The sequence below is a fragment of the Hippopotamus amphibius genome, chromosome 9 (assembly GCF_030028045.1).
Source record: "Hippopotamus amphibius kiboko isolate mHipAmp2 chromosome 9, mHipAmp2.hap2, whole genome shotgun sequence".
Taxonomy (NCBI): Eukaryota; Metazoa; Chordata; class Mammalia; order Artiodactyla; family Hippopotamidae; genus Hippopotamus; species Hippopotamus amphibius.
The window spans coordinates 116,501,145-116,645,323 of NC_080194.1; the positions used below are offsets into that span (position 1 = coordinate 116,501,145).

At 43.8% G+C, this 144,179-nt stretch overlaps 3 protein-coding genes across 8 annotated transcripts in view; all 3 read right to left on the reverse strand.

Annotated features, from left to right (window-relative positions):
* Window positions 1–37,055: 37,055 nt before the first annotated feature.
* On the reverse strand, window positions 37,056–87,064 carry LCMT1 (leucine carboxyl methyltransferase 1). Its single transcript, XM_057695120.1, has 11 exons — window positions 86,765–87,064; window positions 70,678–70,769; window positions 68,664–68,785; window positions 64,272–64,348; window positions 61,992–62,053; window positions 53,065–53,167; window positions 48,657–48,777; window positions 45,435–45,536; window positions 44,305–44,396; window positions 39,955–40,052; window positions 37,056–37,269 (listed from the first exon to the last, which is right to left on the reverse strand). Exons 1-11 carry the CDS (start codon window positions 87,061–87,063, stop codon window positions 37,247–37,249), a joined length of 1,191 nt encoding a protein of 396 aa, XP_057551103.1. The 5' UTR covers window position 87,064; the 3' UTR covers window positions 37,056–37,246.
* Window positions 87,065–95,864: 8,800 nt separating this feature from the next.
* On the reverse strand, window positions 95,865–101,371 carry LOC130861013 (thyroid receptor-interacting protein 11-like). Its single transcript, XM_057749519.1, has one exon. The coding sequence runs from the start codon at window positions 101,154–101,156 to the stop codon at window positions 95,865–95,867; it is 5,292 nt and encodes a 1,763-aa protein (XP_057605502.1). The 5' UTR covers window positions 101,157–101,371.
* A 14,653-nt stretch (window positions 101,372–116,024) lies between these two features.
* Window positions 116,025–144,179, reverse strand: part of LOC130860296 (leucine carboxyl methyltransferase 1-like) — a 43,227-nt gene continuing 15,072 nt past the window's right edge. The window contains exons 2-10 of one of the 6 annotated variants that reach the window (XR_009055399.1): window positions 142,812–142,903; window positions 140,800–140,921; window positions 139,420–139,502; window positions 138,628–138,718; window positions 136,215–136,358; window positions 134,005–134,066; window positions 125,087–125,189; window positions 121,223–121,343; window positions 116,025–117,369 (exon numbers count right to left, since the gene is read on the reverse strand). Coding sequence is in view for 3 of the 6 variants with exons in the window: in XM_057748276.1 (XP_057604259.1) it covers window positions 119,588–119,743; window positions 121,223–121,343; window positions 125,087–125,189; window positions 134,005–134,066; window positions 136,276–136,358; window positions 140,800–140,921; window positions 142,812–142,903 (739 nt within the window). In the remaining 3 variants the exon portion in view is untranslated. Of the gene's footprint in view, window positions 121,344–125,086; window positions 125,190–134,004; window positions 134,067–136,214; window positions 136,359–138,627; window positions 138,719–139,419; window positions 139,503–140,799; window positions 140,922–142,811; window positions 142,904–144,179 lie in introns of all 6 variants that reach the window. The other 5 variants (XR_009055398.1, XR_009055397.1, XM_057748274.1 and 2 more) reach the window with 5 other exon arrangements.

Here is a 144,179-nt window from a genome sequence, read left to right on the forward strand (position 1 = left end):
TCTCATATAATCCCATAATAGTCCCCTTATCCCTATATCGCCCCCCCCACCCTTCCTTCTCAAACTAGTAACCACTAGTTTGTTCTCTATATATGCAAGTCTACTTTTTTTTTGGTTATATTCACTAGTTTACGGTATTTTTTAGATTCCACATATAAGTGATATCATATAGTATTTGTCTTTGTCTGACTTATTTCACTTAGCCTATTACCCTCCAAGTCTATGCATGTTGCTGCAATGGCAACATTTCATTCTTTTTTTTTTTTTAAGCTCTTTATTGGAATATAATTGCTTTACACTTTTGTACCAGCTTTTGAGGTACACCAAAGTGGATCAGCTGTATTTAGACATATATCCCCATATCTCCTCTCTCCTGCGACTCCCTCCCACCCTCCCTGTCCTGGCCCTCTAAGGCATCCCCCATCATCGAGCGGATGTGAACTAATACTTATAGAGTACTTTCTACATGCCAGGCACTGGGCTAAGTACCTTATATGTATTATCTCATTTAAACCTCACAACAACACCATGAGGTAGGTACTATTATTACGGCCACTTTACAGATAAGGACATGGTGATTCGGGAAAGTTAAGTTTCCCAGGATCACAAAGCTTTTGTGATTGCCGAACTTGTGGGCTGAGTCTTCCCTCGTGGTCTAGTGGTTAAGAATCCGCCTTCCAATGCAGGCGATGCGAGTTCAGTCCCTGGTCAGGGAATTAAGATCCCACATGGTGTGGGGCAACTAAGCCAGCACACGGCAACCAGAGAGCCCACGCGCCATAACTAGAGGTAAGCCTGCGTTCCACAAAGAAAGATCCTGCATTCCGCAACAAAGATTCCACATGCTGCAACTAAGACCCAACGCAGCCAAAAATTAAATAAATAAATAAGTAAATAATTTTTTTTAAAAAAAGAAGAACTTGTGGGCTAAGTCACAGAAGGACAAATTCTGTGTGATTCCACTTATATGAGGCACCTAGAGTAGTCAAGTGCATAGAGACGAAAAGTAGAATGGTGGTTGGCCGGTCCTGGGAGGAGGGAAGAATGGGGAGTTATTGTTGATGGGTACACAGTTTTAGTTGGGGAAGATGAAAAAGTTATGGTGATATTGTACAACAATATGAATGTACTTAATGCCACTGAACTATACACCTAAATGGTTAAAATTGTAAATTTTGTGCTATACATGTTTTACCACAATTGGAAAAGAAAAAACAAAACCTGTGGGTAAAACCACTACACTCCCAATTGAAAGAAAATATCTTGTGGGTCAAGCCTTTCTAAGGTGACGGCTGGCTGGCTGAACGGATGAATGAATGGATGGATGATGGAAGAAGAGATAGATGGAAGGATGAGCAGATGGGCAGATGGATGGAAGGACAGAAGGAAGGAAGAGAGGAAGGGAGCAAGAGAATGGGAGAGAGGTGAGTTTCCTTACTCATCCATTCAACAAATATTTACATGCCTACTGTGAACCAACCACTGTCCTAAGAGCCGGCAGGAAGTGTAGCGGTGAACAAGTCAGACAAAGATGCTGTTCAATGTTCATAACTGCTATCTGAGTGTTGTATGTAGAGACAGGGAAGTAATGTCAGGGAAAAGAGAATTGTAATAAAAATTTCCGCCACTTATTGATAACTCATTACATATCTAACGCTGTGCTAAGCACTTTGCACATATTCACAACAACCCTATAAGTACTATGACTGCTTATCCCCATCTTCAGATGATAAAAATGAGGCATCAAGAAGTTGAAGAACCTGTCCAAGTTCACGTACATAAAAAGTATCTGCTTCAGACAGAAATAGATGCATCAGGAGGAGGATTTGACCGTTTGCTGGGAACTCTTTTCAGCTTGAGGCTGGGAACACAGCACCTCTGTTGAACATTTGCACATCTGGGAAGGTTTCGGGACTGCTCTCTTGGTGGTTATCTTGAGATCTGTTCTCTCCTCTTCCGCACCCACAGCACATGGTACAAGGTGTTTCCAATTCCCTTCCTCCTGTGTGCCTGCAACATAAGCTCATTGTCCAACCCTCAACTTCCCCATCTCCCTCATTCTTTGCCCAAGTCCTGCCACGAGCTGCTTCCAGAATATTTCACTCTTGTTTTCACCCAGGCCTTCATCAGTTCTTACTTAGGCTTTTGAGAAAAAAAATCAAATATTCATTATACACTTGCCAACTGTAGACCCCACACTGAACACCTCACAAGCATTCCCTCAATAATTAATAGTCACAATCATCTATTATTTTCCCACTTCACAGGTGGGAACTCCCAGCTGGTATTACTACAAGACTGCCTCATCTGGTCTTGCTTCAACTAATTTCTTTTTTTTTAAGTTGAAGTATACTTGATTTACAATGTTGTGTTAATTTCTGCTGTACAGCAAAGTGATTCAGTTATACATATGTATACATTCTTTTTCATATTCTTTTCCATGATGGTTTATCGCAAGATATTGAATACAGTTCCCTGTACTAAACAGTAGGACCTAGTTGCTTATCCATCCTATATATTATACTTTGTATCCACTAACCCCAAATTCCCACCCATTCCTTCCCCACCCACCCCTTGGCAACCACAGGTCTGTTCTCTATGTCTGATGCCTCACCCAATTTCAATCCATTCCTTTAAAACTGGCAGCCAGCAGGGCACAGTTTGGCACTTGGGTTGAGGTTTGGGGATCAAGCTTCTCCACTTGCACACCCTAGCTTCTCTCTCAGTCTCAGCTTCCTTGTCTGTAAAAATGGGCTAATGGTGGTACCTGTCCCCATAGAATTGGTGTATGGATTAAGTGAGACAATGCCCTTAGCACAGTGCCCAATTCAGAGTAGGTGCCCAATAACTAGTAGCTCTTATTATGGTTTGCATTAGTCAGAGTAGGCGTGTAACAAATAACCCCAAAATTTCAATGGCTTAACATAGTAAAAACTGATTCATTGTTCACAGAATAGTCCACAGCAGGCCCTTCATCACATGGTGACCCAGGGAGCCAGATACATGCATCTTGGAGATTCACCACCTAGGTCCTCAGGTCTTTTCCACCTGCCAGCAAATGGTGGAAGAGAATGTGGAGGATTGTGCAAGGGGTGGTTTGTGGGGTAGACCTAGAAATGGCAAATACCACTTCTATCTGTATTTGATTGACTAGAACTCAATCACATGGCTTCACCTGGCCACCAAAGAGTCTGGGAAACGCACTCTAGCTGTGTGCCCAAAAGGAAAAAGAAAGGCATTTTGTGAGCACCTGGAAATTTCTGCCACATGGTGGTTGCTGTTGTTCCCTAGCCTGTCAACCTAATCCCATCCTTCCCTGACTTCAAACTTTCTAGCACCTTCCATGGCAGTCAGGGCAAAACCAGACTCCCACAGCAGCCACACAGGCCTATGCCACATGAACCATGTGAAGGATTTGTCAGTTGAGCCATGCACCCTCAACCCCTCCCTGCCCGTGCCAGTCCCTCTGCTTGGAGTTCTCTTTCACCTTCTTGGCCAACTTCTACTTCTCACTCAAATCTCAGATCCAGATGTTTGTCTTCCCTGACTCCTGAGCCAATTAGATGTCAGTCCTCTCCACGTGCCCCCTCCCCTGCAGGAGCCAGGATTGGACACAGTACCTCCAAAACCAGTGGTTCTCCTGAGAAAATCTCAATGTCATTCAAGCAAAACAATGTATTTGCACAATGTGAGATTTTTGTGTGCCCTGATGTCTCCATATGTATTGTACTGGTCTCCCCAAACCACCAGGATAACTGGTACACTAGGGAAATAATGTCTTCCCAAGAAATTGTTTGACTGGAAAACTTCTCAGCCTTCCTATCCCAGTCTGGTTGACATGACCAAAGCCTCTAATTTTTATCTTTGTTTGGATGGCAACATTTTAAGACATCTCTACATCTGTAGGCACCTGTATGCCATCCACCACCAGGTCCAAACAGAGTATAAAAGCAGGTTGCGTTTTATCCTGGCAAACCACTCTTCCCTCCTTTCTCATATTTATAGCTGCATTGTTGTGGAAAAAATGTGATGCTGGTGCCATGGCAGCCACCTTGAGATCATGAGGTGCAACTTGCCAGCCGTGTGGATCCTTGATGATATCACCAAGGCACCAGACCATCCCAAGACCAGATACTCCAGACTTCTTGTTAAATAAACATACACTTCCCAGAGAGCACCCCAGAGAGAGTGAATTTGTAAAGGGGCTGTGGGATATTTTAAATTTTCAAGGGAAATAAATTGATGCTCAATATCTGTCAGACAGGCTATGAATTACTAGCTCAAGGTAGTTCACAGTTTTCTATTAGATGGTCCTACATTCCTTTCAATTACATTATACCTTTGCAAATCTGGTTTTACAGGGGTTGCCATTAAAACAAGCAAAACAAAACAAAACACCAAGTGCTGCATGAAAATCAGTGTGGAAAAGGAAGAGAGATTGACAGTGTCCAAGCTGATTGCAAGGCCTGAGAAATTGTGCAGTGCCCCAAAGGCATACATATCCCATGGTAAGCGACTGTATTATTTTAAAATGAAAGTTATTAAGAATGCAATTAAATTGAGTTATTTAATTATAGTTATTTGAGAATGAAATAAAATAGAAATAAAATATTTTTCCTTTCAATATATGTGTATTTTCTTAAATGGCAACTAAGCAGTCAGGCCATAAATACTAAGTGTTTCTTTGGACCTAACTAATAAATACAACTATTAGGTATTCCTTTTCACCAAGGAACACCAAAACTAAGAAAATCTGGGAGCCTCTGAAATAAATAATACATGTCCTTCTCTTTCAGACACTGGGGGTTGAGTTTTCTATCCTTTGCAGCAGAGAACACTCATGGCCGATAAGTTCCCTAGCAATATACCAAAGATACTGGGCTTTCAGTTTAATAATTTCTTCTTAAAACAAACCACTATTTGCAGTAATGCAGACGCTTGATCATTCAGGCTGATCCTGAGATTGTGTGCTGTGGACACAGAAACGTAAAGCAGAACTGTTAACTGACCTGGGTCCTTGGACTCTTTTACCAATAGAAACTGATGAGGCCAGACAAGGAATTCAGGGAAGGCTTTACTGGGACTCCTGCTGCAGCAGTAACAGTTTCCCTTGCTCAATCCCTAAGGTGTGTGTCCGGCGGGGGTGGGGGGACTGGGGGCTGGTTCCATAACTAGGGCGGGTTGGTGGGTTCGGCCAGAGAAGTAGCTTAGGTGGTCTGCCTTCTCCCTTGGTGGTGCTGTGCGCAGGCTCACACAAAGGACCATGCTTTCACTCCCAGCACCTCAAAAGTGGCAGCTGGATTTGGGTCTTTTTGTATCTTGCTGTTCATAATTTGCCCCAACTGCACACACATGAAGTTACTTTTAGTCCCATGTAGTTTCTTTGTATTCTGTTGCTCCAGGAGATGTTTGTCTGGGTGCAAGCACTGCAGCAAAGGATCCCAGGTCCCAGCCTGTCTCAGAACCCTTCACTGTCTTCTGAAACTGCAGCTTTATTTCTATCTAAATATCTCTGCCGTTGTTTTTGGCGTATAATCGCTCACTTGGAGCTCAGGGCAAGTGGGTTGTTGGAAATGAGTCTAGTTTTCACCTTTCTGGCTGCTCAGATCGCAGGTTTAACTTGAACCTGAGCACCTTCCTTCCTTGTGGAAGCCACCAGCACCCTATTTTCTCCCCTGCAGCATGCTGATGTCTTGGAGTCACTGGTAACCAGACATCAGACATGCTGGCTACATCAGAACTCTTTACAGTCAGAAAGTCATTGGGCTGAAGGAGAAGTCCACTAAGTCTTAGCAATAAGGGTTCATTTGCTCACCATCTGCATGTTCAGAACAACAATTAAAATGGTAGTAATAACATCTACCATTTACTGAAGAGCTTGTCACTATGAGCATATTTCATATGAATAATCAGAATATTCCCATGTTGTCATCTTTTTTTTTTGTCATTTTCTCTACTATTAGGATAGTAATACTATTAAAATTAAACAACTCTACAAAGAAATCCAAAGGGTCAACAAACATGAAAAGATAATAACCAGAAAAAAAATTCAAAGGAAAGCAACAGAAGAGAAATTTTTAAAATGTGATTAACATTCAGTACTAACAAAGAAGAAAATTGGCAAACCCATGCATTTCTGGGGAAAGTGTCCATTGCTACAATATTTTGTAACGCAATCCTGCAATATGTATTAAATCTTTAAATTCATCTACCCCTAGACCCAGCAAGCCTTATGTTTGAAAATCAATCCTATAGAAACAAAAATTCCAGTTGATAAGAATATATGTTAGGGATATTGATTTTATTATTGTTTATTGGTAGAAAAAGCTGAGAAAAATCTGAATGGTCATAATTATGAAGAGTTGAACTAAATAGGAGATACCTCACGTTGTCTTACTCAGCATAAAGCCTTCGGACAGCCTATTTCTTTTACCCAAACTGCTCCCTAATTCTGACAATATCTTACCCTTCAAGTCTCAAAGATATGATAATGTTTTTAAAGGGTGAAGAAAGAAAATATCATGAAAATGTAAATCGCGTGGACTAGCTAGCAATTGGATGAATCTCACAAAGTAAAAGGAGCCAGACACAAAAGAGCACATACAGTGGAACAGAAAGTTCGAGAATAAACAAAGCTGACTGTGCTGTTAGCTTTGGGAGGTAGTGACTCAGACAGGGCACGTGGAGACTTCGGGAATCTTATTTTCTGTTTCTTGATCTGGATGCTGGCTACAGGGTGAGTTCACTTTGTGAAAACTCATTAAGCCATTAGGGATGTGTGTACTTTTCTGTGTGTACATTGTATGCCGAGACCAGCTCAGCGACTCGAGGTGAGTGACGGGTGCCGCAAGCTTGAAGAAGACACAGACACAGACTGAAGAGAAAAGTGGGACCGGGGGGCTCAAGACCTCTTGGATCAAGAGCCTTGCTGACTCATCCCACGTTGCTTTTATTGAGTTCTTCAGCTAACATTCTCAGGTTACACCCATAAACAATCAAAGGCCTCACATGACTGAGGCAATTATCTTTGTTTGCTTCCTGGGTCCGAGTTGAGCAGGTATGGATTTGAGCTGGGCCTGGAGAGCAAAACAGCCCTGGGGGCAGGAGACCTCTCTCAGATATTGGGGGTCTGTGCCCCACCCCTGTTGGCCCCTCTGTGACTGTGCCTGTCTTAGGGTGTTCCTCCCTTGAGGAATCTTACCCGTCTCTGGCTAACCAGTCATCCTCCAGGGCCAAACAAGGTGATATAAGGAAGGCTCTATGCCCCACCCCTGTTGGCCCCTCTGCGGCTGTGCCTGTCTTAGGTTGTTCCTCCTGTGAGGAATCTTACCCGTCTTTGGCTAACCAGCCATCCCTCAGGACCAAACAGGGTGATATTAGTCTCCACGCCCCGCACCCTCAGCTCCTCCACTGCTCAAGCAGGACATTCTGAATCCCATCGCTCGGCCCACATACTTGAACATTTTCAAGGTTTCAGAAAGGCTCCTGAATGTCTTCCCACATCTCCCCCTTTTTGTTTTCGTAGGAGAAGATAAGCCTATTCCAGTTATTTCTTTTTCAGTCAATCCTTGGAGCGTTCCTCCTGGGCACCTGAGAACTAAACATAGGGTAATTAAAAGGCAACAAAAAGTATCAAAATGCTTAGGAGACTGCTACTCATGCTTTTTAACCAATCCAATGGATGCAATGCTTTTAATCCATCAGCTATACTTCGTAAAGTAGCACTTTGGTGTAGAGATTGCAAAGATGCATATTGCATGCCAGTTATTTTAGTTTGTAATTGTTGTATGTCCAGTGTGACACCATCTGCTCCATACACCAGCAGATGTGTCACTGGCATCATGTCCATCCCAGATTTGTAACGTTCTTAAACTTAAGGGAAGTTTCCATATTTCTGTTTGAGCTCTGCCATTCTCTAATTGAGGCCAAGGAGGTACTAATCCAGTCCTAAGCCATAAGATGGGATAGGGCGAGTGCATGGCAATATTGGTATATGCCATCACAACCTTTTATAGGGATTGCAGGAGGAGTTGTTTTGGTGTAAACCATTAGAGACTGCATACCCCTTAGGGGACCAGTTTCATACTGTTCCATAGGAACCATTAAGTAGTATCACACCCTCCGTCCCACGGCAAACATCCCAAAGAATCTGATCTTGTCTGTCAGCCCATATCCGTTTTATTTCACACAAAGGTCTATCAGGGATGGCATAATTAGTAAACTCAGTCTCTTGATATCCAAAGCTCAAACCTGAAAACAAATGTAATTGCGTTTTGGTATGGCATCCGTGTTTGCAGCAAAAGGCCTGTGATTTTAGTTGACTTTAAAGTCAGACCTTCAAAGTTCATCTCTGGAGATTCTACATCCCATTCAAGATGGCATTTCTTTGGAACGCTCATGATACGGCTTAATTCTCCGAGATGGAATCCACACAGGTTCCAGGCCTTGTCCTGGTGACACACAAGCAAACCCTCTTCCCCATGTGATTAACCTTCCTGATGACCAGATATTAGTCAATGGGTCCTGCCACCATATCAGCGGCTGTGCATCATTAAAATGAGTCACATCCCTAGACGAGGCTCGAAAATGCCTCTCAGCTGCTGTATCTGTAGCCTGTGTAGATGCATTCAAAAAATTAATAGTGAAAACGGCCTGAGGTATGCCTTGCGAAGCACAGATAACTGCATATAATTCTGCTTGCAGAACTGAAAAGTGAGGGACAGGGATTTGTCGTGTTTTAAATCCCGTATATCCCGCTCGGCCCTTACTAGAGCCATCAGTAAAAATTATAGAAGCATCTGGTATAGGATCAGATTTTGTTATTCGAGGTAGAATCCATTGAGTTCTCTTAAGAAACTGCAAAATGGGATTTTTCGGATAGTGATTATCAATTTTCCCAATATAATCAGCAAAGGCAATTTGCCAGCTTACACAATTTTGGAAACAAGCCTGAATTTCTTTAGTAGTTAAATTAATAATTATATGTGAAGGGTCAGTTCCAATTAAATGCTTACTTCGAGTTCTTCCCTTCAGAACCAACTGAGTTAATAATTCTAAATGAGGTGACAAGGATTTTACCATAGTATTTGCTAAAAACAACCATTCCACAATTCCTTCATTTTGCATTATTATCCCCATAGGTGAATGAGGAGAAGGTAATATAATTAATTGCAATGGCTGATTAACAGTTACTCTCTGTAATTGAGAAGAATGAATTTTATTTTCTACAAGTTTTAGTTCCTCTAAAGCAGCTGATGTTAAAGTTCTTGGACTATTTAATTTTGAATCCCCTTTTAACAAAGCAAATAGGTTAGACAATGCATAGGTGGGGATCCCTATGCATGGATGAAGCCAATTAATATCTCCTAGGAGTTTTTGCAAATCATTAAGAGTTTGGATTTGATCTGTCCTCAGTTCCACCTTTTGTGGTCTAATAGTTGTTCTATCAATTATTGTGCCCAAATATTGATATGGGCTATGCATCTGTACCTTTTCTGGAGCTATTTCAAGTCCTGCTTTATCAAGGCAAAGCTGCATGTTAATATACGCAGAAGTAAGTAAATCTTGATTAGGAGCAGCACACAAGATATCATCCACGTAATGGATAACATAACAATTAGGAAATTCTAGTCGTACTGGTTCAAGGGCTTTAGCAACAAAATTCTGACAAATAGTAGGGCTATTCAACATGCCTTGAGGTAACACCGTCCATTGAAACCTTTTTCGAGGTTCTTTATTATTTAGTGCAGGCACAGAAAAAGCAAATTTTTCTTTATCTTTGGGATGTAATGGAATGGTGAAAAAGCAGTCTTTCAGATCAATAACTATTAAAGGCCAATTAGCAGGGATCATATTAGGTGATGGGAGGCCTGGTTGTAAGGCCCCCATTGGTTGTATAACTGCATTGACTGCCCTGAGATCTGTTAATAAACACCATTTACCAGTTTTTTTCTTTACTGGAAATACTGGAGAGTTCCATGGGCTAAAAGATTCTTCAATATGTCCCTTTTCTAACTGTTCAGTCACTAATTCTGTTAGAGCTTCTACTTTTTCTATGGTTAAAGGCCACTGCTCAACCCATACAGGTGTATCAGTTTTCCAGGTCAATGGGATTGGTGCTGGGGGAAGCAGTAAGCTTTTACGAACAGTGGCCACTAGTGAAAAGACTGATATCCAAGACCTTCTCTATTTGCATTACCTTCAGCTGGAATGGGAAATAGTTTCCCTTGGTGATATTTACCAAGACCTAACCCTGGCTGATATCCTTGATTTACTAGCATTTCTTGACTTTGCATACTATAAGTATCTAACGTTGGGATGTGGATTTCAGCCTTCCATTGTTGCAATAAATCCCTTCCCCATAAATTAATTGGAAGGTCTGCTATATAGGGTTGTAAGTGGGCTGGCTGCCCATCTGGGCCAATACAAGGCAATATTTTAGCACTTTGCTGCAAGCCATGAGCTCTAGCTAAACCTACCACTGCAATGTCTGCAGGACAAGTAGGCCAGCGAGAAGGCCAATGATTACTGCTTATAATTGAAACATCAGCACCTGTGTCTATTAATCCTCTAAAAGATTTTCCATTTATAGTTACTGAGCACGACGGGCGTGTTTCTAAAATTTTTTCAGAGAGGAAAACTCCGGCCTCTCCTGTGCTTCCAAAGCCTTTCATTCCCCTCACTTTTGTACTATTGCCAATCTTATAATATGGCAGAATAAGCAACTGTGCTATTCTATCACCTGGATGGGCTTTCCATGGAACCAAAGTTGATATCATCACTTTAATTTCTCCAGCATAATCATTATCAATCACTCCAGTATGAATTCTAATTCCTTGTGATGTTAAACCAGACCTTCCTAGTATTAAGCCAACGGTTTCTTTTGGCAAAGGTCCAGTAATTCCTGTTCTGACTAATGTTGGAGTTTCTCCAGGCAGTATAATAATAGATTCTGCACAAGGAAGGTCTAAGGCTGCGCTGCCTGCTGTGGCTGGTGATAACTCCATGGCACTGCGGAGTATTGGGCCACTTCCGCCTGTTTCTAGATCTGATGGGCTCCCTCTGGTTGCGAGGCTAGAAGCGAGCCCCGTTGATAGTTTCCCGACAAGGGGGTTCCATCCTTATGGAAGTTAGATTTACACTGGCTTGACCCGTGAAATCCTTTTCCACATCTTGGACAAAGCCCAGGCTGTTTTTGCCCTTTGATTACATTATCTTGAAAATTAACAGCCCTTCTATCCACTCTCTTCCTACATTGTTTCTTTGTATGTCCTTGTTTACCACAGTTAAAGCATTTCCCTGGAAATTTGTTATTTATTTTCAGTCCAGCCATAGCTTGTGCCATGATTGTTGCTTTAAAGCTCTCAGTTCCCACTCCCTGACACACTCTAATATAATCATTTAATGTTCCCTTTCCTTTCATAGGTCCAATGGCCTTCTTACAATCTGTATTTGCATTTTCAAAAGCCATTAATTGCAAAATAGTATCAGCAGCCTCAGCATTAGTGATCTGCCGCTTGATAGCCTCCTGTAATCTGGCAATAAATTCGGTATAGGGCTCTCTTGCCCCCTGCATGATCTTTTGAAAAGAGACAGGAGCTTGCCCTTTAGCTTCTATTTTCTCCCAGGCTCTTAAGCAACAACGTTTCACCTGTTCTATGGCCTGATCTTCCATCAGAATCTGATCTTAAACTCTGCCCCAATTTCCACTACCTATCAACTGATCCAAGGAGATAGGAATCTGCCTTGCTCGATTCTGGTTTGCCATAGTTTCAGCATGATCACACCACCAGGTTTTGAATTGTAAAAATTCTCCCGGGGCTAGTACTGCACGAGCCAACATTGCCCAATCAGCTGGAATCAAACGAGAGCCCTCAGCTACTCCCTGTATGATACCTATGGTGAATGGAGAATTTACTCCATAATTTTGTACTGCTTGTTTTAATTCTTTCAATATTTTGAAGGGTATTGGCTCATGTACTGCCTCATAAATTCCACTGGGATTATTAGGATCCACTCCAGGTGCCACCCTTTCATGAATAGTTACTGGAAATGCCATTTGCATAGCTTCCAGATCTCCCTCTTGTCTAGCCTGCAAAATGCCCTTCTGTAAGGGTGATAAAACTGAGTGTCCTTTAGACACAGGAAAGGCATAAGCTCCCCCAGGCGGCATTAAAGAGGGTGGAGGAGGGGGCAGTATAGGAAGTTCCCCCTCCTCCACAAGTGAGGGAGCCGAGGGTCTTAATCCCTCAGCCATTTGCATTCCCTTTTGTTTTTCAGTTTCGTTTGGCACCGCACATGCCCATCGGTCCTCTGGTGGACCGGCTTCTTCATCAAAGCTGTCATCTGAGCCCTCAGGAGCCCATAGAGGCTCTAATACTGACTTAATCAGAGACCACATTTGACCAAACAGAAACAGGTATGGGAGTCCCTTTAGAATGCAGTTTTTTAAGTTCACTCCCAACCTTATCCCAAGTACATAAATCCAGTGTTAGCCTGAAGAAGGAAACTATGTACAATATTCTCTCAATTATTTACAGAATTTCTAACAATCGACCTTCACTTGCTTTTTACTCCACCTGCCCTTAGGAGCTGCCGTAACAGGCATACATCTGGTCGATATTAACCTGAACTTTCTTTATTTCCCATATTTTACCCCGAACACAAACTACCCAAGAGATTTACTTACTGGCAGGATTTTTTCAGAGGCCTCTTACTCTTCTCTTGGGGGCTTCATGGCACTTCCCAATTCTTTACTTTTATCAATTTCACTTTCCGTGAACCTTCGTCACTCAAGCCTTTCGTGCCCCATGTTGGGCGCCACTTGCCGAGACCAGCTCAGCGACTCGAGGTGAGTGACAGGTGCCGCAAGCTTAAAGAAGACACAGACACAGACTGAAGAGAAAAGTGGGACCGGGGGGGCTCAAGACCTCTCGGATCAAGAGCCTTGCTGACTCATCCCACGTTGCTTTTATTGAGTTCTTCAGCTAACATTCTCAGGTTACACCCATAAACAATCAAAGGCCTCACATGACTGAGGCAATTATCTTTGTTTGCCTCCTGGGTCGGAGTTGAGCAGGTATGGATTTGAGCTGGGCCTGGAGAGCAAAACAGCCCTGGGGGCAGGAGACCTCTCAGATATTAGGGGTCTGTGCCCCACCCCTGTTTGCCCCTCTGTGACTGTGCCTGTCTTAGGGTGTTCCTCCCTTGAGGAATCTTACCCGTCTCTGGCTAACCAGTCATCCTCCAGGGCCAAACAGGGTGATATAAGGAAGGCTCTATGCCCCACCCCTGTTGGCCCCTCTGCGGCTATGCCTGTCTTAGGTTGTTCCTCCTGTGAGGAATCTTACCCGTCTTTGGCTAACCAGCCATCCTTCAGGGCCAAACAGGGTGTTATTAGTCTCCACGCCCCGCACCCTCAGCTCCACTGCTCAAGCAGGACATTCTGAATCCCATCGCTCGGCCCACATACTTGAACATTTTCAAGGTTTCAGAAAGGCTCCTGAATGTCTTCCCACAATTGTACTTCAATAAAAAGTTAAAAATAAACCCAATCTATTTTAGGAAGTTATCGTCTGGTCATAGATAAGAGGACATCTGTAGATGAACCAATGATACCTAAGAAGAGAACACTGAATTCGATCTCTATGTTGTTGCCTGTAACATTTTATCCCCATAAAATACAAAAATGTGCACATTTAGAAATTGCCTTTAAAAATCAGAAGCCTTCACTCTGCTGTTCGTTACTCCAGTAATTGAATTGTCATCAAAAACAATACAGGTTGAGACTTCCTAGGCGGTGCAGAGGGTAAGAATCCACCTGCCAATGCAGGGGACACCAGTTCGATCCCTGCCCCAGGAAAATACCATATGCCGCGGAGCAACTAAGCCCGTGCGCCACAGCTATTGAGACTGTGCTCTAGAGTCTGTGAGCCACAACTATGGAGCCCATGTGCCGCAACTACTGAAGCCCACTCACCTAGAGCCCGTGCTCTACAACAAGAGAGGCCACCGCAATGAGAAGCCCACGCACCACAATGAAGAGTAGCCCCCGCTCTCAGCAACTAGAGAAAGCCCATGTGCAGCAACGAAGACCTAACACAGCCAATAAAATAAATAAATAAATAAATTTTTAAAAAACAAAACAACAACAACAAAAAACAATACAGGTTAACAGTCAGCAAGCCCGATCCCAGGGCTTGTACTGAGCATTTCATGACAGTCCTGTGAGGTGGGTGTTATTCCCATTTTGCAGATGAGGAAACTGCAGTTCAAAGATCTAGTGACTCACTAAAGGTCAAAGGTAATTAGGGTCAGAATGGGTTTGCTAACTCCAGAGCCTATGCTTGTACAAGCAAAATAACTCTACAAGAGATAAACTAGCTGAAAAAAGAAACCAGAAATATCTTTTGAGAGACTCATTTGGGGTTTTTTTGTTATTATTATTTCTAAAACAGGTTTATTGGGGTGCAACTTATAGACAATAAATTACAGGTCAAGTATACCACTGATGCTTTGACACGAGCATACACCCATGACACCAGTGCCACAATCAAGACAGTGAACGTGTGTATCATCCCCCCAAGTATCCTCACGACCCTGTTCCTGTTTTCAGTCAATCACTGATTTGTTTTTTGCGACTATAAACTAGTTGGAATTTTCTAGAATTTTCTAGAAATAGAATCAAATATATAGAGAACAAAGCAGCGATTACCAGTGGGTAGAGGGAGAGAGGAACAATATAAGGTTGGGAGGCAAAAACTATCAGGTGTAAGATAGGCTACAAGGATGTATTGTCCAACACAGAGAATATGGCTAATATTTTGCAATAACTGTAAATAGAGTGTGACCTTTAAAAATTGTGCAAAAAATAAAAAAATTTAAAAATAGAAATAGAATCAGACAGCATGTTCTTTTTTATTTAGCTTTTTTCATTCAGTGTACTTCTTTTCAAGTCATCTATCTTGTTGCGTGTCCAAAATTAATTTCTTCTGGCTGCTGTGTAGTATTCCATTTTTATCCATCCACCCGTGGATGGACATTTTCCCAGTTTGAGGATGTTACCAGTAAAGCTGTTGTGAACATTTTTGTTCAAGTCTTGGTAGTAACGTATACATTCATTTCTCTTGAGTGACTACCTAGGAGTAGACTGGTAGGTGCTCATTTAACTTTTAAGAAAATGCCAAACTCTTTTCCAAAGTGAGTATAGATTCCTGTATGAAGGGTATGAGACTTTTATTCACTAATAGGTGGATAGTGGTATCTTATTGTGGTTTTAACTTGCATTAATTATGACTAATTTTGTTGAATATCTTCTCATGTGTTTATATGCCATTCACCTATCTTCTTTGCTGAAATGTCTGTTCAAATCTTTAAGCCATTTTTCAAAAATTTTGGTTCTTTATTTTCTTATTATTGAGTTTGGAGAATACTGTGTATACTCTAGAGAAATATCCTTTATCAATTATATGTTTGGCAGCTTTTTTCTCCTAATCTGTGTCTTATCTTTTCATTGCCTTGTGAGTCAAACTCATTTGATTTCATCTCACTTGTGAAAATGAACTTCCAGATAAGAGCATACTGCCCCAGTGTAGAGTTAGGGAACAGATCTTGGCCTTGATTAAGGATCTTCTGCAAATTTATTTTATTCTCTGTCTTTTTCTCCTCTAGAATTTCTAACTTATTCAGCAAATCTAGCCTAGGACTTCCCGGGTGGTGCAGTGGTTAAGAACCCGCCTGCCAATGCAGGGGACATGGGTTGGATCCCTGCTCCAGGAAGATCCCACAGGCCGCGGAGCAACTAAGCCCAGGTGCCACGACTACTGAGCCTGTGCTCTAGAACTCTCGAGCCACAACTACTGAGTCCACGTGCCACAACTACTGAAGCCCACCCACCGCAATGAAAAGTAGCCCCCTGCTCACCGCAACAAGAGAAAGCCCTCGAACAACAGCCATGACCCAACACAGCCAAAAATAAAAATAAATTTATTTAAAACAAAAAAGAGGAAGAAAATCTAGCCTCATTAGAAAAAATATGCTTTCCCCCAAAGCTTAGAGTAATATTTTATCCCAATAACAGGAGAAAAGATTGGATGGTGAAGTTGATAAATAGCAAAAAATTAAATGTTACGTCTTAAGGCCTTTTAAAAAAAAATTAAGGGTCTAGAATTCTATGACAAACTTAGAGAAAAACATTCAGGCTTGTTTTTAAACTGAAAGAGGGAAAAGATCTACTTGAATCATTTGGTGAGTTTGAAAATTGCCAAGCCTAACTCCCCCACACAGAAGCGAATTGGGTGTAAAACAATTCAAAGCAGGCATAGAATAAGTAAAATAGTGAACCTTGCTTTCGCTTTTATTTTTATGACTTTGTTGTAAAAGTGAATTTCTGCCAATCAAATGTAAAATTTAACTTCTGACTCTCACAGTGTCAAACTGCAGCATTCTTTAAGTGACATCACCTTTTAAGGAACATAAAAATGATAATATTTATATATTTCTCAAAATAAAACTGTATAATCATATCAAACATAGTTTTCCAAGCAACGTACATTCCCTTCTTCACCTCCGGGCCCCTCTCTGACCTCCAGATAGTCTGTCTTGTGTGTCGGACTTGATTGTCAGATTTACATCTGCCTGCTGAGGTCAGGAGGGTTCACAGCAGCCCAGTGGGGAGGAGAGGAAGGTCCTTGTTTGTGATACAGCTGCATCTGAATGTCAGTCTCCCTCCCTCTATCTGCCCTGTTATGTAAAATTCCAGGCACAGAACTAAATTCAAGGCACATTTATTGCATGGCCCTTTGCTTTAAAGGATATTGAGCAAGAATCTAACTTTAGAAGTGTACTTTTATGGTGTAAACCTCTTGTAACTCATTGAAAATTAACAAAGACCAGGAAGATGCCTAGGAGGGCATCGGTGAGGGTGGGTGTGTACGCGTGAGTGTGCTCGGGTGTTTGCATGCGTCTGTGTGTGTGTGCGCGTGCGTGTGTGTGCACCCTTGGAGGGGATTCCCAGGCTGGCACGCCCCCCCGCACTACGCACATTTCGGACTGCGTATTCTTTGTTGGGGGCTGTCCTGTGCCCTGTAGGATAATCACCAGCATCTCTGGTCTCATACCACCCAGAGCTGTGACAACCAAAAATGTCTTCAGATATCTCCAGGAGGAATCGGTTAAGAACATAGGGAATTTGGGTTATCTGTGCAGCACTCAAGGTGTTGATGAAGCCCCTGTAAGACGAGGCTGAGGTGCCTGCCCAGACCCAAGCATTCAGGGCTGTGATGTGGCATTTGGGGGATGATGACCTTAATGTTTGCTCAGATATTATCGCTGGCAATGGGGCCAGAACATCTTAGCTTGCTTTATTGGTGTAGCCAGCAAATTCTTAAAGACATCTCCTGTTGGTAGAGCACGACACTAGGCAAAGTCTAGACTTAGCGCTCTGTCAAGGAGGCATGGGGTAAAAGGTTTCCTTCGTTTAGGAAAGAAAGGAAGCGTTTTCCCAGTTATAATTGGTTCTTTAACTTAATTTTCTATTAAAGTAAATACACATAACATAAAATTTAATATTTTAACCATTTTCGAGTGTACTGTTCAGCAGTATCAATTATAGTCACATTATTGTGCAAACATCACTATTGTTCATCTCCAGAATTTTTTCATTTTCTCAAACTGCAATTCTGTCCCCATTAAACACTAACTTCCCATTCCCTCCCCCCACCTCCCACCGCCTACCACCCACGGAGTGCTGGCAACCACCATCCTACTTTCTGTCTATGAATTTGACTCCTCCAGAGACCTCATGTAAGTGGAATCATACGACATTTGTGCTTTTGTGTCTGGCTGATTTCATGTAGCATAATGTCCTCAAGGTTCATCCACGTGGTAGCAGGTGTCAGCATTTCCTCCCTTTTAAAGACTGTATGATATTCCATTGTATGGACAGACCTCATTTTGTTTATCCATTCATCCGCTGATGGATATTTGGGTTACTTGCACCTTTTAGTTTTTGTGAATAATGCTGCTATGAACCTGGGTGTAATAATTCTTCCTTGATTACTTTTTGTAAAAAGGCACTTGTTTTCTTAAAAGTACAAAAGTCTCCATTTTTCTCTGTCACTGCTTGGCTTCCCTAACAGTATCTCTCTCTCTCTCTCTCTCTCTCTCCCCCACCGCTCCCACTCTCCCCCTCTCTTGCTCTCTCCCCTGCTTTCTCCCTGTACTGAATATCTGGCATTAGTGTCTACTTAAGATCTAATTTTCCCTTCCTTTGGTAAGAGCATCTTGATTTCTTTGGTGGAAGCACAGTTCTTTCACTCTCTGTTCACACCGTTTTGGGTAGAGCTGACATTGCCCCGCATCATTCAGCTCCCCAATGCTTCAAGGGCATCAAGCCAGTGAGACATTCCATCTCCAAGACCATCCTGAGTGACTCAGGGCTGAGCTTATGATTCAAGTCAAGCCATTAACATACAATCCTGGGAATGTTTCTGGAGATTTGGGGGAACAAGAAGTGCTCTTTCTCTGGGGTTGCTAAGGAGGAGAATACAGACCTGGAGACACCAGCAACCATCTTTGCCACAAGGATGGATGAGCCCAAAGAGAATGGAGCCACACAGAGGAAAAGAGAGCCAAGAGGGAGACAAGATTGATGACATCTATGTTAACCGCACCCCCTGCCCCTATCTCTGGTCGGTTTAGGTCTTTTCTTTTCTTAAGCCAGTTGGAGCTGGATTTCTGTCACTTGCAAAAAAAAGAAAGAAAGAAAGAGAAATAGAGAGAGGAAGGAAGGAAGGAAGGAAGGAAGGAAGGAAGGAAGGAAGGAAGGGAGGAAGGGAAAAGCATGCTGGCTTAATATACTCTTTTCTTCCACAGCTACTATTTGCTTTTCAGAATTCTGAAATCTGAGCAAGTAATTATTTCCTTGGTGTTTCGGGACCACAGACAATTGTTCACTGGGTGGGGTGTTTGGGGCACAGGGCAACATTTTAGTCACCCTGTGGCACACCTATCCACCCAGAATGGAGATGGTCAAGAGATGTGTGAACTTTACAGTCAAATCAGGGAGATGTGTCAGGCACACAAATAACTGTTATAAAAGAAGAATGGGAGAGCAAAAGCCACCTTCAGATGAACAGCCCGGAAGTTTACAGCTGCTACCATGATGACATGGCCATGGGCCAGCAGACAATGTGCGCTTCCTTTGTCACGATGCCCCAAATTATGGCAGTAAGAGCAGTCATTTGCATTCCCAGTCATCCTCTTTGGGAATGCAAGGGCCTCGGTGAGAATTAAGCATCCTTGTTATCCTCAAAGGGAAGGGAAAGGTGGCAGGACCAAGGGGGACTCCAGCCAAGGTCCGAAGGTCATTGTGACCACTGTTTGGAACTACAAGGTCTCGCCCATGGGTGAGCCAGGAGTTTCTGGGCTGGGGTAAAAACAGAAGTCAAGTGATGCTGGCCTGCAAGAAGAGCAGGATCCCAAGAGTCACAGAGTAGGGGGGGAGGACAGGGACAAAGCCAACTGTTGAGGGCTCAGCTAAGTGTACTGTGTAGTCAGGAGCTGACTTGTTACAAAAAAAGACAAAACCAAAAAAAAACCCAGAAGCTATAGGTGTCAATGTGAGATGGGGAGGGGGCTTAAATTAAGACCACAGGTCTGAGGGCACCTGAATATCAATGGGGAGCCCCGGTCACAGTGGATTCCTGCTTTATTTCATTTAGGTCTCCTAACAGTGTGAGGCAGGTATTATCATCATTAACTCATTTTACAGATGATAGAGCTGAGGCCAAGAGAGGGGAAGGGCCATACCCAGGACTACACACCTGCGAACCATGGAGCTGGAATTCAACAAAGACTGCATCCAAACTGATGCCTTTTTTATTCTTCAAACTTAGTGAAATGTCATCTTACAATTTTTTTTAACTCTTTAGGTTTGGCAACTCACTCTGCAAAATATTTTATTCTATAATCATGGTTACACATATATACAGATAAAGTACAGATGGACAGCAATTGTAGAGCTATATTTCTCAATTCTAAATAATTTTATCCTTGTGCTCAAGAGAAATACAAATAATCCTATCAACCTGAATAATAAGAGTTTTATCTTGGTATACAGATTGCTTTCAGGTAAAAAAGCTGCCAGTTAAAGATAAGGCATACCTTGTTTTTCAAAGAATTCTTCATGTAGGTCTGGGAGTGAATAACTTGCTAGTGTCAAAATACTCAGTTCTTTGATAGCTGGTAGGTTTAAAAAACTAAAGGAGTCCTTTTAGACCCAAATATATGCGTGGAAACTTATACTGAGGTTCAAAATCATGGCTTAAACATGTCTAAATGGTGTTAGGGAAACTGGTTAGCCTTATTTTTAAAAACATAAAGGAAAATTTTGATCTCATTCTGTATCTCAAAATAAATCCTAAATGAACCAAAGGTTAAAATGTAAAAGAGAGACCATAAAATCACCAAAATAAAACATGGGTGAATATTTTTGTAATCATGAGAGGCTTGACATGCATCGACATCTATTATATAGGAAAAGGTTCTATCAACCTGAAACATATAAAATATGTGATTTCTAAAAACAATTAGCAGAAACAAGACAAATGAAAAACCGGGAAAAAAAACTGCACACAAATGACAAAGTGTCACTATCCCTACTATGTAAAGAGCTCTTAGAAATCAATGTGAAAAAATAATCACAGAGAAAAACGGGTAAAAGACACAAACAGGGAATTGGAAATAATAAATTCTCAATACTGTGTGAAAAGATAGTCATAGTAACTAAAGGAAGAAAGAAGTGTAACAACTTCAACGAGATATCTTTTTTTCACTTATTAACAAATTAAAAGATTGAGAATATCCAGTGTTGATAAGGGTGTGGTGATCCACAGAGCCTAAAATATTAGCTATCTGGCCCTTTAAGAAAAAAAAAATTGCCAGCCTCTGTTGTAGATCTCTACATATTGTTGTAGAAATTTAGGGTTTAAAAAGGTAGTTTATAAAACAGTGTGTATCATATGATTCCATTTAGGTAAAATTAACTACATATACAATATGTTTCTGCACATAGAGATATCTGGAATACAGTTACCAATATATTAACTGTCCCTATATTTGGGTGGTGACACAATATATATCTTTTAAATTCTGCTGATGGCCATAAAAGAAGGCTTGATTAAATGGAAAGCATCATGTTCAATGTTGTAATGATGTTGGTTCTCTAAGTTATAAATTTAATGTCACCCTGAGTGAGATACAATAGGACTTTGGGAGAATTTGATAAAATGATAGTAAATATGTTTAAATAACACAAGCTCCTGTAACACATAAACCCTTTGCCTCGGGGGCTAAACACATTAAATGTGTGTTTGGACATTTTTTGGTTTTGTTTTTTTTATTTTTTATTTTTGTATGTATTTTAAAATCTTATTTTGGGCATTATTTGATTTTTTACGTTATGAAATATATCAAATATACAAAAAATAATTAACTGACCCCTACAGTAGTATATTTCCTGGGCAGATTTTACCATATTTGCTTTGGTTTGTTTTTCTTTTTTTTAATCACTCCTAAGTGTTGGGCAGGGAGCCATCCATGCAGTGATTTAGGAACCAGCTGCTCCCTTCTTGTGTCCCCACGATTTTTTTTTTATAAAGGTTTTTTTTTAATGTGGACCACTTTAAAAGTCTTTATTAGATTTTATGTTTTGGCTTTTTGGCCACAAGTCATGTGGGATCTTAGCTCCCCCACCAGGGATCGAACCCACACCCCACCACTGGACTGCCAGGGAAGTCCCTGTCCCCATGATTTTTAATGTCTGGCTTCCAAGAGAAGAAGAACAGAAAAGCTCGAGAAGCAGACCACTTCTTAGCCACATCAGGCCAAATGCGACCCCTAGGACTTCCACTCACATTCCATTGGTGAGAATGAGTCACATGGCCACAACTTAGACACAAGGGTGGCTGGGAAATGTAGTCTCAGACTGAGCAGCAGCTTCCCCACCCCGCCCCCAGTGCTGTGGAAAGGGAGAACGCAACTTTGGGGGAGATAGCTAAGTAAATCTGCCAGTGAATTTCCTAAGGAAAAGTTCACGAGTGAGAATATCCAGGAGTGTTCTGAGAAATAAGAGAATTAGAGGGAACTAGCTCCACAGGGTACTGAATAATGATAATTAAAATAGATTAAATGCCTTAGAACTGGAGAAGAAACAGGCCACTGGAACTGAATAAAGAGCCTAGGAATAGCCCTAAATATTTTTAGAAATTTAGTTTATAATAAAGGTAAAGATTCAGATCAGTGGGGGTAAAAGAATAGTGGACAATAGGCTAATCTTTGGGAAATAAAAGAAAACTAAATCCTTATCTCTTTCCCTTACAAGGAAATAACTTTCAGATACAGCAAAAATTTAGATGTAAAAAATAAAAAAGAATGTGGATTAATTAAGTTTTACTATTGAAATGGGGAAGACCTTTCTGAGCAGGACACAAAAATGTATGGACTATACAGAAAAAGATAAATTTCGACAGAGGCGCAAAAGCAATTCAATGAAGGAAAGATAGCCTTTTCAACAAGTTATGTTGAAGTAACTGGACATCCACAGCAAAAAAAAAAAAAAAAAAAAAAAATGAACCTCAACCAAAGTCTCACATCTCATGTAAAAGTCAACTCAAAATGGATCACAGACTTAAATGTAAAGTCTAAAACTATAAAACTTTTAGATAAAAAACATAAGAGAAAATCTTTAGGATCTAAGGCTAGGCAAAGCAGAGAGCTCTTAGATCTGATACCAACAGTATTTACTTACTGTAAAAGTAAAAATAGATAAATTGAACTTCATCCAAATAAAAACTTTCACTCTCCAAAAGATTCTAAGAGGATGAAATGACAAGCTATAGCCTGGAAGAAATATTTTTAAATCACAAATCTGACAAAGGACCAGTGTTTAGACTACATTAAAAAAAAAAAGCCTCTCAAAATTCAATAGTAAAAAAACAAACAAAAAATCCACCTTGAGGGATCTTCGTGATGGTGATGGAACTGCTGCGTATCTTGACTGTCAGTATTCTGGTTGAGATATTGCACTGTAGTTTGTAAGATGTTACCATTGAGGGAAAGTGTGTAAAGTGTACACCAGGCCACTCTGTACCTTTTCTTTCAACTGCATGTGAATTTGCAATGACCTGAAAATCAAAAGCTTAATTTTAAAAAAGTAAGATTTCATAAAAAATACCAAACATCTATAGACAAAGACACACATACACACAAAAACAAATGACAGATAGTAAACAAGGAAAATATTTGCCACACACATGACAGATGCAGGGCTAATTAATGTCTTAATTGACAAAGTATTCATGCATTAATAAGCAAAGGACGTTTCAATGAACATACGAAAGTTTCTCAGTCTCATTCATTATGGCTTAACCTAACTCATAGTTACAGGAATGCAAATCAAGACAAGGTATTCTTTTTTAACCAACTGGGCAATTTGGATTGTTTTTTTGTTTTCGTTTTTGTTTGTTTGTTTGTTTTTCTGGGCTAACAGAGATGTGAAAAATGGATGATTTCAAACCCCACTGCTGGAAGGCTCAGCCTGATTGGAAGAAAACCTGGGGAGCGTTTTCCAAAATGCAAAATGCCTGATCCAGCCATCTCACTGCTAAAAATTTACACTTCAGTTAAATGCACAAAACTTCGCGTAACAGGTGTTCAGTGATATCTGTTGCAGGATTGTACACAAACACAATAAATTACTGAAATGACCATCAAGCGTTAACTATATTCTGCAACATCTAAACCAAGAAGTACCATGCAGCTGATACAAATGAGGTAAATCCGAACGTACTCCTATGGAAAAAACCACTGTATTTTTTTTTATTAAATGAAAATATAAATGTATAGCGTCTAGGGCACGATTGCTTTCATGTAAAAATTTTTAAGGATGTATTTGTATATAAGTGAGTCAGTTGCAAAGAATGTAATTTCCAGCACATTATAAACGTTGTAGTTTTAAGTTGACTATCATGTATTTCTTTTAAAGGTAGACAATAGAATGCAAATACCATAGTGATTTTCATATCTACCCAGAACCTATTTTTAATCAAACAAGTTCATCTTCAGCAGTTGGAAATTTTCCATGGTTTCTGTTACCCCTTGAACTTGTATTTTCATTCTCTTTAACCACTCTCACCCTGACTTTTTTAAGCTCAAGTGTTTTTTATTAATTACTCTATCATACCTCTCCCAAACAAAAAATATATATATTATTACATATAGCATATATAGTGTATGTATGTATACGCATATATATATACAAAGAGAGACAGAGAGAGAGAAATTAATAATTTTATAAATTTTCTGTGACCATTGGCTCTAAATGTTAATTTTATTCTCTTCTGGATTGTTATCATTACAATTGTTACTAGACAATCGATTGACATAACTGAACTTCAAATGTTGATAATTAATGACAAAACATGAAAAATAAAATTTTATTGGAAAGGCATCTTTTAATGAGATAGATAGAGCAGGTTTTACTTATTTATTCAATGGGCTCATATATCCCAAGATGACTATAGTTTATTTCTATGAGACAAGGTTCAGCATCAATTCAATTTCTATTTTTTATTTTTATAGTTGTAGGCATGGAGAGACCTTTCACAAAGGCAAATAGAAGGGGATTGTAAGAGGTTTGGGTGGGGGGGGTGTTTGTTTTTTTGTTTTGTTTTGGCTGCATTGGGTCTTTGTTGCTGTGCTCAGGCATTCTCTAATTGTGGCGAGCAGGGGCTACTCTTTATTGAGGTGCGCAGGCTTCTCATTGCAGTGGCTTCTCTTGTTACGGAGCACAGGCTCTAGGTGCATGGACTTCAGTAGTTGCAGCACGTGGGCTCAGTAGTTGTGGCACGTGGGCTCCAGAGAGCAGGCTCAGCAGTTGTGGTGCACGGGCCCAGTTGCTCCACAGCATGTGGGATCTTCCTGGACCAGGGCTCAAACCCGCGTTCCCTGCATTGGCAGGCGGATTCTCAACCACTGCGCCACTAGGGAAGTCCCTGCAAGAGGTTTTCTATAGCAATGATACACACCTCTTTGAACACATTTTGAGCTGTATGCCGAAAATAACCTACTCCTTAAAAAAACTTTTCAAGTCCATTGCTTTAAAAAAAATTTTAAGCACACTGACAAGCTGTTATATCCCTATCAATTTTGTTGAAAGCAAAGAATCCTTCAAATCTAAAAAAGGATTTGTTCGGAAGTTGGTCATTATTATTTATTCACTTTCTCAATGCTCACACTGGTATTTGCAACTGTCCCCCCACCCCAGCTTTTAATTTCCAGGGCAAAACGGCAGCACAGATTTGCGATGGGGGAGAATGGTGCTCTTCTCAGAAGTGGGAGGAGGACCATGGAGAAAGGATGCAGATTGCACGAGGTGAGGATCTGAAAATAGGTTCCCTTAAAACAGTGTTTCTCAACCTTTTTTTTTTCCCATGATCTCCCCTCTGTGGAGACTTGCTAGTCATTTTTTTTTCCTTACTACCCCTCCATTAAGTTTTAACACCACAGATGTATTTCATATCGGCTTGTGTACTGTGGCTCTTTGAGGGGCTACAAACCCCCCCCCAATCCTAACCCTAACCGATTTTTGCTCCAATGGGGGCAATATCACCTCCATTGGGAATGGATGTCTGAAAAGTACCCTTGTGAATCCCCCCGGGACGTCTCCATGACTCCCCAGAGGAAACGTGTGCCCCGTGGCAGCACACGGCCAGTCTCCCCTCAACAATCCCACACTTACAGCCAGGGATGCTCTTCCTTCCCTCTCTCACCACCCCTCATCCCCAGGTCCCACTCACCTGGCACATCCTCAGATGTCAGTTTACACATCTCTCTCTCCCCAACACCTCCCACAGCACCCTCCCAGACTTGTCACAAGATGCTGAAACGGCCAAGCTTTGGATGCGGGGGATGTGGGGGGGGTGGGGGGGTGGGCACTGATGGATGGTGCTCTGTGAGTGCAGAGACCATGTCTGCCGTGTCCGTTGTTAAATCTTAACACACAGCACACAGCTTGAAGAAACCGATCAACCAATAACTTGCTTTCCTCCCCCCAGCCTGCGCCCCCACCTGTATTGGTTAGCTACTGCAGGGTAACAAACTCTCCCCAAACACAGTGTTTTAAAACAAGAACCAGGCATTTAGCTCACAGTTCTGCAAGGCGGCTGGGCAGTTCTTCTGGTCTGGGCTGGCATGGCTGATCTCACCTGGGCTCCCTTGTACATCAGTGGTCAGCTAGTGGGTTAACCGGGACTGGGTCACGGAGGGCCTTATCTGGAACGCATATCTCAGTTCCACATGATCTTCTCATCCAACAGACCAACCCTGGGCTTATTCACATTGTGGTCACCACGTGGTTTCCAAGAACAGCAAGAGAAGGTGAACCCCAATGCACAAGTACCTGTCAAGTTGCTCACGTCTTATTTCTTACCGTCCACTGGTCAAAGCAAATCGTGTGGTTACTCCTGATTCAAGGAGTGGAGAAAGAGACTCTAGAAATTTTTTTTCTCTTATTTATTTATTTATTTACTTACTTACTTACTTACTTACTTACTTACTTACTTTTACTTATTTGGCTGTGCTGGGTCTTAGCTTTGGCATGCGGGATCTTTGTTGCAGCACGTGGGCCCTTTTAGTTGTGGCATGTGGGATCTAGTTCCCTGACTGGGGGTCCAACCAGGACCCCCTGCATTGGGAGCATGGAGTCTTACACACTGGACCACCAGGGAAGTCCCGAGACTCTAGAAATCTTCATGGCCATTCTTTGCAATCTACCGCATTTCATCACCAGCACCAAGGTGAAAGCCACCCTTCGTGACTCCTTTTCCAATAGCGTTCCTTTTAGCATAACTTCACCAGGGCCCCATTCCCTGATTCCCATTCCTCAAGGATCACCCCCCACCTCTCACTTCCATGTGGGTCCCCTCTCCTTGTATCTCTAAATTCTCTCTCCTCTGCCATCTGGAAGCTGTGATCCACCCTCAGGTTTCGGATCCCAGCACTCAAACTCATCCACAGTGGGAAACAATGGATAAGCTAAAACAGAACAATGGGCCTTACCTGAGTTCTCAGAGTTCTCCCTGGTCATTTTATTACTCGCTTATCACTGAGTTTAGCAAGTTCTATTTGCGGACAATGCAAGATGATTTCCCCAGCAAGCAAGCAAGATTTTGAGCTTAGCAAAATCTTGGATCTTGTTCCCTGCCTATTTGCCTTTCCCTCCAGGGGTTCAATAGGTCTGGTCTTAAAAGGTGCCCCACTTAAACAACATCTGCATTATTGTGAGAATTGTTGCTACTGGAGACATTATTTTTCCCTTGTGCTGATCTTCAGGTTGACAGGTTTGAAACAAGAGCCCAACATGTGTTATGAACCTACCGGGGTGTCCATCATTGGTGATAGGTCCTGAGACCCCAACATCTGAATTCCAAAAGTTTTCGTTTATTTATTTATTGGCCGCGTTGGGTCTTCGTTGCTGCATGCAGGCTTTCTCTAGTTGTGGCAAGCAGGGATACTCTTCGTTGTGGTGTGTAGGCTTCTCATTGCAGTGGCTTCTCTTGTTGCAGAGCATGGGCTCTAGGCACGTGGGCTGCAGTAGTTGTGGCGCATGGGCTCAATAGTTGTGGTTCATGGACTTAATTGCTCGGCAGCATGTGGGGTCTTCCCAGACCAGGGCTCAATCCCGTGTCCCCTGCATTAGCAGACGGATTCCTAACCACTGTGCAACCAGGGATGTGCCCAAATATTTTCATAGATTAGTTAAAAATCAAATGTACTGGGACTTGCCAGGTGGCTCAGTGGTTAAGAATCCACCTGCCTTGGGGCTTCCTAGGTGGCGCAGTGGTTAAGAATCCACCTGCCAATGCAGGGGACAGGGGTTCAATCCCTGCTCCAGGAAGATCCCACATGCCGCAGAGCAACTAAGCCCGTGCGCCACACCTGTGCCTAGAGCCTGTGAGCCACAACTATTGAGCCCATGTGCTGCAACTACTGAAGCCCATGCACCTAGAGCCTGTGCCCTGCAACAGGAGAAGCCACAATGAGGAGCCCACGCACCACAATGAAGAGTAGCCCCCGCTCACTGCAACTAAAGAAAGCCTGCACACAGCAAAAAAGACCCAACACAGCCAATAAAATAAATAAATTAATTAATTAATTAAAAAAAAAAAAAGAGTCCACCTGCCAATGCAGGGGACACGGTTTCAATCCCTGGTCTGGGAAGATCCCACATGCCGCAGAGCAACTAACCTCGTGAGCCACAACCATTGAAGCCCACGCACCTAGAGCCTGTGCTCCGCAACAAGAGAAGCCACCACATCGAGAAGCCTGCACACCGCAACGAAGAGCAGCCCCTGCTCACCACAGCTAGAGAAAGCCCGTGTGCAGCAACAAAGACCCAACACAGCCAAAAATAAATAAATAAATTTATTTTTAAAAAAATCAAATGTGCTGATAAATGTAGGATTGCATCATCTTTCACACGCTGACAATCTTGAGTCACTTGAGTTACATGAGCGGTGTAATTACTGTGGTTTACTTATTCACTTACTCCACTGTCTCTCAGTGCCTGATGCATAGAACGTGCTTGATAAATACTTGTGGAATGAATAAAAATGATGACAAGCTCAGGCAAGGACCATAAAGGCAAAAGACAGGATGCCGGGTTACAACCACAGGGGAAGTTTACACAGGGTGATGGAGAGGTGATGTTTGATCTAAGTTTTAAAGAGCAAGCCTGAGTCAGGAGAGGGAACAGCAGGTGCAAAGGCCAGCAGAGGTAGAGGGTTATGATGTGATTTCTTGATTTCTTTTATATTGATTCCTACTCATCCTGTGTGAAACGTACAGGATTTAAGCTATGTTAAATAGTTCGGGGACTTCCCTGGTGGTCCAGGGGTTAAGACTCTGTGCTTCCACTGAAGAGGGCACAGGTTCAATCCCTGGGAGGGGAACTAAGATGCCACCCACATGCCACACGGCGCGAGGGCAAAAACATTAAAAAAAAAAGTTAAGTAGTTCAAACCGGAGTCACAGCGGCCCTTGTGAACACCCATATTGTTGTTTCGGAGCATCTGCTGTAGGACTGTGAGAGTCCTAGAGGGACAGACTAAGAGTGTTACTTTAGAAACATGGTGGGCAGTGTACATGACTGGAACAGAAGGACCAAGACCCCCAGCCCCGGGGGAACCATTACTCCTCTGAAAGGACCATGAGACAAGCGACTTGAAGTCTCTTTGCTGGAGGACCTGACCCCCTGATGCGGGGAGCCCTTCCAGATCGAAGCTCCCAGAGTCTCTGTCGGAGCAGAAAGGTGACCTCCCACTCACACCTGCTGTGACCTGTTGCCGGATGGGAGACGGCTGCTCGTGCTGAGATGCCTCCTTTCAGGACTTCTTGGAGTGGTTCTGTGCCCTCTTTCCCTGCTTTAACCTGTGCTGTGTGCACGTTGTGTGCAATAAACCAAGTGATTTGTGAACTGAATATCGGCTGTGTTTCTCACATCTCCAGTTCTGAGCTTCTTACCTGCCCTGACTGCGGGGCTCTGTGGCAAACACAGAGTGCGCTAGGCTGGCAGAGCTAGGAGGAGGTCATGGCGGGAGGAGAGAGGCCCAGATGAGGTGGGAGAGGCGATGAGGGGCTGGAGCACGCAGAGCCTTTGGTCTTGCAGGCCGTGGGAGGGAGCTGGATTTCATACCAAGAGGAAGGGGGGTTTGAAGGAGGGTTTTTAGGAAGGGGTGTGGAGTGGTCCATTTGATGTTGGAAGCAGCTACCTTGGAATGAAGCTCTGCCCCTGGAATAGGCTCTTTCATTTTCCTGTGGAGACCTTTGCCCCTCCACCTGGCTGGCCCTCACAAGCATCTTTTTTTTTTAAGTTCTTTATTGGAATATAATTGCTTTACACTGTTGTGCCAGTTTCTGCTGTACAACAAAGTGAAATCAGCTGTATTTATACATATATCCCCGTATGCCCTCCCTCCCGCGACTCCCTCCCACCCTCCCTATCCTGGCCCTCTAAGTCATCACCCATCATCGAGTTGATCTCCCTGTGTTATGCAGCAACTTCCCACTAGCTATCTATTTTACAGCTGGTAGTGTATATATGTCAATGCTACTCTCTCACTTCATCTCACCTTCCCCTTCACCCCCCAACCCCCACCCTGTGTCCTCAAGCCCATTCTCTACATGTGCATCTTTATTCTTGTACTGCCACTGGGTTCATCAGTACCATTTTTTTTAGATTCCATATATATGCGTTAGCACATGGTATTTGTTTTTCTCTTTCTGGTTTACTTCACTCTGTATGACAGACTCTAGGTCCACCCACCTCACTACAAATAACTCAATTTCATTCCTTTTTATGGCTAAGTAATAGTCCACTGTATATATGCACCACATCTTCTTTATCCATTCATCTGTTGATGGGCATTTAGGTTGCATCCATGTCCTGGTTATTTATAAGCATTTTTAAAAAATTAGTTTATTGGCTGCATTGGGTCTTTGTTGCTGCATGAGGGCTTTCTCTAGTTGTGGAGGGCGGGGTGTACTTTGTTGCGGTATGCTTCTCATTGAGGTGGCTTTTCTTGTTGCAGAGCACGGGCTCTAGAGTGCAGGCTCAGTAGTTGTGGCCACGGGCTTAGTTGCTCCCTGGTATGTGGGATCTTCCCAGACCAGGACTTGAAGCCGTGTCCCTTGCATTGGCAGGTGGATTCTCAACCACTGCACCACTGCTTGAAGTCCCCTTACAAGCATTTTGATCTGGACCACTCAGTCAATTTGACCTCTGGGTCTTCACCAAGGGTTCTGACCTCAAACACACTACCATGGAATCTTGTACAAAATACCCAGCTTTGAGACAATATTTATACACATCAGTTCTGCAGATCTATCATTTTCCCCAGATTTTCTAAATTCTATGCTTATATGAATTCTAGTGTCCCAGAGCTATATACTTAGACTGCATTGTTTCGGCCCCGGGGAATTTCACTTCCATCATCGACTTCCATCAAGGGAACCCAGAACAGTAGCTACAAAGCCAGGCTCCAAGCATTGACAGAGCTCTCACTGAGGATGCTCTGGGGAAGCTTCTTGGGTCTCTGTGTGGGAAGAGTTGTGCCTCTCTTCAGCATGAGGCTGGCTGTGATTTTATGGAAATGGAATCATATTATGATCCTTCTGAGGACTTGGGGGGAGTTGAATTTGTAGCCCACTTCCAATACCTGTGTGAGACAATAAAATATGTATATCTCTAGGCCTTTTTCTTTTTTTTAAACTCACATTCCAGCTCCCCAAAGCATTTGTTTTTGCCTTTTGTGCTGATATAGTTTTATTAGCCATCTCAATTCCTTTTGTGGAATAAGGAGGCTATAAAACAGTAAAGCATAACAAAATTATATACCCTGCCCATGACAGGCATTCTGTTCATCACTCGCAATGCCTTCCCCCCTCCCCTTCAAAAAAAAAGAAAGTAAAAAACTCTAAGATGAAAATATAGTTTGACTCTGCTTTGGACTTCATACATTTTCTGATATTATGCAAACACAGCCTCCGTGCAGGAGAGCAAACACAAGCAAAATGACTCCACACTGCGTGGCTGAGGATCTACAAGCTTTCCAGTTTCTTTCTCTCTTGCCCATCTCGCATTACAAAAGCCAGAAAGCCAGACACTCTACTGTCCAGCCCCTCTTGCAAGCAGACCCAGTTCTAGGGTTGCTGGATTTAACAAATACAAATGGGGGACACCCAATTAAATTTGAATTTCCCATGGGATTTACTTACACTAAAAAAAAAAAAATTGTGTTGTTTACCGGAAATTCAAAATTCAAATTTAACTGGGCATCCTGTATCTTGTCTTATCTGGCAATCCTACCCAGTTCTTATTATGAGACATATTGGGTTGGCCAAAATGTTCGTTCTTTTTGTTCCATACGATGGATCTAGTAGCACTTAGCTGTCTTTAACTTCATTCGAAACAATTTTGTTAGATTGTATGTGACAGCTGTCATAGTAGCGTGCATTTAAAAAAAAGGACCTATCAAAACTGGTGAATTTTTGTGTAGCCATTTTAATATTGAAGATGGAAAAAAGCAACATTTTTGGCAATATTATGCTTTATTATTTCAAGAAAGGTAACAACATAACTGAAACACAAAAAAAGATTTGTGTAGTGTATGGAGACAGTGTTGTGACTGATTAAACATGTCAAAAGTGGTTTGCAAAGTTTTGTGCTGAAGATTTCTCGCTAGATGATGCTCCACGGTCGGGTAGATCGGTTGAAGTTGATAGCGATCAAATCGAGACACTAATTGAGAACAATAAACATTATACCACGTGGAAGAGAGCTGACATACTCAAAATATCCAAATCAAGCACTGAAAATCATTTGCTTCAGCTTAGTTACGTAAATCGTGTCGATGTTTGGGTTCCACATAAGTTAAGCAAAAAAACCTTTCTTTACCCTATTTCCACATGCGATTCCCTACCTAAACATAATGAAAACGTTCTGTTTTTAAAACAAATTGTGACAGGTGATGAAAAGTGGATACTGTACAATAATGCGGAACAGAAGAGATCGTGGGGCAAGCGAAATGAATCACCACCAACCATGCCAAGGGCTGGTCCTCATCTAAACAAGGTGATGTTTTGTATATGGTGGGATTGGAAGGGAGTCCTCTATTATGAGCTCCTTCTAGAAAGGCAAACGATTAATTCCAACAAGTACTGCCCCCAGTTAGACCAACTGAAAGCAGCACTCGATGAAAAGTGTCCAGAATTAGTCAACAGAAATGCATCATCCTCTATCAGGGTAATGCAAGACCACGTTTCTTTGATGACCAGGCAAAAACTGTTACAGTTTGGCTGGGAAGTTCTCATTCAGCTGCATATTCACCAGACATTGCACCTTCGTATTTCCATTTATTTTGGTCTTTACAAAATTATCTTAATGGGAAAAATTTCAATTGCCTGGAACACTGTAAAAGGTACTTGGAAAAGGTCTTTGCTCAAAAAGATAAAACATTTTGGGAAGATTGAATTATGAGTTGCCTGAAAAATGGCAGAAGGTAGTGGAACAAAAGGGTGAATATGTTGTTCAATAAAGTTCTTGGAGAAAATGAAAAATGTGTCTTTTTTTCGCTTAAAAACAGAAGGCACTTTTTGGCCAACCCATTAGATGAAAGTATATTTGAGCATATTTGGGGACAATTTTATTCTAGATAAAAAGATAGAAACGACTAAAGAAAAGCCTTATCTTTCCTACCATGAATGTGGTTGTGAGGCCTGGCATGCTAGCAGCTACTTTATGATCATAAGGCGACAACAAAAAATTAAAGCCAACGTGTTGAAGAAGACAGAGCCAAAGAGCAAACCCAAGTCCTTGATGATATTCTTCAATCCATATTTTATTACTGAAACTGAAAGTATTCTAGATATCCACTGGTGGTAGATGTGGTGTTTTTTGTTTTTCAATTTAAGTATAGTTGTTATACAATGTTGTGTTAGTTTCAGGAAGTAAGTCAGAGAGAGACAAATATCGTATGGTATTACTTATATGTGGAATCCTAAAAAAAATGAAATCCATGCACTTATTTACGAAAGAGAAATAGACTCACAGACACAGAAAACAAACTTATGGTTACCAAAAGGGAATGGGGGGTGGATATATTAGTAGTTTGGGATTAAAAGAAACACACTACTATATATAAAATAAACAACAAGGACCTACTAGATAACACATGGAGCTATACTCAATATCTTGTAATAACCTGTAATGGAAAGGATCTGAAAAAGAATAAATATATATATATTTAAAATATATATATTATTATCTCTTAATTTATCAGAAATAAGGAAATGAGGAATAAGGCATCAGGGTGATCATACCCTCAAGCAATGGTGATGGTGGGGAATCTTTATATGCTGTTTGAGGCAAGGGGAGAAGGGATATATATAATGTAGCAGTCAAAAGCACAAGTCCTAGAGCCAACCTGCCTAGTTTCAAATCCAGTTCCATCATTTATTGGCGGTGAGAATGTTTCAAGGAGAGAGGTGTAAGATGCTGTGTAAGATGTACACATCGCCCATGTAAGATGCTGCTGAGAAGTTGAGAGAGCCAAGGATGGAGAAAAGGTCACTGGATGTGATGGTTTCAACATCACTGATGTCCTTACCAAGAGCAGGTGCAGTCAAGCAGTGTGTGTAGAAAGGATTACAAGAGGTTTTAGATGAGCGGGTGGGAGAACAGGAGAGGCAGTGAGTGGCACTCCTGGGGGAAATGAGTTCCGAGTCCCAATGTGAAAAGCCTAGACCACACTATGGAATGCGTGTTTCAGTCGTGGGAGGTAAGGGAGAGAGAAGGCATGGAAGCTCACCCTGGGTGAGATCCTCTGCCCCTGACACCCCTCTACACTCACATGAGAAACTGTAAGGTGCCGGGTCAACTGTTCCCTCATGTGGAACTTTCTGTGGTTCTTCTCAACTTCAGTATTTCCACATGGACACCAAGTGGGGAAAGCGGGAAGGGTTGTGGGGGGGGAATGATTTGGGAAATTGGGATACCAAATTGTACACTCTAAATATATGCAGTTTATTGTAAAAAATAAAAAATAGGAAAAAAAAAGAAAGTAAGGAACTTGAGGCTCTAAAAAAAAAAAAAATTTAATATTTCCAAATGTATCACCTCCCTGATTTCTTCACGTCCGTACAGTAGCTCTACTATTATTTTCTTAGTAATTGTCTTTAGATGAACTCACTTTTTAAAATGAAATTGACAGGTACTTTAAGGGATATTTTATAACACAATCATCAATAGGAAAGTATCATTAGCCTTGAACCGAACATAATCCATAAAAATAAATGCAAGGAAAAACAGATATATAATTGAAGCCAAAGTTTTTAAAATTTTAGCCAAATGCTGTTGCTGCCTCAGTTGGTGCTACAACACTGACCTTCACCTGTGATCAAAACCAAAACTAATGTCAAGGAGGAGGGGGAGGGGGAGGGATGGGTTGGGAGTTTGAGGTTAGCAGTTGCCAACTATTATATATAGAATGGATAAATGACAAAGTCCTACTGTAGGGCACAAGGAAATATATTCAATATCCTGTAATAAACCATAATGGGAAAGAATATAAAAAAGAATGTATATATGTGTATAACTGAATCACTTTGCTGTACAGCAGAAATTAACACAACATTGTAAATCAACTATACTTCAATTAAAAAAAACACATTAGGAACAATGCTAATGTGGTAGTGAGTGTATACATATATAAAAATGAAACGTTACAAAAAAAGTACTCACCCTTACTACTGATAATGTGCTATGACATTTTCTGTTCTATTCCACATCTTTTTTTAAAAATTTGTTTATTTTTATTATTTTTTTAATTTGATTTTTGTGCATTGGGTCTTCGTTGCTGTGAGCAGGCTTTCTCTAGTTGTGGCGAGCAGAGGCGACTTTGTTGTGGTGCGCGGGCTTCTCAGTGTGGTGGCTTTTGTCGCAGAGCATGGGCTCTAGGCACGTGGCCTTCAGTAGTTGCAGCACATGGGCTCAGCAGTTGTGGCTCGCAGGCTCTAGAGCGCAGGCTCAGTAGTTGTGGCGCACAGGCTTAGTTGCTCCCTGGCATGTGGGATCTTCCCAGTCCAGGGATGGAACCCGTGTCCCCTGCATTGGCAGGCGGATTCTTAACCACTGTGCCACCAGGGAAGCCCCTATCCTGTATCTTTTTTTAAAATAATGAACTTGATTCCCTAAATGGATTCACCATCCATGAGTGGCTTACTACATGGTTTCAAAAACAACTGATTAGTAAATACATTAGTGTTAAAGACACACCAGTACCAGCCTGAGATCTTCTCCTTGAACTTCTTAAGATCTGAAAGATAACTGAAAAGAAAGTAACTTCCTCGCTGGGTGATTCAATGTTATTTCATGCTTGTTACTGCATGGACTCCTGTCCACAGGCATGCTGTTGTGTGGCGGGATGAAAGTCCACGCTGCAGGGAAAGCTGTGCTAGAGATTCTGCAAGGTGGAGTAAGGGGCTATACTCTCTCTCGGGAAGGAGCGGGTCAGGTGCTGCCTCACTGCCATTCTGCATCTGCAGGTTCAGGTTCACAGCCCCTGTCACATAACCAAAAATTTCACCAGGTGTGGACAGGCCTTGTGTTTCTGAATTGTAGGCTAAGTCTCTGGGGGGGCCTTTTAATCTGTATCATAACTGTATTAGTTTCCTACTGCTGCTGTAACAAATGACCACAAACTTAGTGGCTTACAACAATACAACAGCACAACACAAACTTATTAATAACTCTCACTGTTCTGGGGGCCTGAAATCTGAAGTCAGTGTCACTGGGCTAAAATCAAAGTGTCAGCAAGGCTGGTTCCTGTTGGATACTCTGAGATATTCTCTTGCCCTTTTCAGCATCCAGCGATCGCTTACATCCCTCAACACCCGCCCCTCCCCCACCTTCAAAGCGCAGCACTCAGTCTCTGCTTCTGGCGTCACACCTCCTCCTCCTCTGCCCCTCCTGCCCTCCCCTATGAGGAAGGGCCCTTGCGATTATATCCAGCCCACCTGGACGCTCCTGAATAATCTCCCATCTCAAGATCCTTAACGTAATCAATCTGGAGAGCCCCTTTTACCGCATAAGGTAACATATTCACAGTTGAGGGGATCAGGAATGGATATTTTAGGGGGTCATCGTCCAGCCTGCCACAATGACCAAGGTGAAGGAGGATTTAAGCAGGAAAGGGCAGAAACAGGAGCAGAGATGAGCTCCAACATCTGGTCAAGGTGCCAAGGGCAAGGCTGGGTGCTACAAACAAGAGCATATGGGATTAAATCCCACAACAGATGCAAGGGCATGAGCTGAGCCTGACTCACAGGGAGTGGGCCAAGGTCAAGGCTGGGTTAGGATGTTTGGTTCCAGCTGACACAGGGGTGAACCGCAGCCCACCTAGGGGAGCAAAGGATAAACGGCAGAGGACCAACACGCGGGCAATTGGCAAATGAGATTTATTTAAACAGTAAGCCAACAGAAACAGGAACTGGTACAACCACCCCAGGAACTGAGATCTCTCGGAGAGCAGGGGAGACTGGCGGAGGCCTAACCACCACTCGGGAAACTCAGAGGCTCAACTCCAGAAAGGTCAGTGGCTTCAGCTCTGGCTCACCATGTGTCTTGAACAGATCAGTAAGTTATTTCCTTCAAACCTGAAGGGAGGAAACACACAAATGCTGTGAAGAGACTCTCACTTGGGTTGGGGCAGAGAAAACAGCCAGAGGTGGGAAAACGTGACCCCACTCCCCCCTCCGCACCCCCCTGGCACCCCAGGCCCACAGTGACTGGCTCAGGGGCACTGGCCACATGTCCCATCACCACGGCCCTGGCCTCCTGGTTGTGTAAGTTAAGATTTCACAAGGAAACAGGGGGTTGGATGAGACTGTGTTTATGGGTGGCTTTAAAGGGATTAAGAAACGTTGTAACAGTTTATGGGCTCTCTGCAGTAAACCCCAGAGTTCATCCTGAACTTTTTTTTTTCCTGAATGATACTTTTTATTCAGACAACTTGTCTGAGGAGTTCATTCTTGAGTGTTCTGCTTTTTACCTTAAACATTTAAAAATTAATATTGGCCTGTTTTGGGTGAGAAAGAAGCCAAAGGGCTAGTGACTAGCCTTAGCAATTTTGTTCACCCTTTTTTCTTTGAGTCAAATTCAGTAATAAAAAAGACTTGTGTAGACAATTTATTTCTTCCCATGTCTAGTAATTTTTCATCATATACTGACATGGTGGACCGTAAGGCGAAGAGACCCTGAATTCTAATATCTTCCTCTGAAGAGTGCTGAGTTTGTTCTAGCAGGTGATTATACTGGGTTGGCCAAAAAGTTCATTGGGGTTTTTCTGTAGCATCTTACGGAAAAGCCCAAATGAACTTTTTGGCCAACGAAATACTATTGAAGAATCATCCTGATCTTCTACAGTCTTGGTTGTAGGTTTGTTTAGTATGAATCTGTCTAGGTTTTGTCCTAGAGCTTATTCTTCTCTAGGAACTTGGTCTTTTAAATGCTGAACTCTGAGCAAACACAGTTCTTCCCCCCACACATATAAGCACAGTAAGACCCCTACATGTGAACGAGTCCCGTTCCGAGCGCGCCTTCGTAAGTCCAGTTTGCTCGTTAAGTCCAACAAAGTTAGCCTAGGTACCCAACTAACACAACTGGCTATATAGTATTGTACTGTAATAGGTCAATAATACTTTACACACAGATAATACATAAAAAAACAAACACACACAAAATAAAGAAAACTTTTTAATCTTACAGTACAGTACCTTGAAAAGAACAGTAGTACACTACAACAGCTGGTATATAGAGGCTGGCATCACGTGAACAGGCAAGAAGAGTTACTGACTGGGGGAGGGAGAGGAGGTGGGAGATGGCAGAGCTGAAGGATCGTCAGCAATAGAGGATGGAGGGCAAGTTGCAATTTCACTCACACCTCACGCTGACGGAAGACAAGTTCACATCTTTGAAAGTTCGCAACTTGAAGGTCCGTATGTAAGGGACTTACGGTACTGATACCACGGAGCAGCCCAGAGCAAAGTGGGGAAAAGACACCCCTTACGTAAAAATGCTCAATGCTTTGTTACTTTACGGAAACTGGAGTTAACTTTATACTATTACAAACCACCTACATTTGTTTTAAAGTAAATTCAGACATAGCCTCATGACAGAATATTTATAAAGCCATAAAAATGCAAGGGGAAATGCTTATGTTATAATATTAAGTCAAAAAGATCAGGACTCAAGGTTACATAAATAGATACATTCAACTCTGCTAAACACAAAACAGCAGCCAGAAAAAGAATGGAAGGGAAAAGCTGCCAGATGTTATCTCTGAGTGACAGGCACATGGGTGATTTTTTTTTTCCTTTGGCATTACTTTTTTTAGAAGTTTACAAAGTCTCTACTAAAAATTACACTGTTTTCAAAAATGGGGGAGGACAGAAGTACAAAAACACAGTAATAAATGATTTTTTTAAAATAACGATTTTTAAAAATAATTTTGTGGGCTAAACTAGCCAGCTGGATAAATTTATAAACTAGTGGAAAGATAAGCCCAAGGGGGATGATTAACAACCTGGAATTTTCACACAGGAGACAGTCCTTGACTCTGCCAACTTCTTTGTTCTGTATTGTCTACCTGCCTAAGGCCATATGTCAGACACACAGGTAGGAAGCTTAAAGGCACCTTTTGACGTTAAAGGCCGGGACTGGGATCTAAAACAGTCTCCACTGGGCTGGAGAGATGCCCAAGGGATATGCCCCAGGAGTAGCAAGGTCAACATCGGGCCGTTGTAAAGGAGGAACTGGGTCAAGATCAAGGTAACAAGACACACTGAGACAAAGCTCCATGCTTGTCCCTATGGCCCTACTCTTCCAGGCCGAGGAAACTCACCTTAAATATAAGAGAAGATAAGAGGGAGAAATTCAACCCACCGCTGCCAGTGTGTTAGGGACATATAATGATCTATGTGTTTAACATCTAGTAAACCTGGTTACAAGTTGATTAAAAAGACAAACACTGGGTCCTTTTATTAAGATGATTATAAGACTCAAGGTCTCTTACCATCAGGCTGAGGAAATTCCACAGTAGACCTCTAAAGGGCTGTTGGTTTGTTTTCATACATGTGGTTTATTTAAACAGTTCCCCTTGAGTTTTGTGCTATAAAAACACAGAGGATATAACAGCTGATTCTCTGGCTGTGTTCATGGATTGGATCCACGCACAGGACCTGTAGTTCTTCCTGGGCTGAAAATGCCCGTTGAGTCTTATGTTTTCTGGAGACAGAAAAACTCCCCTTTTCTAGGTCAAATCAATAAAATAAGTCACCTACCAAGTTCACTTCCTCCTTTGGTGGCCCAGCAAAGGCAGTAATGCTGCATGAGTTGTTCAAGAAGCTCCATTTCGTCCAGGAATTCAAGGGACTCTATTCTGCAGACAGAATGAAAAGACAACAGTACAAATGTATCCAATTAAAAATGAAGGTCATGATGCATATTTACGGGCATGGAAAGGTGTTCAGGATATTCTGTGTGAAAAGAAGCCGGCCACAGGATAGTGTGCATGGTGTGGGCCCATTTTAACTTAGTTTTACTGAAAAGAAGAAGAAACTCCCATAAGCAAAGTCAAAAGTGACAAATGACAAACTAGAAAAAAATGTTTGCAGTACAAATGACAAGGCGCAGATCTCCTTGCTGTGTAAAGAGCTGCCGCACTTCAATAAGAACAACTTTTAAAACTTATTTAAAAGACGGGTGAAAGACCAGTTCACCGGCAAGGAAAAACATGAGCTTTTCAATCTCATTTATGTGAAAAGAAATGTAAATTAAAACACATGAAATGTTTTCAGCTAACAGTGGACAAAGATAAAAAAGGCTGATACATCCTTAAAAAAACAAGTAAAAATGTTTTTAAAAGGTTGACATACATTTTACCAAGGACAGCGGAAAAAAGTGCTCTCCTATGTTACTAGCAGGATGACAAAATAGTATAATCCCTGTGGAGGGCAATTTGACCATCTCTATTAATGTTTAAAATGTATATCCTTTCACACCGCAATTCTGCTTTAAGAATGTACCCTACAGGTGTTCAAGAAATAGAAATCTCAATGCAGCATCACAGCTGCAATGTAGTAACAGCAAAAATCAAAACAAAACAACCAACAAACACAAACCAACAAAACAAACTGTAAAGTAGAAGAAATGGGTTGAATAAATTAAACACATTCATAGGACAGGATACTCTCCAGCCATGTAGGGTAGGTCTATACAAATCGACGTGGAACAGCCTCTGAGACTTACCATGGAATTTAAAAAGCAAGTTGTTTGGTAAGTAACGTACATAGCACATTACTATCTATGCAAAGAAAAAGTGGGGGATGTATACGCGTATGTCTGCGAGGACTAACTGTGGGAAATGCAGAAGAAACTGGTAATGGTGGCTGTCTCCTGAGACAGACGAGAGCTGATGGGTTGAGGGTGAGTGGATCGGGTTTTGTTCTATTTTCACTCTACACTACTTTATTCTGGTTGCTTTTTTATTTATTTGTTTGTTTGTTTGTTTGTTTGTTTTTGACATGGACCATTTTTAAAGTCTTCACTGAATTTGTTATAATATTGCTTCGGTTTTATGTTTTGGTGTTTTGGCCACGAGGCACGTGGAATCTTAGCTCCCTGACCAGGGAACTAACCTGCACCCCCTGGATTGGGAGGCAAAGTCTTAACCACTGGACCGCCAGGGAAGTCCCTATTCTGGTTACTTTTTGACCCCATCATGCGCTTATATGATTTCTTCAAAAAAAAAAATCATTTTAAATGTAAACTTGTAAATAAAGACACACACAGAGAAACCTGCATAAACATATGAAAACAGTCTTTAAAATGTTTTCTGTCGAGATACACACACACTGGGGCGGTGGGGACAACCAGGCATTTCCAGAAAGGAGAAAGAAGAAAGATAAAAGATGATCTGTGTTCCACTATTTCCAGCCACTGTTAACATTCTGGTATCACCATCTGTCCGGGCTCTGTGTGTGTGTGTGTGTGTGTGTGTGCACGTGCGTGTGAAAGTGTACAGATGCATACGTTTGTGCACGTTTCTGTATTTGTGTTTCGCTCCTGTCTTGGTGTGCAGGCCAAAGACTCACATCTGAAGCGAGAATTGACTATCCAACAAGTACTCTGGGGGCTTCCCAACTGATCTTAGCAGAGCACCTCAAGGCAGGTTTCCTACTTTGAGGAAGAAACCAGCACCACGATGAAGGCTCCAGCATGGCCACGACCGAGTTCAACTACCAGGGGACACAAGACGGTAAAGCTGTTCCCTGGAAGGTGAACTCCACAAAGGCGGGCACATCTTTTGGCCTGTTTTGCTTGCTGTTATAACCCCTGTGCTTAGAAAAATGCATGACACACAACAGGCATCTGGTAAATCAGCAGGCCTGCCTTCAATTTCTTTTTATACAGGGTATCTGGCAAAAGCCCTTGACAAATGTAGACTCAAACTATGAGGCATCTGCAGAGCTGGGAGGGCTGGTCGGCCTGGGGTGGACAGACCAAAGCCTGTCCCCTCTCTTTACCTGCCTCTGTTGGGACACAGGCTGCTGTCTGCACCGTAACTAAATGCTCAGCTACAGACATCACTTTTTAATGACTTTAAAATTATTATCAAGGAAACAACCTAAGTGTTCATCAATGGATGAATGGATAAAGAAAGTATGGTATGTGTATTGACATTTACAACGGAATATTATTCAGCCGTAAAAAAAAGAATGAAATCTTGCCACGTGTGACAACATGGATGGACCTCGAGGGCATTATGCTAAGGGAAATAAGTCAAAGACAAATACTATAGGATCTCTCTTATATGTGGAATCTAAAAACAAAACAAAACAAAACAAAAACCAGCTGGTGGGTGTGGGGTGGGAGAGGCAGGCAAAATATATGAAGAGGGTCAAAAGGCACAAACTTCCAGTTATAAAATACAGAACTCGTGAGGATGTAATGTACAGCACGGCTATTATAGTTAACAATGCTGTACTGCACATTTGAAAGTTAAGAGTAAATCTCAAAAGTTCTTATCACAAGAAAAAAAAATTCTGGAAAAGTAGCAAAGACCGCTGCCGCATCCTGCCTGCTGTCTGCCGCGTCCTGCCCGCTGTCGGCCGCGTCCTGCCCGCTGTCCGCCACGCACAGCGGGGTACCGCTCCAGGACCTCGCCTCGAGTGTGGTGGCCCGCACTGTGGAGCCACGGGAAATCTCTTGCTCATCCTCCGCCTGAAATCTTGGCTTGTGTTCATCTTTACACAAAAAATATGCACCAAAAATGCCCACAAATCCAGCTGCTAAAACTCCTTTAAAGATTTTCTTTAGAAGAGTTTTATTCTTCGGACTAACTGTGAAGAAACTGATGGAAGGTTTGTTTATTATGTTCTACATGGAGTTTTGTTTACTACTCAAAATAAACTGGTTCTCCTTTAAAAACAAACAAAAACAAACTTGTATGTGTGGTGACAGAGGTAACTGGATTTATTATTATCATTTCCCAATATGCACAAATATCAAATCATTATGTTTTGTACCTGAAACTAATGTTGGCTGTCAATTATACCTGAATTTACAGAATTGCTGTCAGGACTTCCCTGGTGATGCAGTGGTTAAGGATCTGCCTGCCAATGCGGGGGACATGGGTTCGGGCCCTGGTCTGGGAAGATCCCACATGCTGCAGAGCAACTAAGCCCGTGCGCCACAACTACTGAGCCTGTGCTCTAGAACCTGCGGGCCACAACTACTGAGCCTGTGTGCCACAACTACTGAAACCATGCAACACGAGAAGCCACCGGACTAAGAAATCCGCACATAGCAATGAAGAGTAGCCCATGGTTGTCACAACTAGAGAAAGCCCGCGTGCAGCAACGAAGACCCAGTGCATCCAATAAATAAATAAATAATATACAAATGAGTATAAAAATAAATATATAAATAAGTAAAAAATTGTCATTAACACATATCCACACATAAACACCAGGCACCACTAAACAGGATATGGTAACTCTGAACATCTTGACACGTAGAAACAAACACAATCTATTCTTAAGCTTTTGAAAGGATGGTGGTTTACAGACCAATACATGTAATATCAATAACTGATTCAAAAAAGATAAATCTATATATTGATATTTATCTTTACATACATATAGAAAAAGATTACACCCCAGCTGTCTCTGGAGGGTGCAGCTACAGAGCTCACAACTGCTCTATACTGCACGCACTTCACACTGCTCAAAAATTGTTTTAGAACAATGAGCATGTATTTCTTTTACAATGAGGGGAAAAGTCCACTTAAAAGTCCATAAGCAGACTTTCCCCTGCTTAGGAGCCCTTGGGCAACATCATTTTCCTCTTTCTCCAAAACAACAGGGATTGTGCAAGATTTCCACTGCAGAGGTGTAACTGCTTATTTCAACTAAAATAATCTGGGCATAAACCTTATCTTGGCTAACAGCTAATGAGTTACTCTCAAGGAGCTATCCATGTTTAATCTACACTAGCAGCAGGTTAACTTGTTTCAACATAAGTCCAGTTCAAGGTTGGGTTGTTTTTGTTTTTGTTTTTAACATTAAAGGATACATTAATTGACACAACTTCACAGTTTGCGATGGAGTGAACTCTTGCCAATCCCATACCTGCTCACTTCGGCGCGAGGTAATTTGCTGTACAATTCCATCATGTCGATGGCTGACGCCGACTCCCACCCACTGGACAGGAGTCGTTCTTTCTAAAATGTGTGGTGGAGAGAAAGGGAGAGGACAACGTGGTGTCATACGACTCGAGGCGCTCTTTATGCACACACAATTTTCCTCCGAGGACTCCTCCTGCAAAAGCCCATTTTGGCCCCTATCATCTTTCTTCTTTTTATTTTCCCATTTTCTATACTGAGCACGCATTGTTACAATGGGGGAAAATGCATACTAAAGTATAATATTTAAAGAGAGTTAAAGGAAGAAACTTTTCTATAAGCGACCGTTTTTTAAAGTGCCCTAATGGTAACGTGACACGAGCCATGTAAAAACTAACCTATTTAAATGGGGGCAGGGGTGGGAAGTCTCTTCGGCAAAAAATTTTCAAAGGTGGGGCAGGGTGGTGGGGGGACTATTACAGATTCCAAGAGATTTAAGGGACCTATTAGTCAAGTTCAAAGTGGGAACCATGTTTGGATCCTGATTCAAATAACTAACTGTGAACATTTTTTTAGATGACTGGGGAAAACGGAGATGAACTGGGTGTCAGGTGCTATGGAGGAGTTGGTGTCGACTTGTAAGGATATTATCATTAATCTGGGGGGAAGAAGGTCCTTATGGGTAGGAGGTTCACACTTAAGTATTCATGGGGGAAATGACACACCGTCTGGGATTTGCCTTACAATATTCCAATGATACCACCAACAAAAAAATTTGGAGGGGGGGCGATAAACAAACGATAATGACAAAAATGTGATTAACTATTGAAGCTGGCTGATGGAACAGGGGTGCTCATTTTAACTATTCCTTCTACTCTTATGCTGTTTGAAAAACAACCTAATAAGAAGTTAAAATAACAGGGGGTAGGGAATGTAAATCTGTATCTTCCACACCAAAGTGGCGGCACAGGGCTTAGAACTCCCCCAGCATGACGGACCAGGGGCCCACGTGGAGCCCTAGCTGCCCGGAGGCAGGCACTCACAAGGGATTCTCACAGTCTCTTATCTGCGAAGGGAGGATGCTTTTTCTCGGTTGGCTAAGGGTACAAGAGCATGTCCCAGTCCCTGCACTCTGACCTGAGACTCTAACGACTTGCAGGTCTCCACTCCCGCCAGGTCACACTGTCGTCTCCGCAGGTTCTCAATCATGATCTGCCCGAACCGGTCACCCATGTTCACCTGCGGAGAGAGAGAGGGGGCCGCACGCTGCCACACGGTCTCTTTGTTTCTTAAATATGCAAAGTAAAACAACATCCTATTTCTAACCAGTCAGAGCTGATAATACCCAGTGCAGGTCACGGAATCCTGAGTGTGGTGCTGATGGAGTCGAGCCCCTCGAAAGGCCACCAGGCAGTGTCCACCCATCGCCAGCACTCAGCCTGGTATCCGACATTTCCACTGACGGCAACCTGAGCTACAGACAGACTCACACGTGTATGCAAAGACCCAAGCACATTTACTGCAGCATTACGCATGATAGAAAGACTCCGGCAAGAACTTAAATACCCATCACTTGGAGTTAAATTAATTCTGGCATGTTCATATAATGAAATACTATATAGCCGTGAAAACAGAATAGAAGAAAGATAGATGGATAGATTGAAAAAAAAAATCTCTCTCCACATTTATATATGCATAGGAAAATTCTGGAATACACCAAGGTTGCTTCCCAGGTTACAGGTTAAGGTCTTGGGTAGATGAGAGACTTTCTTTGTCTACCCTATCAAACTATATGATTTTTTTTTTATTCTGCATGTGGCATGACTTTTTGAACAAAAAACAGGTTTAAAAAACATGACTTACACAAGTGCACAGCTGTCACAAAACAAAGTATTATGTACATGGGAATTTCCTGGCGGTCCAGGGGATAAGTGCTTTCATTGCCAAGGGCATGGATTCCATCCCTGGTCAAGGAACTAAGATCTCACAAAAAATATATTATGTACATTATTGTACTGATGGCACAGACACTGTTAGTTTGTCATACATAGGTATCAAAAATTCAGCACTTTAACAACATATGAAGCGATCCCCAGATTCACACGCCAACGGCAAGGCTGCAAGACAAAATCCAATGTCACTGTTTTGAGGGGAGGCATAAGGCTTATGTGGCACTGACAGGACTGCTTACTATTCACTCAAGACAGAAGCGTATTTATGAGCACAGACTCCTTCATTTTATCGCCTAGGTTTGAATCCTGGCTTGACATCCAATAGCTGTGAGGCTTAATTAAGCAAGATGCCTAATCCCTTGGTTCAACAGTCCCCTTACCTGGAAAGCTAGGATAGTACGAGTACCTACCTCGTGGGTTGCTGTGAGACTAAACGAGTTAATATATATGAAACTCAAAGGATAGCGCCTGCTTTGTAAGTCATCGAATTCTAAGAATCTGCAATCATTGCTATCCCTACTGAAATAACCATCACCCGTGAGGTTTTGTCATTTAACTACTCATTAAAAAATCACATAAGAGGTGAGCAACTGACAAATGTGAGGATGACGATTCTGTATTTGTTAGGAAAGAACTGAATTAAGTTAAAAGTTTGTTATTCACAAAATGAAGGCAGTGGGTAGGGTTTAACCCCATCTAAGGACAGCTGCGGTCAACATATTGAAATCTGGCACGTTCTCAGGCCTGTTTCAAAGTGACAGGGTCTCTGGTCAAAATTCACTTAATCCATCGTCTCTCACGTGATGCTGAATTAAGGTTTGTTGAGAAAAAGAACATACAAATGAAACAGAGTGAGTGAAACGGTGCACGTCCAAAATGTGTGGAAACAGGGGAAGTGGAATTCCTTCTCCCCCAGGTGTGGGGCCCTGAAAGCAAAGACAGGTCACCAGGATTTATCCACGTCAATTGTAAACACTGATGAGGCCAGCTACCATTATATCCATTCACCAGGACACAAGACTGAGTCTGAGGAATGCCTCCGATTAAGCAGAGAAAGGGAAGAAAAATCAATCAACCAAGAACCACCTGTACAGGAACCTGGACCGGGTGAGGGGTGGGGAGGATGCCAGGAGACCAAGGTCTAGGCTTAGAGCTGTCTATAGCTACGTGACCTTAGGCCAAGCCCTGTACTGCCCTTATCTGTAAGAAAATATAAAAATAAAATGAGGTAAAAAACAAAACAAAATCAATAAAGCTAAACTAAACAATAAAAGTAGCTAAAGTGTATTCAGTGCTTATCATTAGTCCACTGCTGTGCAACATCTCATGAATTCCCACCATAATCCAGAGAGGCAGGTATTCTTTTTTTTTTTTTTTTTTTTTAAATGCATGCACTGGCCACATTTAATCTGAATTATTTAGACTTGAGAGGCAGGTATTCTTATCTCTTTAAAAACAAAGAATCGGGGCTCAGAGAGAGCAAAATCAAAGCTAACTTAATAACTAACTTAATAACAACTTACTTAATAGCCGGACAGTAAATGCTTGGGCACCCACTGACTCATTTACTAACTGTGAAGTCAGGATATAATCAGCCTCACTTTTCCGATGAGGAAACAGGCACAGAGAGGTTAACCAACTTGTCCGGGTCACAGAGCTAGGCAGTCTGCCTCCAGAGCAGGGACTCCCAACCACCAAGCAATTCTGCTTCAGGTCGCGCAGCCAACAATGAGAGCGAGGGCCAGGATTCAGAGCCAAGCTGAATTATTCCGAAGCCCTGAAACATGACCCTCTGGGCACTGGATCGGAGGAGAAAAACAGGGAGCTCTCCGGCCAAACTCACTGATTCCAGGGTGTAGGAAATTTTACATTAAAATCCTGCATTTCTCATCTCCCTTGAAAAATTGGGAGTTCAGGCAACTCTAGGCTCACTCCACACGGTAACAGTTGGCTGGAACTGAACAGGGGGCATCCCGTGAAGTGGGACATGGGTGCCCCAGCTCACCACAGCCCCCCCATGCCACGCTCCATGACACCCGGCCAACTCCCTCCATTTGCTTCACTCCCTGCCTCTGAAGGCATTTGAGTTTGCGACCCCTACACTGACGATAGCCAGAATTCCCTCCATCAAGATCTACAACTTTATAGGAAACACAATGATAAAGTAAGAACTCAAAAAACTTTCTTAAAGGGCAAGACAGAAGTTCCAAAACCTCTGGCTAAAAGTTTGCAGGCAGTCAAGAACTCAGGAGTCCTAGGTTTGCTGGTATTCATTAATAAAGGAGATATGTGAGTGGCCGGGGGCAGAGGAAAAGAATAAGTGAAAGCCTATTCCAAAGGGGCTCAGAGAGAGAAAGCCACCACTGCAGTCCCCTGCAGAACGCAAATGTCTCGTGCTTCTCTTCACCTGTTCGTAGTTTATGAACATGGCGGTCTCAAAGCTGCTGGCTGCCCACTTGAGAAGGTTTGTAGACTGCTCCGGAGTCATGTAAACCAGCACACACTCAGCTATCAGGAGGGTTGGCAACCTTAAGGGAAGACAAAAAGGCACATAAATAAGTTTTCATCAAAATGGGACTCTCGAACTGCACTCATGCTGCAGTGCTGACAGGGCAGTTCATACCCCAGGAAAATCAGAAGCACTGGTTTCCACAACAATCAATGCATCAGGGCTTCCCTGGTGGCGCAGTGGCTAAAAATCCACCTGCCAGTGCAGGGGACATGGGTCCCATCCCTGGACCGGGAAGATCCCACATGCTGCAGAGCAACTAAGCCCGTGTGCCACAACTACTGAGCCTGTGCTCTAGAACCCACAAGCCACAACTACTGAGCCCGCGTGCTGCAACTACTGAAGCCCGCCTGCCTAGAGCCCGTACTCCGCAACAAGAGTAGCCACCGCAATGAGAAGCCTGCGCACCGCAATGAAGAGTAGCCCCTGCTCGCTGCAACTAGAGAAAGCCCCTTGCGCAGCAACAAAGACCCAACACAGCCATAAATAAACAAACAAATATATCACGAGACAAAGTTTTACACTGTAGAAAGGTGAGCAATCAGCACTGATTTTTGTCTGGCTGGTGAAAACATGTTACATGTGTGTGGTGGACTGTAAAAATGGCTACAGGCTCTTCTCTCCTGTGCACCCACAGTGTGGCGCTGGGAACCGGCTGATTCTCCCACTCAGGAGGTGGCGTTTATTTCCCTTCCCCAGGAATCTGGGTTAGTCATGTAACCTGCTTTGGCCAATGAAACAGCAACAGACATGACACCGGCAGAAGCTTGGAAATAACTTGCACACTGGCGCTTGCTCTCTTGCTGCACTTGGAAACCTGACACCACATATGCATGAAGCCAAGCTGGCTTGTCACAGGAGCGGAGGCCCCGTGGGTGAGAAGGAGGCAGCCCAGCTGCCCTGCCCCCTGTCCACACGAGTGAACCCCACGGGGCATCAGCTAAACCTGGCCCCCAGCAGACGGACCACCCAGCTGAGCCCAGGCCACGTAAAGAAGGCTACATGGGATTTTTTTGGTATTATTTTTGCAACTTTTTTGTAGATGTGAATTATTTAAAAATGAAGTTAGACATTTTTACAATATATTTTGTAAGAGGTAGCCATGAGCAATATTAAAAAGAGGATTCATATTTTTCAAAATATAAGTGAGAGAAAAGCAAAGACAAGACAGCCCATAAAGGAAAACGGAGAATACAAATGAAACCACGAGGAATTATATAATTCGAATACTTGTTACATCAATTGTTTTTCATCCATTTTATAGATCTCCAAAAACGAGGCAAACTTCCCTATCAAGAGCTAGCCTGATTTATACCCAATTACTTCCTTACCCTTCCAGCACATTTGCCAAAACTAGTGGTTACTGCGACTGTAGTTAGAGTCAGAGGAACTGACTCACAGCCTATTCTGTGCCAATTTCTGTCCAACTGTTTTCACACGCTGTTACTCGATCTTCAAAACCATCTTGTGAGATAATTTTTATCCCAGTTCATAAACAAAGACATCAAGGCTCAAAGAGGTTAAAAACAAAAACAAAAAACTGCCCTCTATTAAACAACTAGTAAGCAGGAGACGTAAGACTGGAACTCAGGGTAAAATGTCAAGACTCGTGCTCTCCTCATTCTGAGAGGGCTCCAGGCCCACCGGTATCAGCTTTAACTGCTCTACTGCTGACCTTCACAAACCCATGTGCCCCCAAGAAATCCAGTGGCATTCTTGAAAGTCAAGACCGCCCTTCTGCTAGGAAAAAGCACTACTTGCTCAACATTGCTAATTATTACAGAAATGCAATTCAAAACTACAATGAAGTATCACCTCACACTGCAGTCAGAATGGCCACCATTAAAAACCCTATAAATAACAAATGCTGGAGAGGGTGTGGAGAAAAGGAACCCTCCTACACCCTTGGTGGGAATGTAAGTGGTGCAGCCACTAGGAAAACATGATGGACGTTCCTCAGAAAACTAAAACAGAGTTGCCACATGATCCAGCAATCCCACTCCTGGGCATATATCTGCACAAAACTCTAATTCCAAGAGGTACATGCACCCCTATGTTCATAGCAGCACTATTCACAATAGCCAAGACATGGAAACAACCTAAATGTCCATTGACAGATGACTGGATGAAGAAGATGTGGTACATATATACAACGGAATACTACTCAGACATAAAAAAGAACAAAATAATGCTATTTGCAGCAACATGGATGCAACTAGAGATCATCCTACTAAGTAAGTCAGAAAGAGAAAGACAAATACCATACGATATCACTTATTTGTGGAGTCTAAAATACAGCCCCAATGAACCTATCTATGAAACAGAAACAGAAACAGACTTACAGACATAGAGAACAGACTTGTGGTTGCCAAGGTGGGGGGTCGGGGGAGGAATGGACTGGGAGCTTGAGGTTAGCAGATGCAAACTATTATATTGACATATAGAATGGATAAACAACAAGGTCCTACTCTACAGCACAGGGAACTATATTCAATATCCTGTGATAATAATGGAAAAAAATAGAGAAAGAATATATATGTATATATATATATATATATATATACATATATATATATATATCTGAATCACTTTGCTGTACAGCAGAAATTAACACAACATTGTAAATCAACTATACTTCAATAAAAATAAATTTAAGAAAACACACTACATTCTGCATCTAAGGGTCTCCCCAAAGGAAAAAAGAAGCACAAACAGTCTTCACAGCATAGTGACCTTACTTCTCAATCCACAGTGAGACAAAAACAATAAAGCTGGAGTGACAACACTGGGTCAAGTAGCACTGTCCCTGACCGTTGGGCTGGTGGAGATGTAAATCCCAAGAATGACAACCTGGTTGATGGTTCTAGACTAAACATGGAAGCAAGAACTTCAAAACATAGAAGTAACAGCCATCGCTGTGCTGATGTGTTAGGAATATCCCACTTAACCTGCTATACTTCTCACCCCTCCACTGCCCAAAGCTCACCTGTATTTGCACCTGTCCTTACTCTCCTTCCTGCCCTCTCAGAAGCTTGGGGAGTGTTTCTCTAACCTCAGTCCATGCTCTACTTCCTCCTTTCCCTCTCCTCTAGCAATGATTTCCCTCCTTGCTAATTTCTTTCATCGTTTGTCACTGATTCTGTGCCTTCAATTTATTCTTTAAAATAACTTTCCCTTACCTTCCTTCCAAACCTCTCCCTTGAGTTACTCACCTCAAATATCCTTGAAAGTGTCACCTTCACGTTAGACCAGGTAGATGTGCTTTTTCCTCCCACTAGCTCTTTATCTATTTTGAGCATCACTGGGCTAAAACCACACATCTCACTCCCCTCCTCTGCCTCCCAAAGGTACCCACTCTCAAGAATTTGGTGTGAATCCTTCTTGTCCTTTAAAAAATACTCCTGTGATATATGTATGTGATCATGAAAATACAGTATCGGGGGGTTGATTTTGAACATCTGGTATCACACTCTGCACACAACTCTGCCATTTAATTTTTAAAAACTCAACATTAAGTTTTTGAGCTCTCTCCAAAGTCATGCATTTTACATATCATCCATCCACTCTCCTCCTGATGGACATTTAAGTTGTTTCCAATTTTCTGCTACTAAAAAGAGAAGCTGCAATGAACGTCCTCCTTGCACATATATGTAGATCTTCTCGGGAGGAAACACCCAACAGTGGAACTGCAATATCATATGGTACTGACAATTTTACTAGATAATTCCAGATCGTTCCTTGCAGTGGTCACACCAAGATCATGCCCACCAGTGGTGTACGACTACTCCTTTTCCCTTAGTATCCTTGCCAACACCTGATATTGTCAGACTTTTACCTTTTTGCCAGCTTGGTGGTAGTAAAATAGAATTTCATCTGGTCATCACTTAAGTTCAATACCATTTTCATATGATACCAAGGTTCCTCTTTGAGCTGCCTGGTCATCTATCCTTTGCCCATTTTTCTATTGGACTTTTTAAAAAATAGTAGCTATTCTTTATATACCCTGGATGCTAATCCTTTATATGTCACAATTATATGCTTCTATGCACACAATTATTGTCCCTCAAACTTAGGATATTAGGAATTCGTATTTTACAGAGGCAATGCAGGTGATTCTCATGGGAAAACAGACTCCAGGAACACTGCTTCTTAAAAAATTTCAGAAAACTACTCTAAACAGCAATGAAATGATAAAGATTACAGGGGGAAAGTGCTACATGTTATCACCCTGTTCTCCCAACTGGCCTTATCTCAAACTAGCATGAAATCGCAAATGTGAGAGGTTAAAAAAAATTTTTTTTCTCACTGTGTATTCATGTTACATTTCTTTAGTTTCTCTTCCAGGTCAGGTATATCTCGGAGATCTGCTCCAATGATGGCATATCTCGTTGAATCCAACATGTGCCCATCTGTAAATGCAAGAAGAGATTATAATTTCAACAGAAATTGATCAAGAAGAGATTATAATTTCAATGGATGTGACTTTTGCAGAACTAAAGTAAATGCGTTGTTTTTCTCGATTATAAAAATGCATGCTCATTAGGGAAAAACAAAATCAGGTAAGAGGAGGGTGAAAACTAACTAAAATCATACCTTCCAAAGATAACTATTAGTGTTTTAGTGTATAACATTCTAGCCTTTTTTTCTATGTGCTTAAACTCATATACACAACACAGACACATCCTCCCCCTCTCTCTCTCCCCCGCCCTCAAACACACACTCTCACACACACATACCCTGCACAAAAAAAGGAAATGGGATCACCCACTACTTGTTTTGAGAGCTTTTCCTGTTTAATAACAGTATCAGGGACATCATTCCCTGTAATGATTTCACAGCGCTCCACTGAGTAGATAAAACAACTTACTTAGCCAGTCGCTCAATATTAGGCAGTATTTCCAAGTTTAGTCCATCTCGGGTACTGCAGCGAACAGCCTTATATACATATCACCAAGGACTTGTCCAGTTACACAGGTTATGATGAGTGGAATCAGGAGATCAAAGAGTAAGTCTATGTAAATACTGGTACCAAGTGCTCCCTAAAGGTTTTGTCAATTTGTGAGATATTATGTTTAAAAGAAAATAGTTTATATGTTAAAGTATTTATAAATAAAATGATATTTCCTTTAAAATATTCCAGCAGAGGTTGGACGGAATGGTAGCTCTCAAGCTTTGGCAGGCATCAGAATCGCCCAGAGGGCTTGTTCAAACAGACTGAACAGGCTCCGCCCCCTGAGTTTCTGATTCAGATTTTTCAAAACAGAAATCCGCATTTCTGACAAGTTCCCAGATGGTGTTCATGCTGTGCATCTGGGACTTCACTTTTAGAATCACCAGTACAGATGAAATGAGGCCGGCAATAAAGTCAGGCGATGGGTACATGGAGGTCCATCAATCTAGTCACATCATTTTGTGTAGGCCTGAAATTCTTTGCAATTTAAACTTTCCATTTTTAAAAGCAGATTATAATTAAAAAAAGAAATTAAATTGCCTGATTATTCACCCGAAGCATTGTTCACTCAAATTCCTCAAGGGCACAAACCATGGAAGGAGCTGGGACATTCTCCAGCCATCCTGCATCACTGCTAAGAATTCAGGTTCTCTCCTGAGAACCCACAGCAAAAAGTGTGGGAAAGGTGAAACAGCATGTAAGCAGGTTCTCCCTCATTTTCTTGAGAACCCCATTCAGCTGGTTCAAATACTCTTGGCCACACCCCGTAAGCTACAAAAAATACCTCCTAGGAATCTGCTAGATGCCAGGAAACTACCGAAGGGCTGGGACACCCAGTCAGCCCCAGGCACCGTAACAACCGGGTCCAGAAAAGAACAGGAAGGATGTGAAGGCAGCTGCTTGCTCTGTTGTGAAATGCAGGGGCCTGGGTTCAATCCCTGGTGGGGGAACTAGAGTCTGCACACATGCCGCAACTAAGAAGTTCGCGTGCTGCAACTAAAGACCCCAGCATGCCTCAACTAAGACCCGCTGCAGCCAAAATAATAAATATTTAAACATATATACATATGCTATTTGTAAGAAGGCACACAGGCATTTGGGAATCACTGCTTGTTTTCACAATAGGGCAAGCAACTATTCTGAGACCAGGTGAGAAAAGGACCTTGCTCATCAAAATGAGACCCACGATCCCTTCCTTTTGTTCTATATTCTACTTCTTAAGAGAAAAATGGGAGATATTAAAAGCATTTTTGTGTGATACTCATTTAAGAACAACTTTCCAAAGGAATAGCCCATACCCGCCCAAAGCCCATTAACATTGACTGAACACCTCTGAATTGCTACGGGTACTTCTTTCTGTGATCAATCTTGAGAGCATTGACTTCTAAGAGGATTTAAGAGAACCCCTGGAAACATAACACCATGATATAGTTTTTAAAAGATTAAGAACCACATCTTCTCGGTCTGCAGGCTTTCTGAATAAAGTTGTATTCCTTGCCTCAAAAACAACGACAACAACAACAAATTAAGAACCAATTTCTACATGGCCAGAATGAAGAGACAAGTATGAAAATCCAACTCTCGGGCTTAGTCATCATTTCATTCAAGGAGCAGTTCTCAACCTGGGCAACTTTGTCCCTAGGGAATATCTGGTGGTGCCTGGGGACATGTTTGGTTGTCACACCTTGGCATCTAATAGGTAGAGAGGTCAGGGACACTGGCAAACATTGTACACTGTGTGGGACAGCGCCCCCACCCCCGCCCAACAGGGCATTATCCAGCCCCAGATGTCAGGAGGGCTGACATCAGAAACCCTGCATTAAACATTCACACAAAAATTCAAAGATCATCAGTCAATGTTAAATTTTAAAAACTCTTAAGTAGCCCTGATTATTCTCGGATAGAGAAAGCTTAACATGCTTAACCAGGACATGGTTCCCAAGATGAAAGCTCTCTTTGGAGTGCATCTGCAGAGGAACCAGCTTTGGTCTCAAACAGCCCTGAGAGCAAATGTCTACTCTGCCAGTTCCTAGTCACGTGACAGATTACGCACTCCCACCTCTCTTTTAAATATAAAATGCGTACAATGGAACCTCATACGGTAATGCCTAAGATTAAGGGTGATGTCAAAGTGCTGAGCTCCATGGAGCCCAAACTGTGTACTGAGGTGCCCTGGGGCGGCACAACCAACTCACAAGGGCAGGGTAGGATGTTTTAAATTTTTGAGGGAAACAGAGAGATACTCAACATGCACCAGACACAAGCAAAGCACCAGCTCGAGGCAGTCAGTTTCCACATGAGACTTCTTCGCACTCCTTTTAATGACATCGTATCTCTGCAAAGCTGATTTCCCAAATGTGACTGTGATGAAACAGTCATTACTGCTCAAACGTCACTTGCAATACTGCAAGAGGAACAGGCGGTGGTGACCAATGTGGCTCCCAGGTGAGGTCATGAAGTGCTTGACAGGAGCACATATCCCATTAGAAGTAACTGTCATTATTTAAAAATGAAATAACAAGAGTATTTGTTCTTACGATGTATGTGGTTTTGTTTTTTCAAAAGATCAAAAAGTTGTTAGGACATAAATACTTACAATGCTTGAACGCGACTTATTAATAAACAGAACTGCTGCTATGTTTTTTAACCTAGAGTCATCATGAAAAATTTACGGAGGTACTTAGGGTGCTATAATCCAAGGAAAGGGGACGCCTTGGCCTAGCTCGATGCTGGTGTGTCGTGGAGGTCTTCTGTGAAGACCAGAACACAGATGATTAAATACAGGCCAGTGTCGAGGAGCTCCACCCAGACGAATCCAACCCAAATTGCCAGGCTGCAGGACTGCAAGCTACACAGATGGCTATTATACTAAGCCACATGCTTTGCAGTGGTTTGTTACAGAGCAAAAGCTCATACAGGCTTTAATTATATGCCTCATTAAGCTCATGCCTATGAAAGGCGTGAGAAAGTGGAAGATGTACACAATGTAACGGTAGTTACACACACACACACACACACTTACAATCCACAGTGCGTACAAGCTGTGATCTCTTCCACCACCTCCAAGTCAGCATTTCAAGAGAGATGTGCTCTTATGTGCTACTGACCTACAGTGAGTCCCATCAATCCCATTCATTACACGTCTTCAAAGACACTTATTATTAGGATTGCAAGGAGTTCTTTTAGGCCCACAGATTTTCTTAGAACTTCAGTTTTTTTAAAAAAAGGCAGGGGGGTTATAAAATGGAGACAGCCTCAGGTGGATTTCTGGACCATGTAGAAGTTTTGCTTGTTTGTCTGTCCACCTGTCCCCCCAGGAATACTTACTGAGTTCTCATTACGTCCTGGAAAGAAACTGATGAACAAAAAGATATGGTCCTGCCCCCATGGGGCCTGCAATCCAGCAGGGAAGGTGAAGGGTGGACAAGTGTGGGGAACACTACAAAGAAGGGTGTGGTCTTGTGGGAGCGCATAACAGGGTCTCACTTCCCTTAGAACAGGGTCCAAACTACTTGGCCTGGCCTACAAGAGCCTGCGTGATGCAGCCGGATGCCTTCTTCAGCTTCATCTTGAACCACACACGCCTCCTCGCTGCCTGTTCCAGTCACACGGGCCTTTCGGCCTCCTCGCATGCTCCTTCCTTCCCTAAGCTTGCCTTGTCTGAGACAATCCTCTCCCTAGAGAGTTTCTCCTTCTTAGGGCTCAGCTGAAATGCCTGACACCACTCTGGAATGCTTTGATTTGTTGCTCTTTCTACTTTCTACTCAACCAGTTCCACACAGGAGTTGAGATGGATTACAAAGACACAGACATTCGTTCATCCAAGCATTCAGGTACATATTTATTCCATCGACGATCTCTGTGTGCCAGGCACTGTTTTAGGTGCTGGGATACAACGATGAACAACACAGGAGAGGTCCCTGCTGTCGAGGCTCACCCCCTCTGGGAGGGAGAGACGGAGAATCACTAAACAAACGAACAATCAAGGTAACGTCAGAGTATTAAGTGCTATGAAGAAAAGAAGAGGATGATGAGAGCAGAGTATGCCTAAAACAGGAGGTGGAAGCAGAAGTGAGACATGGGTGATGAGATGGAGCCCTTCAAACAAAAGGAGGGGAAACAGTTCCAGGCCGAGGGAAGAGGAAGAGGAGGGGTCTGAAGGTGAGAGCAAGCTGGGCACGCTCAGAGAACAGCAGGAGGGCAGTGTGGCGAGGTCATAGCTACTGTGATCGAAAATAAAATCAGGAGGCATCCAGACACCTGATGAACCATGTGGATTTCAGCACTGGGAAGATTTAAGCAGGAAAGTAACAGAATCTGACCTCCTTTTAAAGAACTCATCCTGACGTACATTTCATTGTGTATCCATTTATATACTTTTAATTTCTTACCCTGTGAATCCTTCAGCTTAAGAAAACACCTATCATCCAATGAATTGGGAGACTGGGATTGCCATATATATATATATTTCTAATAAGAAACAAAGTATCAAATTGTACACTTTAAATATATGCAGTTTATTGTACGTCAACTGTATCTCAATAAAAGTTCTTAAAGAAAAAAAAAAACAGATCAAACCAAAAATAAAAAAAGAAAACACCTATCATCAATTCTAACATGCATATTTTTCTCACATTTTAACATGTCTGAAATCAGGATGCATCTAATAGTCAATAATGTATCAGTTTAATTTGTTGGCACTTTTTCTTTCCTATTGATAAATAAATAGTGGTGCTTCTTACAATTACAGCCCCACAGGCTTGATGAAAAAGGGTAATTTTTAAATGAAAGTTCCAACAGTTCTATTATCACCTATCACTTTTCTCAAATTTTCATTCACATTTTTATTCTTATTTAATTTTATTCAAATTCTCCTTTCTCAGTATGATGGCAAGATCAAAAATTATAAAGGACAACGCTGGAGAATTTGCCTACAGAAGACACAAACACAGAGTTAAAAAACAAGCAAAAGAATAAGCAAAAACCTTCAATTAAAAAAAAGCTGACAGGACTTTCCTGGTGGTGCAGTGGTTAAGAATCTGCCTGCCAATGCAGGGGACACAGGTTTGATCCCTGGTCTGGGAAGATCCCACACGCCGTGGAGCAACGAAGCCCATGTGCCGCAACTACTGAAGCCTGTGCACTTAGAGCCCGTGCTCCACAACAAAAGAAGCCACCGCAATAAGAAGCCCACACACCATAACAAAGAGTAGCCCCTGCTCACCACATCCAGAGAAAGCCCATGCAGCAACAAGACCCAACTGGGCAGTGCCCCCCCCCAAAAAAAAAGTTGACAGAGGCTTTTATCAAAGAACATATCTTTATGTTATAAAGCGTTCCTATAAATTGAAGAAAAAGGGGGGGAGAACAATGCAACTGAAAAAAAAAAGGGCAAAGGAAATAAAAAAGGAAATTTACACAGAAATTCCCAAAGACCAATAAAACTAAAGAGAGACGCTCCATCTCACTAGCATTCAAAGTTATACAAAATTTTAAGACAATGGGACATCATTACCGTCCATCAGATTGGTAGAAATTTTTAAAAATAATAATACCCAGTGTAAGTGAGGGTGTAAGGAAAGAGAACCCTCATCTACTCTTAGTGAAAGTATAAATTAGTAAAAAGGGTCTTGAAGATCAGTTTGGCGGTAGCTATTAATTCATAATGTACAATTCTTTGAGCTAGCAATTCCTACAAATACGCGCATATACGTATGTTTTCTACAACAATGTTGAATACAGAAACACTAGAAAGCAGCAATGTAAATGACCATCAGTAAGGAACAGATTAAATAAAATGGAGTTTCCATGCAGAGGAGTACCATAGAGCCATTAGAAATAATGAGGTGGATCTATATATGCTGGCATGAAAAGACAGCCATGATTTACTAGGATGTGAAAAGAGCAAGTCATAAAACAGTATACAGCCACTATGGAAAACAGTTTGGAGGTTCCTTAAAAAACTACAAATAGAACTACCACATGATCCAGTAATCCCACTACTGGGCATATACACAAAGAAAACCACAATCTGAAAAGAAACATGTACCATAATGTTCATTGCAGCACTGTTTACAATAGCCAGGACATGGAAGCAACCTAAATGCCCATCGACAGATAAATGGACAAAGAAGATGTGGCATATATATACAATGGAATATTACACAGCTATAAAAAGGGATGAGATGGAGCTATATGTCATGAGGTGGATAGAACTACAGTCTGCCATACAGAGTGAAGTAAGTCAGAAAGAGAAAGACAAATATTGCATGCTAACTCACATATAGGGAATCTAAAAATGGTAGTGATGAACTCAGTGACAAGACAAGAACAAGGACGCAGATGCAGAGAATGGACTGGAGAACTCGAGGTGTGGGGGGACGGGGGGTGAAGGGGAAGCTGAGACGAAGTGAGAGAGTAGCATAGACATATATATACTACCAAGTGTAAAATAGATAGCCAGTGGAAAGTTGCTGTATAACAAAGGGAGTTCAACTCGAGGATGCATGATGCCTTAGAGGACTGGGATGGGGGGGGTGGGGAGTCGAGGGAGGGAGGGAATACGGGGATATGTGTATAAAAACAGATGATTGAACTTGGTGTACCCCCCAAAAAATAATTAATAAATAAATAAAATATTTAAAAAAATAAAAAATAAAACAGCATCAAATAATTGCTTCTAAAAAATAATAAAATTACACATAAACCTATATTTATATATAGAAGTACAGATTGATTCATTCATTCAACAAATATATGTGAAACTACAGCATATATTTCTTCAATGTGTATGTATTATACATGCATTCAACAAAAATTTACTGAATCTTTTACGTGCCAGGCACCGGGTTACATTTGTGTATGTGCTTTACTACGTGTGATATTTACCCTTCTCCGGGTAAACTGCTCTACTGTAGTAGAAAATGCTCTGAACACTGGTTATCTTGGATGGGGGAGGGATCATGGAAGGTCTTTACTTTCTCCTTCATATATTTCTACACTGACGATCAAAGTCTTAGGAAAGTACTAGTGTGTTCATTACAGATAGTCATTCTGACACAGATATTAACCAAATGCACAGAAAGTTATGGTTGCAAAAGTGTGGAGCAAGCAAATGGCAAAGCGTGAACAGCTTCTGCTTACAGTCTGTACAAGGGAAACAAAGGATGGGGGGGAGACACTATTTTCTGCAGAAACTTTACTGGGAATCTGCTCACCAGGAGGAAGACTAAAGCACTGTGGCTGTGTAAAAGCGGAGGCACATCTAACCGGCGTGCTGTGCTATCTGCGTCGACCATCCCATAAAGCATCCTCTCTGAGCATGTTTCCTGACCCGAATTATCAATAAGGCCCTTGAACACCTCTGTCAGATACAGACTGAAAACGATGAAGGATTCTGCAAGAGTTCTACCATAATTTGAAATGAGGAAAGTGTTTTTGCAAACATTCATAATTAAAATTCATATTTTTGAGGGGAAAAATTAACTGCAGGGGCCAAGGAGGTGACATAAGCGAGGAAGCATCAAGGTGCAAGACAAGAGGGAGCGGTAGGGTCAGAACATGACCCGTCTAAACGGGGCAGCAGCTGCCCAATGACTGCTGTGTAGGAGTGAGGGTCTGATGTGGCCAGATCTGATTTTTCCAAGCACAACTGGAAATCAATACTTGCATGAAAAATCTCCCATTTTTGAAATGCTGGGAACTAATTTCTTTTTAAAAAGAATTTAGGATTGTGGACTGATGGACATCTAAGATGAGTTATACCAAATACTGTTTTAAATTCCTTCATGGTAACTGTGGTGGAAGTGAAAATGTATCAGCAGAAGGACATGTGCACACACACACAGCATCTTTAAAAAGAAAACGGGGGACTTCCTAGGTGGCGCAGTGGTTAAGAATCTGCCTGCCAGTGCAGGGGACACGAGTTCCATCTCTTGTCCGGGAAGATCCCACATACCGTGGAGCAACTAAGCCTGTGCGCCACAGCGACTGAGCCTGTGCTCTAGAGTCCTCGAGGCACAACTGCTGAGCCCACATGCTACAATTGCTGAAGCCCGAGCTCCTAGAGCCCATGCTCCACAACAAGAGAAGCCACCACAATGAGAAGCCCGTGCACCACAAGGAAGAGTAGCCCCCACTCGCTGCAACTAGAGAAAGCCAGTGCATGGCAACGAAGACACAATGCAGCCAATAAATAGATAAATAAGCAAATAAATAAATTTATTTTTTAAAAAAGAAAGAAAAGGGGAAAAGGTTGTATTACTTAGGTTGAGGATACTTGCCCATTTGAAGTGTGTCCTCTGAATGTAAGTCTAAAATGGGTTTTGATAGGAGAGGTTTCAATCTGCAGAAGATGAGAAAAAGAAAGATGACTCAAGGAGCTCACTTACCACAAAAATGCAGACATGGCAAATACATATCACTAGTGTTCAAAGGAAGGGCCAAGCCAAAGGGTCATCTGTTTAATCACATTTGACCCTAGGCACATACAACAAAAGTCCAGGGAATACGAGTCTCAGGTTAGGTCAGCTAAGCTTTACCCTGAGAAATGTGATATCAAATCACAAAGTGACCATGACATACTTACTTAGAAACAGCTACAGACAGGCTAGCAAGAATTTTCCAAATGTTCCAGTGTTTTTCAAGTCATCACGAGCATCTTGCCTTTTCTCAAACAAAACTTATTAAGATAACTATTACTTCTCACAGATAAATTAAAACTACTCACTCTTACTAAGACCTAAAGTGTAGTAACATTTATGTGATAACTTCCCCAATCAAGAATATGCAAAAAAAAAAAAACCCAGGGAATTCCCTGGATGTCCAGTGGTTAGAACTCTGCACTTCCACCACAGGGAATCCTGCAGTTCAGTTCCTGGTCGGGGAACTAAGATCCTACAAGCCGCAGCTCGGCCGAAAAAAAAAAAGAGAGAGAAAAGAAAAAAAAAAAGAACATGCAAAATATAAGAAATCAGAGAGCCAAGTTCAATAGCCCAACAACCATACACAAATACCAACACATTTTTCACCCCAGGAAACCATCCCAGGCCTTAATTTTGAGCCTACTTGCTCTGATTTCATCCAGAGTTCCAACAAGTTTAGTCACACTTTGTAGTTTCCAGAGCATCAGAATTACCATATAGCACTTACAAAGCATATTTAATGTAAGACATAATTTTACATTTGGGAAGGATAAAAAAAAAGTTTTCCTAGAATAAACTGAAAAAAAAAAAGTTTGAAAATGATCTCCAGTTTGTGTGAATTAGACATCTCTAAAGGACAAGTTAAAACTTTTACGCTTATTAAAAATTTCTTTAAATGTAAGAATTTGGATTCTACGAGGGTGAGTCAAAAATTATCCGCACTCTGGCTGTAGCATTTATAGGCGTTTTAATATAACCGGAGTGCGGATAATTTTTGAATCACCCTCGTATTTACATGACTAATATAAAAAGGAGGGAGGGAGTATAGGTTAAAACTACTGGGAAACCTTAACCTTGGTCTTGAAGTCAGGGTTTAAATTTCAGCCCCACCCCTTTCTAGCTAGGTGACAACTATACTTCTCTGAGCCTCAGTTTTCTCATCTGTCAAAAGGGGTTAATGACAACACTTAATTCACAAGCTGGCTCTGAAGATTGAGTGGGACCATCCAAGTGAAGCATTTAACACAGACCTTTGCAGGGACTTCCCTGGTGGTCCAGTGGTAAAGAATCCATCCTGCAAGGCAGGGGACATGGGTTCAATCCCTGGTTGAGGAAATAAGATCTCACACGCCACAGGAAAACTAAGCCCGCATGCCACAACTACTGAGCCTGAGCACCTCAACTACAGAGCCCACGTGCTCTGGAGCCTGCACGCCACAACCAGAGAAGAGAAAACCCGCACGCCACAACTAGAGAGAAGCCCGCGTGCTGCAACAAATACCCTGTGTGAAGCAACTAAGACCCAAAGCACCAATAAACAAATAAACAAACTTTAAAAAAAAACAACCAAAAACACAACACAGGCCTAGGCAAAGAAAAGCTCTTGGCAAAGCTTAGCAAACTCATCACTTACAACTTGGCAAACTCCTTGAAAACTGGACTCAGAGCGGCCCCCTCCAACATCTCATATATAATAACTGATTAACCTCAGCCTCCCACTCATTCATTCAAAAAATATTTACTACACATCTATTCTGGGCCCGGCACCTTTCTATACCCTGGGGATAAAGAAGTAAGCAAAATACACACAAAAATTTAAATTAATACACAACATTGTTAATACATTCCAATATAAAATTTTTTAAAATTCAGATTATTAATCTACTATAGGTCTTTTTTTTTTTAATGTTCAGAGAAATTACACAAACGAATAGAAGAGTCACAAAGAAGGGTATATTTCATGTTGGAAGACTGCATGATATGCTGTTAATCAGGGTCCCGGGGCAAGAAAGAGTGGGAGGAGGAGATGAAAGGAAAGCAGTGCCCTAAAATGAGGTCTCCTGCACTCAGACCTGCTGTCCACCAGGGGCTGGTTCGGAATGCCACCAGGCTCTTGCTTCCGGCCAAAGCCACACTTACTTGATGCTGTGCAGCTTTCGCGTGACTATCATTGGAAAGTCAATTTCAAAATATTTACTTGGTAGAAGATCTTCATCCTGAGAAAAAACACACAGTAACCTTTATATAATTACTTATTACTCATACACTTACCCATCAGCTTCATGTACCAAGTCCTAGGGCCCAAAGAGCAATGGGGCACTTAAGGATTGAAAATGAGGGGAATGACAGTCAGAAACGTACTTTCCAAGGTGCTTGGTCTCAGCATAGAGAACGGATGGAAGGGAAAAGGAGATGATTGTAGTTGTCCGGGAGAGAAGCGATGGGGAGCCTGAATCGGGGGAATGGGCACTGGGATGTCAAGAGGTGGACTGGAAGCAGGACCAAGAGTATTTCTCAAAAAAGCAGCTTGAGACTTATTAGAGAGGATCAAGCAACCAGTGTGGTGGGGTTGTGACCAGCAGTTTGGGGATGAAATAGAGTAAAGTAGCAAATATCAGAAAAGCTTCGCGTGCAACGAGGGTAAGCATTATTCTGTGATACACTTTTGTTTTCTGCGATAGTGGAGAACAGTGCACATTGGAGCCGGCGGGGGGACAGGGTTCAAATCCCAGCTCCACCACGTGTCGGCTGTGAGGCCTTGGGAGAGTCCCTACACTCCCTGGGCCAACGTTTCCTCACTGGAAAAGCAGAGAAAGTGCTAACACCTCACAGGCTTGTGAGGACTGTAGAGGAAATACGTGTGACACTCAGAAGAGGGCCTGCCCTTAGTAGGCATCACGTGGGTGCCCTTATTACTTACAGACGCAGGTATATAGATGCGGGTCCTGACTAGGGATGTACAGTTTTTTCCTGTCATGGCTGCAGTTTAAAAAAGTGTGAAAGACACACAGACACACAGAGCCCTGTTTCCCTCTTCCGCTTTCCTAGCTTAGGCTTTTCCTAGCTTAGGCGTTTCCTAACTTAGTCGGTGGCTACACCCTCACCCAGTCACCTAGTGGTCATGCTAGAATTCTCTCCAGCTCCTCCTCCCTGTCCAATCACTCAGCCCCAAAAGTATGCGAATGTCAGATCACTAGGTAATACATACTATGAAACTAACATAATATTGTCAAATCATATGATGTCGCTTACATGTGGAATCTAAAAAAAAGGGTACCAATGACCTTATGTACAGAACAGAAACAGACCCACAGACACAGAAAACAAACTTACAGTCACCAAAGGGGGAAAGGGGGGGAGGGATAAATTAGGCGTTTGAGATGAACAGATACACACTACTACATGTAAAATAGATAACACCCCTAAGACTTAGCAAGAAACAAGGCACTCCACAACCTGGCCAAGCTGCCCAACAATTATGAGCACCAACTATGCAGACAGTAGCAAGAGATGGAGGACAGGTCAGGAGGGGCAGAAGACCCCCCCCCCCCACTGAGGACAGAGTGATGGGGTCACAGATCATCAGGAAGCATTTCCGGGTAGGAAGGTGACCCTTAAGAGCAAGTAACAGCACTGGGAGATCCCACCACGTGGAAAACGGTCCTCAGTTAAAATTTCAGGGGTCTGGTCCGCGGAAGGAGGAAGAGAAAAAGAAAGAAACAAAGCAAGACAAAGGGACAAGACGGTTTCCTGACATCGCAGGAGATCTGGGATCACCCACCCTCAGCTCTTCACTCTTGGAACTGCAATACAATAACCTGCTGCCTGACTGCCAAGCAGGGCTACAGAAAAGCTATCTGAACATTTTTGGAGGGTATGTCTAAAGATACACAGAAATAACCTGCGCTAAGAGATTCTACAACACTTTTCAAGAACTTTTACTCACAAAGTATGGACTGTTAAGAACAGCCTAAAATTCCGGAAGACCACAAGGACCATCAAAAGCAAATAAATGAAGGACAGCATAGCGTCCTACATCTCCTATAGGACTTCTTGCTTTTTAAAGAGCTTGCCCAGGCACTCACGCACTTGACCCTCATAAGAATTCTCAATAAGGGGTCACTGTGGAAGGAAAGCTTCCAAAAGGCACACCTGGAACTTTTAAGAAACAGACATCCTCTTTCTCAGCTTTCAGAAAGGGGCAGAATGGCTCTGGCAAGCGATGCTTCAACTTTTTATTCTGCGATTCTCTGTGGCCCTTCTAACCCTCCACTCCCCAGTAGCTTGTGTGGCACAGGAGGCAGGGAGAGCCAGCAAGGGGCCGTCAGGAGCAGCCACGAGGAAGCGTAGCCCTCGGACTAAAAGATCCAATGTGGTCCACAGCTTCACAGGCAGCCAAAATTGAGACCACTTCCCCTCCACACCTGATCCTTTGGCTGTGCAGAAACAGAATTCAAGAGACACCAAGAACCAAGGCTCCTTCAAGGGTTGCACTCACCCTTTGTTCTTTGCTTGTGGCAATACTTGGCCCTGTTCTTGCCTGCTGCCTGAAGATGGGAGTCTTCAACCATCCAAACAGTCTTGGGCCCCTGAGATTATACAGAATGAGCTCCCACGGCAGTGGCCCCAGAAAGCCTGTGACTTGCAGTTAAGCCTCTGCTAGTGCAGCCATCCCAAGCGGAAAGAACACAAGACAATAAGATCGAAGACCTTTCCCTGCCTTTTATACAGGCACATAGAGCTCTAAAACAGGGATCAGCAAACTTTCCGGAAAGAGCCACAAAGCATTGTAGCCTTTTTGCCGGCCATCCACTCTCTGTCCTAACTACTCAGCTCTGCGGTCAGAATCATAGAGAAGATGTAAATAAATGGACGCAGCTGTGTTCCAATAGAACTTTATTTATAAAAATAAGCGGCAGGCCAGATTTGGCTTGTGCAACCTCTGCTCAAAAAGAGCAAACAAGCATAATATTTCTTTTTAAAGGAAAACATTAGATTTTTAAAAAACCCTTCAGATCAATAGAATTATCAAATAAAACAAAACATTTCCACAAACGACTCTGAGGCCCTGTGGTATTCCCCGTCCTCACCTCTGGCAGATAACCATTTTCTTGCAAGGTGCACATAAACCTCGAGGTATTTTGCTCAGAAAATAAAATCTCAGATTTATTAATTATTAATCCACCTTCAAGATGGGGAAAAAAAAACAAACCACATGACCAAATCAAAAGGGTGTCAAGACAAAAGAGAGAATTCTCCAGCGGCCCCTGTTAATGCCAGCAGTCCACACACTCTTACGTTGTATTCTCTTCCAGTTGCTTCCACCACGCCAGGGTCACAGCGTTACAGAGGCACAACCGACCCAGAGAACAACCACAGGGCTGTGTGCAGAGGAAAGAGGAAGGAATCGGGAGTTTGATGAGCTGGAAGCCAGTGTTGGTTCCACGTCCTAATGCCACTGGCTGTCCAATTTGGGGGAAGATGCAAACTTCTAAAGCCCTACTTCCCTCATGTGTGTAAGCTCCCCCACCCAACAGAGCTCTCGTGTGAATTCATGAGGTCATACATGTAAAAGCAAAATGTTAGTTATCTTCATAAATGTTAGTTATCTCAACCAGAAGGAAGAATGCAGAGGCAAACGATTAAAATACTAGGGCCACGTTGATGCCACCGGTTCTCGAGTAAGAGAAAGGTTGGAAGCTCTGATGACCGAAGACCTTCTTATCAGGTGAGCTAATTAGGGACAAAACAGATAATGCAGGTCGAGTTATGCCCGCACACTCTAATTTATCTTGGTCTACATCTGCAAGAAATCTGGAGAAATGCCATGTACCCATTACTGCCATGTGACCCACCTGATAGAAGAACCGAGAAAAATCTGTACAAAATGCAATCAGTGAGATATCTGCAGGGAAAAGTTTTGACAAGAAAATTCCAGGCCAGGAATCAAAAACCAGAATTTTAGTCCTTGTTCTTTCACTAACTAGACCCAAGTTTTCTTTCCTATGAGTGAGTATCATTATACCTGCCCTTGAACCCGAACAGAATAGTTGAGGAATCAAATCAGATAATCACTACAAAGGGACTTTGGATCATATTATCATGACCCACCCTTGCAAATCTCCAAATGTTCCCTAAGATACTGTTAAGTCAACAATTAAATCTTAAGTTATTGACAAAATTACAAACGCACGTGGTTTTTTTCTCGCAGCAGTTCCACTGGTAGAATTCCTTCTCCTGATATATTTCCACACGTGCAGAGGGAAATGTACCCTAGGATTTTTATGATCACCTTGTTTGCAGTAGCAAAAGGTGAGAAACAACCCACACTGTCTTCACTGGGGCCCTGGTGAGGTCAAGGACGGGGCTGAGGGGCGCTGTGGGGGGTGGGGGGCTGCAAACCGGGGTGGGGGACAGGCTGCCACTGCGCCCCCCAGTTTAATTTTCTTTTTAAGCTTTTGAACCAGGTGAACATCTTCAACACATTAAATGTAAACAACTGGAGAGAGAAGACGGGACGTTTTAATTTACCTTTAACCTCCAGAAGGTGGTATCCATCCCAGCCCCAAGGTTCAGAATTTGACAGTTACATTCTGTCTTCCGTAGAAATGCCTTTAGAAGCTGACTGACGCCATGGACTCGAGCAAAATATCCTAAGAGCCAGACAGAAGCAAGCCATCACTCGGGGACGACAGAAATAATCCCTGCAAAGCCCACAGGGCTAGGCAGAGCCAGACAACACGCTGTCCTTCTTCACGGTCAGCGTGTATCTTTAGACCTTATGGGAGAAATAATAACTTTCAAATTCTCTATTTGTTTCTTTTTTTAAAGCTGGTTGAACCAAAATAAGTACAAGCTACTTAAAGGTGGAATTAGCGATCTTAAGAAAAATGAAATATCCTATACTCTTACTTAGCAAAGACAAGTGTTTCATACCAAAAACATCCGATCTAAATGTTCCTCTTGGAAATGTGCTTTTGCATGGCTCTAGGGAAAGCTCATTAGTACTCTGGTAAAAGTCAAAATTGCAAGAGCGTGTGGGAAATACTATTTTTAGGTCAGGAAACTGGGCAGATGAATGTCAAAGCAAAGAAAGCCATGCTGCTTCTCTCGCTCCTCTCACCACAATCCTGCCTGGGTCAGAGCCTCGGTGTTTACAAAATGGCATCACAGATGGGGATGGGGGGGACACCAGCAAGTGGTGGCCTAATGAATGGACTTGTCAAGCTCTGGCGTGGGGAGCTGGGACAAAGGAGATGGGAAGCCCAGAAGGGAGACAGGGAGACAGCGTCTGTCTGTTCCAAAGGCCCGAGACGCAAGGTGTGACTGTTTCAAGAACAAAATTTGAGAGCAGCATTTCGAAACTTTTATTGCCATTTGACAGAGACATTTTATGTCTGCTGAATGTGCTAATAAGTAATGTGGGGAAATTCCCTGGCAGTCCAGGGGTTAGGACTCCACACTTCCAGTGCAAGAGTGCATGGGTTCCACTGCTGGTTGGGGACCTGAGGTCCTGCATGCCGCCCAGTGCCGCCAAAAAAATGAATTGAATTCATTCATTAATTAATAAAATAAAATAGTCCATTTCATAATCCCTCCATGATTAATAAATACATAATTTGGGCTTGTGTCTGCATTTTCTTTTCCTAGTAAATCACCTTTATTGTATATTACAGAATATCACCCACAATGGCTTCGCTTTGGGGAGAGAATATGTCCTCACTGTAGACGTGTGGGAAGCGGCTGTCCTACCGGGCTGCAGGCCCCCAATCTAGAAATGCAAACCCGAGACAGGAAGAGGAAGGGGGGCTGACCTGCCACCCGGGGCCCCGAGCCACTTGCCATGGTGGGTCCCTGCCTCGGGAACATTCGTTGGGAAATCTGTCTCAAGAGTGGGGGAGGGAGGCTTGAGGAAAGCCTCTCAGCCAGGCCTTGCCCAATCTAATCGATGCCTGGATTCACCCTCCGCTCAAACTAACCACCATGTCCTTCCTCTCAGGAACCACCATTTACAAATTTCTTTGCACTTCTTACAGAACCTGCCTAGAGGACCCATCTTTAGGGCCAAGATTCCCTGCACACACAAGAATTACGGTCACTGGTCAATTTCTCAATCTGGCTAAAACAAAGTCACACTCCTGTCTCAAATCCTTCAACTTCCTTGACGGAAATTACTTGCAGAACCTAACAGTGTTACTAAGACTTTAATAGGGCCATAGCAAGAACAAAAATAATCCCTTCTGTAAACAGGCAGCTCACAGTAAAAGCTATATAAATGGCTTTTAAACATAGAAACATGATTTTCAACCTCACCTCAAAAGAAGGGGAATAAAATACAATTACTGTAAAAACCATTTCTCATGTATTCGATGAACAAAGATGAAAAGTTTCACAATACACTGTGCTGCTGAGGAAGTGGGGAAACGAGCACTTTCACACACCGTTGGAGAGAGTACACCCTTTTAAATGCTCTTTGAAAGAATGAATGCCTAAAACCTCAGGCCTCTCAGCTGATGAGATGTGGGGAAGGGAGATGGTCACTTGCCTCTGTTAATTTCGGGGGCCTTCCTCTCTTTAGACAGTCTCACCAAATGCTGGATGTAAGGGTCCTGCCAGTAGCCAATGCTTACTGCAAACCTGAAAGAGATGAAAAAGGAAGCAGGTGAGTAGAGAGCAGGTTCAGGCCAGGGTCCATGGCCAAGTTCCCAGGAACCAGGTCGAGGAGTCACAGGAAATTTATCCACCTCAAAAGGCCAAATCCAGCAACTAGAGATTACCATACTAAGTGAAGTCAGTCAGAAAGAGAAAGACAAATACCACGTGATGTCACTTATATATGGAATCTAAAATATGACACAAATGAACTAGATATGAAACAGAAACAGGCTCGTGGACATAGAGAACAGACTGGTGGTTGCCAAGGGGGGCGGGGGTTGGGAGAGGGATGGAGTGGGAGGTTGGGGTTAGCAGAGGTAAACTTTTACATATAGGATGGATAAACAACAAGGTCCTGCTGTACAGCACAGAGAACTATGTTCAATATCCTATAATAAGCCATAATGGAAAAGAATAGTTTTTGAAAAAAGTATATAGATAACTGAATCACTTTACTGTACAGCAGTAATTAACACATTATAAATCAAATATACTTCAATTTAAAAAAAGGCTAAATCATACCTATTACTCCAGCACAAGTTTTTGTTTTGTTTTGTTTTTTGTTTTTCAGGGGGTGGTTTTTGATTTTTTTGGTTACGTTGGGTCCTCACTGCTGAGTGCAGGCTTTATCTAGTTGTGGCGAGCGGGGGCTCCTCATTGCGGTGGCTTCTCATGTTGCAGAGCACAGGCTCTACGTGCACGGGCTTCACTAGTTGTGGCACATGGGTTCAGTAGCTGTGGCACACGGGCTTACTTGCTCCATGGCATGTGGGATCTTCCCAGGCCAGGGATTGAATCCATGTCCCCTGCACTGGCAGGCAGGTTCTTAACCACCGCATCACCAGGGAAGTCCCTCCAGCACAAGTTTAAACAGACTCATCCATCCACCTTTACATTCAAAGACACTGCCCATCATATTTCCCACCACAGTCATGTCCTACCTCTCTCTTCCCTCATATCACTAATTCCTTTCCCAGGATCCTAAAGAGCAAATAACCTCACCTCATACGTCATACAGAAGACCTGCAACCAATTATTCCTTCTGCAAACTCACTGGCCAGAGCTAGTCACATAACTCTGCTCAACCAAAAGTGCTGTGTCCAGGGGAAGACAGACCCAGAAATATTTGGCAAACATCACTAACAACTAGTAAAGTATTTCTCCTGACTCTGTATTAAATACCAGTGCTTTCATGTCCCTTAAGGAAGTCACAGCTACGACCTGGAAGATGCTAGAGTAGCCCAAACTCTCTCTACCCCAGTCTACACTACAAGCAGTTAAAGTTGTAGTGTTCCAACCTGGGAGCTGAAGCCCTGATTACCACTGGAAGCCCCCTGGCAACCAGGAGTGCAACCCGCCTTAGGACAAATGAGAAGTCAGGGAAGGGACCCGATCCCTAAGGCCACGCCACAGCCCCGTGGGCCTGGAGCCTTCTCTCCCTGGAAATATTTAGTGAGATAATAAACGTCTTTATCATTTGAGTTAAATTGAGTTAGGCTTCTGTTACTTGCAGTCTTAAGCATCCCAAGTGATATCCTGAATAATACATCCACCATGTAAGAGTCAGAACTGCTTTGTGAAGCTTCTGTTTCAAGTGTGTGCTGGGGGCATAAGTGCTGGGAAAAATGTGTTCTCACTGTGGCTGGCAGTTTGAGGAAGACTGATTTCAAAGGCATCCTCTGGCGCCATCTCGTGGTAAAAGCCGTAGCTGCAGTTGAAGCCAGAAGAGTAGACCAGTGATGAGAACACACATCAAACAATTCAAAGGTTGGAAAGGCCCTTAGTCAGCCTCAGCATCCAGGGCAAGCAGAATACTTTCCACAATATGGAGCCACGGTGGACTGCTCCCCACAGAGAAGGCGCTCACCCCACTGCGAAGAGACTCCAACTGCTCAAAAGCGGATCCATTTCCCTGCCTCTACATGTTCCTTGTTGGATTTATTAGTGCCCTCCTGGATAACGAGGAGCACTGTCTATTCCCCCCAGCTCTGCATTGTCAGTCGATTTAATACTATTGATTCAGTCCAGCAATATTTATTGAGTGTCTGCGAAGTGCCAGGCCTTGGGATACAGTGGTGAACAAAACAGAGAAGGGACAGAGCCCAAGATAGAGATTATGACAAACGAGGGACAAAATGGTATGGCGGCTGGAGAACCTACTAGAGAGGCAAAAGGGAAGGCCTCTCTTAAAGAGCATGGCTCGGCTTCCCTGACGGCGCAGTGGTTAACAACCCGCCTGCCAGTGCAGGGGTCACGGTTCAAGCTCTGGTCCAGGAAGATCCCACATGCTGCGGAGCAACTAAGCCACTGTGCCACCATTACTGAGCCCGTGCTCTAGAGCTCGCGCGCCACAACTGATGAGCCCATGCGCTGCAACTACTGAAGCCTGCACGGCTAGAGCCCCCGTGCTCTGCAACAGGAAAAGCCACTGGACTGAGAAGCACACGCACCGCAACGAAGAGAAGCCCCTGCTTGCTGCGAGTAGAGAAAGCCTGCGTGCAGCAACAAAGACCCAACACAGCCAATACATAAAATAAAAATAAATAAAAATTTTTAAAAGCTTTAAAAAAAATAAAAAAATAAAAAGCATGGCTGAGCTGAATCCTAGAGAATTAAGGAAAGGCAGCTGTGCAAAAGCATTCCAGGCAGGAGGAACAGCAGATAGAGACCCTCAGGAGTGGGAGTGGACGTGGAGGGTTCCAGTAGCAGGAAGTAGGGAGAGGGGCTGCAGAAGAGTCAGAAAACAGGAGAAATGGGAGAAGAGGTTGGGGAGAAAAGCAGACTCAGGTCACACAGGGCCTGGCCGGAGCCAGGGATGGATCTGCACAGCACACTGGGTGCAGCCAGTGATGTGCGGCAGTACAAAAAGGTGGGGAGGTGCTCGGACATAACACAAGGACCCCTGGTCACCTGGGGAGACACAGGGACATAACACAAGGACCTGCATCAGTTGGGGAGATGTCTGGACATAACACAAGGACCCCTGGTCACTTGCGGAGACATAGGGACACAACACAAGGACCCCCATCACTTGGGGAGATACCTGGACATAACACAAGTACCACCATCACTTGGGGAAACACAGGGACATAACACAAGGACCCCGATCACTAGTTCCCATGACTCCTACTTCCTCGTGTTTCCAACATGTGGCTCTTTGCAGTCCTCAAATCTAGAAGACTGCCAGTGGTTTCCATGCTTCCAGGGAAATAGGATCTCCCTGCTTTGCTTGTGAGAGTGGCCAAGATGAAAAGATGCACAACACCCAGCTGAGAAGAGGAAAGAAGAGGGTGCTGCTGGGCACTGCTCCTGTAGCTCTGAAGGGAGGCGGGCACCAAGATTCAGGATTTACAGGTCGCCAACTGGAGAGCAGCTAAGCATCCACACAGTGAATACCAACCAGTCACCCGACACACGACCTAGGAGAACTGGGCATGGCAAGAGGGTCCCGACACATAGGCTATATTTCCTTATATCTAAGACACCATCCATTGTGAGACTGAAGAGAGAAATTAAAACCACTGCCAATTAATTGCTTTCCTTATCGCTTAGAATTTTAATTTTGTAGTTACTGAGAAAGCTCCTTTGTTGGGACAGCGTATCATCATCTCTCGTACAGACAGAAAAAGGAAAAGGTGAGTGAAGTCAGCTGGCTAAGCCTTCACCTTCAGGATGTCTGTGCCTTTCCGCGCAATATTGATCCCCGTGCCATCGAGGCCATGGCAAGGACACATTACTTAAGAGATGCCCACCATCCTCTCTGAGATTTTCTTCCAAGCAGCTAACCCTCGCCCTGGAAGGTTGGATACTGGCTCCTTCTTGATCTCATTAGAAGGTATCAGGGACGACCGTCAACAGCAATCAGGATTTGTGCTGTTTCTTCAAATGGCCCCTACACGGTGTGTGGACTAAAGCACCTGGGGCTGTGGCCACAGCTGTCCAAGCCTGCCATGCCACCAGGAATAACCTCCGTGCCCTCTCGCACAGGTAAGGACACCTCTAATGGACTTGACAGTGACGGCAGGACATGTTGAGAGTAAGTCCCATCTGGTTTCAGAGAATAGCAAGACCATGTGTGTCACAGAATGGCTCAGACAGGATTGTTACATTTTGTATGTATAACTGAAATCACTTTGTTGTACACCTGAAACTAACACAATATTGTAAATCAATTACACTTCAATTTAAAAAAATAGTATTGAACTGTGAGCAATCACCATGGCCTATGATGATAAGGGACTCACCAGCTGTCAACATTTAGCAACGGAATAGCTAACAAGAGAGGAATATGTGCCTTTTTTTTTTTTTTGGCCGTGCCGCATGGCATGTGGCTTCTGAATTCCCAACCAGGGATCGAACCCGTGCTCCCTGCAGTGGAAGCACAGAGTCCTAATCACTGGACCACCAGGGAAGTCTCAATATTTGCTATATTTAAATGATGTTATTCTCTTTCTTTTTAAATTAAATTGTTTCCATCAATAAAATAGTACTGTCTTCACAACAAGAGCAACAATAAGTCAGGATTTCATATACAAACATAAAAGGCAAATATTACACTAGGAAAAATATCTGTAAGAAGTCACGAAGTGTTAATATCCTTACGATATCAAGGACTCATAAATTAATACAGGAAAAAAACTAATATTCCAGAAGAAAAAGAATGGGTAAAGGACAAAAATGAACCATTCACAAAAGAAGAGAAACTGACCAATGAACATACAAATAGGCTTATCAATGATTTAAAAAAAAAAAGCAAAATGAAAATGAAAGCAAAAACAGAGAGCAGTATTACTCCAATCAAATCAGAAATACAACTCTTTTGTAATAGAACCTGGCTTTGAGAGGAATGAGCAAGAGGGTCCTGGAGCACCACCATCCAAACTGGTAACTGGCACAGTCACGCTTCAAGGCACTACGGCAACAAGTATAAAAAGCCAGAAGAACGTGCGAACACAATGGCCAAACAGTCCGGCTTCTGGGATTTCATCCTTAGGAAATAACCAAGAATGAACACAGCTTTTTGTTTTTCGGGGTTTTGTTACAAGAACGCTGAACCTGGAGTTATAGTATCAGGTCGACATAGCAGGCTACAAGATTATATGCACAGGACGTTCCCAAGTTTGTTAGAATGAACGTACACATATACAGGAAGACTGCCCAGAGTAGATACCAAAATATTAATAGTGTTATCTCCGCACCCTGATACTGTGCACCTAGTTCCGCTGTCCCTTCCACGATCGTCCTGCTTACCAAATCCAGAGAACATCCCTTCCACCTGAATATCTTCATTTCATGTCTCAAACCCAGAATCAAAGAATCAACGTCTCAGATTTGGGAAGACCTGAAAGAATCACTCAATCTTCATTCAATCCACTATGGCTTTCAAAACGTTCATGACACTCACATACCACCTGTTCGATGTAACATCTTTTTTTTTAACATTTACTTCATTGAAATGTAGTTGATTTACAATGTTGTGTTAATTTCTGCTGTACAGCAAAGTGATTCCGTTATACATATATATATGCTTTTTCATATTCTTATCCACTATGGTTGATCACAGGACAGTGAATATAGTTCCCTGTGCTATACAGTACGACCTTGTTGTGTATCCATCCTATACATAACAGTTTGCATCTGCTAATCCCAGACTCCCAATCCTGGCCTCCCCACCTCTCCTCCCCAATGTAATATGTCTTTAAATAAACTCAATTTTCTTAGTACTCAGGTCTGATGTGCTAATATTTTCTTCTAAAACACACTGTAACAAATACCTAACTATTAACACTTAAAACAGCCATCTGTGTACCGCCTAAAATCTCACATTCCTCCCCTGGGAAACAGTGATCTGGCCCAACCACCTCATCATTAAAGAAACATTTACTGATTCTGTCCCATGTGTCAGCTGCAACAATGAGAAATTCACATGAAGTTGTGAACCGCCCTCCAGCAGGCATTTCTTCACCTGAGGATTCAGGGAATGGGAAGGGCCCTCCCTGGTCTCCCACACTATGAGGATCAAGGCTGGGGCTGGTTCGTTTCACGTCTCCTGGACAGGCACTGTGGGCTTATTGCGTGTCAGGCATTACTCAGATGCTTGACAAACAGGAACACATAGAGGCTTGGTAACAACCCTAAAGTCGTTTGCCCCATGCTGTGGAATCTTGAGGGAAATTCACTGGACTGCTTTACAAACCTACTGACCTACCTGGATTTAGATCCCGCCCCCCAACACTTCAGGTGCTTAAACGGTATGGTATCGTGTGTGTGTGTGTGTGTGTGTGTGTGTGTGTGTGTGTGTGTGTGAACTGCTTAACTGCTTACAGATACATATATATCTGTATATACATTTACCCATATGCACGCAACTGCAAAAATCAACTGAATATTCTCAGCATTAATTTTCAAGTTTAGGATTTTAACTACATACTGCTTGTGGTCTTGAAGATACTCCTCTAATTTTTACTTTCATTGTTGTTGTTCTACATCTTTTAGTGTCCATTTTTGGTTTCTGTTTCCTGTTGGTTGTATTCTTGGTTTATAAATGGAAGACAGGAAGCAAAGTCTTAAGGGCAACAGACTCTGTACCTAAACAGAGTTTGGATTTGCTTCCCTTCCTGGGAGCTCCTGAAAGCTTCCTGTTGCTTTCCTAAGCAGGTTGGCAGACGTTAAGTGTTCGATCGTCTAAAAAACTGGGGCTGAATAACTCAGAAGACTCACAGGCTAGTTTCCTCCCAAAGGAGACTACTGGTATTGCCTTGTGGCTTCATCTAACATCTAATTATTTTACAAGGAATAATATGATCTACAATCTACTGTCTCTCTTGTACGCAGTCATGGAATAGCAGGCAAAGCATAAACGGAAAAGGAACCTGCATTCACAGAGAGTGAAATAAGTAGGAGAATCAAATCAGTCCCCTTGGTACAATGGCCCATATCTAACTTTTTAACCGAAAAAACAGAAAATGCACCTAATATAATTAATGCAGAACAAGGATGCCATGGACCTAAATAATGCTAATGCACTTTTGGAAAAAATAAAACATTTTAAGAACCGTATTCTGAATATTTTCTCCCGCTCTGAGGCTTGCCTGTTCATTCTCTCAGTTTCTCTCTTTTTCCTTTGTAGTTAGTGCTTTTTGTGTTCTACATACTCAATATTTACCTAAAGCTGCCAAGATATTCCCCTATGTTTGCATAAAGAAACTTTACGGTTCTAGCTTTTATATTTAGGTTTGTGGTCCATCCCAAATTAGTAATGTGTGTATAGAATGAGGTCAATGTTCATTCTGTTTTCACTTGAATATCCACTGGATCCAGAGCTATTGGTTAAAAAGATTTTACTTTTCCCCACTGAACTGACTTGGCACTCGGGGCAATCAACTGACAGCACCGGTATTAGTCTATTTCTATTTCGCTGATTTATTTTTCTGCCTTTAAGCCAAGACCATATTGTTTTGATCACTGTAGCTTTACGGTGGGTCTTAAAATTCAGCAATATTAAGCACTATAAGTTCCCCCACTTCACTCGTCTTCTGAAGATTTGGGGGTTATTCTAGATTTTTTGTGTGTTTCCATATACATGTTAGAATCAATTGTTAATTTTTCAAAAAAAAAAAGATGGCTAAGGTTTTGACTGGGAGTTTGACTGACCGTTGGTTTTTGAATGCTATTGTAAATGACATTTAAAATTTTCATTTTCCTAAATGTGTATTTATATCTACAACACACCGATCTGACGAAAGATTCCTATCCAGAATATATAATGAACTCTAACAAGTCAAAATCAACATCATCATCATCCACAAAAGCGGGCAAGAGCTTGAAGAGACAAGTCACAAAAGAAGATGCAGGAATGGCCAATAAGCACATAACATGGGCATGTCTGTCACCGGGGAAATGCCATTTAAGGCCAAAATGAGATGCGATTTCACACCCACTGACAACACCGAATGTTTCACAAGCATATGGAACGGAGTTCTGATATATTGCTGGTGGGAAGTGTAATCTGATAAACCACTTTGGAAATTAGTGTGGCAGTTAAATACATACCCACCCTACGACGAAGCAATTCTACTCCTAGATATTTATCCGAGAAAAATGTCAGCCTTATGTAAGATGTTCACTGCAGCCTGTTCACCATGGCCAAAAACTAGATACACCTCAAATATCCATCATCAGGTCAATGGATGAACAAATCGTGGTATATTCACACAACACAGAAAGGAGTGAACTATTTTACACTGACAAAGCTTGTCTCCTTGACCAAACTCTAGCCGGGCTCCTCTGAGCCCTCCTCGACTACACTTCAATCTTGGCCTATAATACAAAGACCTGAGCAAACACTCTCACAGTTTCTAACAGCTCAGGGCCACACCCCTAGTGCGTCTCCAGTCCCCCTTAGCGTGCCTGCCTGAGGAAAGTCAAGGCTACCAAAAGCATTTACTGTTGGTTCCAGGCAACACCTGAAGATAGGGCCTCCCTGTCTCCCAGTTAGCAAATCCAGCTGGTTTCACGTGGACCAACTCTGCCTTTTCCCACTTTCTCTCATTTTTCTCTCGGATTCTACTGAATGCCCTCTTCTTCCTCCCTCTTCCTCCCTTTAAAACACCCTCTGTACAAATGGGAATTGAGTTGAGTTCATGCTGGATTCTTTTCCCTGTTGCAACAGTTCTTACTGATTAAAATCTGACCTTACCATGTTAGTACCCGGCTTTATCTTTAACAACAGGTGTTTATCTTTGATAACGTGTACAACATGGATGAATCTCAAAGAACATCTTGAGTGAAAGACACAAAAAGAATGCATACTTGGGCTTCCCTGGTGGTGCAGTGCTTAAGAATCCGCCTGCCAATGCAGGGGACACGGGTTCAATCCCTGGTCTGCGAAGATCCCACATGCCATGCTGCAGAGCACCTAAGCCCATGTGCCACAACTACTGAGCCTGTGTGCCACAACTACTGAAGCCGATAAGCCTAGAGTCCGTGCTCTGCAAGAGAAGCCACGGAAATGAGAAGCCCTTGCACCACAATGAAGAGTAGCCCCCACTCACCCACGCGCAACTAGAGAAAGCCCGCACACAGCAATGAAGACCCAACACAGCCAATCAGTTAATTAGTTAAACGAAGAATGCATACTACAGGATACATCATAAACACATACGACATTTAACAACAGGCAAATCTATGGTAGCCTGAATCAGAAAATGGTTGTGAGGGGTGAGAGGGGAAGTAAAGAGACTAACTAGAGATAGAAGGGAACTTTCTGGAGTCTCAGAAATATTTTATATCCTGTTTCGGGTTGTGGTACACAGATATATACAGCTGTCAACACTCATCAAACTGAACACTTTATTCTGGATAAATTATCTCCCTCTCCCCGCCCCCACCCTCTCTCTTCAGAATACTTGAGGAAATTCTAGAGGGAAAAAAAAGATGAGGCATGTAGAAATCCTCCAAGTTCCCTTTCCAATATCTGCTCACCCCTTCTTCCTCAGAGGACCCCAATTTTGTTTGAGGCATCAGTCTACCCTATTAGAAATTCGTACTTCCCTATAATGAGAGGTACACAGAAGTCTACAGGGTAGGGCTTCCCAAAAAGCGACTGCTTTCCTGATGAAAAGGGGCAGACTCTGCGGTCTCTTGCTAGTATCCTTTCCTTTTCTTTCTTCCTGGAGCACAGCCGCTCAAAGGGACTAAAAAAATTCTGATAACCCTGCTACAAACCCATCCTTACCCTGCAAAGCAAGGTATGGGAGCTCTGAATCAATTCAAAACTGAGTTACTTTGTGAGTCAAAAGTTTTCAGGCTTCAAAATGAAAAAAAAAAAAAAAAAAAGGCAATCTCAACTAGAATTCAAGAATGACAACCAATAAGGACCTACCATATAGCACAGGGAACTATATTCAATATTGTGTAATAACCTATAAGGGAAAAGAATCTGAAGAGTATATACATACATATATATAACTGAATCATTGTGCTGGACACATGAAACTAACACGATAGTGTAAATCAACTATACTTCAATTTAAGAAAAGCATGACATACGCATTGCCGTATCAAAGTATATATGAGAATTTGGTATATAATACAAGTGACGTTCCAATCAATGGGGAAATTTCAGAGCATTCAATAGTGTACGGACAACTGGCTAATAATTTGAGAAAATATTCAGTTAACACTGCTACCTTATAATGTATGAAACAATAAATATAGATGAATAATCTAAGCATAAAAGCCAAAACCACAGAAGTGCTAAAAGAAAATGTTATAAGGATTGAGAATGGCCTTTCAAAGCTTTACCCCAAAACCACAAGCCATAAAGGTAGATTGTCAGATTCTGCACCCTAAGGAGTCACTAGTTCTGTATCACGAAATGTACAGAATAAGCCACAATGAAAAGGACAAGCATCAGCTCGAGAGAAAACCCTGCAACAGATATCGAGGCAAAGGATAACCATCCCAGATACAAAAGGTTCTTACAAATCAATAATAACAAAATATGAATAGCCGAACAAGAAAAAGACAACAATCCAGCAGGACAGTGATGTGGGAGAGAGGATTCACACATCAGGGAGTGTGAGCAGACAAAATCGCTCGGTCTCACTCATGAGTTTAGAAATACAAATTAAAAACAGGTATTATCTTCCACCGGTTAGTTGGTGAACAATCTAAGAGACAGAGAATGTTCCATGATTAGTATCTCCACTCACCGTGGATGGGAACAGAAACTGATTATCACTTCCCTGGAGTACCATTCTGCAGAAGCTTCTCCCTCGAAATCCATCTCATGGGAAAACTCAAACGTGTGTGCAAAGATGCTCATCACAGCACAATTTTAAGAGCAAAATCATAACCACCTAAATGTTGACCAAAAGAAGGACAGCCAACTAAGGTGCAACCACACTGCATAATATGATGCAGCCAGCAAAAAAAATGAGGCCTATCTGGGTGCAAGGACACATACAGTATGTGCACAGTAGGCTCCTGAGTGGGGAAGAAGTACAGCTGACCTTCGAACAACGTGGGGGTTAGGGGTGCTGACCCCCTGCAGTACAAAATCCGGCCATAGCGTTACAGTTGGCCCTCCGTAGCCTCGGTTCTGCATCTGGGGATTCAACAACTTCAGAGCGAGTAGACCTGAATTTAATGAAAATAAAAATCTCCCTGTGTAAGTGGACCTGTGCAGTTCAAACCCATGTTGTTCAAGGGTCAACTGTCTTCACTTCTGCCATTAAAAAAAATGATGCTTTTAAGGGAGAAAGACATGATATTACTATGCAAGATCGAAGATCATTATCTGTCACAGATATTTTCCAAAATCCAATTTGTTCCTTCTATTTAAAAACAAAATGGGGGCAAAAAACATCCACAATTTATTTGATCTTCTTGATGGGCAAGTCTGGCAGCTAACGTATCCTTGACAGAATATTCTAGTTCTAAAGGGACACGTCTTCTCTGGAAATGGAAAGTAGCTTGGCACCTGCCTTCAAGATATTTCAGATCTAAATCTCAGGTCGGCTCTCTGGGGCATAGATGTTAAGATGCAATCAGTGTGCTGGAGAGGCCAGGGCCCTCGGGAAAATGCTGACTTTCCTGAGAGGTGGGCCTGTGATCTGCCTGCATGACGGGGGTGGGGGTGGGGTGGGGAACGAACATCTGCCAATTCTGTTGAGAACTTAGATGAACTTCTATAATTTGCACAGTGGAATTTCAGCCTAACAGTCCCCGGTCTGCTTTCTAACACATACAGACCACTGAAAACCAGTAAAACGGAAAACCAGAATTTTTAAGACCTCATCAGGAAATAGAACCTTGAGCACCTGCATTCGGGTCTCATCGGTTTCGTCATCGCACGGATGCTTATTGTGTGTCTACGATGCGAATGGCACTAAGGGAGACAGGTCCCTGCTTTGTGTGGTTTTTATTCTGGTGGGAGAGACAAACATTAAACATGTCTGAACTACAACTGGGCTGATTACCACAAAGGAGACGCGCAGAGTGTTATGAGAACACGGAACAGAGGCTACATCTCGTCTGCAGGTGCCAGAGAGGCCTCCTTCAAGGAGCCACGGCTGAGATAAGCCAAAAACCTTGGCGTCATCTTTGCCTACTCAGTCTCACCGCAGGTCCCATCCATCCGTACGTTGTATCCGCTCGACCTTCGCAGTCTATCCGCAATCTAACAGATTCCCAGCACCTCCTCCGCTACCATCCTGATCCAAGCCCCCAGCAGCTCTGACTTGGGATATTCCAAGAGCAGACCTCCCTGCTGCCATGCTGCCCCCTACAGTCTGTTCTCAACAGAGACGCTGACAGGGTCCTGTTCAAACCCAAGTCAGGTCACCTCCGTCTTCCATTCCAAGCCCCCAGCGGCTCCCATCTCACTTAGAGTGAAAGCTGGGAACTTCCAAGAGCTCCTCTCCCTGTCACTCACCCAGGCCTCGCTGCTCCTGGGACAGGCCAGGCCAGCCCCTGCCTCAGGGCCTTTGTACTCTCTGCCTGGGTCACCGTTTCCCCAGATGTCCATTCGCAGGGCTCCCTCCCGCCCCAGCACTGACCTTCTCCGTGGGGCCTTCCCTGGCCATCCCATTCCCGAGGCAACTCCTTCCAACACTCCTCCCACACCTCTCACCGGCTCACGGGCCAGATATGTTGCTGGTTTGTTTCCTGGCTGCTTCCTCCACTGGAATACACACCCCGCAAGAGCTCCATTTGTGTCTGTTTCCTTCACTGCTGCACCTGCACCAGAACAGGGCCTCCATAAATCAAGCAGGGTCTCAAGGACAAATGTCAAAGGAAGTCAGTCTGAGGGATGACATGGAGCTGGTCAGACAAGGGAGGGTGGCAGAAAGCATTTCGGGAGGGACCGGCCTGCTGAAAGGCCCCAGGGAAGGCAGGCACGGGGCTTGCTTGAGGAAGGGAGAGGATGGTGGCGAGAAGGGAAGAGTGAGGAAGGAAAACTGGAGAGCAGGACGGAGCGGGCAAGGCCAGGCGGACCACGTGAGGAACTTCGCTCTTTTTCTAAAGCAACAACGAGTTATTAAGCTAGGGAGTGACACGGTCCTGTGTGCCTTTCGCAAACCTCTGGCTTCAGCGTGACTGGGGAGCGCGGTTGGCAGATGAGTGCCACGGCTCCGACCACGGATGACCTGAGCGTGGACAGAGACGGCAGCTGCAGAGGTGGAGGAAAGGAGGTAGAATCCAGAGACATTCTGCAGACACAGTCTAAGGTCTGGGTGATTGATTGCAGAGGAGGTAAGTGAAAGGGCAGTTCCACCATGACTCCTACCTTTTTTACTCCGAGTGGACAGTGGCACCATCCACTGAGTTCGGGGGGGGCCAGTGTGGAATGGAGGAAAATTCGGGTAGGTGATCTTGAGCGCCGTTTTGGAAATAATGAATTTGAGATCATTCTGAGACATCCAAGTGGAAATTTCCGGTTGGCAAGGATCAGATCGAGGCTAGCGGGATCAGATCAGGAATGGGGAGGTGTGTCCTACAATGGAGTGCCACTAGTTACCTTGTGGCTGAAAAGGTTCCAAGTAACAAAGTGACAGAATATGGGTGATTCTCAAAAATCACCCTGGCCACAGCATAAACACTTGGACAGGGGAGGTGGCCAAACCAGAAGTGGGTACACTAAGAAGGACGTGCTGCAACAGATCAGGTAAGTGAGGGCTATGGCTGTCGGGAAGGAAGAGGGAACAGACTTTCCCTTTGTCACCACCCATCTGCCGCACAGCTGCTGGGGAGTTTTCTAAAACACACATCCAGGTCATGTCAGTTCCTCGACTTAAAAGCCCTTGGGACCTTCCCCATTTGGTTCTCAGACCATCTCTCTGGAATTTCCTCTTGCTGCCCAAGGTCAAGTTCCCCTAACACTTCAACCTTAAGAGCTTCAATCTCTACGCTCTTTGGCTCCCGCTATTTTCTGCTGCCTGGCAAACACCTATTCATCATGTGAAGACTCACCTCCTCCCCTGTGTGAAAAAGAAAAGCAGCACTGACCCCTAGGAGCTGGCCTGGTGCTGCCAACCAGGCTTCACTGCTCTTAGATGCTTGCCTAGTGCTCAGGGAGGCCACGCTGTCCTCCCATCACACGTAAACAATCTCACAGGACCAGCAGCACAAGGTCGCAATGCAACAGCGATGACGTGAGACAAAACAGGACCCCTTCATAATTTTGTCTAAACAGACAAAACCAAGCTCATCATGGCAGCCACAGGGTCCCACACACTCCTCTCTCCTGGCTGATGTGAGCACCGGTGGCCTCTTGACAAATCACAGCGTGTCTGACTCTAGTCACACCTCCTCCTAGAAGAGACTCAGCAAAGTCGTAGCAAACAGCAGGCAAATATGAGAAAAATTGCTTCTAATTCAATAGTGCTACAGATGTGGTCAATAGCAACCAAAAGCTGGAGAAGAAATACAGCAGGGTGTAGTTCATTTCAGTTCGCAAATTTCACCAGCGGCTGCCTCCAAGCCTTTAATACTTATGAATATATTTACCTATGTATTTAATCAACCACCACCAACACCTACGGCACACCAGACACTGCTCTAAGTGCTTTACTCGTTTTGAGTATCATTTCACCTTTACAAGCACCTATCAAGTGGGTATTATTTCCATCCCCACTTTACAGATCAGTAGACTGAGGCACAGAGTGGTTTAGGAACCTGCCCAAGTTTACACAGCTAGCAAATGGCAGAGCTGGGCCCAGCCTGACAGTGTGGCTCCAGAGTCCATGTCCTGAATCAGTATGCTTTAGTCTCCAAGAACCTACAAAAAGTGCAAGCCTTAACCCAAACCTTGTTTTCCACACACAGTCCCTACATCAGCCCAGCTTCCAGTGCATTCATTCAGTTCCTCTAACAGTCCATACTCCTTCCTTGCTCTCTGCCTCAACACCCTACTACATCCCTATTTTCTTTCTTTCTTTTTTTAAGTCTTCTGTTCTCAGCTCAAACATTATCAACTAAATTACAAACTCTAACGGCGCACTGTATGTCTCAGCACTCCACACAAAATTGGAACTATATTACTCCCTGGGTAATTATTTGCTTCCTGTCTCCTCCAACCCAGGCGGTGAGTTCAGACACCATGTCAATCATCTTCATCGTGTGTTCTCAGTCACTGATCTCCCAGCCAAAAGCAAGGGCCTGACACAAAGGAAGCGGTAATTTGGGGGGGGGGGGGGGTAAGCAATAATTTGGCGCGGGTGGGGGGGTTGGTTGTTTTGGCTGCGCCACCAGGCCCGTAGGATCTCGGTTCCCCGACAAGGGACTGTAGCGGAGCCCTCCACAGTGAAAGCGCAGAGTCCTAACCACTGGACCGCCGGGGAACTGCCTCAGGAAAGTCTGTTGAATGAATGAACGAGTGGTGTGCACTCAAGCCGCACGCTTTCTTTTTTCATGCTCTCAGGTACGTGACACATACATGTGCTCGCAACGCCTCCCACAGAGCTCCCATTACAGCCCCCCAAAGCGCAGACTCCAATAGCACACAGGAAAGAGCTCTCGAAAACACTGGCGCTGCACACAAATATCATGTGGCCCTGGACAGGTCATTGCCCCCCTTACCTGCCCTGAGTTTCAGGGGCACAACGGGGAGCATGACAAGTCCCAATGCAACGCAGCCTATCCCATGGGGGAACCCGCAGTTCTCCCCATGACCCGTCCAAACTGAAGTTAGCAGTTGCTTCACATGCGTTTCCAGCAAGACTGTGGCTCCGAGAAGGCCAAGTCCACGTCTGCCCGGGTCAGCGCCGTATCCCAGACACGCTATCCCCAGGACTGCACCGTGCCCAGCACACAGCAAAAATCAGACCATTACCAGCCAGGTGGATGAATGCCTGCTCTGAGCATTTCACAGGCGTCGCAGGAGTTGACGGCTGCCTTTTGGCGTAAAGGCGTATTCCTCAGCCACAAGCCCGCCTCCCACCCAGGCCCCGAACCCCGCGCCAGGCAGGCACCTCTTGCACAGAGAAGCATCTTCGCAGGTGCCGCGCACGCCCTCGTCATCCGTGTCGCTAGGGGAAGAAGAGCAGGCGGGGAGAGAGGGCCTCCTCAGGCTAGCGGCCATGGGCGTGGAGGTTCCGGGATGCTGCGTCCACCCGGGACATGGAAGCGGGGTCCACGCAGCGAGCCCCCGAGAAGGCAGAACAGAGGGGCTGGGCTCCACCCGGCTCAGCTGGCGCGGCTCAGTGACACCGCCCACGGCGGCCGCCCAAGCAACCTTCCCGCTGAGTGGCGCCTCAGCGGAGAGGCTCATTGGACAATTTCCCCGCCCCCTCGGCCCGCGAGGCGCCCATTGGAGAGCTCCTTTGTCCCCTCCCTCACAACCCGGAAGTTCTCCTTGGGGGCAGCAAACTGCAATTGACGCAAGAGAGCACCGCAATGCTCTCTGGGAATTGTAGTCTTAGGTGCTTTGAGAGGCCACCAGGGAGTCACGAGATGTTATAACTGAAATCAACGCAGGGCGGGAGAGCTGGCAGGAACCTCAGCGTTGGGGAGAAGGGCGGAGAATCCAGCCAGAAAAACAGGTGTCAGTGTCGCAGTAAGTTGGGGCTCAGTCCCATACAGCAATTCAACAACTATTTATTGAGCGCTGACTCTGCGCCAGGAACTGAGTGAAGAGCTTTGCACACATAATCGCCTTCGAAATGTTCTGAGGGAAGGAATGTGTGGGAAACAAATACAATGGAAAACTATGTAGCAGTGAAAATGAGTGAACTAGAGCTACCAGTTACAAGCATCAGTGGCTGGATTTCAAGAACATAATATTCGGTGAAAGAAGAAATGATATTTTTGTGAAGTTCAGTCTAAGCAAAACCAATGTTATTTAGAAAGCACACATCTGTGGTAATCCTATCCAGAAAAGTAAAGGAATGAGGGGGAGAAACAAATTAGGGAGTGAGGAGGGTAGGACACTCCAGGGAAAGGGACTGGAGAAGAAGTACGTAGACACTTCAGTAATTCCTGAAGCTGAGATAGGTTCACGTGTGTTTATTTCTCTATGATAGATATTCAAAATGTTCACATGTATTTTTTAATTAATTAATTTTTTTATTTTATTGGCTGTGCTGGGTCTTTTTTGCTGTCCACGGGGTTTCTTTTTAGTTGCGTTGAGTGGTGGCTACTCTTCATTGTGGTGCGCGGGCTCCTCATCGCGTGGCTTCTCATGTTGTGGAGCCCGGGCTCTAGGCGCGTGGGCTTCAGAGTTGCAGCACATGGGCTCACTAGTTGTGGCTCACGGACTCTAAAGCGCAGGCTCAACAGTTGTGGCGCACAGGCTTAGTTGCTCCGCGGCATGTGGGATCTTCCTGGAGCAGGGATCGAACCCCTGTCCCCTGCATTAGCAGGTGGATTCTCAACCACTTCGCCACCTCGGAAGCCCCGTTTATTTTATACTAGACTTATTTCAAAACATTTTAAAATAAAATTTTGAAGTGTGTTTGCATATTCCGTTTCATTATCTTTTGCGAGCAGGGAATGAATATGCGCAAACTTGAAGAACCTTGGGTCTCTCTCTCTCTCACACAAACACACAAGCAAAGTAAACAAATGACAACAAAATCCCAATACACCTATCTTGGGGCAAGATCGGGTATCAAATGCTTGCTTAGTATTCAATAGAGGAACAAGAGCCCATTGATATCCAAAGAAGAAACGAGAGTGGGGAAGGCTGAAGTTAGGGAATTTTGCCAGGGGGAGCAGTGATGAGATGAAATACACCAGTTTCTTTGGGTGGTCCTCTGCCAAGAGGGTAATACAAACCAGTGAACAAGCATAGTCTCCCAACTTGGCAGTGTACACATTCCATGGGTGTTAGTGGGCAAAACTAGTGGGTCAACAGCAAGTGATAGTATAAGGTGTCAGTTCCATAGGTCTGAACGGTGAGGCTGAGAGACTAGAAGGTGGAGGCCGATGTATTATACACCTCTGTTGTTCAGTGAGCAAAGAACATCTCTGTTCTTTGCTGAGTGTTTGATTCAGAAAAACTAGTGATGCCGAGGACTTTGGTCAGTTTTTCACTGAGGGGCCACCCCAGAGGCTTCCTGCAGGCAGGGCTAGCTCCTTCTATTTAAGCTCCTGGTCCGGGGGCTGGAACTTGATGATACAGGAGTGGAATCTGGAAATGGCAAGCTTAGCCATCTTAAGCTGCATGACGCCTCCATGTATGAGACGATGCTGGGGTAGTCATGAACAATGTCCCTGCAAAAGGTCACTGACAACTCATCTGCATCCTCCAGTAAAGTCAAGAAGAGGAAAAACTAGAGTTTGAAAGCCCTGTTGAGTATGAATATTGGGAGCAAATAGCTGGGCTTTAACCATGAATCTTCTCCCTGAGAGGCTAGAGTGGACACCTGCCACTTTGGCTATTCAGTATTCTTCCTTCTATAACACCCAGCCAGAGTTTCTTAGGAAGAACTAAACTCTCCTTTTAGTCCACAGGGATCAAGTGAGGCCCTACACCTGACACTGGGGTAGAACCTTACCAAGGCCTGGCCCATCACACACAAAATCACCCTAGCTACACTTCAAAAGCATGTGTGTCAGGTGGTGGTGGTGAGCAGGTCGGTCCAATCAGAATGAATCCCAGGAGTCAAATGGGAGTTGTTAAGTCTAGAAGCTCTCTTTTCCGGCAGACTCGATACTGGGAGGCTGTCCCTTTGGAGCGGAGAGCCATCTTACTACTTCACATAGCCTGAGAGCGATGCTTTTGGGAAGGCTAATGGAGTCTGGAGCACTGTATGCGCAGTTAGGGGTGACCTGACTCTGCAGTGTGGGAGCTGATGGGAAAATCACCAGAGCCTGTATGCTGATCAGTCAGAAGCAGCTGAATTCAGAAGGATGAAATAAACACTTGCAGCTTTCATCCTGAGCTGAGTGCACATTATCCCTCCCCGCCCATCCCCACCTGGTAGTACATCAATCACATCAGTACTTTCCTTCTTTGCTGGCCTAGTTTTCCAAGTTTTTGGTCTGCGATTTCCTCACACGTTTCCACAGCTAAGGCCTGTTGAAAAGGCTATCTTTCCTCCTTTGAACTGCTTTGGACCTTTGTCAAACATAAGTTGAGCATATTTGTGTGGGACTATTTCTGGATTCCCTGTTCACTGATCTATGTGTATATCCCTCTGCAAATACTACACGGTCTTGGTTACTATAGCTATGTAGTAAGTTTGGAAACGGAGTGGACTGACTACTCCCACTTTATTACTTTCTTCAAAATTGTCTTACCTATTCTAGTTCCCTTATCTTTCCATAAAATTTTAGAATAATCTTGTCTATATCTACAAAAAAAAAAAAAAAAGAACAAAACGCATCCTGGGTTCTGATAGGAACTGCATTAAATCTGTCAATTTGGGGAGAATTGACATGTTTACTATGCTTTGTCTTTCAACTCATGAACATGGTAGTTCTCTGCATTTATTTAGATCTTGGATTTCTTTTATCACTCTTGTAGAGTTTTCAGTATACAAGTCCTGCACACATTTTGTTAGATTTACACTAAAGTATTTTATTTTTATTAGTGACTGTAAATGTATTTTCATTTTTGGTTGCCGCAGGTTCATTGCTAGTATCTAGAAATACAATTGATTGTTGTCTTTATTTTGTATCCTGTGACATTACCGAAGTCAATTATTAGTTCAAGGAAGAAATACTTCTTAATACCTTCGTGTGGCACAAGGCCTGAAATTAAAATTCAATACTGAGAGCTGTCTAGTAAAATTGGGAGGGCCTCGAATGGTCTAACGACAATTGCCCACTCCCTCTTCTCCCACAGGCAAGGTCCCCAGCCATATGATCCTTCTTCTCATAGGAACCAGACACAGTGCCCGCTTATTCCCGAGTAGCAGGCTGCAGTTCCCTATCAGCCCACTGAATTATTCAGACAAGCCCATCCCACCCTCCTGCAGGAACCAGGGCACATCACCACCCTCTTGTTGCTACAAAGTCTGCCTCCCAAGGCCCTGCTTGTTCACTCTGTTCCCAAGTGTAACCTCCCACGTGGTCCTGCATGGTGTGTGGTGTTCTCTCCTAGGCTGCGGGTGAAGGTGACTTGTAAACTGCTGTCCATCCCATCTTTCGGTGCAGATCATCGTGTGTTCAGCCCCACCCCATTAGTCTAGGCTGGAAATCTCTCTCTCACTGATGGATTGAAGAAGAGGTGAATAAAACAAGTGGCATCACAAACAGGATGGTCTCACCTCAACTGAAGATACCTTGTCAGCTTTCCCTCCAGCCCCTTTGCTAGTCAACTGGTTCGTAAGGCAGCAGTTACTGTCTGCGATGTGAGTACCAGTTGCTGGCCAACGTGGGCATTAGCTCATGTTCTGTTATCTCCAATGGATGCTGCCATCTCTTCCCACCGTAATGTCTCATGCTTGCCAAGTAGGCAGAAACGATTGTTCCTTGACCAAACCCCAGATGGCGGTGCCATCAAGTGCGGCTTGTATCTGGCAGGTGGTCTCTGAGGCTCCTACCTGAGACCACTGACAACATAATGTCCTAACGGGTGGGTGCCGGACTTCCACTTACTGGCCATGGGGCTAGCGCTTTGCTCACTGTGTCTAGCCTGATGACCATCACTGGCTGCTTGGGGCAGCCAGAGAGACTCTGGGAAAATAGCTCCCCCTCCCAGTGCAGTCCTGGGGACGACCCCTTGTGCTGTTTGTAGAAAGGAAGGAGCCCACGACCCCAGGAAGATCTAAGAATGGCCCCACGGCTGCCTGCCGCATCATCACTGTTCAGGCAAAAGTCATGACCTTGTCCATCTCCTGTGCTGCATTCTTCTCTTGGGGGCAGTTGTGTGCTCTCCTGACCCCTAGTGGTTTTGAGGGGCACATCCATGGCAGCCCAGGGCCCAAGAAGAGCTGAACAGAACAAGGCGGGGGGAAGGGGCACGGACGGGCCCTCCGTGGTGTGCCGTGCCTCCTGCTGCTCAGGATCTACGGGCATAGAAGCGTCCTCCTTCAGGACAGTCACTTCTGTGTCTTTGCGTCTTACCATACCTGATGAAAACGAATCCTGGGTACCCTTAAAACACCTGGGATGCCACTCAGTGCAAATATGGTAACTAGTTGGCTCTTGCAGAGCCTTGGCTAGTAGGGTCCATTCAGTGCCTGTTTCAACATGCTCTCAGCTGGTTTGCCTTCATCTCCAAAGGGGCACAGTACACTCTGACCTTGTTACCCAAAGGGTACCTAAACAGCTCTGCTAGCACACACAGTCTTTGCAGACAGGATCTTAACCGCACCCACCTCTCTCCAGGAGTCCAGGTATGATATTACCTTTACAACACCCTCCCTTGCGGACATTTGTTTGACGCACTTGTTATGGATACATGAGTCCGCCATCTTTTAGTCCTTTGGGGGTTCTGGACGCAACATACTCCTTATTTACAAATTGTACTTAAGCCCATTTGTGCCGTTACTTTGAAAGGAGCCCACCTTGAGTGGAGGCCCCTCCAATGGCAGGTTCTAGAATCTGTCTAAGTTAAAAGCACCAGGCACTCCCCTTAGTGCCCTCCGAGACGCCTTCAGCGAAGAGGCTTTAGCAGCTTCTGCTCCTGCTTCCTGGAGTCTCTGGACTGCCCATGATGCCCATAAGTTGTCCTGGGGCTTCTGATGCAAGCACCTGCCCTCCTTGGCCCTGCATCACATCCATCCGAGCAGGAACTGCTGGCCACGCACTGGGCTCTTCTGGAAATAGAGTCTCTCCCAAACGGCAAGCTTCCATACCAAGCTGCCCATTATTCCTTGAGTCATGGAAGCAACACTCGCGCAAGCTCAGTATGGTTATCAAGGCCTCCTTGCTACAGGGTGGAGCCAAACCTGGGGCCTCTGGCACATCCTGCCTGTGGGTCAATGTGGCCTCCTGTCATCAGTCCCTTGCCAGATGCCATGGAGCTGGAAGGTGTCATCCCTCCCCCAGACCCTTTGGGATCAACTAAGTGACCATCAGTGAGTTCATATACTTTATGTTGTTGAGGACCACCTCTCTCTGCTGCTCACGTGCCTACTTCACTGCCTAGGGAAGGACTTCACCTACTGCCTAAAAGTCTCCGTCATCACCAAGGTTGACATTGATGTCACGGGGACTCTTTAGAGTCAATTGTGGTATAAAAGCCGTGAAATCAAGGTTCACTATTAAGTGCTGCCGTGATATCTGGTAAAATTGGAGGGCTTCAAATAGCCCCACTTGAAACTCCCCTCTGCTTCAGCTCCCACAGGTGAGGTCCCCTAGCCAAACCACCCTCCTTATCACACGGACCAGGCAGAGTTTATCTCGAAGGAGCAGCCTCCACTTCCCTGCCAGCTTGTGACGTTATGCAAACAGCCCTCCTGGGGGAACTAGAGAGCCCTCCACCCTCTCGTTGCTCCAGAGTCTTCCCCCTAGAGCCCGTTTGTTGACTCTGTTCCCAAGTGCAGCTTCCGTGTGGCCCTGCGAGGTGTCACCAGGTCCTCCTTCCCCGGGCTATGAGCACACGGGACTAAGAAACTGCTGTGGGGCCCACGTGCGCAGCGTTGGGCCCTCCCCATACCTTCCGGGTGGGAATGCCCTTCCCAACAATGGGGGAAGTGGAGGCAAATCAAACGCTTCTGATCTGCACATTTTGGAAGGCATTCTCCTGCTACCGTTAGGCTTACGGGCTTGAAATTATTCGGGTAATAGTCTGCTCAGGTTTGCAAGAAGTCACACGTGGCAGGAGGGTGGCCTCCGTGTGGGTGACAAGCAGGAAGTACGGCTTCAAAGGGAAGGCCTTGGTTCCTCTGTCAAAGTTTGGCTCCAGGCAGCGGGGACCCCTCAAGTAATTTAAAGCGGGAAAGTAACATCAGATCTTCATCTTAGAAAGGTCACCCTTCACAGCAATGGGCAAAATGGAGTCAAGGAAGCCCAAGAGTGGTACCAGCAAGACGAGTGTGGAGTCCACTGTAGTAGTCTGTGGAAGAGACAGGAAGGGAAGGAATTAGGGTCTATTTGGTGGTTGATTGGATATGGAGAGGGGGAGATAGATCAGTCATGACTCTGAGGCCTCTCGCTTGGGTGGCAAGGTGGACAGAGGTTTTTAGGAGATGATAAAAGGAAAGAAGGAGAAGAAGGGTTCTGAGGGAAGATGCGGAGTTCCCTTTTGGACATGTGGATTTTGAGACGCCTGTGGACATCCTGATAGAGATATCCGCAGACAATTCGATAAGTCAGTGGGGAGTCAGAAGGGGGAGGTCAGATATAGGTGTTCAGAAGTCATCAGCATCCAGGGGAATGTCAAGTGGATGGGCTTTCCCTGAGACCACAGGGAGAGTGAGAAGATGCAGTCAGCTGACCATGGTACCTTAGAGAGCATATCCATCCAGAAGTGGGCCAAAGAAGAAGTCACAGAGGATGCCGAGAAAGAAGAGTCTGATGTTAGGAAGGGAACCCAAGGAGAGTGGCATCCTCAAAAGAAAGAGGGTGGAGAGAATTTTAAAGAATGAAGATGGGGATAACATTGATCACTACAGAGAGTTTACGTAGATGAAAAAGACTACTTTCTAAGGCATTCCAAACTGCCTGGGACATTAATGAGACAAGATTTTGTGCCGCTTTCAAAAAGAAGTCAGTGCGGACTTCCCAGGTGGAGCAGTGCTTAAGAATCTGCCTGCCAATGCAGGGGACATGGGTTCGATCCCTGGTCCGGGAAGATTCCACATGCCACGGAGCAACTAAGCCTGTGCGCTACAACTACTGAAGCCCACACGCGCACCTAGAGCCTGTGCTCCGCAACAAGAGAAGCCATGGCACTGAGAAGACCGCACATGGCAAGGAAGAGTAGCCCCTGCTCGCCACAACTAGAGAAAGCCCTCGCGCAGCAACGAAGACGCACTGCAGCCAAAAATAAAAAATAAATTTATTTAAAAAAAAGAAGTCAGTGAGATATGAGCTGGTGACAAGAAGTAAAGAAGTTTTTTTTTCTCAGAAGTTTAGCTGTGAAAGGTAGAGAGAGAAGACGGTATCTGAAGGAGCAGAAAAGACAGGATTGTCAGAAAGGAGAGGATTGTTTGCTGGGAGAGACTTGGACAGGCTCTGAAGCTTAGGGCAAGAGACAGGCTGAAGATAAAGCGGGAAGGGAAAGTAATGCAAAGAGGTCTTGGAAAAAGTCTGAGTGAGCAGTTTCCGGGGTACCATGGAGCAATTAGCCTTCAGCTGCAAAGCTGGATCCCTTTTCCTATAAAACAAAAGGGAAAGGGAGAGAGTAGAGGTGGGTGGAGGGAAATGGGCAGACGGTTAAATCTAGCAAGGGGGTGTGGGAAATTGAGAGTTCTTGACTGCTGGCCTCAGATATCTTCAGGAGGGCACAGGCGTGATCATGCTTCAGGAAAGCGAGGAAGATTTGGAGCAGCTCTTAAGGAAATGGACAAGAGAGTTGGCCAAGGCCATTAGATCGTTCTGGGGCTCGAAACGGCTTGAAGCCTGATTAATTGACGCTAGTTAAAAGAATTAGGGTACATCCACACAGCAAACTAACTGCTGCTTTTAAAAAGAGGAAGATGGAACTCATTCCCATTTGGAAAGATCTCTAAGGTGCAGTGATTTTTTTCAGCAAGTCAGAGAATAATATATTCCGATATACACAAATATGCATATAGTTCTCAGGGGCCTCAAAGAATACAGATTACCAATAGCGTGGTTTCCCAGGCAATGAACAGAGGAGTGGGACTTAGCCAGGAACAGTGGACTTTCACTCTTAAAAATTCTATGCATCTTGTACTTTTGGACTGTTCACCTTTCTTCTTACACAAGGAGTGTGCACTTGTGTATTCTATCATTTTGAACATTAACGCAAGTTAATGTTTTAATTCTCCAAGATCTGCATAAGTACCTGCTCCTTGTAAAACATGAAAGCATCACAAACAGTATCTGAAGTGTGTGCCTTGACCACAGCCTCCAACCCCACCCATGCCCTTTCTCACAAGAAGCGCCACTGTTTGAAGTCGGGTGAATATCTCTGAAGCCCTTACAACACATTATTTGTAAAGAAAAATGTATTCATATTTTTCGTAAGCAACATCAAAATACATAGCTTTGTCAGTGACTTGGTTTCTTCAAAGAACATCTTGTCTCTGGCTGAAGAATCACCCATGGCTGTGACAGGCCTTTCAGCATGACTCCAGCCCCCTTGCCAGGGGAGAGCAGCAAGGGTGTGTGTGGGGGCAAAGCATCAGTAATGGCATCTAAAAGAAGATGCCGAGATCCATCTGGTTCAGGTCCAGGTGGGTTAATCAGAGAGATACCTGTGGGACATCGGTTCACATGTTTTTTTGAGTGTGGATCCGAGGTAGTTTTAAGACGTGGCACAGTTTCATCTAGTGTTTTCTTTCCTGGTGAATTGAGAGGTTTTGGATCCCGAGCAGTGGGTTTTCGTGGTGGGAGAGTGAGAAGAGATTCTGTTTCGAGGAATTTAACAAAGCATTCTGAAAAAGAATTCTTCGGCATTGACTGTTGATTTGGTTGCACAGGTGTGTTGGGGACACTTTTTGATCCAAGCCGGCCAGTCATCCACATGGCACCACCGCCTTGCTCTTGCTTAAAAACCAGATCCATCTCTTCCTCTCGGATTCCCAGAGTGTTGCCAATTATGGATAGCACTTCATGCCGAAGTTGTTTTGGTGTCTGAAAATACTCCACGAAGAGGTTCCTCATGAGGCTCTTGTCAATTTTTCCTTCTGCGTTACTCAGTACGTGCAGCAATTTCTTCTGTACATCATCCAGCATTTCCTGTTGGACCTCATTTTGTGTTTTCAAATCTTTAATTTTTTCTTCCTTCAGTTTCAAGGCAGCATTCGCTTCCTCCTGCTGTCCTTGTGCCGACATTAGTTTTCCCTCGAGATTATTTGCCTTTTCCATCCATTCTGCGACCACCGTCCTCAGGTTAACTAGTGCTTCTGCACACTGCTTTTCTTTGTCTTGGGAAATAGAAAGCTGTCGCGAAATGTCCTCTCTCTGCTTCTCCACGACATTCAGTTGTTCCTTCAACGCCTCTATCTGCAAACGGGCTTGCTGATGTTTCATTGCATTGGAAGATAGTAGGAGCTTCTCCCCCAAGGTGGTGACTTTGGTTCTTAGTTTAGCCTCTCTGTCTTGTGCGGCCAAAGCTTCTTGGCTATGAAACTCAGACGATTCTATCCCCCGCTGATGTGATATCTCCAGCTCCTGCTTTAAGGGTAGTTCTTTGTTGTGTAAATGTTGAACCTCACTCTGGAGGGCACGGTTTTCCATGTGTTTCCGTTTCAGTGCCAACATGGCTTCATTTCTCTCCTGTTGACACATAACCTTTGCTTCTTGTATGGATGTGACTGCATTTAAAAGCTGATTTAATTCCCCTGTCTTGCCTAGTTCTGTTTGTTCCAAAAGATACTCAAAAGTAAGTGCCTTCTCCTTCATTGCAACACATTCTAATTCTTTCTCGGTCTGCATCATAGAAATTCGTGTATTTGTCTCTTGTAGTGCTTGGTTTTCTCTTTCCTTTTCCCGATATGTTTCTACTATTTTTTCATTTTCCTCTTTTAGTGTACACATATCGAGTTCAAAGTTGACGACTCTCTCCTTCAGGTTTTTTACTGCCTGCCTCAAAAGTTCATTTTCACTCACTTCACTAGTCAGAGTTTCACTTAAAGAAAGTACTTCATCACTTTTTGCTTTGATTAAAAGCTCCTTTTCCTTAAGCAGGTTTTGCAAGTCATCTTGTTTCTCCTGTAGCTGCTTCATTTCTGGACCCATTTGCTCACATCGTTTTCTTTCTAGTTCCGAACTCTCTGCGATGGAATCAGATAATCTCTGATTATCTTCCTGGAGGGTTCTAATGGTTGCATCTTTTTCCTCCATGAGTTTTCTTAACTCTTCTATCTCTTCTTCGAGCAATGTAGACGATTCGCTCGGTACCTCAGGTTTCATTGCCTTCCGAGAGTCAGCTGACTCGGATGGAAGTGATTCATTGGAGAGGTTTGGTAAACTAAGGTCAGACATCCCCAACAGGATATCTTTGGTATTGCAAAGCTGCTCTAGGCTCAACTGAACTTCCTCTCTTTGTGCCTTCAAGTTTCTGAGTTTGATTTCATTCCCTTCATAAATTTTGATCAGGTCAGTACAGGTCATCTGTCGTTTAGAACGATCATCATCAACTACAACCCGTGCCTGAAGTTGTTGAAGCACCTTCTGAAGATGGGTTGACCCACGCTGCGTATTTTGTACTGTGGTCATCACCTGCACTTTCCACTCTTCCAGTATCTTCACTTGCTGTTCTAATCGATCACGTTGCTGTAGAAGCTCCTCAAACTGATCCATACAAACACCTCTCACCTCATCATCATTGCTGGACATTTGCAGTATTGTCAGTAAAGTCTGACACTTCTGAGTTAAAGCATCCATTTCCATGTATTTTTCTCGAGTGATGTGGGAGAAATTCTGAATTGTTTCTTTAAACATATCCGCACTGCTTTCAAATCTGGTGGAGAGTTCTGTATTTGCATCTTTGAGTTTCACGATGTCTGCTTCTTTGGCAACGATGGTATCCATCATTCTCAAGTTTTCCCAAGCCTTCGCATCTAAAGCAGCTAATATTTGTTCTCTTTCCAAAGCATACGCTGGCAATTGTTGTTGGCCCTGTCCATTATCTTGGTCACTGGAGGAAGCTGAAGATACTTTTATGTGAACAGACTGTATCTCCAAATCTTTTTGCTGGAGAAGCTGAGTTAGTTTACTAGTCTCACCCTTGGACAGCTGAGCAACCTGTTCAGTTAAACAGGTATTCTTCTCAGTTAGACGTTTAGTCTCCAATTTGTGTTCTTTTATTTCTTGTACGGATCTTTCAGTTTCGGCTTTAGATAAGTCATGCTTTTCACTTCCGTTGTCTGTATTAAGACTCTGAGCGTTTGTTACTTGGAATGTATCGGAATGCTCTGTTGGTGTGGGCTGGGATTTTCCGGGCAACTGGGTTTTGGGTTGCTCTATTGCATTTTGCAAAGTCTCGATTTCCTCCTCTTTGGCTGAATAGAGCGGATTGTGTTTAATAGTCGTCTGCTCGTGTTGGTACTTGGGATTTTTCTGTGTCTGCTCTTGTAAAGATCGAAGTAGCTGCATTTCACTCTGGTTTTGATCGTCACGTATCTTTGGATGAGGTTTAATCTCCAGATTATCTTCAGTTGTGCTCTGTTGAGATCCCTCAGATTCTAGTTCTACAATACTGTCTAGAGTTTTAGGGTCCATCATAGGTGGGGTTTCACTGTGTTCTTCCCTCAGTCGTTCCAATTCTTCTTTCAGGTGACTATTTTCTTCTTTCATGGATGCAAGACTTGTGTCTTTGTCCTCTATGGTTTGCTGCAAAATTTCCATTTTTCTTAAGGCTTGAGTATACGGCTCTAACTCCTCCTGAAGCTGTGAACTTCCTTGAAGGTTTTCAATAAAAATTTCTTTCTCTCTTATGAGTTGTTTCAGTTGCTGCTGCTCTTCTAAAGTAGATGACAAAATTTCCTTACTTTCTTTGTGCTCAGCAATCATCTGCTCAATATTGTTTTTGAGTTCTGATATTTCATAGTCTTTCTCTTGACTGAGTTTAATTAAACACTCGCGCTCCAGCTGTAAGGCACAGCTGTCTGGGTTATCTGTATCTGACAGTTCTTTGAAAGCTTGCTCCTGCTTCCTTTTTTCCTCCAACAGGCTCTGTTCAGCCCAACACAATTCTGCCTCTAACTGTCCCTTTTCCATTTCTAAAGGAATTAAATTTTCTTTTTGCCCATGCAACTCTTCAGTAGTATTCATTGTATCATCTTCAAGTTGACGGACTCTCTTGTTTTCATATTCTAGATCTTGTTTTAGTTTCCTGATGATGCTGTCTCCTTCACTGGGTTGTTCTGATTGCTCATCTTTCACCAAAACCACAGGCATCGTAGTTTTTTGTTTCTGCCTGTCTGACTCTTCTAACTCAGGGATGAGTATTTTCTTTTCAGTAGGACTCTCATCGAGTTTTCCTTCTTTGAGTTCCACATCACACCTTAAATGATGTACTTCTGAATCCGAATTCATGTCTCCTGTAGCTGTTCTTTTAAGGAGTTCATAGTCATTGCTCAATTTGACAAGTGATAGTTGAAGTTCTTCCTTTTCCTTATTTAACAATGAATTTTCTTTTTCTAAAACTTGGACTCGTTTTTGAAGTTTCAGGTTCTCTTCCATCAGATTTTTATCCCGCTTTAAGCTATGCAAGCTCATTTCATTTTCAGCATCAGACAGTGGCTGTTGCTGTCCAGGCACTTCTTCCAGGGATGGACTCTGTGGAAGAACTTTTCCCTTTTCTGCCCCAGCATCACTCTGCCTCCTAATAGAAGGCTGCAACTCACCTTTTTCAGTGCTTGCATTCCTTTCCTTTACCTGGTCTTGTTCCCCAATTAAAGCATCCCTCTCCTTTTCTACAGAAGATAGTTTTCTTTCAAGGTCTTTTACTCTAATCTCAAGTCCTTGGAGTGTTTGGATTTTCTTGGTGGACTCTAGTTTTTCAGCTTCTAGGACTTGCATAGCTTCCTGCATGTCATGAATCCTTTCCTCGTAGTCCTTTGATTGCTTTTGATGCCTGTGACTTATTTCTGCCAGTTTCTGTTGGTGAATGTCCTGCAGTACCGTCACTTCAAGTTGATGGTCATCAATGTCCTTATTTCGATTCTCTTCAAGTTGCTTGATGGTATTTCTCAGTTTGTAGATTTCCTTTAGATCAACGCTATCTGCTCCTTGTGGTGTAAAATTCTGAGCAAAATGTCTCCAATAGCTGACATCAGCCTCAAGTCTTACGACGTGTTTTGACAATCTATTGATTTCTTGTTGTGACCAAATTAGGTCCGCCAAGTCCATATCATCATCCTGCAAGGCTAAAGCATGCTGACTGATATCATAACCCAGGGAAGAGCGTACACTCTTTGAGGGCACAAGGCCATCCTCAAGATTTACTTCCTGGATGACCGACTGCAGCTTTAGCAACTGATCCTGTAGCTCTATCTGTCTTGCTGTAAGAAGTTTGATTTCTCCATCTTTCTGCTGTAATTGATGCCTGTAACTAGTAGCTTGCTGCCTTAGTTGAAGTTCTGAGGCTTCACACTTCCCTTTCAGATCACTATAAAGAAATCTAAGTCTCTCAACCTCTGAGGTGAAGACCAGCTGAGAGTTTTCAACCTCCTCTGTTGTAGAGTCAGGTACTTCTTCTACCGCTTCAGCTCCCTCCCTCGGCACATCTTCTGGGACACCAGAAATATGGTGTCTGAAAGATGCCACTGTACCACCCACATGCCCCAGGAAATGGCCTAAGCTGCCGTCCAGGCCACCCAACCAGGAGAACATTGTAGCGGGTCATAGAACTGACCTGGTCCGCTCACCGAAAAGCGCCCAGCCCAGTCGGACAATTCCGCCCACTGTCGCTGCGCTGCTGCCAGCGCGAGGTTAAGAATCAAAGCACAATAAGAGGTTTCTAGACAACAGGGGATTCCAAGGCTCCTGATTGGCCACACCCGCCTGGCAAGGCCCAGGCCTGGCCTGGCCCCTAACAAAGCACTTGCCTCCCCTCGGGCCTCTGCTGCTCCTCACGCCTTCGCAGCGCCGGGGTGGGCCCGTCTCCTCTGCTTCCGTGATTCTCCCAGTGCCCCCACCACCCCGGCCCCCCGGACGCGGCCGCCATCGCAGCCGCTCTGAAGGGTCCATCTCTGAGCGCCTGTTCGCAGAAAACACACCTTGCTTCTGACTTGTTTTTTGATATGGAATGATATTCAAGGTAGATTTTCATTAATAAAAGCAAAGCGGTACTAGAGTAATACTATTCAAATAGAAGTAAAATATATTTAATTGCCTTTGACTTTTTTGACTCAGCGGCATCACACAGCACACACTCTCCTGGAGCTTGTGAGTTTCCGGCAACCATCTTTTTTTTTCTTAAAAAAAATCGAGGCAAGGGCTTCCCTGGCGGCGCAGTGGTTAAGACTCCACCTGCCAAGGCAGGGGACACGGGTTCAAGCCCTGTGCCGGGAAGATGCCACTTGCGCAGGAACAATGAAGCCCAGTGCCACAATGACTGAGCCTGCGCTCTAGAGCCCCCCGAGCCACAACTTCTGAGCTCACAGTGCCACAGCTACTGAAGCCTGCCTGCCTGGAGCCCGTGCTCAGCAAGAAGAGAAGCCACCGCAATGAGAAACTCTTGCCCTACAACAAAGAGTAGCCCCGCTCACCGCAACTAGGGAAAGCCTGTGCACAGCAGTGAAGACCCAACATAACGAAGCCAAAACAAAGAAATAAAGAAATACATAAATACATACATAAATATCTTCAGAAGAAAATGGAGGCAAAATGTACACATGTTGACACGCATCCCTCTTGATCCGTGCATTTTGACAACTGTCTACACCTGCACATAAGCACAGCCCTGATAAAGGCTTGGACCATTTCCATCGTCCCACAGCTCCTTTCCCGGTCCACCCCGGCCCTCCGCCCCCAGAGAGCCCTGCCTGGCTGTCTAGTCCCGAGGATGAGTCCTGGCGGTTCGTGGACGGGGTGTCGCTCCGTCTACACTCTTTGTGTCTGCTTTGTCCACCGTGTGTGTGAGATCTAGTCTGGGAAGTGAGCTCACTATCCCTCGAGCGGGCGATCGCAGAGCGAAAGCACGCCGAGGTCCCAGTGGAGCGCGGGGCCCTCGGCGGCCGCACGTCGCCAGGCCCGGGGACCCCTGGGGGCGGAGGCGGAGGCCTGGCCGCGCGCTGCCCCGGGGCCTGGCTCTCCTCGCCCGCCCCGCCCCGGCCGGCCCGGCGGGCGGCGCCGCTGGAAGGGACGCGGCGAGGGCGGGGCCGCGGGCCTGAGCCGCCGCCGCCTCGGCCGGGAAGCGATGTAGAAGCCGCCAGGCCGTCCCCGTCCTGCCCGGCCCGAGCCCCGCGGCCGCCGCCGACGCCGCCACCATGAAGAAGCAGTTCAACCGCATGAAGCAGCTGGCCAACCAGACCGTGGGCAGGTGAGAGCGCGGGGCCGGGCAGCCCCGGGATGGGGGTGGCGGGCCCGGGGGTCGCGGACTCCCCGGGGGGTGGTGGTGGTGGCGGGGGGACGCGCCGGCTCCTCCGCGGGGCCTGGCCGCTCCGGCTCCGGCCTCCGCCCCGCCCGAGGCCGGCGGGGCCCTGGGCCGGGGGGGCTGCGCCACGCTGCGGCCTGGCGGCCGGGGTCTGGGCCTCCGCCTGGCCCCCCAGAGACCGCCCGGGCGGGTCGCGCCTCCCTGCTCCCCTCCCCCCGCCCCCGGATGCTACGGGGGTGCTGCACTTGGCCTCCCGGTCCTCCCCTCCCTCCCGAGATTAAGCCGGTCCGGGCTGCCCCCCGCGACTGGAACTCCGATCGGTCGTGTGTCCCAGGCTGCGGGGCTTGGGGGGCGGCATTCTCAGCCTTTCCGGGGTGGCCCCCCTGCCGCAGAGCCTTCACGTTTGCACAAGTGCATGGGGGCCAGTAAAGCAGCAGAGGGTCTTGAAAGCCCAGCGGGTCTGCCTCCGGAGTCTCAGGACGCCCTTTGAGGGAACTTAGAGGGGATGCCCTCTCCAGACCAGGGGCGCATATGCGCTGGACAGCTTGACATTGAAAAAAGCTGGAATCGGGAGAAAGGGATTCTGGAAGCGCCTAGCGCCCATTAAAAAAGACATTACTATTTTTTTTTTTTTTGAAACGTCTTCCTCACTTTGGATTTGGAAGCAGATCCTCCCCCATGGTGCTTTGGATTCCTTGACTGCTGGACAAGCATAGGTTCTGAAATGACAGAATAGCCCAGAGTTTGTAGATGATCAGGCAGTCGGAACAGGACTGGTTTGCGGGTTTGCGAGCTTCTGGAGGTGATTGTCATGTGCTGTGTTATCTGGGGCAGATATTTCAAGGTCTTCCAGGGCAGCTGAGCTGTATGGTAGCGATTTTGCTGTTTGTTCTGTGAAGAGATATGAAAGTGGGAATGTTTCGCAGCTTTTCTTCTTTTTTTCAGGAGCTGAGTCAGAGAGGGAGGTTGGTTGGGCCAAAGCACATGGGACACTTCTTTTTTCTGTGTGTGTGTGTGAAAATACTTTTACTTCCTCTTGAGTTTTCTAAATTTGCTCTTCGCTGTTTCGTTTCCCTCAACTTTTTGCTTGGTTTTGTTGTTTCATTCGTTTTGGTATCCCACCCTGTTAAATCGTTGTGCATTTATCCTATTGCCGGAGTTAATTTCTGTCCAGGCTGCAGGCTAGATGTGCCTCCTTTTCTGTTGTTTGTGGGAAGATGACAGCAGTAATGCTGAGAGGAAGGCAGACAGAGTATGAGGGAGAGCTCATGTTTCAACCAAGAATCTGTAGATGAATTACAAGGTCACTTCTGTGAGTTTTCTGTCCCTCTCAGTGTTCCTAGTAACATGCATCGTGGAGTCAATATTTAATGTGTGTCAAGATGCATTTATCAGAGAGTCATTTTGGCCCGTTTGTCCACTGTATCAGGCAAGTGATTTTTTTTGTTTAAACAAAGTTCTGAGGCTTTAAAAGCTACAAAGTTGTTCAGGGAAGCTGTTTAGGGTGTCTTTGGCCTCTGCTTCCTCCATAGCAGCTTCTCTCTCTACACTTTTAAATTCCAGCCATCCTTGCCTACTTTCAGTTTTCAGAGGAGGCTATGCTTTCTTATGTAGTAGCCCCTACCTGGAACTCTCGGAAGCTTCTTTCATCACACCTGCCCTAGGCCACCTCCTACTCTTCCTTCAGGTCTCCTTGTAAAGGTCTCTGCCTCTAAAAGGCCTTCCCTGATGCTCCAGCATAGATTGGATGTCCCTCCTTGGCCCTTTCATAATTCCATGGAGCACCTGTTTTTCCATAATGTAATTGCCTCTTTACTTGCCGGGTTCTCCATGAGACTAAACACTTTACGAGTTTGTGCTCTTTCTTCTTTGATTCCCAGGGTCTGCTGTGGTTCTGTCACATGGTAGATGCTCAATAAATATTGGTACGCGGATGTAAATCCAGTCCTCACTCGACTGCCCTGGTGATATTGGCCCAAGTCTGGGAAAATGAGAACTGGATAGAGTAAGTGATGTGACTCATCCTAGGACTATAATTCGGGCCCTGACCTTTGACTCTGTTTGAAAATCTTTATCGCTGGATGCGGTGGAAGCTGCAGCTATTACAGAGCTATTAAGGGTGTGGCAATTATGTACCTAAAGTCAGAAGTGTTTTAACCGGGGACCCTGTTGCTTTACTGCTGTCGATTTCCTAGATATACTTGTAGTTTTTTTTCCCACTTAAGTAATTGTAAAGGACTAAGGAGGAAAAATGGAGGCAGGAGTGAACCCGGAATCCTTATTGGGTAGAAGCAAATGGTTGGTGGGCACCAGAATCAGGCTTCTGAATGTATTTGGGTCAAAACAAAGACTAGAAAGCACACGTGAACTAATGAATGAAGTCACTTGTGTGAATGGCTTGCCTATAGCGTGTACTGTCAATTTCTAGAGTTCTAAGTGCTGTCTTGGGATGCAGTATTCTCTTTGCAGAATGATGACCTTGTGAGTGACCCCACAGTGAGGTTCCACCTGATGGACATGTGGGAGAATTAGGAATGGCTGGAAGGAGTGAGTTCTCATGATGCAGTTTGTTTACAGTGGGTGGATGAGTCTGTTTCCGAAGCTGGTTTGTGTACCACAGGGGCAAGGCTCATGAGGTGGTCTCCTGATTTGGGTGTCCCAAAGGAGAGAATGAGGATGGTTCCTTTTGTCCCCCTGCCTTTTGTTGATTCATCCATTCAACAGACACTTCTTTGGCCTAAAATGTGTCCCAGTGCATGGGGTATTAAAGAGTCAAAAGTGAATACGACTCAGTTTCTGCCCTGAAGGAGCTCAGTAGATTTGTGGAAGAGACAGGCAAGCAAAAAAATAATTCTATACCCTGAGATGAGTGCTTATACAGGGGTAGCTAATGCCAGTTCTTGTTGGATGGAGAGAAGTAGGCAAAAAACAGGACGAAGTCTGAGCAAAGCCTTTTGGCTTTGCTTCCATCTTCAAGCACTTCTTTCAAATTTCTCTTGTATTGATGTCTCTCTTGGTTGTAAGAAAACCCAATTCAAACTGCCATAAGCGAAGATGGGAATTAATTGGCTTATATGTGACCTCCAGAATCCAAAAGCAGGATGGCTGCAGCTTGGGCTGGATCCAGGGGTTCCACTCTTTAGACAAGCTGTGTCCACAAGGAGAACTCCCACCCCCATCCCCCTCTTCCATCATCCTCAGTTCCAGTCCCAGAGGGACAGAGAATACTTTCCTCCCAGTCACTGTCGCCAAAGGCCCAAGACTGACTCTGAGTGCTTCTGACCGGGTCATGCTTTTCCCTGGTAATGGGTACAGAGTCAACCCCATCTAAACCACGGGGACTAAGAGTAGGGGAGTGCTGGCTCCCCAAGGGAAACTGGCATGCTAGTCAGGAAACAAGAGACACCACCTTGTGTCTTTTGTAGTCTTGCTAAGAAGAAAGATACTTCGTTGTTAGAAAATCCTCGATGCAGATGATCCAGTGGACGCAGATGGTGATTTTGGGGAGGTGATGCCCTGCGTGGAGGAAGGTGGACACAGGATGAGGAGCTTGAGGAACGTTTAGTTATGAGATTGAAGTGTCCAGGAGAAAAGGAATCTGAAGGACTAACCAGGAGAGTTATTGCCTGGGTGAGGCTCTGGCAGGGAGTGTCTGCTTGGGTGTGGGTTTCTGCCTTGACTGAAGTACTCCCTGGAGGTTCAAATACTTTCCCAGATAGTTCACTTCAGATAAGCCAAGGTTATAGACTCAAATGCCTAGAGGGGCCAGACTGGTAAAATAAATGAGTGACTGAGGCCAGGGAAGGGTTGGGGGCATGCCCAACCCCCCCCCCCCCAATGGTCTCACCAAAGGGGCATGTGGGAATATGGGCCCAGAGCGACTCAAGCTTTGCAGCTTTCCAGAAAAGCCTGAAGTCTGGATTTTAATGAAAGTTAGATGGCATTCAGTGCAAACGAAACAATCACTGTGATACCACGTGGGGCTCAACAAACTATATCGGTGGCCAGATTTGGCCTGCGGGTCACCAGTTGGCAGTTGCTTGTCAAGAAGGACCTGGGGATTCAGGATTCCTGTTATTATTTTTCTTTTCTTCCCTGTACGTTACCCTGATATTACTGCATTCTCAGTTCTTTGGATGTGTTGAAAGGCTCGTTCTTTCCTCTTTAAAAGAAACCTTTAAAAGATTTGATAGTACTAATCATCAACTTTTCTCTAGTTGGTTTAGTTTCCCCAGTGCTGTACCAGAGCACCTGGCTTGACTCTCACCTACTGGCAATGATCATTTCTATTTCAGAAAGAGGGAGAATGACTTGCCAGGTTCGCACATCTGCCAAGTGGCGGAGGGATTCTGACTCTGGACCCCATGTGCTTCCGACTATAGCATCTGGGTTGCCTCGTCACAAGGGAAGAATGAATGTTTATTAAACATTTTTGGTGCCTATTAAGCTGCTGGGCTCGGTGCTTTGCATAAATTCTCGCACCGCATTGTTGCAGCAACTCTGAGAGGCAGTGTTATCTGTTCCTGATTTAATGATGAAGAAGCTGGAACTCAGAGAGGTCATGAAGCTCGTAAATGATGGAGCTGTGGATTCACACCCAAGTGTCTCATTCCAGAGCAGGTATAAGTCCTTACTTTGTGTGGGCAACTCTTACATGAGAAACCTGTTGTTTGAGTCGTGAGTGATGCTTTCTTAAACACCTGGAGGCTCAGAGTTGGATGTTGCTCTAGTCCAATGGCTCTTACCAGGCACGGTTTTGCTCCCCCGGGGGACATTTGGCAATGTCCGCAGTCATTGTTTTGATTGTCGTGACTTGACTGGGGGAGGGGTAGACAGAGGCCCGGGAGGCTGCTGCTTGTGCTACAGTTGCACCCGACCGCCTCCCGGTCCAGACATAGCTGGTCCCACGTGCCAAGACTGCTGAGGTGGACAAACCCTATTCTAGCCCTTCCAGGGTCTGGATGTTTGAATTATCCAAACCAGAGCTCCACACTGTTGCCTGCAGGCCAGAGATGTGTTCTCTTTGGCCTATGCTGTATTGACTGATTTTCTACACTCATTGGCTCATATTTAAAAATGAGACGTTTTCACATGAAAACCTGGACTTCCAGTTGCTTCCAAAATCTTGGAGGACCTGGCAGTGCCCGGCATCCCTTCCGCGTGCAGGTGGCAGGAGCTGAGCAGCCGTTGTCCCATCTGGGTGAGGCATGAGCCGTCCAGTTCGCCCCAGTCCCTACCCAGCCTGTCTTATTCCGTTCTGTTCTTTGCCGACCCTCCCTGAAGGTCACAGATGTCTAATGACCTCCTCCCACTCCAGGCAGGCGGTGCTGATTCTCCAGATGAGCCAGACACCCCTCTCCCCGCACACCCCCGAGTCGTGCTCTGGAGCCACAGGGACTCCGTCTTGTCTCTCTTCCGTGAGACAGCCCTACCTATGTTTGGCATCACAGACCGTATCCTTACTTTTGCCGGCATCACGTTCTACATCCCTCACCTCCTCTGCTGCCTCATTTTACCACACTGATTTCCTCCGAACAGGAATTCTGAGAGAGGGGAGGTGGCTGTGCTCTGCTTCCATCTGAGCGGATTCCATCCAGCCTCTGCATGGAGGAGGGGTGGAAAGGAATTTGGTATCTTTGCAGCTTCTTCTGAATCTGATCTTCTGTGGCCTCGTTACGTGCTTTACATATTGTGAAATCCTAGAATATCAAAGAGGGTATTTATAGGTGAGTGACAACTCATTGTTCACTGAAAAAAAAATAAAAACCAAAAAACCCCTAAAAGAACGTGGACTATAGCATCATGTTCAAATATCATATCGTGTATGTGAAGGCAGCATGTTATTCTACTATGGAATTACCTTCTTGCCAGTGATTCCCCGTGTGTACACTGCAGACCGGGCCCCCCCCAATATAGGGTCCTAGAGTCCGCATGTGCACTACACATTCTTGTCTGACTGCAGACGGTTTTGCATATATCATTCTGTTTCTCAAAGTCGGTAGATGCCATTATAATTAATCAAGCATAAATCCTTTTAAAAATATCATTACACTCCTATCTGCTTCGTGTGTGTGTGTGTGTGTGTGTGTGTGTGTGTGGTTTCTTAAACATAGATCGTAAAAGTATAACAGGCCCACGGTCCTTTATCCAAAACCCCTGGGGTCAGATGAGTTTCAGAATTCAGAATTTTTCAGATTTTAAAGAAAAGTAATCACATATGCTGTTATAAAATATCTCCAGTAGGGTCTGGGGCAGCAGCCTGTAATCGTCATACATGTTATTATTTCTATAGCAACATATATGAATGTATTTCACACTAAATGGAATCCTTAAAGATTATAAATAACTTCATGTTAGCTTAGGCCAAGTTATGTTGCCAAATGAGTTACAGAAAAATCTTTTTTTTTCTTTTTGGTTTCAAAGTGATAGATAAGGGATTATGGGCCTGTAATGTTCCTGGTGAGGGAGTCTGAAATTTTACTTTACATAATGTCTCTCATATTCCAAAAAGTTGGAAACCACAGTTATACTCTGTAAGCAGGGGTAACAAAGTCAAGTGCCAGAGCAAGTAAAAGTAATAAGTGATGTGGGAGATAGGTGTAAGGAAATAGGGGATGGTGAGGACCGCAGGGAACCAGTGAGTACATGTTCATTTACAGGGCTTAGTTGCTCTCAGCTCCAGCCACTTGTTGCCATGGTGAAATGTGGGTACATTGTAGTCACATCTCCCCTTTTTTAATGATATTCCGGAAGCTGATTTCTTGATATTTAAATGTCGGCAACTAAAAAGAAAAAGAAAACCAAAAGCAACCAAAACAAAACACTGTTTAGGCCAAAGAAAATATATCTTCAACTTTTATCCGGTCTTGGGCTGCCTCTTTTGACCTCTAGTTTAGAGACTAATTCTTATGGTATGAAAATTGGACCGCGGTGTTTTGGTAATGAACTTCTTCCCTTCTTCTTAAGGTGGAGACCAAATACTTGTTCTGTCATCATTCCTCATACTTTACACACATTACACATGTTTTGAGTGTATAATTATAATAAAACATAAAAAGTTGATAGGCATTTTATTTGATTATTTATTCATTCATTTCTTTATTTATTTATTTGCTGCATTGGGTCTTTGTTGCTGTGCGCGGGCTTTCTCTAGTTGCAGCGGGTCAGGGCTACTCTCCGTTGCAGTGCGCGGGCTTCTCAGTGTGATGGCTTCTCGTTGCAGAGCATGGGCTCTAGGTGTGTGAGCTTCAGTAGTTGTGGCATGTGGGCTCCGTAGTTGTGGCTCATGAGCTCTAGAGTGCAGGTTCAGTAGTTGTGCCGCACGGGCTTAGTTGCTTCACGTCATGTGGGATCTTCCTGGACCATGGATCGAACCCGTGTCCCCTGCATTGGCAGGTGGATACTTAACCACTGTGTCACCAGGGAAGTCTGACATTTTATTTTAGAATTGCCTTTTTTTCCAGCCAGTAGGAAGTTTTCTTTTTCATCTATGAATTTGAAACCTTAAAAGTTATTAATCTTGGAAAAGGGGATGAAAGCCCCGAGTTAAAATAGGAGCCTCTTTTTAAGTTAGGGAGTTAAGGGAGATTAGGTCCCAATGCCTCTACCTTTCCAGGGCTGTAGTGACCTGAAGTGACATTGCCCATCTGCCCTTGTATTCGGACAAGGACGTGTTCTTTCTGTCCTCTCTTCTGAGACCATCCCTTCCCCCCCTTCCCCCCAGTGATATCAGCCCCATAACTGCTACCACGTGGCTGACAGCTCTCCGTTTTATGCCTCTGGCCCTGGCATCTCTTCATCCCTAGATTGAACATCTCCACTTAAATGTCCTGCTAATGTTGAACTCATGAACTTCGTCCTCAAATTAGCCTGCTTTCCCTGGATTTCCTCGTCTATGAGGCAGCAAACTTTGGTCTGCAGGGCAAATCCTGCCTACCTCCCGCTTTGTAAAAAAGGTTTATGGGAACATAGCCATGCACCGCCGCAGCAGGACTAAGTAGTTTTAACAGTGACGGTATGGTCCGCAGAGCCTCTGCTATTTACCGTCTGTTCCTTTTACAGAAGAGTTTGCTGGCACTTGCTCTAGTGCACAGAATGCCACCACACCTACTCAGTCACCTGTCAGTCCCCCATCTCTCTTCCACGTTCTTTTTATTTTTTAATGTTTTTTAAGGACTTTTATTGAGATATAATTGACATACAATAAACTGCATATATTTAAAGTATACAATTTGATTTTTTTTTCTTATTAGTAATGTATATATGGCAATCCCAATCTCCCAATTCATCCCACCCCAACTCCCCCCTCACCCACCTCCGCTTTACCCCCTTGGTGTCCATATGTTTGTTCTCTACATCTGTGTCTCTATTTCTGCCTTGCAAACCGGTTGATCTGTACCATTTTTCTAGATTCCGCATATATGCGTTAATAGATGATATTTGTTTTTCTCTTTCTGACTTACTTCACTCTGTATGACAGTCTCTAGGTGCATTCATGTCTCTACAAATGTCCCAGTTTCGGTCCTTTTTATGGCTCAGTCATGTTCCATTGTATAGATGTGCCACATCTTCTTTATCCATTCATCTGTTGATGGCTGTTTAGCTTGCTTCCATGTCCTGGCTATTGTAAATAGTGCTGCAGTGAACATTGGGGTGCATGTGTCTTTTTGAATTATGGCATTCTCTGGGTATAAGCCCAGTAGTGGGATTACTGGGTCATATGGTAATCCCATTTTTAGTTTTTTGAGGAACCTCCATACTGTTCTCCATAGTGGCTGTATCACTTTACATGCCCACTAACAGTGCAAGAGGTCTCTTCCACGTTCTTTATTTTCCAGGCTCTCACCACCATCTGGCAATTCTGCCTCCTGAGTATCTTTTGACTTGGTCTCTGCCTCTCAGTGGCCATTTCCCCAATTAGCTTAGTTCAAGCTTTCATTTTTTTTTTCGCCTCGACTCACAGTTGTCTTCCAACTGGCTTTGCTGGCTTGAGCTGGTTGTTAACCCTTTTGAGGAACATCTAGTTCTCCCCTTACTTTTGACATAGCCAGTCACTGTTTTAATGATCAGAACTGTTCCCCTCTAATTAATTTTTTTTCTGATGAATTCTCTGGAGTTTAGAGTTAGTACATTTGTAGGAAACTAGTATTTATGTAGTCAGTGTACTGCCACATTGCCTTCTAACATGACAGTGCTATCTTTTTTTAAAATTTATTATTTATTATTTTTTAAATTTATTGGCTGTGTTTGGTCTTCATTTCTGCGCGAGGGCTTTCTCTGATTGCGGCGAGCAGGGTCCACTCTCCGTTGTGGTGTGCAGGCTTCTCATTGCCGTGGCTTCTTTTGTTGTGGAGCATGGGCTCTAGGCTCACTAGCTTCAGTAGTTGCGGCACGTGGGCTCATTAGTTGTGGCTCACAGTCTCTAGAACACAGGCTCAGCAGTTGTGGCACACGGTCTTAGTTGCTCTGTGACAGGTGGCATCTTCCTGGACCGGGGATCGAACCCGTGTCCCCTGCATTGGCAGGCAGATTCTTAACCACTGTGCTACCAGGGAAGCCCCAGCACTATCAGTTGTTTGCAGTACCTTTACAGCAAGTAGTGTTGCTTAGCAGCACACATCACTCTGCATGACATGATGAATACCACCTCTCACCATCACCCTAGTGTCGCTAGACGTTCTTTTCTACATTCGCTATTTATTTTAATTTTTTCCCCTAAGGTTGAAATGACCATTGACCCTATATTCAGATTTCCTTGTAGGTTCAAGTTTTCTGTATGTATCATTTGTTTATTTACTTGCTGTGGAATTAATGTTCAGTTGTCAATTTCATCATGCAGTTACCAATTCAGCTCAACCCATGTCAGATGCTAGGGGCTGGGGTTAAATATATAACCGATTCCTAGGAACCTGAGTGGGAAGAAGGGCATACAAGCAGATAACTCGAATATAGCCAGATGTACCTATTCCAGCAGATTTCAGGTGTTAATAATGAAATAGTAATGCCACATCTTGATTTATTCATGTATTTTAATATAAACAAGTCGAATGCATTACTTAATGAAAGCAGTGCTGGAATCTCGAGAGAGCATGTCTATGACGAGGTGCATGTTTGATATGTTTCAGAAGATAAAGCAGATTCTGTGGAAGATCTGACCCTGTGAGTCAAAAATTATCCGCACCCCGGTGAGTCAAAAATTATCCGCACCCAGGCTGAGTGAGTGAGTCAAAAATTATCCGCACCCAGGCTGTGGAATTTATAGAAGTTTGTGAGTCAAAAATTATCCGCAGGTGAGTCAAAAATTATCCTCACCCAGGCTGTGGAATTTATAGAAGTTTGTGTATAACCAGAGTGCGGATAATTTTTGACTCACCCGCGTATGAGAAACTGCTTTTGAATAGGTCGAGCCTATTTGTAGCAAATGATGTAAGAGAGTAGCATAGACACATTTACACTACCAAGTGTAAAATAGGTAGCTAGTGGGAAGTTGCTGTATAACACAGGGAGATCAACTCAATGATGGGTGATGCCTTAGAGGGCCAGGACAGGAAGGGTGGGGGGGAGTCACGGGAGGGAGGGGATGTGGGGATATATGTATAAATACAGCTGATTCACTTTGGTGGACTTCAAAAGCTGGTACAAGAGTGTTTAGCAATTATATTCCAATAAAGAGCTTAAAAAAAAAGAAAACAATATTCAGTTCCCCTCAGCCCTCCACGTTGTAAGGCTTGTTTCCTGTGTCCAGATATTTCATGTTAATTACAGCTTGTTGATGATTTGCAGAGGCCACTTCCTTTTCATCAGTCCTAAGTTGTTTATCTTCCTCTCCTTTCCCTCCATTCTTTTTTAGGTGTCTTATCAGAGATACCTTTTGGTCTAGTGGTCAATATGATCTCTCCTTTAATGTTTCATTAGCATTTCTTCTGTAGTTTCTGTGTTCCTCCACGTGAGTTAGCCAAGTTTACACCTCCTAAAGAGTTTAAGTGATAAATTGTAGACTAAGTAAACAGGTGCTCAAATGAACACAAATATTTAAATATGTAAATGTTCAGAACTGCACAGAAATTCTTGTATGCAACTACCAGCTGCCTGTCACATGGCAGCGTGAACACTTACACATCTATCAGCTTGGAGTTCACGTGGTCATTGGATACTCTCTGATGCATGGGCTGGAGTGGCCACTTGAACCCATGCCCAGGTACACCTTGGGGAAATACACCGGAGTATTTCTACTTTACTAGCTACAGTGAGTGCTAGGATAGATGGAGCATGGGCTCAGGCATGGGGTCTCTGAGGTATGCTTGGGGCTCAGTGAAGGCTTCTCTGACATGTGACACTTCAGCAGTCTTGATAACAGGCAGGAAGGGATGACAGGTGATTAAGAATTCCAAGAGGGAAGAGAAGTTCTTAGGGGAGACTTAAAACCCTGAAAATGTATCCTTTAACTTAATATTTTTTTGTCTATAAATTGGAAAAAGACAACTATATTTGTGGAAAAACAGATCCAGCTTAACAGTGGAAAAACTCTACCCAGCTCTTATTTTCAAATTAGGTAGTGAAAGGTTGTGTGTAGATCCACATGTTCTCAAGTCCAGAATGACTGTGGTATTTAAATTCACAAGCCCCTGGATGCATTTCCATTCAATAGGAGGAGTAAGTTGGTTCCTTAAAGCTTTAAGAAGCCTTCAAACCAGTATACTCAATTTTCTTTGCCTCATGTAAATGGATGGCCGTCTTGCCCCGGCATAGACAATTTTGCTGTACATTGAAAGTATTGAGTCATCATATTTCACAGTGTAACTTTTAGTTTCTTTAATTTTTGTTATAATTGTTCATCCCCTCCTATAATCTTTTCAGTACTCTCACTGCTTTTGCATTTTTGGACATGCTAGGGTTAATAATAATCCCCAAACAGCTCCAAGATGGCAGGACTCAAATACATCGTCACCCATGACCGTGAACACCAACTTTTTGAAGTTGGGCAGTATTTTTTTTTTCCTTTAAGAACTTTTATTCTCATACAATTGACATACAATAAACCGCATATATTTTAAGGGTACAATTTGATATATTTTTTCTTATTTGTAATGTATATATGGCAATCCCAATCTTCCAATTCATTCCTCCCCAACCCATCCACCCCTGCTTTCCCCACTCGGTGTCCATATGTTTGTTCTCTACATCTGTGTCTCTGTTTCTGCCTTGCAAACAGGTTGACTTGTGCCATTTTTCTATATTCCGCACAATATGTGTTAATATACAATATATGTTTTTCTGTGGAGTCGGGCAGTATTGATTGGCTTTTGTTCTCCTCTGTGGAAGACCATCATTAGAAAGGCTTCTGTTCCAGTTTTGGAGGGTGGGGCTCATGGTTTGAGGACCACTTTAGTGGAACTGGGGAGCTCTTACAGGCAGAAGGTTGAGAAAATTAATTGGGTGCTTTAGGAAGCCAACTCTGGCAGCAGGTGGAGTTAGGATTGTGGAGCAAGGGAAAGAGGAGAAGGTAAAAGAGACTAGCGAGGACGCTATGGCCACAGGCTGAGAGGTGATGGCAGCCAGAGCTAAGACGAGGGCATTGGAGGTTGACTGGAAAACATATTTAACACCACGATGTTTGAGGTGAAGAAAAGAGGTGTATGGTTAGATGTTATTTCCAGAAGTGGGTAACACCATGATTCTTCAGTTTTCCATTGTGTTATGATGCTTCTCTTTTTTTAAAAACACATAATTCTTATATCTACTCTTTTGGTTGGGCTTGCTCTTCCATTGATTTATGGCTTTGGTATGTGTATCAGGGTGTGCACACCAGTACTACACTGTTTTACTAACTGTTGATCTGTAACGTGTTTTATTTTTTTATCTTGTGCCAAAGTCCAAAATCTTTTTTTTTCCAGATCTTTATTGGAGTATAATTGCTTTACAATGTTGTGTTAGTTTCTGCTGTACAACAAAGTGAATCAGCTATATGTATACATATATCCCCATATCCCCTCCCTCCCCCACTCCTCTAGGTCATCACCAAGCATTGAGTTGATCTCCCTGTGCTATGCAACAGCTTCCCACTAGCCATCCATTTTACATTTGGTAGAGTATACATGTCAATGCTACTCTTGTCACTTCATCCCAGCTTCGCCCCCACCCCCACCCCACCCCATGTCCTCAAGTCCGTTCTTTGTGTCTCCATCTTTATTCTTACCCTGCCACTAGGTTCATCAGTACCGTTTTTTTAGATTCCATATATATGTGTTAGCCTACGGTATTTGTAACATGTTTTAAAGTTACTTCTTTTTTTTTTATAAATTTATTTATTTATTTTCTTTACTTATTGGCTGTGTTGGGTCTTCGTTGCTGCACACAGGCTTTCTCTAGTTGCTACGAGCGGGGGCTACTCTTCATTGTGGTGCGCTGGCTCCTCATTGTACTGGCTTCTCTTGTGGAGCATGGGCTCTAGGTGCGTGGGCTTCAATAGTTGTGGCACACAGGCTCAGTAGTTGTGGCTCATGGGCTCTAGAGCACAGGCTCAATAGGTGTGGCGCATGGGCTTAGTTGCTCTGTGGCATGTGGAATCTTCCCAGAGCGGGGCTTGAACCCGTGTCCCCTGCATTGGCAGGCAGATTCTTAACCACTGTACCACCTAGGAAGTCCTGTAACGTGTTTTAAATGTGGTAGAGCTGGTTTCCTTCAGCTTTTCTTTTTCAGTTATTCTTTCCTGTTTCTGTCTAAAAGTGGATTTGGGTATCACTTCTTTTCTAGCTCCTAGAAAAATTCCTTTAGGGTTTTGATTGATTTGGAGCTTATATATCCAGATCATATTTATTGGGTGCCTGCTATGGGCTAGGTCCTGAGGATACAGAAATAACTAAAACCCAGGAATTACAGTCTAGTAAACCTGTGAACGAGACCCTGGGGAGAATTGGTATCTTTCCAGCATGAGGGTGGTATATCTCTTTATAGACAGAGAGCTTTTATGTGCTTCCTAAATATTTTTGCTGCTGTTGTTCTTGTTGAGAATAGTGCCTAATTAGTGTAATTGGCAGACATGGGTGATGTTGATGTTTGTATATACTTGTTTACTTTACAACTTCTTTAGCTGCAATTGATAATTTTGTTACTTCTTTGACTTTTCTGTGTGTATAATACCATCTGTTACGTTTCTTTTTCTTCTTTTGCTATTATTTATTTCAATGATTTCTTTTTCTTTCCTTATTTAGTTGACTAGAGTCTCGGAAATGATGTTTAGGCCTATAATTGTTTATAGCAATATTGTATAAAGGGCATGTGATTGCACCCCTATTGGGCATTCCAGAAACATGATAAAGGAATGCTTAAATCCTGCTAAAATGCAAATGTCCTAATCTGAATGGCTCCCAGTGGAAATCAGCAAGCATTTTCCCTCTCTTTTTTTAGCCCCACACCTTTTAGTATGTCTGATGAGCCTTGATTCTGTGTCTCAGTCGTAAGATTGGCAGGTGATCTTAAAGGCAGAATGCTGAACTTGTAGTGGTCCAACTGTATGGAGGAAACAATTGCAGTGCACTTAGTCTGAGGAAGGACTTGGAAGAGAAAGCTGAGAAACGGTGAGAGGAGTTTAAATGGAGCCTATGTGACTTGTCAAGTGGTCAGCTGGTCACAGGGTGATGGACTGAATTGTAGTCTTTGAATCTTAGAGCAATCTTTAGGAATAGAAACCTTGCTACCCATAAATTTTGATGGAGGTTCTACCAATCCTCTCCCCAGGAAAAAATCTCCACAAACATACACTTGCATATAATTTCATGGACTTCACAGACATCCTCAAGCCCATGGATAAGAAAACCCATCTATACGGTCTGCGTGTTCTGGCGTGTTCATATAATGAAATACTATATAGCCGTGAAAACAGAATAGAAGAAAGACAGATGGATAGATAGAAAAAAAAAAAAACTCTCTCCGCATTTATATATGCATAGGAAAATTCTGGAATACAGCTAGGTTGCTTCCCAGGTTACAGGTTGAGGTCTTGGGTAGATGAGAGGCTTCCTTTTCTTTGTCTACTGTGGGAAGACATTCAGGAGCCTTTCTGAAACCTTGAAAATGTTCAAGTATGTGGGCCGAGCGATGGGATTCAGAATGTCCCGCTTGAGCAGTGGAGGAGCTGAGGGTGCAGGGCGTGGAGACTGTGGGGGCACAGGCAGAGGGTTGGCCGTCTCTAGGGGCGCAGCCCCTTTCTCACTGCACACCTCATATCACCCTGTTTGGCCCTGAAGGATGGCTGGTTAGCCAGACGGGTAAGATTCCTCAGAGGAGGAACAACCTAAGACAGGCACAGTCACAGAGGGGCCAACAGGGGTGGTGCGTCGAGCCTTCCTTATATCACCCTGTTTGGCCCTGAAGGATGGCTGGTTAGCCAAAGACGGGTAAGATTCCTCAAGGGAGGAACAACCTAAGACAGGCACAGTCGCAGAGGGGCCAACAGGGGTGGGGCACAGACCCCCAATATCTGAGAGAGGTCTCCTGCCCCCAGGGCTGTTTTGCTCTCCACCCCCAGCTCAAATCCACACCTGCTCAACTTGGACCCAGGAGGCAAACAAAGATCATTGCCCCAGTCATGTGAGGCCTTTGATTGTTTATGGGAGTAACCTGAGAATGTTAGCCAAGAAACCAATAAAAGCAACGTGGGATGAGTCAGCAAGGCTCTTGATCCGAGAGGTCTTGAGTCCCCCGGTCCCACTTTTCTCTTCAGTCTGTATCTGTGTTTTCTTCAAGCTTGCGGCACCCGTCACTCACCTCGAGTCGCTGAGCTGGTCTTGGCAGTCTACCCTATCAAACTATATGATTTTTTTTTTATTCTGCATGTGGCATGACTTTTTGAACACAAAACGGGTTTAAAAAACATGATTTATACAAGTGCACAGCTGTCACAAAACAAAGTATTATGTACATGGGAATTCCCTGGCGGTCCAGGGGATAAGTGCTTTCATTGCTGAGGGCGTGGATTCCATCCCTGGTCAAGGAACTAAGATCTCACAAAAAATATATTATGTACATTATTGTACTGATGGCACAGACACTGTTAGTTTGTCATACATAGGTATCAAAAATTCACCACTTTAACAACATCCCCAGATTCACACGCCAACGGCAAGGCTGCAAGACAAAATCCAATGTCACTGTTTTGAGGGGAGGCATAAGGCTTACGTGGCACTGACAGGACTGCTTACTATTCACTCAAGACAGAAGCATATTTATGAGCACAGACTCCTTCATTTTATCGCCTAGGTTTGAATCCTGGCTTGACATCCAATAGCTGTGAGGCTTAAGCAAGATGCCTAATCCCTTGGTTCAACAGTCCCCTTACCTGGAAAGCTAGGATAGTACGAGTACCTACCTCGTGGGTTGCTGTGAGATTAAACGAGTTAGTATATATGAAACTCAAAGGATAGCGCCTGCTTTGTAAGTCATCGAATTCTAAGAATCTGTAATCATTGCTATCCCTACTGAAATAACCATCACCCGTGAGGTTTTGTCATTTAACTACTCATTAAAAAATCACATAAGAGGTGAGCAACTGACAAATGTGAGGATGATGATTCTGTGCTTGTTAGGAAAGAACTGAATTAAGTTAAAAGTTTGTTATTCACAAAATGAAGGCAGTGGGTAGGGTTTAACCCCATCTAAGGACAGCTGCGGTCAACATATTGAAATCTGGCACATTCTCAGGCCTGTTTCAAAGTGACAGGGTCTCTGGTCAAAATTCACTTAATCCATCATCTCTCACGTGATGCTGAATTAAGGTTTGTTGAGTAAAAGAACATACAAATGAAACAGAGTGAGTGAAGCAGTGCACGTCCAAAATGTGTGGAAACGTGGGAAGTGGAATTCCTTCTCCCCCAGGTGTGGGGCCCTGAAAGCAAAGACAGGTCACCAGGATTTATCCACGTCAATAGTAAAGACTGATGAGGCCAGCTACCATTATATCCATTCACCAGGACACAAGACTGAGTCTGAGGAATGCCTCCGATTAAGCAGAGAAAGGGAAGAAAAATCAATCAACCAAGAACCACCTGTACAGGAACCTGGACTGGGTGAGGGGTGGGGAGGAAGCCAGGAGACCAAGGTCTAGGCTTAGAGCTGTCTATAGCTACGTGACCTTAGGCCAAGCCCTGTACTGCCCTTATCTGTAAGAAAATATAAAAATAAAATGAGGTAAAAAACAAAATCAATAAAGCTAAACTAAACAATAAAAGTAGCTAAAGTGTATTCAGTGCTTATCATTAGTCCACTGCTGTGCAACATCTCATGAATTCCCACCACAATCCAGTGGGGCAGGTATTCTTTTTTTTTTTTTTTTTTTAAATGAATGCACTTGCCACATTTAATCTCAATTATTTAGACTTGAGAGGCAGGTATTCTTATCTCTTTAAAAACAAAGAACCGGGGCTCAGAGAGAGCAAAATCAAAGCTAACTTAATAACTAACTTAATAACAACTTACTTAATAGCCGGACAGTGCTGTTAATGCTTGGGCACCCACTGACTCATTTACTAACTGTGAAGTCAGGATATAATCAGCCTCACTTTTCCGATGAGGAAACAGGCACAGAGAGGTTAACCAACTTGTCCGGGTCACAGAGCTAGGCAGTCTGCCTCCAGAGCAGGGACTCCCAACCACCAAGCAATTCTGCTTCAGGTCGCGCAGCCAACAATGAGAGCGAGGGCCAGGATTCAGAGCCAAGCTGAATTATTCCGAAGCCCTGAAACATAACCCTCTCGGCACTAGGTCGGAGGAGAAAAACAGGGAGCTCTCCGGCCAAACTCACTGATTCTAGAGTGTAGGAAATTTTACATTAAAATCCTGCATTTCTCATCTCTCTTGAAAAACTGGGAGTTCAGGCAACTCTAGGCTCACTCCACATGGTAACAGTTGGCTGGAACTGAACAGGGGGCATCCCGTGAAGTGGGACATGGGTGCCCCAGCTCACCACAGCCCCCCCATGCCATGCTCGATGACACCCGGCCAACTCCCTCCATTTGCTTCACTCCCTGCCTCTGAAGGCATTTGAGTTTGCGACCTCTACACTGATGATAGCCAGAATTCCCTCCATCAAGATCTATGACTTTACAGGAAACACAATGATAAAGTAAGAACTCAAAAAACTTTCTTAAAGGGCAAGACAGAAGTTCCAAAACCTCTGGCTAAAAGTTTGCAGGCAGTCAAGAACTCAGGAGTCCTAGGTTTGCTGGTATTCATTAATAAAGGAGATATGTGAGTGGCCGGGGGCAGAGGAAAAGAATAAGTGAAAGCCTATTCCAAAGGGGCTCAGAGAGAGAAAGCCACCACTGCAGTCCCCTGCAGAACGCAAATGTCTCGTGCTTCTCTTCACCTGTTCGTAGTTTATGAACATGGCGGTCTCAAAGCTGCTGGCTGCCCACTTGAGAAGGTCTGTAGACTGCTCCGGAGTCATGTAAACCAGCACACACTCAGCTATCAGGAGGGTTGGCAACCTTAAGAGAAGACAAAAAGGCACATAAATAAGTTTCCATCAAAATGGGACTCTCGAACTGCACTCATGCTGCAGCGCTGACAGGGCAGTTCATACCCCAGGAAAATCAGAAGCACTGGTTTCCACAACAATCAATGCATCAGGGCTTCCCTGGTGGCACAGTGGCTAAAAATCTACCTGCCAGTGCAGGGGACACGGGTCCCATCCCTGGACCGGGAAGATCCCACATGCTGCAGAGCAACTAAGCCCGTGTGCCACAACTACTGAGCCTGTGCTCTAGAGCCCACAAGCCACAACTACTGAGCCCGCGTGCTGTAACTACTGAAGCCCGCCTGCCTAGAGCCCGTGCTCCACAACAAGAGAAGCCACCACAATGAGAAGCCTGCGCACCGCAATGAAGAGTAGCCCCTGCTCGCTGCAACTAGAGAAAGCCCCTTGCGCAGCAACAAAGACCCAACACAGCCATAAATAAACAAACAAATATATCACGAGCCAAAGTTTTACACTGTAAAAAGGTGAGCAATCAGCACTGATTTTTGTCTGGCTGGTGAAAACATGTTACATGTGTGTGGTGGACTGTAAAAATGGCTACAGGCTCTTCTCTCCTGTGCACCCACAGTGTGGCGCTGGGAACCGGCTGATTCTCCCACTCAGGAGGTGGCGTTTATTTCCCTTCCCCAGGAATCTGGGTTAGTCATGTAACCTGCTTTGGCCAATGAAACAGCAACAGACATGACACCGGCAGAAGCTTGGAAATAACTTGCACACTGGCGCTTGCTCTCTTGCTGCACTTGGAAACCTGACACCACATATGCATGAAGCCAAGCTGGCTTGTCACAGGAGCGGAGGCCCCGTGGGTGAGAAGGAGGCAGCCCAGCTGCCCTGCCCCCTGTCCACACGAGTGAACCCCACGGGGCATCAGCTAAACCTGGCCCCCAGCAGACGGACCACCCAGCTGAGCCCAGGCCACGTAAAGAAGGCTACATTGGATTTTTTTGGTATTATTTTTGCAATTTTTTTATAGATGTGAATTATTTAAAAATGAAGTTAGACATTTTTACAATATATTTTGTAAGAGGTAGCCATGAGCAATATTAAAAAGAGGATTCATATTTTTCAAAATATAAGTGAGAGAAAAGCTAAGACAAGACAGCCCATAAAGGAAAACGGAGAATACAAATGAAACCACGAGGAATTATATAATTCGAATACTTGTTACATCAATTGTTTTCCATCCATTTTATAGATCTCCAAAAACGAGGCAAACTTCCCTATCAAGAGCTAGCCTGATTTATACCCAATTACTTCCTTAACCTTCCAGCACATTTGCCAAAACTAGTGGTTACTGCGACTGTAGTTAGTGTCAGAGGAACTGACTCACAGCCTATTCTGTGCCAATTTCTGTCCAACTGTTTTCACACACTGTTACTTGATCTTCAAAACCATCTTGTGAGATAATTTTTATCCCAGTTCATAAACAAAGACATCAAGGCTCAAAGAGGTTAAAAACAAAAACAAAAAACTGCCCTCTATTAAACAACTAGTAAGCAGGAGACGTAAGACTGGAACTCAGGGTAAAATGTCAAGACTCGTGCTCTCCTCATTCTGAGAGGGCTCCAGGCCCACTGGTATCAGCTTTAACCGCTCTACTGCTGACCTTCACAAACCCATGTGCCCCCAAGAAATCCAGTGGCATTCTTGAAAGTCAAGACCGCCCTTCTGCTAGGAAAAAAGCACTACTTGCTCAACATCGCTAATTATTATCTATGAAACAGAAACAGAAACAGACTTACAGACATAGAGAACAGACTTGTGGTTGCCAAGGTGGGGGGTCGGGGGAGGAATGGACTGGGAGCTTGAGGTTAGCAGATGCAAACTATTATATTGACATATAGAATGGATAAACAACAAGGTCCTACTCTACAGCACAGGGAACTATATTCAATATCCTGTGATGATAATGGAAAAAAATAGAGAAAGAATATATATATATATATAGATATATATATATATATATCTGACTCACTTTGCTGTACAGCAGAAATTAACACAACATTGTAAATCAACTATACTTCAATAAAAAAATAAATTTAAGAAAACACACTACATTCTGCATCTAAGGGTCTCCCCAAAGGAAAAAAGAAGCACCAACAGCCTTCACAGCATAGTGACCTTACTTCTCAATCCACAGTGAGACAAAAACAATAAAGCTGGAGTGACAACACTGGGTCAAGTAGCACTGTCCCTGACCGTTGGGCTGGTGGAGATGTAAATCCCAAGAATGACAACCTGGTTGATGGTTCTAGACTAAACATGGAAGCAAGAACTTCAAAACATAGAAGTAACAGCCATCGCTGTGCTGATGTGTTAGGAATATCCCACTTAACCTGCTATACTTCTCACCCCTCCACTGCCCAAAGCTCACCTGTATTTGCACCTGTCCTTACTCTCCTTCCTGCCCTCTCAGAAGCTTGGGGAGTGTTTCTCTAACCTCAGTCCATGCTCTACTTCCTCCTTTCCCTCTCCTCTAGCAATGATTTCCCTCCTTGCTAATTTCTTTCATCGTTTGTCACTGATTCTGTGCCTTCAATTTATTCTTTAAAATAACTTTCCCTTACCTTCCTTCCAAACCTCTCCCTTGAGTTACTCACCTCAAATATCCTTGAAAGTGTCACCTTCACGTTAGACCAGGTAGATGTGCTTTTTCCTCCCACTAGCTCTTTATCTATTTTGAGCATCACTGGGCTAAAACCACACATCTCACTCCCCTCCTCTGCCTCCCAAAGGTACCCACTCTCAAGAATTTGGTGTGACTCCTTCTCGTCCTTTAAAAAATACTTCTGTGATATATGTATGTGATCGTGAAAATACAGTATCGGGGGGTTGATTTTGAACATCTGGTATCACACTCTGCACACAACTCTGCCATTTAATTTTTAAAAACTCAACATTAAGTTTTTGAGCTCTCTCCAAAGTCATGCATTTTACATATCATCCATCCACTCTCCTCCTGATGGACATTTAAGTTGTTTCCAATTTTCTGCTACTAAAAAGAGAAGCTGCAATGAACGTCCTCCTTGCACATATATGTAGATCTTCTCGGGAGGAAACACCCAACAGTGGAACTGCAATATCATATGGTACTGACAATTTTACTAGATAATTCCAGATCGTTCCTTGCAGTGGTCACACCAAGATCATGCCCACCAGTGGTGTACGACTACTCCTTTTCCCTTAGTATCCTTGCCAACACTTGATATTGTCAGACTTTTACCTTTTTGCCAGCTTGGTGGTAGTAAAATAGAATTTCATCTGGTCATCACTTAAGTTCAATACCATTTTCATATGATACCAAGGTTCCTCTTTGAGCTGCCTGGTCATCTATCCTTTGCCCATTTTTCTATTGGACGTTTTAAAAAATAGTAGCTATTCTTTATATACCCTGGATGCTAATCCTTTATATGTCACAATTATATGCTTCTATGCACACAATTATTGTCCCTCAAACTTAGGATATTAGGAATTCGTATTTTACAGAGGCAGTGCAGGTGATTCTCATGGGAAAACAGACTCCAGGAACACTGCTTCTTAAAAAATTTCAGAAAACTACTCTAAACAGCAATGAAATGATAAAGATTACAGGGGGAAAGTGGTACATGTTATCACCCTGTTCTCCCAACTGGCCTTATCTCAAACTAGCATGAAATCACCAATGTGAGTGGTTAAAAAAAATTTTTTTCTCACTGTGTATTCATGTTACATTTCTTTACTTTCTCTTCCAGGTCAGGTATATCTCGGAGATCTGCTCCAATGATGGCATATCTCGTTGAATCCAACGTGTGCCCATCTGTAAATGCAAGAAGAGATTATAATTTCAACAGAAATTGATCAAGAAGAGATTATAATTTCAATGGATGTGACTTTTGCAAAACTAAAGTAAATGCGTTGTTTTTCTTGATTATAAAAATGCATGCTCATTAGGGAAAAACAAAATCAGGTAAGAGGAGGGCGAAAATTAACTAAAATCATACCTTCCAAAGATAACTATTAGTGTTTTAGTGTATAACATTCTAGCCTTTTTTACTATGTGCTTAAACTCATATACACAACACAGACACATCCTCCCCCTCTCTCTCTGCCCGCCCTCAAACACACACACTCACACACACACACCCTGCACAAAAAAAGGAAATGGGATCACCCACTACTTGTTTTGAGAGGTTTTCCTATTTAATAACAGTATCAGGGACATCATTCCCTGTAATGATTTCACAGAACTCCACTGAGTAGATAAAACAACTTACTTAGCCAGTTGCTCAATATTAGGCAGTATTTCCAAGTTTAGTCCATCTCGGGTACTGCAGCGAACAGCCTTATATACATATCACCAAGGACTTGTCCAGTTACACAGGTTATGATGAGTGGAATCAGGAGATCAAAGAGTAAGTCTATGTAAATACTGGTACCAAGTGCTCCCTAAAGGTTTTGTCAATTTGTGAGATATTATGTTTAAAAGAAAATAGTTTATATATTAAAGTATTTATAAATAAAATGATATTTCCTTTAAAATATTCCAGCAGAGGTTGGACGGAATGGTGCACATAGTAGCTCTCAAGCTTTGGCAGGCATGAGAATCGCCCAGAGGGCTTGTTCAAACAGACTGAACAGGCTCCGCCCCCTGAGTTTCTGATTCAGATTTTTCAAAACAGAAATCCGCATTTCTGACAAGTTCCCAGATGGTGTTGATGCTGTGCGTCTGGGACTTCACTTTTAGAATCACCAGTACAGATGAAATGAGGCTGGCAATAAAGTCAGGCGATGGGTACATGGAGGTCCATCAATCTAGTCACATCATTTTGTGTAGGCCTGAAATTGTTTGCAATTTAAACTTTCTATTTTTAAAAGCAGATTAAAATTAAAAAAAGAAATTAAATTGCCTGATTATTCACCCGAAGCATTGTTCACTCAAATTCCTCAAGGGCACAAACCATGGAAGGAGCTGGGACATTCTCCAGCCATCCTGCATCACTGCTAAGAATTCAGGTTCTCTCCTGAGAACCCACAGCAAAAAGTGTGGGAAAGGCGAAACAGCATGTAAGCAGGTTCTCCCTCATTTTCTTGAGAACCCCATTCAGCTGGTTCAAATACTCTTGGCCACACCCCGTAAGCTACTAAAAATACCTCCTAGGAATCTGCTAGATGCCAGGAAACCACCGAAGGGCTGGGACACCCAGTCAGCCCCAGGCACCGTAACAACCGGGTCCAGAAAAGAACAGGAAGGATGTGAAGGCAGCTGCTTGCTCTGTTGTGAAATGCAGGGGCCTGGGTTCAATCCCTGGTGGGGGAACTAGAGTCTGCACACATGCCGCAACTAAGAAGTTTGCGTGCGGCAACTAAAGACCCCAGCATGCCTCAACTAAGATCCGCTGCAGCCAAAATAATAAATATTTAAACATATATACATATGTTATTTGTAAGAAGGCACACAGGCATTTGGGAATCACTGCTTGTTTTCACAACAGGGCAAGCAACTATTCTGAGACCAGGTGAGAAAAGGACCTTGCTCATCAAAATGAGACCCACGATCCCTTCCTTTTGTTCTATATTCTACTTCTTAAGAGAAAAATGGGAGATATTAAAAGCATTTTTGTGTGATACTCATTTAAGAACAACTTTCCAAAGGAATAGCCCATACCCGCCCAAAGCCCATTAACACTGACTGAAAACCTCTGAATTGCTACGGGTACTTCTTTCTGTGATCAATCTCGAGAGGATTGACTTCTAAGAGGATTTAAGTGAACCCCTGGAAACATAACACCATGATATAGTTTTTAAAAAATTAAGAACCACATCTTCTCGGTCTGCTGGCTTTCTGAATAAAGTTGTATTCCTTGCCTCAACAACAACAACAACAAATTAAGAACCAATTTCTACATGGCCAGAATGAAGAGACAAGTATGAAAATCCAACTCTCGGGCTTAGTCATCATTTCATTCAAGGAGCAGTTCTCAACCTGGGCAACTTTGTCCCTAGGGAACATCTGGTGGTGCCTGGGGACATGTTTGGTTGTCACACCTTGGCATCTAATAGGTAGAGAGGTCAGGGACACTGGCAAACATCATGCACTGTGTGGGACAGCGCCCCCACCCCCGCCCAACAGGGCATTATCCAGCCCCAGATGTCAGGAGGGCTGACATCAGAAACCCTGCATTAAACGTTCACACAAAAATTCAAAGATCATCAGTCAATGTTGAATTTTAAAAACTCTTAAGTAGCCCTGATTATTCTCGGATAGAGAAAGCTTAACATGCTTAACCAGGACATGGTTCCCAAGATGACAGCTCTCTTTGGAGTGCATCTGCAGAGGAACCAGCTTTGGTCTCAAACAGCCCTGAGAGCAAATGTCTGCTCTGCCAGTTCCTAGTCACGTGACAGATTACGCACTCCCACCTCTCTTTTAAATATAAAATGCGTACAATGGAACCTCATACGGTAATGCCTAAGATTAAGGGTGATGTCAAAGTGCTGAGCTCCATGGAGCCCAAACTGTGTACTGAGGTGCCCTGGGGCGGCACAACCAACTCACAAGGGCAGGGTAGGATGTTTTAAATTTTTGAGGGAAACAGAGAGATACTCAACATGCACCAGACACAAGCAAAGCACCAGCTCGAGGCAGTCAGTTTCCACATGAGACTTCTTCGCACTCCTTTTAATGACATCGTATCTCTGCAAAGCTGATTTCTCAAATGTGACTGTGATGAAACAGTCATTACTGCTCAAACGTCACTTGCAATACTGCAAGAGGAACAGGCGGTGGTGTCCAATGTGGCTCGCAGGTGAGGTCATGAAGTGCTTGACAGGAGCACATATCCCATTAGAAGTAACTGTCGTTATTTAAAAATGAAATAACAAGAGTATTTGTTCTTACGATGTATGTGGTTTTGTTTTTTCAAAAGACCAAAAAGTTGTTAGGACATAAATACTTACAATGCTTGAACCCGACTTATTAATAAACAGAACTGCTGCTATGTTTTTTAACCTAGAGTCATCATGAAAAATTTACGGAGGTACTTAGGGTGCTATAATCCAAGGAAAGGGGACGCCTTGGCCTAGCTCGATGCTGGTGTGTCGTGGAGGTCTTCTGTGAAGACCAGAACACAGATGATTAAATACAGGCTGGTGTCGAGCTCCACCCAGACGAATCCAACCCAAATTGCCAGGCTGCAGGACTGCAAGCTACACAGATGGCTATTATACTAAGCTACATGCTTTGCAGTGGTTTGTTACAGAGCAAAAGCTCATACACGCTTTAATTGTATGCCTCATTAAGCTCATGCCTATGAAAGGCGTGAGAAAGTGGAAGATGTACACAATGTAACGGTAGTTACACACACACACACACACACTTACAATCCACAGTGCGTACAAGCTGTGATCTCTTCCACCACCTCCAAGTCAGCATTTCAAGAGAGATGTGCTCTTATGTGCTACTGACCTACAGTGAGTCCCATCAATCCCATTCATTACACGTCTTCAAAGACACTTATTATTAGGATTGCAAGGAGTTCTTTTAGGCCCACAGATTTTCTTAGAACTTCAGTTTTTTTAAAAAAAGGCAGGGGGGTTATAAAATGGAGACAGCCTCAGGTGGATTTCTGGACCATGTAGAAGTTTTGCTTGTTTGTCTGTCCACCTGTCCCCCCAGGAATACTTACTGAGTTCTCATTACGTCCTGGAAAGAAACTGATGAACAAAAAGATATGGTCCTGCCCCCATGGGGCCTGCAATCCAGCAGGGAAGGTGAAGGGTGGACAAGTGTGGGGAACACTACAAAGAAGGGTGTGGTCTTGTGGGAGCGCATAACAGGGTCTCACTTCCCTTAGAACAGGGTCCAAACTACTTGGCCTGGCCTACAAGAGCCTGCGTGATGCAGCCGGATGCCTTCTTCAGCTTCATCTTGAACCACACACGCCTCCTCGCTGCCTGTTCCAGTCACACGGGCCTTTCGGCCTCCTCGCATGCTCCTTCCTTCCCTAAGCTTGCCTTGTCTGAGACAATCCTCTCCCTAGAGAGTTTCTCCTTCTTAGGGCTCAGCTGAAATGCCTGACACCACTCTGGAATGCTTTGATTTGTTGCTCTTTCTACTTTCTACTCAACCAGTTCCACACAGGAGTTGAGATGGATTACAAAGACACAGACATTCGTTCATCCAAGCATTCAGGTACATATTTATTCCATCGACGATCTCTGTGTGCCAGGCACTGTTTTAGGTGCTGGGATACAACGATGAACAACACAGGAGAGGTCCCTGCTGTCGAGGCTCACCTCCTCTGGGAGGGAGAGACGGAGAATCACTAAACAAACGAACAATCAAGGTAACGTCAGAGTATTAAGTGCTATGAAGAAAAGAAGAGGATGATGAGAGCAGAGTATGCCTAAAACAGGAGGTGGCAGCAGAAGTGAGACATGGGTGATGAGATGGAGCCCTTCAAACAAAACGAGGGGAAAGAGTTCCAGGCCGAGGGAAGAGGAAGAGGAAGGGTCTGAAGGTGAGAGCAAGCTGGGCACACTCAGAGGACAGCAGGAGGGCAGCGTGGCGAGGTCATAGCTACTGTGATCGAAAATAAAATCAGGAGGCATCCAGACACCTGATGAACCATGTGGATTTCAGCACCGGGAAGATTTAAGCAGGAAAGTAATAGAACCTGACCTCCTTTTAAAGAACTCATCCTGACATACATTTCATTGTGTGTCCATTTATATACTTTTAATTTCTTACCCTGTGAATTCATCAGCTTAAGAAAACACCTATCATCCAATGAATTGGGAGACTGAGATTGCCATATATATATTCCTAATAAGAAACAAAGTATCAAATTGTACACTTTAAATATATGCAGTTTATTGTATGCCAATTGTATCTCAATAAAAGTTCTTAAAGAAAAAAAAAACAGATCAAAAAAAAAAAGAAAACACCTATCATCAATTCTAACATGCATATTTTTCTCACATTTTAACATGTCTGAAATCAGGATGCATCTAATAGTCAATAATGTATCAGTTTAATTTGTTGGCACTTTTTCTTTCCTATTGATAAATAGTGGTGCTTCTTACAATTACAGCCCCACAGGCTTGATGAAAAAGGGTAATTCTTAAATGAGAGTTCTGACAGTTCTATTATCACCTATCACTTTTCTCAAATTTTCATTCACATTTTTATTCTTATTTAATTTTATTCAAATTCTCCTTTCTCAGTACGATGGCAAGATCAAAAATTATAAAGGACAGCACTGGAGAATTTGCCTACATAAGACACAAACATAGAGTTAAAAAACAAGAAAAAGAATAAGAAAAAACCTTCAATTAAAAAAAAGTTGACAGGACTTCCCTGGTGGTGCAGTGGTTAAGAATCTGCCTGCCAATGCAGGGGACACAGGTTCGATCCCTGGTCTGGGAAAATCCCACACGCCGTGGAGCAATGAAGCCCATGTGCCGCAACTACTGAAGCCTGTGCACTTAGAGCCCGTGCTCCACAACAAAAGAAGCCAGCGCAATAAGAAGCCCACACACCATAACAAAGAGTAGCGCCTGCTCACCACATCCAGAGAAAGCCCATGCAGCAACAAAGACCCAACTGGGCAGTGCCCCCTCCCCCCAAAAAAAGTTGACAGAGGCTTTTATCAAACAACATATCTTTATGTTATAAAGCGTTCCTATAAATTGAAGAAAAAAGGGGGGGGGGAACAATGCAACTGAAAAAAAAAGGGCAAAGGAAATAAAAAAGGAAATTTACACAGAAATTCCCAAAGACCAATAAAACTAAAGAGAGACGCTCCATCTCACTAGCATTCAAAGTTATACAAAATTTTAAGACAATGGGACATCATTACCGTCCATCAGATTGGTAGAAATTTTTAAAAATAATAATACCCAGTGTAAGTGAGGGTGTAAGGAAAGAGAACCCTATCTACTCTTAGTGAAAATATAAATTAGTAAAAAGGGTCTTGAAGATCAGTTTGGCGGTAGCTATTAATTCATAATGTACAATTCTTTGAGCTAGCAATTCCTACAAATACGCGCATATACGTGTGTTTTCTCCAACAATGTTGAATGCAGAAACATTAGAAAGCAGCAATGTAAATGACCATCTGTAAGAAACAGATTAAATAAAATGGAGTTGCCATGCAGAGGAGTACCATAAAGCCATCAGAAATAATGAGGTGGATCTATATATGCTGGCATGAAAAGACAGCCATGATTTACTAGGATGTGAAAAGAGCAAGTCATAAAACAGTATACAGCCACTATGGAAAACAGTTTGGAGGTTCCTTAAAAAACTACAAATAGAACTACCACATGATCCAGTAATCCCACTACTGGGCATATACACAAAGAAAACCACAATCCGAAAAGAAACATGTACCATAATGTTCATTGCAGCACTATTTACAATAGCTAGGACATGGAAGCAACCTAAATGCCCATCAACAGATAAATGGATAAAGAAGATGTGGCATATATATACAATGGAATATTACACAGCTATAAAAAGGGATGAGATGGAGCTATATGTCATGAGGTGGATAGACCTAGAGTCTGTCATGCAGAGTGAAGTAAGTCAGAAAGAGAAAGACAAATATTGTATGCTAACTCACATATACGGAATCTAAAAATGGTAGTGATGAACTCAGTGACTAAGACAAGAACAAGGACGCAGATGCAGAGAATGGACTGGAGCACTCAAGGTGTGGGGGCTGGGGGGTGAAGGGGAAGCTGAGACGAAGTGAGAGAGTAGCATAGACATATATATATTACTAAGTGTAAAATAGATAGCCAGTGGGAAGTTGCTGTATAACAAAGGGAGTTCAACTCGAGGATGGATGATGCCTTAGAGGACTGGGACGGGGAGGGTGGGGGGGATTCGAGGGAGGGAGGGAATACGGGGATATGTGTATAAAAACAGATAATTGAACTTGGTGTACCCCCAAAAAATAATTAATAAATAAATAAATAAAATATTTTAAAAAAATAAAAAATAAAAATAAAACAGCATCAAAAAATTGCTTCTAAAAAAATAAAATTACACATAAACCTATATTTATATATAGAAGTATAGATTGATTCATTCTTTCAACAAATATATGTGAAACTACAACATATATCTCTTCAATGTGTATGTATTATACATGCATTCAACAAAAATTTACTGAATCTTTTACGTGCCAGGCACCGGGTTACATTTGTGTATGTGCTTTACTACGTGTGATATTTACCCTTCTCCGGGTAAACTGCTCTACTGTAGTAGAAAATGCTCTGAACACTGGTTATCTTGGATGGGGGAGGGATCATGGAAGGTCTTTACTTTCTCCTTCATATATTTCTACACTGACGATCAAAGTCTTAGGAAAGTACTAGTGTGTTCATTACAGATAGTCATTCTGACACAGATATTAACCAAATGCACAGAAAATTATGGTAGCAAAAGTGTGGAGCAAGCAAATGGCAAAGCGTGAACAGCTTCTGCTTACAGTCTGTACAAGGGAAACAAAGGATGGGGGGGAGACACTATTTTCTGCGGAAACTTTACTGGGAATCTGCTCACCAGGAGGAAGACTAAAGCACTGTGGCTGTGTAAAAGAGGAGGCACATCTAACCGGCGTGCTGTGCTATCTGCGTCGACCATCCCATAAAGCATCCTCTCTGAGCGTGTTTCCTGACCCGAATTATCAATAAGGCCCTTGAACACCTCTGTCAGATACAGACTGAAAACGATGAAAGATTCTGCAAGAGTTCTACCATAATTTGAAATGAGGAAAGTGTTCTGCAAACATTCATAATTAAAATTCATATTTTTCAGGGGAAAAATTAACTGCAGGGGCCAAGGAGGTGACATAAGCGAGGAAGCATCAACGTGCAAGACAAGAGGGAGCGGTGGGGTCAGAACATGACCCGTCTAAACGGAGCAGCAGCTGCCCAATGACTGCTGTGTAGGAGTGAGGGTCTGATGTGGCCAGATCTGATTTTTCCAAGCACAACTGGAAATCAATACTTGCGTGAAAAATCTCCCATTTTTGAAATGATGGGAACTAATTTCTTTTTAAAAAGAATTTAGGATTGTGGACTGATGGACATCTAAGATGAGTTATACCAAATACTGTTTTAAATTCCTTCATGGTAACTGTGGTGCAAGTAAAAATGTATCAGCAGAAGGACATGTGCACACACACACAGCATCTTTAAAAAGAAAAGGGGGGACTTCCTAGGTGGCGCAGTGGTTAAGAATCTGCCTGCCAGTGCAGGGGACACGAGTTCCATCTCTCGTCCGGGAAGATCCCACATACCGCGGAGCAACTAAGCCTGTGCGCCACAGCGACTGAGCCTGTGCTCTAGAGTCCTCGAGGCACAACTACTGAGCCCACATGCTACAACTGCTGAAGCCCGAGCTCCTAGAGCCCATGCTCCACAACAAGAGAAGCCACCACAATGAGAAGCCTGCGCACCACAAGGAAGAGTAGCCCCCACTCGCTGCAACTAGAGAAAGCCAGTGCATGGCAACGAAGACATAATGCAGCCAATAAATAGATAAATAAATAAATAAATTTAATTTTTAAAAAAGAAAGAAAAGGGGAAAAGGTTGTATTACTTAGGTTGAGGATACTTGCCCATTTGAAGTGTGTCCTCTGAATGTAAGTCTAAAATGGGTTTTGATAGGAGAGGTTTCAATCTGTAGAAGATGAGAAAAAGAAAGATGACTCAAGGAGCTCACTTACCACAAAAATGCAGACATGGCAAATACATATCACTAGTGTTCAAAGGAAGGGCCAAGCCAAAGGGTCATCTGTTTAATCACATTTGACCCTAGGCACATACAACAAAAGTCCAGGGAATACGAGTCTCAGGTTAGGTCAGTTAAGCTTTACCCTGAGAAATGTGATATCAGATCACAAAGTGACCATGACATACTTACTTAGAAACAGCTACAGACAGGCTAGCAAGAATTTTCCAAATGTTCCAGTGTTTTTCAAGTCATCACGAGCATCTTGCCTTTTCTCAAACAAAACTTATTAAGATAACTATTACTTCTCACAGATAAATTAAAACTACTCACTCTTACTGAGACCTAAAGTGTAGTAACATTTATGTGATAACTCCCCCAATCAAGCATATGCAAAAAAAAAAAAACCCAGGGAATTCCCTGGATGTCCAGTGGTTAGGACTCTGCACTTCCACCGCAGGGAATCCTGCAGTTCAGTTCCTGGTCGGGGAACTAAGATCCTACAAGCCGCAGCTCGGCCAAAAAAAAAAGAGAGAGAGAAAAGAAAAAAAAAAGAACATGCAAAATATAAGAAATCAGAGAGCCAAGTTCAATAGCCCAACAACCATACACAAATACCAACACATTTTTCACCCCAGGAAACCATCCAAGGCCTTAATTTTGAGCCTACTTGCTCTGATTTCATCCAGAGTTCCAACAAGTTTAGTCACACTTTGTAGTTTCCAGAGCATCAGAATTACCATATAGCACTTACAAAGCATATTTAAAGTAAGATATAATTTTACATTTGGGAAGGATAAAAAAAAGTTTTCCTAGAATAAACTGAAAAAAAAAAGTTTGAAAATGATCTCCAGTTTGTGTGAATTAGACATCTCTAAAGGACAAGTTAAAACTTTTACGCTTATTAAAAATTTCTTTAAATGTAAGAATTTGGATTCTACGAGGGTGAGTCAAAAATTATCCGCACTCTGGCTGTAGCATTTATAGACGTTTTAATATAACCGGAGTGCGGATAATTTTTGAATCACCCTCGTATTTACATGACTAATATAAAAAGGAGGGAGGGAGTATAGGTTAAAACTACTGGGAAACCTTAACCTTGGTCTTGAAGTCAGGGTTTAAATTTCAGCCCCACCCCTTTCTAGCTAGGTGACAACTATACTTCTCTGAGCCTCAGTTTTCTCATCTGTCAAAAGGGGTTAATGACAACACTTAATTCACAAGTTGGCTCTGAAGATTGAGTGGGACCATCCAAGTGAAGCATTTAACACAGACCTTTGCAGGGACTTCCCTGGTGGTCCAGTGGTAAAGAATCCATCCTGCAAGGCAGGGGACATGGGTTCAATCCCTGGTTGAGGAAATAAGATCCCACACGCCACAGGAAAACTAAGCCCGCATGCCACAACTACTGAGCCTGAGCACCTCAACTACAGAGCCCACGTGCTCTGGAGCCTGCACGCCACAACCAGAGAAGAGAAAACCCACACGCCACAACTAGAGAGAAGCCCGCGTGCTGCAACAAATACCCTGTGTGAAGCAACTAAGACCCAAAGCACCAATAAACAAATAAACAAACTTTAAAAAAAAAACAACCAAAAACACAACACAGGCCTAGGCAAAGAAAAGCTCTTGGCAAAGCTTAGCAAACTCATCACTTACAACTTGGCAAACTCCTTGAAAACTGGACTCAGAGCGGCCCCCTCCAACATCTCATATATAATAACTGATTAACCTCAGCCTCCCACTCATTCATTCAAAAAATATTTACTACACATCTATTCTGGGCCCGGCACCTTTCTATACCCTGGGGATAAAGAAGTAAGCAAAATACACACAAAAATTTAAATTAATACACAACATTGTTAATACATTCCAATACAAAATTTTTTAAAATTCAGATTATTAATCTACTATAGGTCATTTTTTTTTAATGTTCAGAGAAATTACACAAACGAATAGAAGAGTCACAAAGAAGGGTATATTTCATGTTGGAAGACTGCACAATATGCTGTTAATCAGGGTCCCAGGGCAAGAAAGAGTGGGAGGAGGAGATGAAAGGAAAGCAGTGCCCTAAAATGAGGTCTCCTGCACTCAGACCTGCTGTCCACCAGGGGCTGGTTCGGAATGCCACCAGGCTCTTGCTTCCGGCCAAAGCCACACTTCCTTGATGCTGTGCAGCTTTCGTGTGACTATCATTGGAAAGTCAATTTCAAAATATTTACTTGGTGGAAGATCTTCATCCTGAGAAAAAACACACAGTAACCTTTATATAATTACTTATTACTCATACACGAACCCATCAGCTTCATGTACCAAGTCCTAGGGCCCAAAGAGCAATGGGGCACTTAAGGATTGAAAATGAGGGGAATGACAGTCAGAAACGTACTTTCCAAGGTGCTTGGTCTCAGCATAGAGAACGGATGGAAGGGAAAAGGAGATGATTGTAGTTGTCCGGGAGAGAAGTGATGGGGAGCCTGAATCCGGGAAATGGGCACTGGGATGTCAAGAGGTGGACTGGAAGCAGGACCAAGAGTATTTCTCAAAAAAGCAGCTTGAGACTTATTAGTGAGGGTCAAGCAACCAGTGTGGCGGGGTTGTGACCAGCAGTTTGGGGATGAAATAAAGTAGCAAATATCAGAAAAGCTTCGCATGGAACGAGGGTAAGCATTAGTTTGTGATACACTTTTGTTTTCTGCGACAGTGGAGACCAGTGCACTCTGGAGCCAGCGGGGAGCGGGGGCACAGGGTTCAAATCCCAGCTCCACCACGTGTCGGCTGTGAGGCCTTGGGAGAGTCCCTACACTCCCTGGGCCAACGTTTCCTCACTGGCAAAGCAGAGAAAGTGCTAACACCTCACAGGCTTGTGAGGACTGTAGAGGAAATACGTGTGACACTCAGAAGAGGGCCTGCCCTTAGTAGGCATCACGTGGGTGCCCTTATTACTTACAGACGCAGGTATATAGATGCGGGTCCTGGCTAGGGATGTACAGTTTTTTCCTGTCATGGCTGCAGTTTAAAAAAGTGTGAAAGACACACAGACACACAGAGCCCTGTTTCCCTCTTCCGCTTTTCCTAGCTTAGGCTTTTCCTAACTTAGTCGGTGGCTACACCCTCACCCAGTCACCTAGGGTCATGCTAGAATTCTCTCCAGCTGCTCCTCCCTGTCCAATCACTCAGCCCCAAAAGTATGCGAATGTCAGATCACTATGTAATACATACTATGAAACTAACGTAATATTGTCAAATCATATGATGTCGCTTACATGTGGAATCTAAAAAAAAGGGTACCAATGACCTTATGTACAGAACAGAAACAGACCCACAGACACAGAAAACAAACTTACAGTCACCAAAGGGGGAAAGGGGGGGAGGGATAAATTAGGCGTTTGAGATGAACAGATACACACTACTACATGTAAAATAGATAACACCCCTAAGACTTAGCAAGAAACAAGGTACTCCACAACCTGGCCAAGCTGCCCAGCAATTATGAGCACCAACTATGCAGACAGTAGCAAGAGATGGAGGACAGGTCAGGAGGGGCAGAAACCCCGCCCCCCCCCACTGAGGACAGAGTGATGGGGTCACAGATCATCAGGAAGCATTTCCTGGTAGGAAGGTGACCCTTAAGAGCAAGTAACAGCACTGGGAGATCCCACCACGTGGAAAACGGTCCTCAGTTAAAATTTCAGGGGTCTGGTCCGCGGAAGGAGGAAGAGAAAAAGAAAGAAACAAAGCAAGACAAAGGGACAAGACGGTTTCCTGACATCGCAGGAGATCTGGGATCACCCACCCTCAGCTCTTCACTCTTGGAACTGCAATACAAAAACCTGCTGCCTGACTGCCAAGCAGGGCTACAGAAAAGCTATCTGAAGATTTTCGGAGGGTATGTCTAAAGATACACAGAAATAACCTGCGCTAAGAGATTCTACAACACTTTTCAAGAACTTTTACTCACAAAGTATGGACTGTTAAGAACAGCCTAAAATTCCGGAAGACCACAAGGACCATCAAAAGCAAATAAATGAAGGACAGCATAGCGTCCTACATCTCCTATAGGACTTCTTGCTTTTTAAAGAGCTTGCCCAGGCACTCACGCACTTGGCCCTCATAAGAATTCTCAATAAGGGGTCACTGTGGAAGGAAAGCTTCCAAAAGGCACACCTGGAACTTTTAAGAAACAGACACCATCTTTCTCAGCTTTCAGAAAGGGGCAGAATGGCTCTGGCAAGCGATGCTTCAACTTTTTATTCTGCGATTCTCTGTGGCCCTTCTAACTCTCCACTCCCCAGTAGCTTGCGTGGCACAGGAGGCAGGGAGAGCCAGCAAGGGGCCGTCAGGAGCAGCCACGAGGAAGGGTAGCCCTCGGACTACAAGATCCAATGTGGTCCACAGCTTCACAGGCAGCCAAAATTGAGACCACTTCCCCTCCACACCTGATCCTTTGGCTGTGCAGAAACAGAATTCAAGAGACACCAAGAACCAAGGCTCCTTCAAGGGTTGCACTCACCCTTTGTTCTTTGCTTGTGGCAATACTTGGCCCTGTTCTTGCCTGCTGCCTGAAGATGGGAGTCTTCAACCATCCAAACAGTCTTGGGCCCCTGAGATTATACAGAATGAGCTCCCATGGCAGTGGCCCCAGAAAGCCTGTGACTTGCAGTTAAGCCTCTGCTAGTGCAGCCATCCCAAGCGGAAAGAACACAAGACAATAAGATCGAAGACCTTTCCCTGCCTTTTATACAGGCACATAGAGCTCTAAAACAGGGATCAGCAAACTTTCCGGAAAGAGCCACAAAGCATTGTAGCCTTTGCAGGCCATCCACTCTCTGTCCTAACTACTCAGCTCTGAGGTCAGAGTCATAGAGAAGATGTAAATAAATGGACGCAGCTGTGTTCCAATAGAACTTTATTTATAAAAATAAGCAGCAGGCCAGATTTGGCTTGTGCAATCTCTGCTCAAAAAGAGCAAACAAGCATAATATTTCTTTTTAAAGGAAAACATTAGATTTTTAAAAAACCCTTCAGATCAATAGAATTATCAAATAAAACATTTCCACAAACGACTCTGAGGCCCTGTGGTATTCCCCGTCCTCACCTCTGGCAGATAACCATTTTCTTGCAAGGTGCACATAAACCTCGAGGTATTTTGCTCAGAAATTAAAATCTCAGATTTATTAATTATTAATCCACCTTCAAGATGGGGAAAAAAAACAAACCACATGACCAAATCAAAAGGGTGTCAAGACAAAAGAGAGAATTCTCCAGCGGCCCCTGTTAATGCCAGCAGTCCACACACTCTTACGTTGTATTCTCTTCCAGTTGCTTCCACCACGCCAGGGTCACAGCGTTACAGAGGCACAACCGACCCAGAGAACAACCACAGGGCTGTGTGCAGAGGAAAGAGGAAGGAATCAGGAGTTTGATGAGCTGGAAGCCAGTGTTGGTTCCACGTCCTAATGCCACTGGCTGTCCAATTTGGGGGAAGATGCAAACTTCTAAAGCCCTACTTCCCTCATGTGTGTAAGCTCCCCCACCCAACAGAGCTCTCATGTGAATTCATGAGGTCATACATGTAAAAGCAAAATGTTAGTTATCTTCATAAATGTTAGTTATCTCAACCAGAAGGAAGAATGCAGAGGCAAACGATTAAAATACTACAGCCACGTTGATGCCACCGGTTCTCGAGTAAGAGAAAGGTTGGAGGGGCTTCCTAGGTGGCGCAGCGGTTAAGAATCCGCCTGCCAATGCAGAGGACACGGGTTCGATCCCTGCTCCAGGAAGATCCCACATGCCACGGAGCAACTAAGCCTGTGTGCCAAAAAAAAAAAAAAAAAAAAAAGAAAGGTTGGAAGCTCTGATGACTGAAGACCTTCTTATCAGGTGAGCTAATTAGGGACAAAACAGATAATGCAGGTCGAGTTATGCCCGCACACTCTAATTTATCTTGGTCTACATCTGCAAGAAATCTGGAGAAACGCATGTACCCATTACTGCCACGTGACCCACCTGATAGAAGAACCGAGAAAAATCTGTACAAAATGCAATCAGTGAGATATCTGCAGGGAAAAGGTTTGACAAGAAAATTCCAGGCCAGGAATCAAAAACCAGAATTTTAGTCCTTGTTCTTTCACTAACTAGACCCAAGTTTTCTTTCCTGTGAGTGAGTATAATTATACCTGCCCTTGAACCCGAACTGAATAGTTGAGGAATCAAATCAGATAATCACTACAAAGGGACTTTGGATCATATTATCATGACCCACCCTTGCAAATCTCCAAATGTTCCCTAAGACACTGTTAGGTCAACAATTAAATCTTAAGTTACTGACAAAATTACAAACGCATGTGGTTTTTTTCTCGCAGCAGTTCCACTGGTAGAATTCCTTCTCCTGATATATTTCCACACGTGCAGAGGGAAATGCACCGTAGGATTTTTATGATCACCTTGTTTGCAGTAGCAAAAGGTGAGAAACAACCCACACTGTCTTCACTGGGGCCCTGGTGAGGTCAAGGACGGGGCTGAGGGGAGCTGTGGGGGGCGGCGGGCTGCAAACCGGGGTGGGAGACAGGCTGCCACTGCGCCCCCCAGTTTAATTTTCTTTTTAAGCTTTTGAACCAGGTGAACATCTTCAACACATTAAATGTAAACAACTGGAGAGAGAAGACGGGACGTTTTAATTTACCTTTAACCTCCAGAAGGTGGTATCCATCCCAGCCCCAAGGTTCAGAATTTGACAGTTACATTCTGTCTTCCGTAGAAATGCCTTTAGAAGCTGACTGACGCCATGGACTCGAGCAAAATATCCTAAGAGCCAGACAGAAGCAAGCAATCACTCGGGGACGACAGAAATAATCCCTGCAACACCCACAGGGCTAGGCAGAGCCAGACAACACGCTGTCCTTCTTCAGGGTCAGCGTATATCTTTAGACCTCACGGGAGAAATAATGACTTTCCAATTCTCTGTTTGTTTCTTTTTTTAAAGCTGGTTGAACCAAAATAAGTACAAGCTACTTAAAGGTGGAATTAGCGATCTTAAGAAAAATGAAATATCCTATACTCTTACTTAGCAAAGACAAGTGTTTCATACCAAAAACATCCGATCTAAATGTTCCTCTTGGAAATGTGCTTTTGCATGGCTCTAGGGAAAGCTCATTAGTACTCTGGTAAAAGTCAAAATTGCAAGAGCGTGTGGGAAATACTATTTTTAGGTCAGGAAACGGGGCAGAGGAATGTCAAAGCAAAGAAAGCCATGCTGCTTCTCTCGCTCCTCTCACCCCCATCCTGCCTGGGTCAGAGCCTCGGTGTTCACAAAATGGCATCACAGATGGGGGTGGGGGGGACACCAGCAAGTGGTGGCCTAATGAATGGACTTGTCAAGCGCTGGCGTGGGGAGCTGGGACAAAGGGGATGGGAAGCCCAGAAGGGAGACAGGGAGACAGCGTCTGTCTGTTCCAAAGGCCCGAGACGCAAGGTGTGACTGTTTCAAGAACAAAATTTGAGAGCAGCATTTCGAAACTTTTATTGCCATTTGACAGAGACATTTTATGTCTGGTGAATGTGCTAATAAGTAATGTGGGGAAATTCCCTGGCGGTCCAGGGGTTAGGACTCCGCACTTCCACTGCAAGAGTGCATGGGTTCCACTGCTGGTTGGGGACCTGAGGTCCTGCATGCTGCCCAGTGCCGCCAAAAAAATGAATTGAATTCATTCATTAATTAATAAAATAAAATAGTCCATTTCATAATCCCTCCATGATTAATAAATACATAATTTGGGCTTGTGTCTGCATTTTCTTTTCCTAGTAAATCACCTTTATTGTATATTATAGAATATCACCCACAACGGCTTCCCTTTGGGGAGAGAATATGTCCTCACTGCAGACGTGTGGGAAGCGGCTGTCCTACCGGGCTGCAGGCCCCCAATCTAGAAATGCAAACCCGAGACAGGAAGAGGAAGGGGGGCTGACCTGCCACCCGGGGCCCCGAGCCACTTGCCATGGTGGGTCCCTGCCTCGGGAACATTCGTTGGGAAATCTGTCTCAAGAGTGGGGGAGGGAGGCTTGAGGAAAGCCTCTCAGCCAGGCCTTGCCCAATCTAATCGATGCCTGGATTCACCCTCCGCTCAAACTAACCACCATGTCCTTCCTCTCAGGAACCACCATTTACAAATTTCTTTGCACTTCTTACAGAACCTGCCTAGAGGACCCATCTTTAGGGCCAAGATTCCCTGCACACACAAGAATTACGGTCACTGGTCAATTTCTCAATCTGGCTAAAACAGTCACACTCCTGTCTCAAATCCTTCAACTTCCTTGATGGAAATTACTTGCAGAACCTAACAGTGTTACTAAGACTTTAATAGGGCCATAGCAAGAACAAAAATAATCCCTTCTGTAAACAGGCAGCTTGCAGTAAAAGCTATATAAATGGCTTTTAAACATAGAAACATGATTTTCAACCTCACCTCAAAAGAAGGGGAATAAAATACAATTACTGTAAAAACCATTTCTCATGTATCCGATGAACAAAGATGAAAAGTTTCACAATACACTGTGCTGCTGAGGAAGTGGGGAAACGAGCACTTTCACACACCGTTGGAGAGAGTACACCCTTTTAAATGCTCTTTGAAAGAATGAATGCCTAAAACCTCAGGCCTCTCAGCTGATGAGATGTGGGGAAGGGAGATGGTCACTTGCCTCTGTTAATTTCGGGGGCCTTCCTCTCTTTAGACAGTCTCACCAAATGCTGGATGTAAGGGTCCTGCCAGTAGCCAATGCTTACTGCAAACCTGAAAGAGATGAAAAAGGAAGCAGGTGAGTAGAGAGCAGGTTCAGGCCAAGGGTCCATGGCCAAGTTCCCAGGAACCAGGTCGAGGAGCCACAGGAAATTTATCCACCTCAAAAGGCCAAATCCAGCAACTAGAGATTACCATACTAAGTGAAGTCAGTCAGAAAGAGAAAGACAAATACCACGTGATGTCACTTATATATGGAATCTAAAATATGACACAAATGAACTAGATATGAAACAGAAACAGACTCGTGGACATAGAGCACAGACTGGTGGTTGCCAAGGGGGGCGGGGGTTGGGAGAGGGATGGAGTGGGAGGTTGGGGTTAGCAGAGGTAAACTTTTACATATAGGATGGATAAACAACAAGGTCCTGCTGCACAGCACAGAGAACTATGTTCAATATCCTATGATAAGCCATAATGGAAAAGAATAGTTTTTGAAAAAAGTATATCGATAACTGAATCACTTTACTGTACAGCAGTAATTAACACATTATAAATGAAATATACTTCAATTTAAAAAAAGGCTAAATCATACCTATTACTCCAGCACAAGTTTTTGTTTTGTTTTGTTTTTTGTTTTTCAGGGGGTGGTTTTTGATTTTTTTGGTTACGTTGGGTCCTCACTGCTGAGTGTAGGCTTTCTCTAGTTGTGGCAAGCGGGGGCTCCTCACTGCGGTGGCCTCTCATGTTGCAGAGCACAGGCTCTACGTGCGCGGGCTTCACTAGTTGTGGCACATGGGTTCAGTAGCTGTGGCACACGGGCTTACTTGCTCCATGGCATGTGGGATCTTCCCAGGCCAGGGATTGAATCCATGTCCCCTGCACTGGCAGGCAGGTTCTTAACCACCGCATCACCAGGGAAGTCCCTCCAGCACAAGTTTAAACAGACTCATCCATCCACCTTTACATTCAAAGACACTGCCCATCATATTTCCCACCACAGTCATGTCCTACCTCTCTCTTCCCTCATATCACTAATTCCTTTCCTAGGATCCTAAAGAGCAAATAACCTCACCTCATACGTCATACAGAAGACCTGCAACCAATTATTCCTTCTGCAAACTCACTGGCCAGAGCTAGTCACATAACTCTGCTCAACCAAAAGTGCTGTGTCCAGGGGAAGACAGACCCAGAAATATTTGGCAAACATCACTAACAACTAGTAAAGTATTTCTCCTGACTCTGCATTAAATACCAGTGCTTTCATGTCCCTTAAGGAGGTCAGAGCTACGACCTGGAAGATGCCAGAGTAGCCCAAACTCTCTCTACC

What these genes read in the sequence shown, in the direction of transcription:
- LCMT1 (XM_057695120.1), bottom strand. Translation starts at nt 87,063, where the DNA reads ATGAGCCTCTCCGCTGAGGCGCCACTCAGCGGGAAGGTTGCTTGGGCG. An exon ending in GATGCTTCTCTGTGCAAGAG is followed by an intron (nt 70,770 to 86,764) that starts GTGCCTGCCTGG and finishes CATCTCTTTCAG; the next exon opens with GTTTGCAGTAAGCATTGGCT. An exon ending in GGCCCCCGAAATTAACAGAG is followed by an intron (nt 68,786 to 70,677) that starts GCAAGTGACCAT and finishes TCTGGCTCTTAG; the next exon opens with GATATTTTGCTCGAGTCCAT.
- LOC130861013 (XM_057749519.1), bottom strand. Translation starts at nt 101,156, where the DNA reads ATGTTCTCCTGGTTGGGTGGCCTGGACGGCAGCTTAGGCCATTTCCTG.